Source organism: Lytechinus variegatus, chromosome 3 (assembly GCF_018143015.1).
Source record: "Lytechinus variegatus isolate NC3 chromosome 3, Lvar_3.0, whole genome shotgun sequence".
NCBI classification, from domain to species: Eukaryota; Metazoa; Echinodermata; class Echinoidea; order Temnopleuroida; family Toxopneustidae; genus Lytechinus; species Lytechinus variegatus.
In genome coordinates, this window is record NC_054742.1 from 7,748,751 (window position 1) to 7,855,077 (window position 106,327).

The following is a 106,327-nucleotide window of genomic DNA, read 5'->3' on the forward strand; positions in this document are numbered from 1 at the left end:
TAGCCTAGCTGAACATAACACATAACAGGGAATGTGCTAAATGGCAATTAGACTAAATGGTTGGTAGATGAACTAGGATCAGATCATCAGGGGTCCCGTTTCATAAAGGACTTGCAACTGTTGTAACTTTGCCATTATGGCAACTACCATGGTAACATGGCTCATCAGCCAATCACAATCAATGTTTCCATTATGGGAAAGTTACATCAGTTGCACGTCCTTCATGAAACAGGTCCCTGGGATGAGACCAAACAAAATGTAGATGTGTGGACCAGTCAGCAATTTTCTGTTTTGTAAGTATAAGTTAGGATTTAGTATAAACGTAATAACCACATTCTTGTTAGTTGTTGTGACAAATAAATAAAATGATCGGTTATCCCTGTACTCCACAATATTTTCAAGTCTTTTACCATCACCGTGGCTACCTAGCAGTAATTTTGTCCAAACCAACTTTCCTTCACATCTAGGAATCATGGCTATAAAGATGCAATTAGAAATTCAAAATAGAATAAAAAAGCTTAGCAGGATTTTGTTATATTGGTGATGCTCTGACATGTGAAGACAATTTAACAAATTGCAATTTCATTAAAATAACCTTATCCTTTTTATAAATAGTCATTTAAGGCCTGGTCACACCGCCTGAGCGTTGTTGGAGCGGTAGGGAGAGAGGGTCGAATTTCACTCACAAATTTGGGGAAAAAATCGAAAACAAAAAACAATCGAACTCGAAAATGGTGAACGGAAGCGAGCGGTGATGATTTTTCTCTCTGCTCCACGACCGCTCTAACAATGCTTGGGCGGTGTGACCAGGCCTTTACCCTGATCATTGTCACACAATACACTGACAAATTTGAGAATATAGTATAAACCTACAAAACAAAAGGCGAACATATTGTTTGGTATTATTTCAATGACAAAATTAATCCATTACATCAGGCAAATGTTTGTATATATGCAAAAACAAATAACTTTTAGGAGTGGAGCTGACTGAAACAATCTACCTTTATGCATCTAATATAATGTAAATACCGAGCATCTGAAAAAGAGTGCTCATAATAATGAATATAAATAGCACAAGGTGATATATACTACACAATGAACTAGTATCAGGAATACATTGGTCTTTTGCATATGGGTATATCAGCTGCATTCAATTGATTGTAAAAGAAATTTAGGCCGAGGTTCTTTTTAAAATCTTAATCCTACAGACATCCAAGGTAACTTAAAAGCAACAAGCAATATCACACAAGTTGACTTGGAAACACTAACCAAAATACAAAATTAGAAGGAAAATAGCAATACACATGTTCCATCATATTATTACAAAGGAGAGCCTTTGCATCATTGACCATCTCATACTACAAAAAAAAACTTAATTTTTGCAGTGTTAGAGGTCTTGATTTAAAATGGTTTGAAATACCAAAGATACAGCAGGCACTGAGGAGTAACAGTAACATAAAAATCATTGTCTTGTTGGTAAACAGGGAAATAGCCAAAGCCTACTTGAAATGAAAAATTCTCTCTGAATATAGCCAAAACAAATTACATTATCTTTAGATCAAGGAATACGAGAGTACCCCATGAGTCAACACACATTACAAATTCATAATCCTCTAATTCTTAAATTTAAGAACATAATTTTTGGAGTATACACATTTCAGATATTTGTAAAGCTTTATCTAAAGCCCTGTCACATCATTACATGTAAGTCTTACATGTGACTACCTACAAGCAGGTAACTCGTATATACAGTATCTTACATGCATGTTACTCGCAGGAGTGCACTCATGTCTGATTTGTCGTTAGAAAAGTTTTGAACATGCTCAAAACTTATTCAGGGTGAATTGCAGGTGATTGCCAGCAGGTTACAGGCAGAACATCAGTAGGAGACCTGCAAGTCAAAAGCAGTTAATACGTTTGAAGTACGCAGATTGCCTGCGGATCTCTGGCTATGCACTGGAAATGCCTATGCGCTGGAAATGTGCATTATCTGCGTGCCTTCTACATACATAATATGGGTGAATAACTGGCAAGAAACGGTCAAAATACTGCCAACATTCATGAAACTGGCGATATCTGCTGGCCAGGTGTGAGCAAATCGTGCTCATATTGTGTGTGAATTATTGTCATTCTACTGGTTAGTTGCTGGTTGAGTGTAGCCAAAATAATTTAGTTTGTTGAGCACCTCTGCTAAATCACCAAGGTGATACCACCAGGTAACCCACATGAACTCGCATGCAAGTAATTCACAGATTTGGTGCAGGTCCCTTGCAAAGCCCGTATGTTGCCCGTTACTAACACAGACCAGTTTCAACATTCTCTCGAAACACCCAATTAACACAAGTAGACAGTAAGTAGCATGGGTGCAGCAGGTAAGATGCTTGCAAAACAAGCATAACTATTTGTCTTCTGCCCACAGAAAACGTGTCGCATTCTGGATACCGAAATATCTGCACACAAGTCAGACGCAAGGCTTGCAATGAACAATGTAACAGGGCCTTGTTGGTATCTTTTATGAATTGTAGTTCATATTACCTTAAGTTTTAAATATCCTTTATAGTAACCTTGTCTTCCCACATCTGAATTACAGTAACTACATGTATATTTGGGGAAATACATATAAATCTCACCATTAAAAACTATATTTTCTCCTTAAGAAAAAAATTAATCTAATTAATTACAAAGTACCATATGTAAAGGGCGAGTAAATCACTTTTCAGAAAGACCTATATATTGCCTTTACATGAACTTATTACTTTTAATACTTTAATCTCATGTACCCAGTTAATAAGAATATGGTTTTTCCACTGAGCTACTGTAGTATTTACTCTCAATTCAAATATTCATTGATACTCAACAAAAAGACCATTTCCACGTTCCAAATGTAAATACCTTGTCCTCTCTAAATTTATTAGCTTTATCGGAACAAGATACAGGAATCAGCATCCAACTTCTTTCAAAGATTGTACAACTTCATCTGGTTTATAAATATAACTAAGTAGGACTTATTCAATTAATAATCTACCATATTGTCAGGGTATGTGAGTATTAGGGGGAATGTCTGTGTGTGATTACAGATTCTGTCTTTATCTTGAAATTGAATTCAATAAAGTCATAGCAGTATTTGTTGCTAATTTTGTCATTGCTTCTGGGTCGTGCCATACAAGCAATATGCCCTTTTATGATCCAATACATATTTCTTGTTCATCATGTACACAAGGATTTTTTTTATTTCCTGATTTGATTGAACAGATTGAAATTGAATTTAATAGAAAAAGAAATAAGTAACTATTAAAAACGTTCCAAAAAATCAGTGGATATATTAGAATAACTTTTTTAATTTTATCATTTGGAGATTCTTATATCATAAAGCTAATAGGCAAATGTAAAACTGGAAAGTAAAGAACATCTATACGACACTGAAATATTCATACACTATATACCACTATATTTGTTAATAATACTATTCAAGGTGAAAAATAATGAATGATGCTATACACCAAGGCCCAAATTACAAGAAAAATAAAAATGCAGCTGTCTACACAATACATTATACCCAAAGAATATTGCAGTTACTTGGAAAATTACCATAACTATATTAATATATTAATAATACCATACTTAATTAGATCTAACATACCCTGTCATTGCAAATTGTAAAGGTATGTAAGACTAAAAAGAACAAGAGTGTCGTTAAGGTGAGCATATAATACGCCCACCTGTAACATGGAAAATGGAGATATTGGTCAAGCAAGAAAAGTGAAAGGTGGTGACCAACGAACGTAGAGGGCAGCAACACACAAGCGTGTTGCTCTAAGGAAGGTCAACTCCGCTCGAATTTTGTGACCACTCTAAAAAATAAGGGGGACTTTTCGGAAATTTGTCGAGTTGATTTTTTTTCATTTGTTAATTTCAAATATTTTTTAATGAACAATTATTAGATCGGTTATTCTGGGTAGAAATATTAGAAATATTAATTTTAATTTTAAAGAAATTATTTAGCTTAAATAATCATGATTTTGACATTTTTTCTCATTTTGGAATATTAAGTCTATGACGAGGATCCCTCTTATCTCTTATTTTCCTCTGCTGAATTTCGCTGCACCACTAATAAATGCATAGACAACCACCGTAATAATCGAGGTCATTTTTCTGGCCTGGGTGCGCCGAGTCTGGGCCGGTCGCGTAGCTAACTAGTGACGTTGATGATGCGCTGGGGCTTCAGTCGACTCGTCATAGATCTTCTAGCAACATAGACAATGACATCTAATTTGCCTGGTCTGATTTGAAGTGCAATTGCTTCAGGGCTGATGTTTATCAACGATGATTGTTCAAGGTCAGATTTCAAATTTTAAATTGCATTTGACTTTTAAGTCTATAAATCTTAATAGAAGAAGCTGCATCCCCGAAATCCGGGTCTAATTTCAACTTCGAGTCCGAGACTATGGACGGCGAAAAAAAAACCCATGCATCGGATGCATTGCATTGGCTGCGCGCTGCGCTGCAGCTGAGCTGCACAGCCATGCAGGCGCTGCGTCGCGTCGAAGGTCGATAATCATTGAGCAACCAAACTTCCAAAGCCAAATTAAAGCTTGAATAAACGGCCACCTATTCACATTTTCCCTGGTTTTCTTCAATAATTTCTAAGAAAATCAGCCAATTGAGGGAAATTGATTGCAATGTTACATCGTTTGCAGAGTGCCATCATCGACATTCGTTTTGCGTTAGAAACCTTAGTTAGATCTAGGCCTAGACTAGAAATGGGGGCTAGATAGATTAGACCATCTTAATTTCTGATTTTGGGTAGAAAGTAGACTTGATAGACAGCATCCATATCTTAATTTGACCATTGATTCTGTGCAATCAATGTTTAAATACTTTTACATAATTTGTTTGCCATATTGCAATTGGTAAATTTTCATGGGCCTGCATGGCCTGGGCTTGGCTGGCAGAACGCGTTTTTTTTTTTTTTGATAAATTTCGAAAGTGAAAGAGCAAAGTGACTGAGCTCGTCGTGATTTTATTTTTATGCATTTTCTGACTGAATTTTAAAGATTTCATGCCTAACGCTAATGCCTAACGGTAACTTGTCAACCATATAATCTTCTAGTTCTAGATCTAGACTTTACCCTGTATGTAGGCATTTAACGGACTAAAAAATCATAACCTCCTAGCGGCTAGCCCATGCAGACTGGCCTTAATTGAACCAAACTTAGCTTGCATGGACCAACCCTCAAATGGTCTAGATTTAGGCGTCCTATACTATAAAGACAATGTGGAATTCGTCTGTTTTGAGTTGATTATTATTTTAGTATTTTTTTATTGTTGCATAGACTCATACCAACTCATACCAACAAGACGTGCTAGATCTATATATATTCTAGATCTACTTAGATATCCAGTGTGGAACAACATCTTCAACAAACAGATCGAGACTGGTCAAAGCATTTGTCTACAGTCTAGTTAGACAAATAAAGTTTTCTAGATCTTTAGACTTGGGTCTATCGATCAACTAGACAGGAATAACCATCGTTTCTGGGGATTTATTCAACAATTTCTGACATTTTACTTTAATCTCCATCGGTGAGTAAGCCAGCGCAGTTCAGCAGAGCAACCAAAATACAGAGACTGAAGCTTTTGGTCTATCGATCAACATGATCAAGATCTATGTTAGATGTAGACTTCACTTATTACTGATTGGAATGTATTTCTAAATTTATAAGTTTTGGGGAAAATGGTGAAAAGAAATGATAACATACTACTGATAGATACGTGAATTATTTTTTTAATACCCATTGGCATTGCTGCCTGCTCTAATAAATAAATAAATAAATGAGTCACGGCCTATATGGACTGCAGATAAATGCTGATCGACGCCTAGCAGAACCAGTGCTAGACTAGGGGGTTGAAATCTAAGCAGACGACGGAGCATAATGTAGCTTAAGCATAGAATGATGATGGGTTCAGCGAAGAGCCCAGAGAAAATAAGGGGGACATATTCAATCCCGAAATGCTTTGCGAGTGGTCACAAAATCGTCTCGGCGCAAATCACCTAATTCAGCCGTCTGGTGAAATCGCTGATAACAACAATCACCGATTTGGTAATTATTTTAGTTTCCTGAAACTTGCATTTGTAAAGTTTTAAATATCAAAGTATGTTTTCATATTTATGTATATCCCTCAACATATTTTTTAATGTTATCTTTGATATCGTTGTAGTCATATTCTTTCATATTCGTTTCTTGATCACTACTAATTTGTTGTTGTATTTGATCGGCATTTGATTTCGTTGTCATGAACAATAAAATATGCGCGCAGCTCAGTTGCATGCGCGTATCGAGTTGACCTTCCTTAGAGCAACACGCTTGTGTGTTGCTGCCCTCTACGTTCGTTGGTGGTGACTTGACTTTTGAACTACAAATCAATAGGCTGCCTGGGATCCATGCTAGTATCATACAAACCAAATTACATGAGCCTAAAGTTAAACTTACCTTGTCACGTTTACAAGGACTTCAGAAGGGTAAGATGAAATATGTCATGACCTTGAACTTTTGACCTCAAAATCAAGAGGCTTCCTAGGATCCATCCTAGTATCATAATCACCAAATAATATGAGCCTAGGTTAAGTCAAACTGAAGTTATCGCCTTTACAAGGAAAAGTTAATGGATGAAAAGAAAGACAGATGGACACGGTGCGTGATACCATAATATGTCCCGTCTAGGACGGGGGTATGAAAAGTTGAAGTCATGTCTATGGGTCAGATGCATAAAATGTAGCAATTGCTTTTGATTGATTACATATGCACAACAAGGCATAAACCATGTTGTGTCTCCCCCACTTCTGAAAGTAACCAGAAATATCGCAATTTGCGAGGGCACGCAACTGAATCGTATCGAAAGTTCATTGTAAAATAACTGGGATGAAATAACATTTGTCATAGGAGTCTTGCACGTAAACTTTAATGCTGACTTCAAAATGACCTTTAAATATAAGGTTTTTTCATAAAGAAAAAGATAGTTTGACACGTCTGAGAAAATGATGTTATATGAAAGAAGTGGTAATTTGCACTGCCACACCTTTGCGTTTGAGTCTTTCATTTTGTGCGAGTCGTGTTAGCGCCAGAGTGACATCACTATTGTTCAAACCGCTAGCAATTGCCTTCTGAAGGCAAGGGTTCAAGCACTAGCAAAGGGTTAGCATATGAAATAAAGCAATTGCTAGAGCATGATCTTTTGCTTGGCTTGCTATTGATTGTGCTTGAAGCAAATGCTTAACAGCAATTGCTACTTTTTATGTATCTGGCCCTGTGTTTCAGTTCTGTTCTGCAGGTGAGACAAAAATGAAAATAAGAATAGCCAATATCAGGCTTGATATAATCTTCCATGCAATACAAATAAAACTAAATAGAACCATGATCTTCAATAGTAGATGGATCTAATCTTGTGGATTGGTATATGTTCCATGTCTTCTCTATGATCTTTGCAGTAAGTCCAGAGATAGAAGTCAATGATGATACTATTCAATATAATGTCATCTTTACTTGGGTCTCCTTCACGTATCTTTCTCATCTCTTGTAAGATCAACTACAAATATGAGAAGAGAACACAAATACAAATACATTGTACTTTGGGCAAATATTGACACATGATGAACAAATAAATAAAATACGGACAATAACCATATACATGTAGTATGAAATGCTAATCATATTTGGGACGATGCTTTTCCAATAAATATATAATATTGATGACCCATTGCGCCTCCCCTTGACCATCCAATCTTACACATGTTTGGTAAGTTATTTTTCTACATTTTATTTCATCTGATTAGTTACTATCAAATTAATTGAATCAATGTATTCAAAATCCTGCCAATATCATGAACATGTCAGGTGTAAAACTATAAAAATCTTTTACCTCAAGTGAAGTATACTTCTCTAGAACAGTTACTTTTCTCTATTGGGTGATTCCATACGTGTCGTACGGGACATTTAGAGAACATTTGACAGTTTTTGACAAGAAAAAACAAAAAATATTCCAGTAACTATAGGTGGTCATCAACTACTACCAGAGTGTAAGAAAAACCAAGACTTAACATGACTTGAATTCACATCCTGTATAATACAGATTAAAAATAGTAATGTGTCGTACGGACGCAGAAAAAAGGGCTATTTTAGAAACCTCAAGTTTGTACTCAAAAGTCTGTGAGTTGGGCAGATAAATTTCATAGAAACTGAACTCAAATTGACACTCAATTACCCAAGAACAAACACATTTATAAAAGAACGCAAAATAATCATTCATGAATAAATAAAACAAATTATAATTTTCGAGAACATTGTGGCGTACGGGACATTCAAAATGTGTCGTACGGGACATCTCTAAATTGAAGCCAAACTTTCTTACTTTATGCCACTTTGACTTCTTCAATCACATTATTTGGCTGATGGTAATGATAATCCTATCAAACTAATACATTCATTAGGTTAGAAACCGCTATTAGGTGAATATTTCTGTCAATATATCATAAACAAAATAATGTGTCGTACGGGACAATTGTGTGTCGTACAGGACACTTGTGTGTCGTACGGGACACTTGTGTGTCGTACGGGACACTTGTGTGTTGTACAGGCACTTGCGTGTTGTACTGGGCAGCCTGAATAAATAAACATGAACTTTTTTTTATCAATCAGAAGGAGCATTGCCCCTAAATTCTTGCTTATTCATGAAAAATCTTTTAATAAGTAGTCATTCAAGACAATACAATTAAGTAACCTCAATATCAATATATACAATTGGGAACAATATGTTATAATTTTTTCATGATGGGAAAAACTTCAGGTTTTGTGTGAAGTTATATTTTAGGGAATTAATTGATGATTTCCAAACACTAAACAATGAATGAATGAAACTTTGTGTAAATTATGGGGCTAAAATGTTATGTTTTTTTAATAAAATGTATATCTACATGATATATGTCACAACTGTCACTTTTTTCGCTTTTTTGTCACAATTTTTTTTCTAAAGAAATGTGGTTCTGCTTTTTCAAACCCATCTGCATTTCATGAAACCATATGGTTTGTCTTATTTTCCAGATTTTTGTTTACAACTTGAAAAAAGTAAGGAGTTTCAATACTGTATTTAAAAAATAGTGATCATCAAGGGAAGTCCAACTAGATGATCATGATGATTGATATGTATTTTTTTACATCTTATAATAATTCCACATTAGCATGCAAGAGGAAGTCATCTTCCAGGCTAGGTTGAAATAATAAATGAGTTTTCTTTTCATGCTCAATGAAAAGAAATTAACCTGCTCTGATCAGTGAAAATCACCAGTTTAGCTGAAGGGATTCACAAAAGAATAAGCCTACATGAAATCAATTAAAATGTTTAGAATCACCTATTTCATGTTCTATGGAGATAAACAAAGTACTTTTTCAGTTCACTTTATGTTAAATCAATTAAATGAATTTAAATATGCCTACTATTTATGGTTTCTGAATCCAAATCCTGCAATTAAATGCATTATTATATTGTGTGTCGTACGGGACATGTCCCGTACGACACAGCGTGTGTCGTACGGGACAACTTTTAATAGGACAATAATTGAAAAGTGAAGGGCAGTAATTAGATCCTTATGGAATAAATCGATCACCCATGGGTCAAAGAAAGAGAAACTGATTTTATGAAATTGCATCATCAAAAATAAAATTGTAGGAAAAACTTTTGCATTGTCATGTGTCGTACGGGACATTGCCAAAAATAGGTTCGGAAAAATCAGGGCTGCCCCTATTATGGATCATGAAAATGTTGTAGAATTTATTTGGAACCATCAATGATATATTATTCTATTGACCTGCAATATTTTCAATCTTCTCTTGCTTTGCAAATAATTGTTTCTGGCGGAATTTGTACTTGACTATTCAATGAGCAAAATTATTGAAAATTTAAAATTCCATTGTTCTCCCCCCAAAATAACTATATCTGTCTTCACTTTTGGTTAAAACTCATAATTTTCATAAAATTTAGGTATCATAGTAAAATATTACACTACTTATGACTTATTGAAAGCATGGTGAAATTTATGATATTTTTGAAGTTCTACTGTGGAATCGCCCTATTATACTCTTCTATGAAATAAGCAATCAGACCCCCTGTATGTAGGACATTTCTGATACAGTTTGTCATTGTTTTCAAGTTCATATACAATTCTAATACTTGTTTTCAAATTATCATGGATTTAATAAGTACTTCATGATGTGAGGTAAGAATAGAGAGAAATATTAGATAGCTAGCACAGAAACCAAATTCTGATTGGTCAATAGCTGGTCACATGATATTCATTACAGGCATATTTATATTTTCAAACCCAGCCATCTCTGATAAAAATATTGACCAGCCAGTCAATATTTTTGGCAATGAAGAAAAATCAAAAGTCATTTATGTAAGCTTTTTATAGAGCAGGCCAAACAGGGAGATTTTAAAAACATACAAAGGGTTTAACATTGTAAGGTAAGAAACAATTACTGGTATTTTTCAATGCAATAAAATCAATTTATCAACATTTTCAAAACTGATTATAAGTCTTATTTTAGAGCTTCGATCTGTTTGAAAATGTAGATAAGCCCTACTATTAAACAAAAAGAAGAAAATTGTGTAGCATTGTAAGTAAAGAATTGCACTCAATTTTAAGTGTGATGAAATCAATTTATGATCAATTTCAAAATCAATTGTAAGTCTTATTGTTTTAATTACAATATGTTTAAACATGGGGATTTTTTTACAGCCTTTTAATTTTTCAAAACATACAAATGTAATAAAATTGTAAGGTAAGCTATTGCAATTGATTTTAAGTGTGATGTGATCCATTAATAAAAAAATAAAATAAATATACCCCCAATTTCTTTACTACATGATTTTCAATTACCAGTATCTTTTTATGTATTCCTATTATAACAACCTTTTGCTTAATAATTTTGACAACATTTTTCAAACCAATGGAGATATACATAGATATAATACTAGAAATTCAGCTGATACTTGTGCAATATATGGTCATTATTCTTTCTCAAAAAAATATATTTTTATGTTGGGATCCCATTATTTGGAATAAGATCCCTCAAAATATTGAGCAGTGCAAAACCTTTAAAAGCTTAATGCAGAAAGTCTTATAGTAATACTGATATAGATACAATTGTATACATGTTATGTTTGTTTGTTCTCTATTTCCTTACTGCATTTGTTTTTTAATTGTGTTGTTTTGTGTTAATTTCAGGATCACTAATTTATAAGTTCCTTGTAACTTTTCAGTGATCCCTCCACTATTATCAAATATACTCATTTGGGATGTATTTTGTTGAAATAGTCATATTTCTTGATTTGTATGGTTTATGAAGATTGTGGTAAATAAAGTTTCAATTTCAACTTCTAAGTTTAGATCTCCAATGTGTTCAAATGTGTTAAAAAATATATATTCCATCAGAAAAATATGAATCCGGCAGTCCAAAGAATTTTATATTACATGCATGTACCCTTTCAGATATCAATAAAACATTAATTATTTTATGAAACTAGTCTGATAATTGGTTTGATATATACTGTACCTCTACAGCCCAGATAGAACATCCTCTGATCTCAACCTCTAATCTCTCTCCTGGAGTAAACAGCTTAGTCTCATTAACCAGTCTTTTCTTCAAGGCATCAGAATAGCTCAAGACACCAAAGTAATTCAAACCTTGTGGTACCCTGAAACAAGTTATCAATCTTATTAGCAATCAAATTAAGGTTTTGTCTGTTACATGTGCAATTATATATTTCACTTCCATTCAATTAGCTTTGATGGACTCAGCACTTTGACCTAACACAAAATATAAACATGGGAGTTATGAGATCCCTTCATAATTTGTAGACAAGGAATACAGAGAAAGTATCAATCAGGAAATAATTTACGTCTGCCCCAAAATATGGAAACAAGTGGAATGCCTCTTGCAGTCTCGCCTGTGTTACGTGAGTCAATACAGCTGCAGTGCTAACTTTGAAAACGACTATTGAATAATCATTCACAAGTGGAATACCTCTGGCAGTCTCGTCTGCATTACGCAATTTGATATAGCAGCTATTGAATACTTATTCACAAAAGAAAACACTCATTGGATAATAAAATACTATGTCCATTGACCCAACATGACCCTTTGACCATGATCATGTGACAAGAAATGTGTGCAAAACATACTTGATTACCGGGTACCCTTACGTCTATATGTATCATGAACTAGATCTATAGAATTTCATTTATGATAACAATTCCACAAAGACCCCCAACATGATTGAAGTTTGTTGACCCTACATGACCTTTGACCTTGGCCATGTGACAAGAAACTCAGGCAGGATCTTCAGTGATACACTACTAACCTTATGTTTAAGTTCCATGAACTAAGTCCATATACTTTCTTAGTTATGATGACATTTCAAAAACTTTAACCTTAGATAAGATTTCAATATTGATTCCTCCAACATGGTCTAAGTTCATTTACCCTAAAATGACCTTTGACCTTGGTTATGTTACCCTTAACTCAGGCAGGATGTTTAGTGATACACCATGACACTACATGAAAGTTTTGTGAACTAGATCCATAAACTTTTAAGTTATGACAAAATTTCAACAAGTGGAATGCCTCTGGCCGTCTCACCTGCATCACGCGGTTCAATATAGCAGCAGTGCTGACTTTGAATACTACTCTAACTCGCACAAGATGTTCAGTGATACATGGTTACTCTTATGTCCACTTTTTATGAACTAGACCAATAAACTTACAGAGATATGATGGTTATTCACCAAAAAACCCCAACATGGCCAAAGTTCATTGACCTTACATGACCTTTGACCATGATCATGTGACGTGAAACTCAAACAGGATATTCAGTGATACTTGATTACTCTTATGTACAAGTTTCATGAATCAGATCCATAAACTTTCAAAGTTATGATGGTAATTCAACAGATACACCCAATTCGGCCAAAGTTCATTGACCTTTGACCTTGGTCATGTGACCTGAAATGTGCACAGGATGTTCAGTGATACTTGATTACTCTAATGTCCAAGTTTAATGAACTAGCCCAATAAACTTCCAAAGTTATGATGGTAATTCAACAGATACCCCCGATTCGGCCAAAGTTCATTGACCCTAATGACCTTTGACCTTAATCATGAGACCTGAAACTTGCACAAAATTTTCAGTGATGCTTGATTACTATTATGTCCAAGTTTCATGAATCAGATCCATAAATTTTCAAAGTTATGATGGGAATTCAACAGATATCTCCAATTCGGCCAAAGTTCATTGACCCTAAATGACCTTTGACCTTGGTCATGTGACGTGAAACTCATGCAGGATGTTCAGTGATACTTGATTAACCTTATGTCCAAGTTTCATGAACTAGGTCCATATATTTTCTAAGTTATGATGACATTTCAAAAACTTAACCTCAGGTTAAGATTTCGATGTTGATTCCTCCAACATGGTCTAAGTTCATTGACCCTAAATGACCTTTGACCTTGGTCATGTGACATGAAACTCTGATAGGATGTTCAGTAATACTTGATTAATCTTATGGCCAAGTTTTATTAACTAGGTCCATATACTTTCTAAGTTATGACGTCATTTCAAAAACTTAACCTCAGGTTAAGATTTGATGTTGACGCTGCCGCCGTCGGAAAAGCGGCGCCTATAGTCTCACTTTGCTTCGCAGGCGAGATAAACATGGGGTACATCATCATGCTTTCTTGTTTCCTTACATTTATGTCACAGTTGAGTGACAATTTTAAGATGATCTACTCTTTCATTTCTTTAAACTTTTTATAACTGTTTATATAATTTACATCTTTTCCGTATGTTTTTATTGAGGTACCACAAATAACTGCTCATCAAGGAAAGTCATCTACATAGTATATGCTTTTTGTTTGTTTCATGTTTGTTTTTTCTTCTTCGCCGCAGTCACATAATAAATGAAAAGTTATTAACTCTTCTCCCGAGTTGTATCATTACATGGAATAGCATCTTAAGATATGTATTCTAAGATCTTTCAAGAAGAAAGAGTGATCTATTTTCGGTGATTGGTGATTTTTTTACCTGATTGCTAAGAAAGCATGAATGCTTGTAAGCAAGCAACCAGAGGACCGACGGCTTAAGGTCCCCTCCGAAGGACCTGGTACCGAGGATTAATGCCTTACTAAAGGGCACTAGCGCACCAAGTGGGAATCGAACCCGGGTCACCGGAATACGAATCCCCCGCTCTACCGACTGAGCTATCGCGCCTCCACTTTCAAAAATGTAGATTCTACTTCATATTTTCCTTCCTCCAACCTCAAATAAAAATAGGAACCCTGCTCTTACAAATGGAGCAGTTATAGGATTTTTGGAAGAAAAGCCAGTTGCAGCAACAACAAATCATCTTACGTTCTCATGACCTGAGCTTAAAAGTCAAGGCAAAATTTGACATGAAAAGTTACAGATAGTTATAACCATTTTCTTCTTTTACAATTACTTGTTATAACCTAATTTTATCCCTTTTCCAGATGTTATGCATGGAAGAACGACATGAAAATATTAAGAAAAGTGATCTGTGTAATCCTGCAGCCTAATTTTCTCCCTTTTCTAGATGTTGTTATTGAGGTGCGACATGACAATGCTTAAGAAAAGTGATATATGTGCCCCCACCCCCCCCACAGTAAAATAATGAGAAAGTCATCTTTCCTCCTTTCGTGTATTATTACAGGGAATACCATTTCAAGATATGTTTTCTTTAAATGTTCATTTCAATATCTTATTTCCTATGTTTAATTCTCATCCCTCCTTCCTACTACCCCCTCAAATACAAAACACACAAAAAAAGGTAACCCTGCTTTTACAAATGGAGTAATTCTGGATATGCTGGAGGAGAAATCTGTTACAGCGACGGCATATCATCTGAAGTCATTACGACCTGAGCTTAACGTAACCACCGATACTCTTAGAAGGTCTGTGTCTCTGTTGAGGGACAGGAAAAGATTACAGAAGGATAAAGGAATTGAGTCAAGATTAGCAGCCTACTTAGAATTTATGAAAGGAGAATTTTCATTCCCAACGTCTTGACCAGATAGACAAACTCCCAAAACCTCTGGAATATGTATGCATCATGACTCTTGTTCTTTTGAAAAGACAGCGAGGGAATTGACTGTAGAATTCAAAGAACAAAAAGAGGAACTGGATGCTACCAAAAGACAACTTCAGCATCAGAAAGAGAAATCTGAAGATCGCAGGCAAAATCTGAAACGTGCCCTTCAGCGAGAAGATTACTAGAGAAAGAGGTCCAAAACTTTTGAAGATAGGATTGACCATGAAGAATGTGAAAGAAAGATAGTAGAGCTAGAGAAGGAGGTGGCACGTATGAAGAAGACAATCACCGAACTCCAAGATGAAAACAAAAGGCTAATTGAGCATGGTAAGAAGCAAGAGATTATAGAAAGTTATGACAACGAAATGCATTGTTACAATACCGATCTCACCAGATGTGTCTATGACTTGCGAGAAAATCATGTTGCAGTGACAAAAGTTGCACCATGTATTAATTCTGTTGTCTCGAATTTGAAAGGCAAATCCTGTGAAAGACTCCCAAGTAAATCAACGGTAGAGAATATGAATATACAGCGATTATACCTTGCGCAGCAGCAGATATCACAAGACGTAGCCTCTAAACAAAGCACTACCTTGTATTCCGATGAAACGTCTAAATTTGGGGAGAAGGTGATGGGATACCACATCAGTGATGAAGACAAGAGGTACTATGTCCTAGGTTTTAGGGACATAACCACTAAATCTGCAAATTACACCCTTTTACCCTTTTGACTTTCCAGGAGGTCTTGGCAGATACAGACGACATTGCTGAAGAAGCCAGTGATGCTGGAAAGGAGATTCTTGGTCACATTCAGAACACCATGAGTGATCACGCGGAATGAAGTTCTACCTCTAGTGCATGACAACTGGGACAAGCTAACAGAAGAAGAAAGAAGACCCATTGAGAGTTAATCTTCATTTTCTGTGGCCTCCACAGTTTGGTCCAGTATGCAGAAGTGTCGGATAAAACACTTACAAAGGTGGAGATGTTTGAAGGAAAGTGGTCAGGGGCTGCTGTCAAAGGACTTGCTCTAAAAAACGAGAATGGTGTGGTGAGGTTGATCCGATCTGCTTCAAAGGCCATTGCCCGTGGAGGAGATGAGAAATCTGTTAACTACAGCCAGTTTAAGGTGTATTGCAAGGACTTCCTCCAAAGAAATAAACTGAGATCACTGCCCTTGGTACAATTTCGAGGTAATCGTTTCAACATTCTCTTCTTTAACGCAGCAAACATCTACTCTCTCTCTGAGCAAATGAAGTCCTATCTTGAAACAGCAGCAACCAACAAGCTTCTCCGAGCATCTGGGCCCTCAGTTATACCTGTATGCTGATCAACTTAGGACCATAACATGGATGTTTTGTCTTTGACTCACATTCCACGAATGTAAATGGTATGGGGACAGCAGATGGCACGTCTGTAGTAATAACATTACGCTGTGTAGACCAGGTGGCAAACCATATTCATCAACTGTCAATTTCCCTCCAACTATCTTCAAGTATTGACCCTTGCTCAGTGCACTTTACACAGCATCAACTTGAGTTTTACAGACCAATCGACCCAAACAGCAAGCTGAAAAACAATCTCAGAAAAAGCAATACCATAACAAATGGCTCAAGAAACCAGGGGTAAAAGAGCACCAGCAATTACGAGAGAAGATTAATCGCAGTGACCCAGATGTGAAGAGACTAAGAAGAGAAGCAACCCAGAGGCACCAGCCTGAAGTGAAACAAGCAAGAAAACAGAAACAGGTCATTCATGACCACCATCAGAATGTAAAAGCTAGGAGACAGCAAGAAACAACCCAGAGGCAGCAGGCTGAAGTAAAACAGGCCAGACAAATGCGGGAAAAAGCCCATAGGCTGCAGCCTTAAGTCAAACAGAAACGGAAGATTCATGACCACCATCAGAATGTAAAGAAAGCTAGGAGACAGCGAGAAACAGCCCAGAGGCAGCAGGCTGAAGTCAAAGATGCACGACAAATGTGAGAAGCAGCCCACAGACAGCAAGCTAAAGTGAAGTTTGCCAGGCAGATACGTCAATAAAACCAAAGGCAGCAACCACAAGTCATGGAAAGACAGAAGCAAAAAGGAGCAGACAGACAACTGGCAGAATCTGAAAAGCTCAAAGACATCAATAAAGTACTGCACAGGTTTCAACAAAAAATATCGGAACTTCAAGATCACACATGTTGAGTGTGTGTGAGAGATTTTGGTTCAGACCCAGGTCCTGAAATACATACCTACAAATTATCAAGACAATGCCGAATTAGTGCAAGCGTGTCAGCTGAGTGATCAAAAGGAGAATCAGTGGATGTGTTTAGTATGTCATAAGTCTATGACAACAGGTAAATTACATCCATTAGCCACCAAAGGAAATAATCTCAAACCTATCAGCATGCCAGTAGATTTTAAGGACCTCAACACACTTGAACACTCTCTTTTGGCACCTGTTATACTCTTCATGAGGATCATATGTCTGCCAAAAGGAATACAAAGAGGAATCCATGGACCTGTAGTATGTGTGGCAGCCAATGTATGCGACACTGTCTCCAAGTATTCAAAGTTAAGTTAAAGAGAAAGCTACAGTACCTTGGTCATCATCTTTACCAAAAAGTATGTACAAACCTTGTAGCTGATACATTCCAGTTTTTGCTGCAAAAACATCCTTCTTTTGCAGACATTCCAAGGGATCATGAGATTCGTATCTCCTGTGAAGGTAAAGCAGCTCTTATAACAGACTCACAGCTCCAACTAAGCAAGACAGGAGAAATAGAATCTACTGATATCAACAGTTCATACCCTTCTCCAAGTACAAGCCAGGAATCAAAGTGATGCTCTTGATGAATGAGGTTAGTGAGACCTCTCCTCTTGTGACATGTTGGGAAAAAAGATGTTCATGTATATAGATCAACTACTCCAACAAATCAAACAGAGTAAGAATCCTTTTAGCAACGTCTCTGTACTTGCTGTTGGTGATTTTTATCAAATACCACCTGTAGCAGACCGTGCACTGTACAAGATCGATATTGGAAGACTCTGAATCACCATGGACTCAATTTGCACTGTGGGAGCTGGAAGAGATCATGAGACAAATATCTGATATGACATTTGCTAACCTTCTGTTATTATGTCCAAGACAAAACCATCCACCTTAAATGAATCTGAGAGAAGCGTAATAACTACTACTTCTAGTGTCTTTGAGGATCATCAAGTTCCAGACAACATTTTACACTTCTATCCACTAAACAGAGATGTAGATGATTACAACAACACCCAGCTAGACAAACGTTCTGGTGCTATCACAGTGCATGCATCAGATGTCACTCACCCCATGGAGGCTCAACTAAAAACTTGACAACCCAGCACCCAAGGTCAATACTATGCTTCAGGCCTCTATCAGGATAGCCAACAATGCTCGCATCATGCTCACCACCAATTTAGATATAGCAGATGGACTGTGCAATGGTGTAATGGGGACTGTTATGCATATTACCTCTACAAAAACCAACCTTGGACAACGCAAGTGTGTATGGGTCTTATTTGATAATCAGGACGTACGTGTCAACAGCAGACGACTCACTCCTCCAACACGACTCCCTCCTACCTGCGTGCAGATTACACCAATTACTGAACAATTCATATTCCAGAACGTCAAGATCACATGACACCAATATCCTCTCTGACTGGCCTGGGCATGCACAGTACACAAGGGATGACTCTCCAGGCCTGTGCAGTTAGCTGCAAATGAACATTCCAAGTTGGAATGCAGTATGTTGCTTTTAGCCATGTCAAAAGTTTAGAAGGCCTGTACATCACTGACTACACAGAAGATGATCTTTACTGTGAACCCAAAGTTACTGCTGCTCTTGAGGCAATGCCCCCATTGATTGTCACTGCCACATCACTTACACAAGGTACATTGTACAACTCCTACTTAGCTTGTTGTACGCTAGCAAATGGGATGCTCAATGTCACACATTCGTACCGTTGCACACAAGTCGTACCATCTAAAATGTATCGTCCAAAATGTACCCTTGCATGGCTTTAAGAGGTGACGTCACAATGCGATTCCATTGAATAAAGTGACAATGCGCGTACAGCCCTCTGGCTAAATGCGCAATGTTTTCCAAGATCAAGTGCGCTTGTGGGCGCGGCTTGTGGGATTTTGCTTTTCGCTTTCAATATTTTTGCTCCCTTTTCATAGATTAATGCAGGGAAAAACTCTTTTTTTATCTCCATATTTTTGCTTGATTCCGAGGCGTTGTACAACACAAATAGCGAATATTCTTATTCGTGCAATGGTGCGAGATTTCGCATTCGGTGAAAGAAACGCTCTATTCAACTTTCTTTCACCTCGTGCAAAATCACGCACCATCGCACTCATGCCTATTCGCTATTTGTATAATATTGCACTTGTTTGGTGACATGATATATGCTCTGGCAACAAATGCTCTTACATTGATACCTCTTTAAAGACAGAGTAAAACTCAGGTAAGATTAAATTTTACAATCACAACAGGCTAAAGATTTCAATTAGAATGAGCTTTAAGGTTTGAGTGCTTCAACATTACGATTCCTTGCCACAGCATTTGCCATAGCAGCATTTGTCATCAAACCCACTCTGTCAGTTCACAAAACATATTACAACTTCAGAAGTGAAAAAAAAAAACAATACCCCAAAAATTGTCTGCACTGAAATCTGTGAAAATCCCCTATTGCCATATTATACATATTTGTACCAACTTCATCCAAATCAGAGATTGAAAGGTTAGGTTTCCAAATATATCCAGATTACTCTATATTTGTATTCCCCAACAGGTGTTACTAAAGAATACTTAAGGTCCAGAGACAATATGTCAGCAGAGTCATTGTTGCCATAATTGTATTTATTTGTCAAATTCATGTACATTTATGAGCTCTATATATCGCAATGAGGGATAATGGGGTGGGTGAGGGAAACGTGCTCGGTCCTGCAAAACACCAAGCACTTCTAGTTTTTGATACTAAAATGAAATTTGAATGTGGACATTATGGACTAATTGCACAGTATGCTACCCCCCCACCTCCCTGCCTACGAGAAAATGTGTGATGGCTTCATTATTTCAGAGCCCTACTGTTTATTCAAATCTAAATTCACACTGAAGTGTAAAAGAGGACAACCTTGCATAATATGCCCCCTATATTAATATATTCATTACTTTACACATGTGCAAGTTTCTTAAATCGAAAGAAGTATTATGATTCTTGTTTATACCTGTAATCTGCAAACATTGTCAAGGTGTCTATATCAGTAAATCGGCCATGACCCTGTCCTTCAAAACATGCCCAAATATCTGCAACAAGGATCTGTGCTCTCTTATAAAGAGATACTGCAAAAAAATGAAAAATAAATCAAAATTCAGGATTCACTTCATTCGATTCAAATAAGACAACAAATAAAATATGGGTTATCATAACTAAAAATATATTAGTACTGAATGGAGAGAGATAAAATTCAAAGACATCATCTAAGAGGGAATTTTCTTACATGAAGCTCAGCTCATCATCCTGGCAAAGTTTCATGGGGGAAAATGGTAAATCCCATAGAATACTTTTAGATATCTAAAAAATATATCACAATACATTAAATTGTACATCCATTACCAGTATGAAATAAAAACGTTTAATCAGAACAGTAAAAATAACAATTTTTTTAATCATTTTTTATGAATGTGAAGTTTAGTTGTCTCCTTGATGAATAAAAAGCCTTACCCTCTGTGCCATTGAAAGTGGCAACATCCTGAAAAGAAGAGAAATTTGATGTAACAATTTCTATCAGCTTGACAGCACTATTCTCACTCGCCTTGATGCAATTCACAAAAGATCCATCAAATTTCTGTTAATATAAAAAAATATATTAAAACCAATCAGTAAATAACATGATGATGAATATGCTATTTGTTTACAGACAATAGTTTGTAAATCTTTTATATCTCAAGCAAAAACATCTGTGCAACCACATTCTGAGATGGGTTTTTTTAATGTGGAAAAGTATAGTAATACTTTAAGGCAGATTGCCTACCTCAAGAGTGCAATTGTACCTACATATAACCATCAATGTAAAAAAGAAGAAATGAACAGAACATAATGATTTTTTAAAAGTTTTAAGCAGTAACCACTTTACCTGGACTTCACATTATCCACAGATAGGTGATATTATGAACACGACAAGTAGACTCTAGCTTTTTTTTAAGAGTTTAATAGTTAGATAACTTACCTCCTGGAGTACTTTGCCTGCATCATGTAGATTCTCTAGCCTCTTATCAAGGAGATGGATACCAGTATCTGTCTCTGAACGAAAGACATGTCTCAATTCATCCAAAGTGATCTTAGAGTAGAAGGATGGAGTAGTAATAGGAATGCCTTCCTAGTTTCAGAAAATGTAATCACAAGTTGACACATTTACACAAATACATCAGAAATATCAAACCCCACAGTGTGAACAAATATAAACACACAATACCTTTTAATCATTCATTCATTCTTAATGATGACCATCAATTTTACAGTGATGTAATGCCCTACCCTCCAATAAAAGAGACATCATAATAATCTTCAAATTTGAAATAGGATTTTATTAAAGTTTTGATTTATAGAATAATTAATATCTCAGTTTCTGCACATGAATTTGGAATTGCATATCACTGCAAGGTATTTACAATCCTTAAAAATATAATTATAAGACTTATTCCACAGGTGTAAACAATTAAATTCTAATTTACATTTCCAGAAAATTATGAACTTCTTGAATTTCAATTTATGTTATATGAGCAGAATAAAGATGGCTTTGCATGGTTTAGAATGGAGTATTCCAGGGGTTAGGACCAATATTGCATGAATCTTACATGAGTAAAATCTTTGCTCTAATAAGTGAAATATTTATGGTATCTCATGAAGACCAAAATGCATATTTTCAATGCACAGCTAAAACACCCTTGATAGATAATAATATAACTTACATCACATGCCCTCATCAGAGCTGCACACATGGACCAGTATCCACTGTGATTCTCATCTTTGTATCGCACCAGAAAACGCTTCTCATTAGTCTCACTCCAAAATGAGAAATTCAGTGTGTCCATGACAAATATCCTGAAAAAAAACACCAAGAGGTGAAAAACAGACTTCAACACTGAATTAATATTTACCATACAGGGAAAGTCCACCCAAAGTTGATTTGAATAAAAAGAGACAAATAAAATAGGAATAATGTTGAAATTGCATAATAATTAATATAATAATAAATGGCTTTCATATAGCGTGGTATCAATCTACGAATGCTCAAAGCGCTTCACAATTATTATTACCCGGTCACTGGATTCATAGCTTTTTTTGCAGCCTGTTGGGCGCACACTTGCTAAATCAACCACAATGACAGTTGCTTCCTACCAGTACCCAAAGTAACATCTGGAGAAGAATGGCCGATTGAGGATTGCCAAAGGACGCTAGACGATGGTGGGATTTGAACACACATCCCTCTGATTACAGGGCGAGAGTCAAAACCACTACACCACAATGCTTCCATGTCAAATAAGAAAGCTTTTATATTTTCAAATTTCCCTTAATCAATAGTGTGAAAGTGAGTGAATGACATTATTGACTCTCTCATTTGTCTATCACTATACTGTGAATATTATTTGTTATCTTTCCTATTTTTCATCTAATTTTGTTGAAAGTTTCAGTGTTATGCTAACTTTATGTTGCGATTGACTTTGAAAATTGTGTATCATTGAATATTGTGGTATTGTGGATGTATCTCAAGTCTACAGACCCAAAGATCCAAGTTACAATCTACTTAATGCATCAATATTTTAGTAAAGACATCTCAATAGATACAGATACCAAGGATTGATTAATGCATCAACAGACAGATGAAAAGATAGATAAAAGGTACATACACAGATTGATAAGGGGCTATGCTCGAAATATAAAAAATAATTTACTCTTATATTTCAATTGCTTTTAACTTGTTTTATTAATTTTCACTTATTTTTATTTCGAAAAATAGATAGATCATAGGTAGATAAGTTTTTTTACAAAATTAATTTGAATATCTCAAAACCATTATTTCTATTTTTGTCTTGTTTATTAATAGGTTTATCAACAAAATTAATCTGAAAACCCATGTGAAGTAAATGGATATCTGGCAGGAATTGAATTCACTCAGATGCAGTGCATGTAACATCCGGGGCCCGTTGCAGAAAGAGTTGCGTTTAAACCCAAGTAAAAAAAATCAATCGTAAGTCCCAAATGCGCGGTTGATTGGTTGAAAATCAAGTTGAGCATGATTTTTATAGTTGCGATTGATTGCAACTCTTTCTGCAACGGGCCCCAGTTCTGCTAAAGTCATGTTATTATATGCATTACTGAAGAGTGCCTAGTGAAAGGTGCATAAAAGTACAATCATTATCAAAAAGACATTAAAAAAAAAAAGTTGTGAAAGAACCTACCAGTCAACTGTAGCATCTGTCATTGTCTTTGGATGAAGAGTATGCTCTTTCCATGATTTGATGCTGTACTTCTCTTTCTCTAAGCTCTCCCATATCTATTCAAACATATAATACAATTTAATGTTAGCATGGAATGCATAGATCATCAACTACTAGTAGGCCTAAAGTACAATGGAATTTACAAAGAACCCAAAGAAAATATCTTAAGAACGATGATGCTCCAGTAATGAGTCGAGGTGATGCTGTGTCAGATATAGTGCTCTTTCAGAATCTCTAGATGTCAATGTTCTATCTGCATTGATCTGTAATCTCCTTTATAGGACAGAGGTGTACCCATTCCAGGGGCGGATCCAGCCTTCGCCAATAGGGGGGGCCCGGATTTTTTTTCAGCCATATTTTCCCCGATCGGCCACTCAAATATGATATTTGCCGAGATTTTTGGTTTCTTTAAATGGGTAGTCCTAATAGTCACTTCTTAGCTTTATTCTTATGAATAAACATATATAATACCATAATCCTTATTTATATAATGCGAGCGCGAAGCGCGAGCTATTTGTTTTTTTGGGGGGAATCTTATGTACTTTTTTCCTAAAGTTTTGAACATTCTGGGCAATGTTTGTTATCCTGATAAAAGATGTGTATGCAAGTGAATAATTATTACGAACGTGAAGCGCGAGCAGAAATGAACTGATGGAAAAGGTACTGTTAAGGAATTGCTTGCAGTTAGCCATGATGAAGACGCTACATATTTAAAAAAATCAAACAATGCGAGTGCGAAGCGCGAGCTGAAATTTTTTGACATTTTTACCCGTAAGGAATGGAAATTCTAAGCACTTTTTTGTAACTTAACAGATTAGGTATATAATTAAACGATCGGGTGCGAGCGCGAAGCGTGAGCAAAAAATTTCGAGATTTAGACCTACTGAACGAGACACTCTATTCAAGTTTTATAAATCATGAAAAGGATGAGGAAGTGGGGATCTTCTTTACATTATTAATGCGAGCGCAGAGCGCGAGCGGAAAATTTTTATATACGTTTTGAGCTGATCGAAAACGTACCTGTTATGGACTGCTTGAACTTAGCCATGAAAGACGTTACATATTTCAACATTCAAATATTGCGAGCGCGAAGCGCGAGCTGAAGTTTTTGACATTTCTACCTGAATAATGGAAATTTTAAGCACTTTTTGTAATCGTGGAAAGGATAAGACAAAAACTTAACAGTACTGATGCAAGAGCGAAGCGCGAGCGGAAAAATTCTGGACACTTTTCATACATTAATAATGCGAGCAAAAAGCGCGAGCAGACAATTTTTTATATTGTGATCTAAAACTGGATAATTATTTAAATGGAGAACAAGCTGCGTATCTGAATAAACGTGTGTTGAGATTTTGAATTTGGGTATTCTAAATACCTTTTTTTTATCATGAAAATCAATAAAGCGAGCGCAAAGCGCGAGCTAAAAATATATGATATTCCGATCTGAAAAGGGGTCACTTTAATTGCAAGCACTTTGTGGAAAAATTGTGAGGTGAAAAAGGATCACAGTTAAAACAGAGCTGGTATTTTTCATTATTGTTACTTTGAGTTTATGACATAGGACCGGGATATTCTATAAGGACATTATGTCATCATAAGAAAATGATGAATATCTTCCTATTTCTCTTCCTAAGCATGAGAGCGCGAAATCTATTAATATTATGGCCTGAAAACTGGACATTTAAAGCACTTCTGTAATATGCATAAGATGCATGAGTTTAATATCTATCAATGCGAGCGCAAATCGCGAGCAGAAATTTATGATTAATTGTCATCAAATGGTGATTTTAAGTAGTTTGTTTTAGAATTAATATTGAGATATACATAATTCACTAATCAAAATGCGAGCGTGCAGCGCTAGCTGATACGTTTTGAAAATCTGACCTAAATAGGGATATTTTGAGAACTTTATGAAATACAGGAAAATAATAGGTACCTGACAAATCAAATTTTGCGAGCGTGCAGCGCAAGCAGAAATTGTTAATATTCAGACCATTAAACATAAATTTTTACACTTTAAAAAATCAATTTGTAAATAAAACAGAATAATGAAAGTTCAATTTCCCAGCTGAAATATGTTTTGTATATTGATTTCAAAATTTGATATTTTAACTTTAAGGTCCATATTGAGCAAGATATCACCTAAAAGGCAATGCGAGCGCGAAGCACGAACGAAAATTTTATATCCCAACATGAAAGATTTTGTTAGAAATCATTTTCAAAGTCTTCCCCTCATCGTATTTTATTCACTCATCTTCCTCCTCTTATGCTTATCTTTCTTCTTTTCTCCTCTCTTTTCCCTTCTTTTTCTTTTTTCCTTTCTTTTCCCCTTTTTTTCTTTTTTTTTTGCTCCGCCAATAGGGGGGGCCCGGGCCCCTCCCCTGGATCCGCCTATGCCATTCCGCTATTACACCAGGGAAGTTTTTCCCACAAAATTAGGATGGTCAATATACTATTCAGCCTCTGAAAAGGCTGCAAAATCGATGGTGCTCAAGTACTTATAGTTTACAGATGCCCAAAATATGTCTGTACCCCTTTTTTCCCATTTATTGGTAAAATGTAATCCAAACACACCCACTTGAATGTGATTATGTAGAGTATTCTTTTTTTTACATCCCTTTCCTGACACCAACTATGTGAGTGTCAGACTTTGTTAATGCGGTTATTTCTATGGTGAATTCAATGATTATTTACATAGAGGGATCTACCTTTACAACTACATGTACTGGGTTAAAGAAGCACACCACAATAGGTGATTTCAAGTACGGTGTTGAAATCTGGTGTTGTGACAACACCAACACAATAGTTCAAATCATGATGGTGTTGGGATTTATCTTGGAAAAAAAGACATATTTCCGACAGCTAGTGTTGAACATTGGTGTTAAATGTTTTCTGCTGAACTGAGCATTACAGCTGGCATTGACTATCTGTAATTTCTCCATTCACCAACACCAATCCCCAGGGATTGGGAAAATCGTGATTTTAAGTTCAGTGTTGGTGCTGATGAAACATCCCAGTAAAATAAGATTTACAGTTAAGATGACTGGCATGCAAATCATTAGGACTTTATACGTTTTGATGGAAGGTAATATTTTTTCTTTTGGATACTTGCAGTGATTTTAGCCTTTGCATTCTGTACAAGATTTTGCTGCAATTTCTCCATTTAACTTTCATTGTCGAGACTTTCTTGTGTAAAGTTGAGGTGATCAGCATCACTGGCGTGATGTCATAGGCTATCAATAATGCAATTGGTATTGTTCCTCTGTACCCAGCTCGATGTTGGAGCTCAGTTCAGCAACATTTGCATGCTCTCAACACCAACATTGAACTTGAAATTACCCAATGTGAAGTTTTAGTTTGAAGCTCTAAGTAGGCCCTGTTTTGCATGGGGTTTGTCAGGAGGTAGCAGTGTGATAAAGCACCATCTAAAGCACAAATTTGGGAGGTTTCTTGTAAAACAAGCCCACACACATGGCTTAAATTAATAAAAAGCTATGTAAGTCTCAGTCTGGCTGTGGCTACCCAGTTGACTCAATTTCTCTCTCATTCGCTTTGGAGATTTCTTTGCCCCATCTTATTTCCTTTATCATTACTCTTGCTGTTTTTTAAGTAAAAAAAAAATCGAGCATATCAATGATGTGAAGCTCATCCGGCATCTCGCAAAGAAATTTAACATAATTTTTCATTTCAGCCCAGTTGACATTGTAGTGAATTATACTGGTGACAAACATGTAAATTGAGGAAACAGAATTGAAATTGATGAAGAAATGACAGAAGCATTTTTTTATTATTTATGAAGAAATTCTGTATGAAATAGCATACATTTCCTAGTCGAAATTTCTAAATTCTGTGTAGAACCTTGGTGAACCTCATTTAGCTCTTAGATGGAACATAAAAAAATCAAAATCAGTCAACAAATAGACAAGTATTTTTTGTGAGTTTTGAAAAATAGGCATAAATTAGCATATTAAATGAGTTTCAAAATTCTGTGTTGAAATTTGGTGACCCTCATGTAGCTCTACCAGTGGATGAAAAAAATCTAAATTGGTCAACAAATAAAGAAGAAACATGTTTTTTTTATGAATGAATTTTGCATAAATTAGCATAAATAATTTTCTATTCAAAATTTCATAATTCTGTGTAGAAGTTTGGTGAACCACATGAAGTTCTACCAGAAAAAAGAGCAAAACCAAAATAAAAATCGGTCAATAAATAAAGAAGAAGTATTTCTGTGAATTTTGAAAAATGCACATGAATTAGCATATTTCATGAGTTTCAAAATTCTGTGTAGAATTATTGAATCCCGACCTAATGCTACCATGGAAAGCAAACAGAACTGATATCTGACTTGAAATGATGAAGAACCATTTTGAAATTCGTTAAAAATATAGAGAAGAGGCATTTTCTGTGATTTATGAGTTTTGCATAAATAATTTCCTATTCATAATTGAAATTCTGAGTGCAAGTTTGGTGCACCTCATTAAGCTCTACCAGATCATAGAAAAAACAAGGCAAAAGCAATTTTGTGTCTCGCCCACTTATGAAAATAACCAGAAATATTGTGATTTGTGAGGGCACATAAGAAAATTATATTGAAACTTCATTGTGAAATGACTGGGATGGAATAACACTTGTCATAAGAGCCTTGCACGTAAACTTTAACGTTGACCTCATTATGACCTTTGACCTAACCATGTGACCTCCAACTGCAGCATGACATGCAGGTCCGCCAAGTCCATCTACCATCCAAGTTTGGTTGAAAAGTGACTTATGGTTGAAGAGTTAGGTGTCATAAGAGAGTCTTGCATGTAAACTTTAACGCTGACCTGAAAACGACCTTTGACCTTACCATGTGACCTCCGACTGCAGCATAACATGCAGGTCCCCCAAGTCCATCTACCATCCAAGTTTGGTTGAAAAGTGACTTACGGTTGTGGAGTTAGGTGTCATAAGAGAGTCTTGCATGTAAACTTTAACGCTGACCTGAAAACGACCTTTGACCTTACCATGTGACCTCCGACTGCAGCATGACATGCAGGTCGCCCAAGTCCATCTACCATCCAAGTTTGGTTGAAAAGCGGCATACGGTTGCGGAGTTAGGCGTCATAAGAGAGTCTTGCATGTAAACTTTAACGTTGACCTGAAAATGACCTTTGACCTTACCTTATGACCTCAGACTGCAGCATAACATGCAGGTCCCCCAAGTCCATCTACCATCCAAGTTTGGTGGAAATGCATCTTACAGTTGCGGAGTTAGGTGTCATAAGAGAGTCTTGCCTGTAAACTTTAACGTTGACCTGAAAATGACCTTTGACCTTACCATGTGATGTCTGAGTGCAGCATAACATGCAGGTCCCCCAAGTCCATCTACCATCCAAGTTTGGTGGAAAAGCGGCATACGGTTGCGGAGTTAGGTGTCATAAGAGAGTCTTGCCTGTAAACTTTAACGTTGACCTGAAAATGAACTTTGACCTTTACCATGTGACCTCTGACTGCAGCATAACATACAGGTCGCCCAAGTCCATCTACCATCCAAGTTTGGTTGAAAAGCGGCATACGGTTGCGGAGTTAGGCGTCATAAGAGAGTCTTGCATGTAAACTTTAACGTTGACCTGAAAATGACCTTTGACCTTACCTTATGACCTCAGACTGCAGCATAACATGCAGGTCCCCCAAGTCCATCTACCATCCAAGTTTGGTTGAAAAGCAACTTACGGTTGTGGAGTTAGGTGTCATAAGAGAGTCTTACATGTAAACTTTAACGTTGACCTGAAAATGACCTTTGACCTTACCATGTGACCTCAGACTGCAGCATAACATGCAGGTTCCCCAAGTCCATCTACCATCCAAGTTTGGTTTGAAAAGCAACTTACGATTTGGGAGTTATGTGTCATTACAGATTTGGGACGGACGGACGCCGGACGACATTTGGATCCCTAAGTCTCCCGTTCACCTATGGTGGGCGATACAAAAATCACAAACGGTCAACACATAAAGAAGCATTTTATGTGACTTTAAAAATGCGTAATTTTGCATAAATTAGCATAAAACAATTTCTAGTCAAAATTTCAATATTTTATGTAGACTTTTTGAATCCCCACCTACCTGGCCCCCTCACTCCGGGGTCGGAAGGACCACATGCGTGTTCCCAAAATGTCCGGTAAAGGGGTACTTTTTCACGGGACAAGTCCGGCCCGCGAATTGTAAACAAGTGGAATGCCTCTGGCCGTCTCACCTGCATCACGCGGTTCAATATAGCAGCAGTGCTGACTTTGAATACTACTCTAACTCGCACAAGATGTTCAGTGATACATGGTTACTCTTATGTCCACTTTTTATGAACTAGACCAATAAACTTACAGAGATATGATGGTTATTCACCAAAAAACCCCAACATGGCCAAAGTTCAATGACCTTACATGACCTTTGACCATGATCATGTGACCTGAAACTCAAACAGGATATTCAGTGATACTTGATTACTCTTATGTACAAGTTTCATGAATCAGATCCATAAACTTTCAAAGTTATGATGGTAATTCAACAGATACACCCAATTCGGCCAAAGTTCATTGACCTTTGACCTTGGTCATGTGACCTGAAACGTGCACAGGATGTTCAGTGATACTTGATTACTCTAATGTCCAAGTTTAATGAACTAGCCCAATAAACTTCCAAAGTTATGATGGTAATTCAACAGATACCCCCGATTCGGCCAAAGTTCATTGACCCTAATGACCTTTGACCTTAATCATGAGACCTGAAACTTGCACAAAATTTTCAGTGATGCTTGATTACTATTATGTCCAAGTTTCATGAATCAGATCCATAAACTTTCAAAGTTATGATGGGAATTCAACATATATCCCCAATTCGGCCAAAGTTCATTGACCCTAAATGACCTTTGACCTTGGTCATGTGACGTGAAACTCATGCAGGATGTTCAGTGATACTTGATTAACCTTATGTCCAAGTTTCATGAACTAGGTCCATATATTTTCTAAGTTATGATGACATTTCAAAAACTTAACCACAGGTTAAGATTTCGATGTTGATTCCTCCAACATGGTCTAAGTTCATTGACCCTAAATGACCTTTGACCTTGGTCATGTGACATGAAACTCTAATAGGATGTTCAGTAATACTTGATTAACCTTATGGCCAAGTTTCATGAACTAGGTCCATATACTTTCTAAGTTATGATGTCATTTCAAAAACTTAACCTCAGGTTAAGATTTGATGTTGACGCCGCCGCCGCCGCCGTCGCCGTCGGAAAAGCGGCGCCTATAGTCTCACTTTGCTTCGCAGGTGAGACAAAAAGGGGGTGTATTTGTATTTTCACAAGATTTCTTTAAAAAAGGTTTTTTTTTTAATCTCTCTCTTTGGACTCCTTAGAAATTTTTAAAGGGGGTTATAAAATATTTTGAATAACTTAGAAAAATTGATCAAATCCTGGGATAAAATTCCTGAAATTCCTACTAGTTTTGAAAGCTTATTCGAATGAGCCTGAATAATCCTGACTTCAGGATTATTTCATTTTGAAAAGTACGGACCTTTTTTTGGAATGAGAGCTCACCTGAGATAGGGGGTACATTGAGCAGTGTTCCGGATTTAGGGAGGTCTCTAATACCTCTTTCATAGTGAGAGCCGAAGTGGAGTTAGTCCGGAGTCCAGGAGGAGTTACTCCACTTTGGAGGGCAATATGAAAATTCTGAGATTAGTTCGATCCGGATTCAAAGCGGAGTACTCAACCCACTTCGAGAAGAGGGTTACAAACAGAGTTACTCTGCACCGGAAATGCGGTATGCGCTTATAGCTGTGATCTCGTCACGTATGGCGCGAACTCGCTTGGAAACCATGGCAACGACTGCGGATACACCACTGCGGTGCTTGCCAATATGAAAGGGGGTTTAAAGTCCGTCCGCAGTACAAGCGTATACACTCAATCCGGAGTTATTCCCGAGTAACTCCACTTCGCCTTTAGTATGAAAAGGGTATAAGGCAGAAAAAGCCCACGAAAAGCCCTCAAAAGGGAGGTTTAGAAATTTTGGCAGACCTTCGATAGGGGCTTTCAAAGGGAGGGAGCAAGCATAGGCGTACCCTAAATAACACTGAGTGGGGGGGGGGGGCCGGGCCCCTCTATTAAATACAATCATATAAAGCAAATAGAATTGAAATAAGACTTGAAATGAAGAAGCATTTTGAAATTCAGTCGACAAATAAAGAAGAACCATTTTTTGTGATGAATAAATTAGCATAAATTCTCTAATTCAAAATTTCAAAATTCTGTGTAGAAGTTTGGTGAACCTCTTGAAGCTCTATCAGATGGAAGCAAACAAAAATAAAAATCAGTCAACAAATAAAGAAGTATCTTTTGTGAATTTTGAAAAATGCGCATAAATTAGCATATTTAATGAGTTTCAAAATTCTGTGTAGTTTTGAATCCCCACCGAGTGCTATCATATAAAGCAAACAGAATTGAAATGACGAAGAAGAACATTTCGAAATTGTGGACGGACGACAGACGCCCCGCTGTGGCATAAGCCCATCTGGCCCTTTAGGTGGATGAGCAAAAAATGGATAACTTCTTATTATGTAACTCAATTATAACTTGTATGCAAGTAGGAGTGTCAAACTGAAAATTATTTAAAAGCTGTACATCTAAAATAAAAAAAATTGTATTTTTACCTTTTTTCCAACTTTCTTAGCAGCATCCTGATTAATAGTTACATCTTGACTGTGTTCTGCAATGAATTTTCCAGATTCCCTCGGTGAAAGAGGTTTAACAGACATGTTACATTCCCCCAAAAAAGTGTGAAATAAGAGATCTGCAAGAAAAACAATTTATAAATATGAAAGAAAATCAATGGATTTTTAAACACAAACCTTTGCAATTGGACTGATAACACACTAATACCTGTATAAGAGACAAGGAATATGAGATGGCAGAACATGGCATATTGTATGCCTAAGGGGCAATGTTTAAAAAAGGTTCATGAGCAAGTGAAAAATTCCCCGAAGTAAATTTGATAAACTTTCTAAAGCAAAATGTGCTCATATTTTCTTCTTGGAATCATGAATTGTTTTCAACATGACGGAGTTTAGAATTTTAACATATAACTTCCATTGCCTTCAGCTACAGCTGAGCATAAGGACGTGCAAGTGGATTGGCTGGCACGTTTATATGCTCAGTTGTAGCTGCACTGACGGCGAATGAAGAAGAACCTGGCTAATCCTGATCTGTTTGTCATAAAAATTCACTACTTTCCAGCATATTTTTCGGAAAGGTGGTACGCTGAATGTATGTAATATTAATTTTTCTTCAATTATTTCTTCCCATTTACCCATAATGGATGACTATCTAATTGAATAATAATTGATGCGAGCACATAGGGTGAGCTGAAAATGTCTGATTTATGAAAATTATGAATACGCAGGATGTGTATCTCACTAAGTCAAATAATGAAAATTGTAATCACGAGAAGCATATTGACTTGAACATTGGATTTTTAAGCCCCAAGTGAACTTATCTCAGTCAACAGCTGTTTTGGAGCACTTTGCAGTTTCAATAGGATGCTTTATTTACCGTTCCTCCCCCTTGGTGCTGCCACTGGTTCACAAAACCCGCAACCTCGTGATATTTTCAAACGTGGACGATGGCAAATATTTATCAAATCGTGGGTACATACATGGACACAACACATATCAACTTGATGCAGTTGCAGATACTAATAAACAAAATATTTTGAGGCAGCACAACAGAGCAATGTGCTAAAATTGTAAAGTTGCCAGCGAGCGAAACTAGCAATAAAAATTTGGACTTTTAAAATGATTTTGAAATTAAATTCTAAACAGTAGCTTTAGAAATTTGGCCAAAACTTTTTACGGTAAATCTAGCAAGCATCAAGCTTTACTTCGGTAACTTAGGGCATAGGGGATATACCTAGTCCTTGGCTATCCCTTGGGTAAGGATATTTTTGTCTCGATTGCGACTATTATTGCATAAAATTATGCAAGCTTTTAATAGACACCATCCACCTTTCTTCCTGTTCTTTATATTTTTCAATCCTTGGCAGCCCGGTCATGTTCTTGAGTTCTTTTTTTTTTGTCCCTTCTTCATATTTTCCAATTTAGCTTTTTGCTCTACTTTCATTTCCCGTTTCTTTTTGCCCCTTTCTCCCATTTTGCTGCCATTCTTGCCAATTGTTTTATTTCTCTCTCTTGCTTATCATGCTAATATAGCCATTACGAAAATTTGTGTTTAAAGAGAAATTCCAGTAGTTGCAGTTGACACTGATTTCATGAAAAAGTCTGTAAAACAAGGCTTAATTGCCAGTATATATATCATCGAGGATCTAGATCTGGTACAGTTACATTAACTGGACTTTGTGAAATCTTGAAATCTACGCTGAAATATGTTCACACCGAAAATCCCCAACACAGATGGGCGTACGTGGGACAATGTATAATTATTGCTTAGGGCGTCGGGCCCGACGCCCTACCCGAATCCCGTGCTTATTTGCTGATTTCTCAGCAATTACACGATTTCTTCCAGAATCCTTTGGCACATGCGTTTTATTTATACAAACAGACACTTTAGTGGTCATTTCATTGGATTCTGTACGAACTCATTTTGATATCGTTACCAAAACTAGCATTTACCTTTAACAAGTGGAATGCCTCTGGCCGTCTCACCTGCATCACGCGGTTCAATATAGCAGCAGTGCTGACTTTGAATACTACTCTAACTCGCACAAGATGTTCAGTGATACATGGTTACTCTTATGTCCACTTTTTATGAACTAGACCAATAAACTTACAGAGATATGATGGTTATTCAACAAAAACCCAACATGGCCAAAGTTCATTGAACTTACATGACCTTTGACCTTGATCATGTGACCTGAAACTCGAACAGGATGTTCAGTGGTACTTGATTACTCTTATGTACAAGTTTCATGAATCAGATCCATAAACTTTCAAAGTTATGATGGTAATTCAACAGATACACCCAATTCGGCCAAAGTTCATTGACCTTTGACCTTGGTCATGTGACCTGAAACGCGCACAGGATGTTCAGTGATACTTGATTACTCTAATGTCCAAGTTTAATGAACTAGACCAATAAACTTTCAAAGTTATGATGGTAATTCAACAGATACCCCCGATTCGGCAAAAGTTCATTGACCCTAAATGACCTTTGACCTTAATCATGAGACCTGAAACTTGCACAAAATTTTCAGTGATGCTTGATTACTATTATGTCCAAGTTTCATGAATCAGATCCATAAACTTTCAAAGTTATGATGGGAATTCAACAGATATCCCCAATTCGGCCAAAGTTCATTGACCCTAAATGACCTTTGACCTTGGTCATGTGACGTGAAACTCATGCAGGATGTTCAGTGATACTTGATTACTCTTATGTACAAGTTTCATGAATCAGATCCATAAACTTTCAAAGTTATGATGGTAATTCAACAGATACACCCAATTCGGCCAAAGTTCATTGACCTTTGACCTTGGTCATGTGACCTGAAACGCGCACAGGATGTTCAGTGATGCTTGATTACTCTTATGTCCAAGTTTCATGAACTAGGTCCATATATTTTCTAAGTTATGATGACATTTCAAAAACTTAACCTCAGGTTAAGATTTCGATGTTGATTCCTCCAACATGGTCTAAGTTCATTGACCCTAAATGACCTTTGACCTTGGTCATGTGACACGAAACTCTAATAGGATGTTCAGTAATACTTGATTAACCTTATGTACAAGTTTCATGAATCAGATCCATAAACTTTCAAAGTTATGATGGTAATTCAACAGATACCCCCGATTCGGCAAAAGTTCATTGACCCTAAATGACCTTTGACCTTAATCATGAGACCTGAAACTTGCACAAAATTTTCAGTGATGCTTGATTACTATTATGTCCAAGTTTCATGAATTAGGTCCATATATTTTCTAAGTTATGATGACATTTCAAAAACTTAACCTCAGGTTAAGATTTCGATGTTGATTCCTCCAACATGGTCTAAGTTCATTGACCCTAAATGACCTTTGACCTTGGTCATGTGACACGAAACTCTAATAGGATGTTCAGTAATACTTGATTAACCTTATGGCCAAGTTTTATTAACTAGGTCCATATACTTTCTAAGTTATGACATCATTTCAAAAACTTAACCTCAGGTTAAGATTTGATGTTGACGCCGCCGCCGCCGTCGGAAAAGCGGCGCCTATAGTCTCACTTTGCTTCGCAGGTGAGACAAAAACAGATCTCCTCTGACACCCCAATTTCAAATTCCAAGCTCTGCCCCCCCCCATCCCGATATCAGCAGGAATGGTAATCCTTAAGTAAACAACCACACACTCTCCCAGATAATCCACCTCCCCCCAAGAAGTGACCTTCATACGGCCAGGCAGAGGGAGAGAGAGGGGGAGAGAGAGATGTTGCGGTTTCCAGCGCGGTGTTTGCTCAGCTCTTATCAGCAGCTGCAGTCGACCCCACCCCAGTTTAAACGAGAAAAACTTAACTTTCCCCCCAAAACTGAAAATGCCCAGGGTGTCGATACCCCACTTGAGTTCCCATTGACTTACACGCAAGGCCTTTTTAGCAGTCAAATGAACCCCACCCCAGTTCAAACGAGAGAATTGAAGCTCTCCCAAAATCTGAAATTGGGGTTTCAGATTCCCCACCTGACCTCCCATTGACATGACACGCAGGGCAATGGGGTTCCTGTGTTATAAGCTGGTGGGGTATTTTTTAAACACAGGATTCACGTAATGGCTATTTTAGATTTCCGCACATGTTCTTCTTTCCTTCTTTTTCTTGCTTTCCTTCCATTTTACCTATTTTTTTTTTTCTTTCTTTCTGTCTTTTCACTCTTTCCCCCTTTTCTTTCTTTCTTTCTCTTTCCTCTTTATTTCCTTCATTTTCTGGGTGATATCCACCATGGCAGGCAGCCCCCCCACCGTTACGCCACTAGACGTAGGGGATGCCACGGAGCCAGACAAAGTCTCGGGGGAGCATATCCCTGACAGAAAAAGATAAAAAAAAGACCTATTTATCAGTATAGAATTGAGAAAGCTTCACTTTGGTAAGTGAAGAGTTAAATGTAAAACAAATCAGAGATGGAACTTAAATCAATTGTAGAAGCTTGAAGAGGGCGCTGTCAAGCTGCGACCAAATGTTTTTTAGTGGAGACAAATTGATCTTATTTTACCTGATTTTTACTATTTTCAGTGTTTTTTTTAACGACTTAATTCGATAGTGGAGATTGCTTGGTGAGTCTACAGTTATTTGACCCTGATTGGAATTTCAATTGGCTTGAAGATGATCTATATTTTAACTTCCATTTTTGTGATTTTAAACTGTACCGAGATCATCGGCTTCCCGCCAATAAGTGACCCGAAGCTACCGGCTGTTCGACAGGACACTTATACCGTGAATGAGACCGGCGATATGTCGACCAATCCCCCAGCCAAAATTCTCCAATACAACAGAGATGAGTTGTTCCAGATACGCGGACAAAAAATTAAAAGAGTCTTGGATCCGCAATTGCTTGAAACGGTTAAGTCCTTAGGAATTTTGCGTCGACACCGGGGCCGCCGTGCAGGAATTAACACCCGGCGCCATATCGAGACTGTTATCGGTCAGCGACCTCATAAACCAACTACCAACCCCAGACCATCTTATCTTGTTAAAATACACACTTCCAGGACAAAAGTAAGTTTACCAGTATTTTTCCTGTGCAATGCAAGATCTTTAAATAATAAGTTTGATGAGTTCAGGGGAACTGTGATTGATGGTAACTTTGATCTTGTAGCGGTAACTGAGACATGGTATAAGGATGACATGCCACTAGACTATGTATCCATCCCTAATTATACTGTGCATTCAAAGTCAAGGACATCGCGTATTGGAGGGGGCGTAGCAATTTATTCTAAAGATTCGATGAACACGGTAGCTGCAACAGAAATCCAGGTCCCAGCTCAGCTTGAGGTCATTTGGGTTAAGAGCAGACCATCTCGCCTACCGCGCTCAATTCCTATTATCTATAGTGCAGTTGTGTATTATCCCCAAAGAGACAATGTCATCGCTGATCAGTTGATTGAGCACATTCAAACGTCAATTGATACCATTTTATCGAGGCATACCGATGCGGCAATAATTATTCTTGGGGACTTCAATCAATTGGATTTGGACCAATTGCTTAATGACACAAAATTCATCCAGGTTGTAGAAAAAGCAACTCGGGGGCAAAACATTCTTGACAAGATTTTGACCAACATACCGTCGTTGTACTTGAATCCGGAGATACGCGCCCCAATAGGTAATAGTGATCATTCAACCATTTTATGGAAATCACGTGATTGGCGACCGACTCCGAATGTGACAACAGTGCGCACAACACGCCCTCTTCCGGATAGCTGTATTCGTTCGTTCGGTAGATGGGCAATAGATCATGATTGGTCAGAAGTTTACCAGGCTGATGACGTCAACCAGAAGTGTGATGCATTCTATGCTACTCTCCATAGTGCTATTGATATGCATTTTCCGACTCGCCGTGTCAAACGCCATGTGTCTGATAAACCTTGGATGACCCAGAGATTAAATCCATGATGCGAAAAAGACAATCAGCTTTTTATCGTGACAATATTGAGTTGTTCAAACACTGGCAGCGCAAAATTTTGTTGGCCATTAAAGACGCAAAGCGGGAGTTCTATCCTTCACGAATTGAACACCTGAAGAAAGAGGACCCGTCCGGCTGGTACAGAGGGATTAAGTCAATGACCTCCGGTAGTCCACAACACTCTGTCATCTCAGTCCCGGAAGTCGATCCTAGTGACCACGTAAGCATAGCCAACAGAATCAACGGACACTTTGCTGGGGTGGCTCAGGATATCCCGCCACTCTGCAGAGAGAGTTTACCAGCTTACTTACCTGCGGGCCTTTGTCCTTCAGTGCAACCGTGGGAGGTATTTCGTGAGCTGAAGTCTATCAACACAACGCGTGCTGGTGGCCCTGATGGGATTCCTGCTCGGGTGATTAAAGAATTTGCTTTAGAGCTTTGTGGACCATTAACCCACATTCTGAATTCATCCTACGCTGAAGGTGTTGTACCATCGGTTTGGAAACGAGCGATAGTGGTCCCAGTACCAAAAGCAAAACCTGCCAATGTTAACAACCTTCGCCCGATTTCACTCACTGACCAATTTGCTAAACTGGCAGAATCCTTCGTCGCTAAGTGGACCATGCGCGATATGCAGTCTACGATGGACCCGCAGCAGTTCGGCAACATCAAGGGACTGTCCACTGTCCATTGTTTAGTTGACATTACTCATCATTTGTATTTACATGCAGACCGACCCAGGACATCATCCACACTCATTCTCACAGATTTCAGCAAAGCGTTTGATCGCGTAAACCATAATGTCGCCATCGAGGAATTGCTGAAGATGGGTGTAAATCCGCAATATGTTGATTGGATTGCTGATTTTCTGTATGAGAGGAAACAGTGCGTCAGATACAACTCCAGCACCTCTGACTGGATTGATCTTCATGCAGGAATTCCACAAGGGACCAAGCTTGGGCCCATAATTTTCCTCGCTCTGATCAATAGTGCCTGTTTGGATATCGACAACACTGTGAGGAGATACAAATATGTTGATGACTTAACACTGCTAGAGTCTCGCGAACACAATCAGCAATCGCAGCTTCAGGGAGTCGTAGATTCTCTCCAGGCCTTTTCAGCTTCTAAGTACATGAAGCTGAATCCCTCGAAATGCTTAGAGATGGAAGTATGCTTCATGAAACGACCACCTCAAGCTCCACTGGTACAAATAGCGGATGAATCGATCACTCAGCAAGAATGTGTTAAATTACTCGGCATTCACATCCAAGCTGATCTAAAGTGGGATAAACAGGTTGGTGAGATGCTGAGAAGAGCAAATGGTAAGCTCTACATGCTTAGGGTTTTGAAACACCACGGCGTACCAGCGAGAGATCTTCTGACAGTCTTCAATAGCTTTGTAAGACCGACACTGGAGTATGCGGTACCAGTGTGGAACGCTGGTCTTACAAAGTATCAGGTTAGAAGGATTGAGAGCATCCAGAAAAGAGCCTTGAAGATCATAATGGGCTCTCATTATTCAACCTATGAGAGCGCTCTTCTAAACTATGGTATGGCTACCCTGGCTGATCGACGTTATAAACTGTGCAAAGACTTTGTAACTAAACTGGACTATAAATCCCGATTCAGCCACCTCTTTCCAACTGCCCCCGAAAGAGGATCAGCTATGAGGCTCCGAAGGAGGGTGAAGGTACCAGAGATAAGATTTAGGACAAATAGACTTCGGGATAGCCCGGTACCCTACTTGATCAAGCTAATTAATGAATCGTGATCACCAATAAGACATTGCCTATTTTGATGTATATATTGTATATTTGATGTATATATTGTATATTGTATATTTAAGTACCTGTAAAATAATATACATATGACAGTCATTTGATTTGCATTCTGTGATTTGGTCAAGTTATGGAATTAAAAATGAATTTAAATTTTGATCAAATAACATCAATAAATAAATCAAATGTCTTAACAATTGAAATTTAAAAAAAAATGCAATCTCATTTATATTGTATTATATATCTACCAATGTATTAATTATCTGTATATATATTGTACATAAACATTCAATTAATTTGCATTTTGTAATTTTGTAAATTTTGTAAACTTTGGTCAAGTTTTGAAATTAAAAATGAATTTCCATTATGATAAAGTAGCTTCAATCAATCGAATGCCTTAACAATTAAGATTATATTAATTGCAATCTCATTCTTGTACTATATCTACTTAATAATTATCTCAATCTTAAACAGCTCAATTCACAAACTGATCGATGCATTATTTAGTAGCTAGTCGCAGTTATTGACAAATTTGCAATAGTTTCTCAACTTCTCATTCAAATCATTCCTAGTTAATATTATTTCATTATTGTCGCCATTTCACATTTTGTTCTATACATTCAATTAACTACTTTTCAAAATCAATGTTTATATTATATTTATCTATTAATCTCCTGTTTAAATCAGTTTCAATTCAGTTTCTTCTAGTTCACAATTATCCAATTCCAATTATTGATGCATCAAGGATTACAGTTACATTTGCGATTAATGAATTTTAATGAATTTGCATTTTAATCATACTATTAGGTATTTATATTCAACAATACTTGCGTTCATTATTATTCATTTCAATGATATGTATTCAATTTTGATGTATTGATTTATGTTTTAATTTATATGTAAATGCATCACAATTCGGCTTGGCCGCCATGACGTATGAGTTTTATCAAATAAACCATTTATCTATCTATCTATCTATCACTTGGGCATAATCCTACTGTTTATGTCGTACAATTCATAACAAAAATGGCCAATCGAAACGGGTAGGAGAGAACTTTTCGTTTTCTGAGCTTCCAGTCTGTGCCCAGATGTCAGGAAAACTGCCACTCATTAGACCTTCATCCATACAATCACGGTAAGTGTATAACTTCTCTTTTCACATTTGGAGAAATATTTAGACCATAAATCACGCTAGTCCCGCGAGTATGGTCAAATACACGGTAAGCCCCTGGGCTCCCGCAAGCTGCACGGGCGGGAGCTCCCCGGGTTACACCATTGACCATAGCCATAGCGTCGATAGCGAGCCGTCTGTGTACAAGGAGCAACAAAATTATGTTAAAAACCTCCTCGAAACAGACGGCTGCCAGCTGTGTAGGCCGAGTTGACCATGTCCCCCGGTGGGGTCACTCAATATGACTTGGGGACCGCATGACCGTTACCAAAATCGCGGGAAAAGGGGTCAATTTTACGGAACGTCCGCGGACAGAACACTCCTCGAAGTAGTGAAAATAGGGGTGCTCACCGTCCTCGATCTGATGGAAATAGGGGTCAGGAAAAAGGGGGAGAACGATTAGGGGAAGTAAAGTAATTAAGGGAAGATGTTAAATGCCCTGTCCTTGAAATACGGTAAATAGGGGTAAATTTGCGAAATGGGCAAAAGTGTCCTTACAATCTTATAATTAGGGGTGTTTCAAGGTACCATTTTACCGCAATTTTGTCCTTGTTTTGCGTGAAAATAGGGGGTAAATTTCACAAAATGTCCTTGAAATTGACTGCAATAGGGGGTCACTTGCATTTGTGGTAACGCCGGTCATACGTGTCCCCTCTGCGGCTGAGTGACCCCACCGGGCCATGTCCATGGACCCCAACCAAAATTGGCATTATCGTGATATTGGGAACCACCGTTCACTTCATACAGCAGCGCTAGCTTTATTCAATCACACGCATGGTTCCCCATTTCCACCTCCATTCACTTTGTACACAAGTGCGCGTACACAAATCTACGAGTGGTTCCCAAAACCACGATTTGGCCCCAAAATTTATGGTGGAAGACTTCAGACAAAAATACAAGGGCATAATCGTGATATTGTCCCCAAATCCAAAAGTGGGGATTATTAGAATCACACCTACCAGAACGCATGAAAATCACTTCCTTTCTCCAGAACACAGTCCCCAACTCTCGCACAGCTCTGTAGCAAAATGATAACACACACAAATGAAACACACTGTATATAAACACTAGGGTTCTCTCCCTATTATATACTCGTGATACAGTCCCCACTCAATGGGAAATCAAGTTTGATTTTCACGGCGGTGGGGACAGTTTCAACAGTATAGTATACTCGTGATACAGTCCCCACGCTATGGGATACACAGTTCACTTTGTACGCAGTGGGGACAGTTTCAACAGTATAGTATACTCGTGATACAGTCCCCACGCTATGGGATACACAGTTCGTTTGGCACGCAGTGGGGATAGCTCCAACAGTATTATACTCGTGATACCGTCCCCTCACAACATAAAATCGTGCTCGTTCAACAAGGGGATGGGGACAGTTTCCCGATGCAATGTGACAAGGATAAAGCATTTTAGGGTATGGCTGCGGAAGTTGGGGGGGGGGCTTCAGCCCCTCCCTTTTTCCAAACATAAACGTGAAAATATGATCATAGGATTGTGATTTTATGTGCAGCTTCCCCCTTTTGCACCCACAAATGTAATGCACTTTACCCACGAATGTAATAATTTTTGATCGCCCACAGATGTAATCCTTCTAAACTAAAATCCTATAGAACTTCCTTCATATAGCACAAAAGTGCAGTCTTTTTTCCAGACCCGGTTAATTAAAAATTATAATGTAAGTCCAAAGTCTTTTTTTCCAGACCCGGTTGTTTCCAAACTTATAATATAGGTTCAAAGTCTTTTTTTCCAGACCCGGTTGATTAATAAATTATAATGTAAGCCCAAAGTCTTTTTTCCAGACCCGGTTGTTTACTACTAATAAATTAATAATTATATTAATTCATTAGTATTCAATTCATAATAATATTAATTTATTAGTAGTAGTATATTCATTTTTATTTGAAAGATCTGGGTCTGGATGTAAGACTACGCTATATTTCCATGTTATTTAATATTAATAAGAAGAGTGGGGATCTTTGTTACTTTTTGACTCTTTAAGAAATGATTTGTAAAACTGGGTCTGGAAAAAAAAAGATTTTGAACCTATAATTTTTTAAACAACCGGGTCTGGAAAAAAGACTTTGGACTCACATTATAATTTTTAATTAACCGGGTCTGGAAAAAAGACTGCACTTTTGTGCTATATGAAGGAAGTTCTATAGGATTTTAGTTTAGAAGGATTACATCTGTGGGCGATCAAAAATTATTACATTCGTGGGTAAAGTGCATTACATTTGTGGGTGCAAACTGTCCCCATTCCCTTGTTGAACGAGCACGATTTTATGTTGTGAGAGGACGGTATCACGAGTATGATACTGTTGGAGCTATCCCCACTGCGTGCCAAACGAACTGTGTATCCCATAGCGTGGGGATTGTATCACGAGTATACTATACTGTTGAAACTGTCCCCACTGCGTACAAAGTGAACTGTGTATCCCATAGCGTGGGGACTGTATCACGAGTATACTATACTGTTGAAACTGTCCCCACCGCCGTGAAAATCAAACTTGATTTCCCATTGAGTGGGGACTGTATCACGAGTATATAATAGGGAGAGAACCCTAGTGTTTATATACAGTGTGTTTCATTTGTCTTAGCTGGCATCTCTTATATCTGGACTGCGCAACGTCAGAATCGCGTAAGTTTGGATTTTTTGATAATTCAAATATATTTCCAGTCAAATTGTATACCTAATCGGATTTTTGTTTTACTTACCATATAAAAATTTCGAACATTTACGCGTCCAAAAATTTGATGAACTATCAAGCTCCGATATCCACACTTTACAGGCGAGTATCCACATTGAAACTTATATGTACAGAAAGAGCACATCTTCAGCTGTCTGTTAAAAGGCACGAGATTGCACCTACTATGTGTGCATGCGCATTAAACCCCATTTTCAATGAGCCGCCCAGACAGAGGCGATGCCACTCGCAGCAAAACTCGCGCGAAAACCGTGCCACCAAAACCAGCGCTCGCGATGCCCCGTCTTCGCACATAGCTAATTTGTGTGTGTTATCATTTTGCTACAGAGCTGTGCGAGAGTTGGGGACTGTGTTCTGGAGAAAGGAAGTGATTTTCATGCGTTCTGGTAGGTGTGATTCTAAGAATCCCCACTTTTGGATTTGGGGACTATATCACGATTATGCCAATACAAGATTCAATGTAACAGTGTACGCAATTTCTTATGTACACAAATGAGTACGAGATATCACGCTTTCTTGAGACATGTATTCGAATAGCACACGAGTGAAATCACTTGATTAGCCATACGGGCCGATCGAAGAACAAAGTACGGTAACGTACTGTCACACTCATTCAATGAACAAGGTTATAATATAACCTTGTTCTCAGTTATATCTCCATGTGTGACAAAATAAGGGTGGCAATGTTTGGCTTATTTTCTCTTTTTCTTTGGGGCAAATGCTTGATTTTTTACACTGACAGCTTCCATTAGACCTGTTAATTCATACTGCTTGGCTCTTATTTAAATTTGATTCTTTATATCATTTATTCTTAATTAAAAATAGAGATAAAAAAATGAAAATTTTCTTGCCATATTACTTTCCACCAATAGAGGGCGTACACAAAAATATGCCCAAAATTCAAGTTTTTGAGCGCTCTGGTGAATACAAAAATTATTCCCACATTACTAATGATAAATAATAGCAACTGTTACTGTATGGAAATTAGTAATTTTGGTCACAAAAGTGATATTTTAATGATTTTTTAAAGTGAGTGCTCTATACAGCATTGGCATACCATAGTCCTACCTGTAGATTCTCCACGCCACAGGCCAGATGGTAGCAGTGAACAAGTGTACTGTCAGTGAGAGTCGGCTAGTCGGTAGACAGTGCAGTGACAACAACTCGAAATTACTCGATTCTCCGGCATGATTCAAATATTGAATATGAAATCTATTCTGTGCACAATTAGGCAAAAATGAAAAACGGTACTTAGAATAAAAGTAATCTCCGAAAAAAAAATCGAACTTACTTCTGCAAGGTTTTGCCGCTGGTTTTCCCGGTTAGTCTAGTCGTACGGTCAAATCATGAAACACGTGGCGCATATGGTATTACGCAATGATTGTTGATTTTGACCAGGGTTCGCGCTGAGTCTGCTTGCAAAGACCCTGATGAGAAATTTAATCGTCAAGCCTGGGGGGTTTCTGAGACAAATACTTACACGTTTTGCGCACTGCGTTTCTTGGTGCTGTTGACTAATAAATTCATCATTACCTTATGAAGCCCTATGGGCGAAAATCTGATCTAACTTTTCTCTCTACGGTTGTTTTATTCACCTTGTATTCTGCTTTATACCAGTACCACAACGGACGCAGGACTTTATATATATATATATATATATATATATATATATATATATATACATAAATAGTCTGCTTCGTCATATGGAATAAAATAATCATAAATGGTTGGGTAAATGCCGAATATATATATAAAGTATATATATGAACAAACGGTTATTTTTCCATGACTGTTTCAGAAATGGATTTTGAATTCTCTTTTTTTTTGTCACACCATGGGCACTGACGAAGAGTGACTTTACCTTTCATTTTTGAGAGCTATGCTCCTTTTAAAATCTATTTTATTTATTTACTACACCATTCACCATTCTGCATATTCTATATGCCGAAGCAGCTATTCTATATATATTTATATGTATATATTTATATATATATATATATATATACATATACATATATATATATATATATATATATATATATATATAGTGTGTGTGTGTGTGTGAAGTTATACACATACTACAGCTTTGGCAACTCTTTTTATTTAAATATTGTGTGACAGAAATGGATGAAGAGAACAAAGGTAGGCGTAGCTTAAATCAAAGTTCCCCAGAGCTATCTACCCTTTTTGAAAAATTGGTGATGCCGAAAAAATGTCTCTGCCGGGAATTGAACCCGGGCCCCCAGCTTTGAATGCCGATGCCTTAACCACTAGACCACAGAGACGGGTTAGTGGCTAGGGCGATCCCGAATCGATTGACCGTCAGATAGACAGATTTTTGACACCATACCAATTATAATTTCCTCTGTCGGGTGAAGTTGGGTTTTATGTATATATATATATATATATATATATATATATATATATATATATATATATATATATATATATATATATACATCAGGGTGACCAGACGTCCCGTATTTCCCGGGATTGTCCCGTATTTTGCTCCTGTGTCCCGGCGTCCCGACAAACCCTTCCCGGGACGCCTATTTGTCCCGTATTTCAGAATATTGAACAAAATGTAGTTTAAAAGTGACGAAATTTCATTAAATAACCAACAGCTGACGAAGCAGGGACAACAATTCAATCGATAACTGTAAACTTTTGCAAGTTCTGCGGTGATTTGTTGCTAACCCAATACATTGCAAACGAACTGGCCTCCAGCCTGTTGTGTGGCAGGCTACTAGCTAGGCATGTAGGATCGAAGCAAATTCTCAATGGTGCAAACAATCTCACATGATAAACAGGTTTCCACCAAAATAATCACAAAATCGGCGGGAAATTTTTATAATTATACTATGCATTCTCAGATTAATGATTTGGAGATGTAATCGGAGGAACAAGTTATTGACTTTCCATAGATCTAGTTGTTTCAGCTTTCATTTTGGGTTTTGGTGTGTACGATGCCGCGATGTTTCACCTAATTTCTAATTTTGACAATATGTTTCACTTTGAAATTTTATTAATTTCTAAAATATTTTATTTTTTAAGTTTTAAAAATACATTTAAAAAAACACCAAATAAAATTATGATTTTTATTAGATGATTGGATTTTTTGTTTACTTGAAGTTTGAACTTTTCCCTTTTTCTTTCTTTTATAAAAACCCTATCTTTTCTGCTTGCCCTTTAATTTTGTTCCATCTCTTTATTTCCTCTTTCTTTCCTAGACTTTTTCTTTTCTCTCTCTGTTCATTTTTCTTTCTTTCCTTCTTTATCAAATATCCTTTTTTATTTCCTTCTTTCTTTCCTTATAATTACCTTGGCTTCCTTCTCTCTTCGTCTCCTGTTTTTTTTTTGTTCTTTCTCTCCTCCCATTATTTTCTCTTTTTTGCGTTCTCTCCTCCCTTCATTCTTCCCTTCCGCTCTTTCTTCCTTTCTTTATTTTTTCCCTTATTCTTTCTTTCTTTTGTTTGTTTGTTTCTTTCCCTTCCTTCCTCCAGTTTTCTTCTTTCTTTCTTTCAAAGAATGAAGGAAACATGTTTATTTCCTTCATTATTTCTTTCCTCCTTCTCTACCTTTTCCCCCTTCAATTTTCTCCTTTATTTTGTCTTTCAGACATTTATTCACCTTCCCTTCCTTTCTTTTCTTTCTTTCTTTTGTTCTTTCTTTTTTTCTTTCTTTCTTTCTTTCTATACTAATTTCAAAGAATGACGGAAACCTTATATTTTATCTCTTTTATTATTTTTTTCATCCTTCTTTTATTCTAACTTTGTTATTTTTTATTTTTTCCTTTATTTTCTTTCCTTCTCAATCATCTCTTTTCTTTCTCCTTTATTCATTCGTTCACCTTCTCTTCCAATTCTTTATATTTTTTCACAAGTCTAATACTTTGTGTGGGCTTCTTTGTTGATCTTCGTTTGTTAAATGTCCCGTATTTCATTTTGTGAAATCTGGTCACCCTGATATACATACTAAATCAATCATCAATGAATGAATTAATCACCCTACACCTACCCACCCATACAATTATGGGTTTTAACCATGAACTAAATCAATAAAATAAAACAACTGATTGATTGATCAGACATAATCATCAATCAATTTTTAATTAACCAACTAAGCAGCTGATCAACAAAACAAATCAAACAATTAAATAGTCGACCAATCAGCAACTCCACCAACTAAGAAGAAATCATGTGATCAACTAAGAAAACCACACATAAAATAGCAAAATCTGTAATCATGATTATCATTCAATCTGTATGAAGAATAATACACATAACAAAAAGCACACAAATTGGAAATGAGAAATATGCAAGTACATTGTGATGTATCATCCCTATCAAGACAGCATTTGGTGATATATCAAATGAAAATAGTATTTGTCACTTATGTTCTCACTATTGCAAACTCTCTACCCCAAGACCATTGTGTGTGCCAAATCTCATGAGTATTGGGCAAAAAACTGAAGAAGTACTTGACTCAGCAAGAGGTTTCTTTCCTTCATTATCCCATTAAATAAAACATATTTCTTACTATTGTTACTAAAGATGCAAATTTATCCCCTTCACAATCAAACATATAATTCTGATTGCTTTGGATACATCTGCAGATCTAGGTGAGATGTGTGCCCCCTTTATATTTGGTAATAAACCATTGAACATATACAATATAGTTCTGTACATTTTCAAATTTTGTTCTTTTCAACCTATCTCAAAGTCCTGCTGGTTCTGTCACTGGGATGGATATACTGCAATACACCCACTATTATGCTAGAACTATTGATTGGACCTACACTTCACAAGTTTGTAAGTTGTTACTCACATTCCATTAAGATACAGACAGGATTTATTGCAGCTATGCGTATCAATTTTAAAATAAAAACTCCTTTAATTAAAAACATATTGTACCTTCCCAAGATTCTCAACTGTATTGACAATGAATGTCACCTATTTGTAAATAATATACAGTGCATCCACGGAAAATGAAACTAAAAACTTTTAAATTTTTTTTGTCATCACTTTATTAGAAATTATGTATATGATACACAAATGACCAATCACTGTAGTCTCCTCTTTATTCTGGTAGACAAAATAATTAGACAATGGCACCAGTTTATTGTTACTGGTCTGTGCCATGGACCTGGGTTAAATGCTAAAATTCTTTTAATCAATAAATGAATGGGAAGAAAGGATACCAAAAATCATTTGGTAGACAGCATTCAAACTTCAAAAGAAAATCACGTCTCAAAAATTTGCTGTTCTTTAATATGATACCTCAATCAAAGGAAATGATCAAGAAACAACAAGGTGTTTCTTTAATTTCAATAGTATCAATAAATCAAAATGTTTTACCAGCTAGCTGTTAAACTTATTCAACACTCCAATTTGTTCATGACCACCCATGCATAAAGTCTTTTGTTAAACATGTGATAGCTAAGGTAGGCAATCTGTCAAATGTACATTTTATGTGAATTTATGACAAAGAGCTGATATTTTAAGAAACAGAACTTTGTTATATTCCTGGTTACTTTTCTTTGATTGAGGTATAAAATCAAGACATATATTGAAGTTTTTAAACATGTTATTTTGAAATTAACACACCAAGTAAAGTTTTGTTATCCTTTCTTCAAGTTGTATTTGCTAACTCATACATGAATGAATAATCATGTGAGGTATACAAAATTCATATTGATATATAATAAGTAGCAGGTGAACACAGAAAACATCAATTAAAAAGATTATTTAACAAATAGTAAGTCATTGAAACAATTGGTGAAGACTTAGCTCTATAAAATACATTAAAATGTCCCAAGCTTCAAATCTTACCTTAACCTTAATCCTAACATAATTCTGAACTAAAATCCCCATCCTGACCTTACCCCTCGCCTAAAATCCTATGAGAAATAAGTGGAACAATTGTCCTACATAAAGAGCAAATGTTGCGTTACGTAAATTATAGCCGATGCATATCAGTTTGGAATGTATGACTCTATTTAACCCTCATTAAACTGGGGGGGGGGGTCAATTTGACCCCCCCTTGACAAATTTCATCACTATACCATCAAGCAAAATTTTTTGTCCACGCTGCTCGCTGACTTTTTACCTTCAAGTCTTGCGCATCTTTTGAGACCAAATTTGCAACGTCCAGGTATGGTCCCGAAATTACACAACATTTTTTTAATGCATATCACACCCGAAATCGCTCATAAACGTGATTCCGTGTAAAAAGTCAATGCAAATAGTGTTTTTCAACCAAAAATAAAAAATGTATGATTATTTTTACTTCTGTTGGTTTGAATGGATTCATTTTATGCTATTCATCATTGCAAAGGGTCCTCAACGAAGTTAATTGGAAAAAAAAAGTTTGAAAAAACAAAAAATACATAATCAAAAAACAATAAAATACATTAGAAATTAATTACATTTTTGCAATTTTAAGTAGATATTTGTTAGAAATGTAATCCCACCAAAAATTAGCATTCTACTAGCTTTATAAATTAAATTAGAGGCAAAAACACACACAAAAAAAAATTAGGGCAAATTTCATACGCTTATTTGCAATATCAATTAATAATACATAAACAATTGATTTTTTTTTAAATTTTACTATAAAGTCTTGTAGTTTACATCCGGCTCTACGCGCATGCAAATTTATATCTTGGTCTAAAATAGCCCAGTTAAGATAGGGTAAAGGACCTGAAAACTTCCATCTGCTTGCCATCACCTGTTTGGTAGTTGTAGGAACCTTTGTGCTAATCTTTCTAATGGATTCAGTACACTAGAATCAGGGTAGCGATCAAAGATACTCTCTCCATCCTCACAGCATCTAACCAGAGCCTGATAAACAAATTGGACAGAATGGATAAAACACACACTTAAATATCCTACTTGCTTATTTCACAACCAATTTTGATGAAACTTGTTTTAGATTGTTCCTCTCATTTTACTTTTTCCAATAAGATTGCTTCTTTTCTTGGGTTTTGGTTTCCTTTCATACTAGGGCTCAATAGACAGGGCGTAATAGGCAGATAGAATGGTCAATATCCACTAAACAATTATATAAAGAAACACAAAAGGACAATAATTTTCAAAAATCTCCCTTGTGTAGTGTGGAATGCCACAAAATTGTCTACATCTTCTACCTATATTACTTTCAATTCAAAATCTATTTCAATCAATCAATCATAATAATACAGGTAATAAATTGGTACTTATATAGCGCATAATCAATTAAAATTGCTCTATGCGCTTTGTATAAATTGCTCTCCAATATTACAGTTACACTACAACAAAAATAAATATGTTTTCAAATTTCCTTTAAAACATTCAACATGATTGAAGGTGAATTGGTAAACTATTCCATAATTTGGGTCTGCAAAAATAAACAAGTGGAATGCCTCTGGCCGTCTCACCTGCATCACGCGGTTCAATATAGCATCAGTGCTGACTTTGAAAACTACTCTAACTCGCACAAGATGTTCAGTGATACATGGTTACTTTTATGTCCACTTTTTATGAACTAGACCAATAAACTTACAGAGATATGATGGTTATTCAACAAAAAAACCCACCATGGCCAAAGTTCATTGACCTTACATGACCTTTGACCTTGATCATGTGACTTGAAACTCGCACAGGATGTTCAGTGATACTTGATTACTCTTATGTCCAAGATTAATGAATCAGATCCATAAACTTTCAAAGTTATGATGGTAATTCAACAGATACACCCAATTCGGCCAAAGCTCATTGACCTTTGACCTTGGTCATGTGACCTGAAATGCACACAGGATGTTCAGTGATACTTGATTACTCTAATGTCCAAGTTTAACGAACTAGACCAATAAACTTTCAAAGTTATGATGGTAATTCAACAGATACCCCCAATTCGGTCAAAGTTCATTGACCCTAAAATTTCCTAAATGACCTTTGACTTTAATCATGAGAGCTGAAACTTGCACAAAATATTCAGTGATGCTTGATTACTATTATGTCCATGTTTCATGAATCAGATCCATAAACTGTCAAAGTTATGATGGGAATTCAACAGATACCCCCAATTCGGCCAAAGTTCATTGACCCTAAATGACCTTTGACCTTGGTCATGTGACATAAAACTCACGCAGGATGTTCAGTGATAATTGATTAACCTTATGTCCAAGTTTCATATATTTTCTAAGTTATGATGACATTTCAAAAACTTAACCTCAGGTTAAGATTTGATGTTGACGCCGCCGCCGTCGGAAAAGCGGCGCCTATAGTCTCACTCTGCTATGCAGGTGAGACAAAAACGAGCTTTCCCCCTTTTGAAACAACTCTAGGAATGTGTAAAATTGTAGTTTCTTCACTAGAAAAAAGTCTATAATGTGGCCGGTGTGGTGGCCGGTGTGGGGATCTAAGTAAACTATAGAGGTATTCAGGTGCCATTTCATGCATAAACTTAAAGGGAAAGTTCACCCTGACAAAAAGTTTTTTGTAAAGATAGCAGAAAAAATAATGAAAAATATTGCCGAAGGTTTGAGAAAAATTCATCAAATAATTAAAAAGTTATTAGAATTTCATTGATTTGATTTGTGACGTCATATGCAAGCAGCATTCCTACATAGTGAATGGTAAAAAATCAATGAAATGTCATTTTCTCAGAAAATTGAAAATGGTTTTCACTGTACCTTTTGTATATCCATAGACAAATCATTTCACACCCGATCATGAATAGAAAACAAAATTAAGTCACCAGGAACCATACAAAATTTGAAATTCATGCATTTTATATTACATAACAAATGGGGCAGCTGCTCGTTTAAGACGTCACAAATCCAAAACTTTGAACTGTAATAACTTTCTTACTCTTTAACGGATTTTCCTCAAACCTTCACCAATATTTTTTATAATTTCTTCTGCTATTTTTCCAACAAAGTTTTCTTCAGGATGAACTTCCCCTTTAAAAACTATATACAAATTAGATAAAAACGTGGGATTGAGAGCCCCTGGAAGAATAAAAAACTTGTAGGTGGGGCACCACCATACTTTAATGGCATTAAAGCTGGATCTGACTTTCAACCAAAATGTTTGCAAAGGTTTCAAGGTTCTATGGCTTGAAATGAAAGGTAAAGCATAAACATTGAACAAATATTAAATAGGTACTCCAGGCTGAAAATAATTATACCTGAATAAATAAAATGAAATCATCAAGCAAAACACTGGGAATTTTATAAAAATTTTATTTCAAATAACAGTAATTGACTTTTAAAGTTTGGCAATATTTTGTGAAAATGAATTATATCATGTGTACCATTATGAAAATGAAATAGGTAGACTGATGATGTCCTGTCTCCTTTCCTTTTTTTCTTTCTTGTAATTACTTCATATTCTCACAAATGTGTGTATGATAAGTCTCCCTGACTTGTAACAAAATAATTTGCAGCAATGATTATATTAAACATTAAATCAAAAGTCAATCCAAATTCCATGTTTTTATTCTTGGAAGACTAAGTTTGAATATAATTTCACGAAATACACATAGTAAGGGGGAATGTGACATCATCAGCTTGCTCATTGCATATTCATGATGACATGCATAGAAAATTTTCACCAAAATATTAATACTAGTAAAACAAAACTTGAGAGTAACTTTGTTATTGTTCTTTTTCTTCAACTTACCTGATCAAGAGGAATTTTCTCAAGAACTGTTAATTTTGATTCCTTGGCCAAACTCTCTAATCCATTACCAGAAAACACATGGGTTATCTCCTTTAATGATAAGAAAACAAAGGTAAAATTGATAAAAATCAACACTGCATTTAATTGAAATTTTAATGTTAACCTTGAATTGAGGAGTACTTTGTGTCTGCTTTCTACTGCGTACTCTAATTTTGAATTATGATATAAGTAACCTACATAATGAGAAATACTGATGCACTAGAAAATTTCAAATTTAAAGGGAAGTGGTATGCTCCTATTCTGAAATATTTGAAGTTAACGTTAGATTCATTACCAAAGATTAATAATTTGCATCGTGTGTGAAATTCTCACAGCAGTGTAACGTAGATTGACATAGACAACACTTTCTCTAAGTATCATTTTGGGTAAAGTGTTCTAAAATAATTCTACAATGAAATGAGAATAAAAAGGTCATTTCAGTATAAAGTAGTTTTCAATGAATTCTTTGGCAAATGACCTTACGTCAACAATAAATAGGGGAGATGAATTCACAGGTCTTCAGTTAAGAATTCAAAATGGCAAGGTTAGTTTTTAACAATACTTAAAGGAAAGTGAAGAGAGTGCTAACTTTAGGGGGTATCTTTAAGGGTATCAATTTTAAAATACACTTTTTAATGGAATGCATGCACTGGATTACCACAGGACACCAAAGCTACAGGCAAAATGGGCATCTTATTTTGGCCTCAAGTTTAAAAATACATGTATTTGGAAGGTCATCAAGGCTATTTCTGAGGAACCATTGCCATGGCCTTGGATTGATTCTAGCTCTGAATTATAAACATTAGTGTTCAATAGAAAAGTTGGGCAAAATTAATTTTCAATCTGGAGTTAACCTCGCATTAATCATGAGAATACCAGATTATGGCCTGTATTCTTAACAGGTTTCAATTGTATCATGGTAAAAAAAAACAGTTTGTGTACATAATTACAGTGATTTTATTGTGTAAACTAATTCTAAATACATAATTTTGGCAAAGGAGGCTAAATTCATTCTTGAACGAAGTGAGATCATAAAATAAATTTTGTACCATTGAGAAAGGAAACATCTTATGAGATATACAGGCTTATTTATTTTTATCTATAGGGCACACAAAACCCCTTACATTTTCCATCTGGTAACAAAAGGAACATAAAACCATTTATATTTCTTACCTGACAGCATGGACACACAAAACCACTCATATTTTCCACCAATCCTAAGATTGGTAGCTTCATCTTATTGCAAAAATCAATCTCTTTGCGTATCGTGTCCATGGCAACTGTCTGTGGAGTGGTGACGATAACTGCTCCATCAGGTCTGGTATTCTTCAGAACCTTTAAGACTGTCAGGTGCTCATCACTTGTACCAGGTGGAGTATCTATCAAAATCAAAAGCAATATCAACAAAAAGTTACATCATATTCATAAAATACAACTCTAATTAAATTTAAAGTAAAAAAGAATTGCCTTTCTGTTTTATCATTCCAGTATTTGTTGCTAAATCCACATTATAAAGAATCATTCACCCTCAAACAGGTGCATCATTAAACCAATGGATAATCACTTCATTCACTATACACTCTTCACAAAAAATGAAGTGTGCATGATACATCATACATGTAATAGTTTTTAGTGAAAAATCAGTGACAAATCTCTTCATGAAATGCTGTTCAGGAAGTCAAATTCAAGCATAGAAGTTAAAATGATGTTTAATTTCTATCAAGACAAATGACTGGTCTTTCATTCTAATTTTTGACACCTACATTTATGTTTTGTTAGACTATAATCACTTTTTGTATTTTTGTAATTCTTACTATTGTTATTATTATTGCCATCCTGAATATGATTGATTCTTAGCTTCATCCTATATGAGTGTGTAAAGTAAACTTAATTTACCAATGATAAGGTAGTCAAGTTTTCCCCAGAAGGTGTTCTTAAGGAATTGTTTGATAAGTTGAGTCTTTCTTGGCCCTCTCCATACTACAGCACTTTCAGCTTGGTCCAATAGAGATGCTACAGACATCACTTTAATTTTGCCATGCTTAGACCTTACAAATCATATAAAAGAGACAGAGTAGAGTACTTAAATTATTGCTGATATCAAGATAGATATGTAAGACAAAAAAAATCCAATAATTTAAGTTCTAATGAAATTTATTATTGTACAATTTTAACAACAGTAGGCTATTATTAACAACATTCTTTACACACATTTCTCCATTTCCAACAATGCTCAAAGTGGTAAAAATCTTTACTATTTTAACTAATAATACCCCCCCCCAAAAAAAAAAACAACTTAAGCTGTTAAGAGCTTCAACAGTACATAATATAGGTTTTCAAGTTTTTGGCTGTAAATACTAGATGAGATAAGAATTGAGTTGAAGAGTATAAAACATTGTAGAAAATATAAATATTGTTAAGAATCAATAAGGATCAACCCATTAACTACCAATTCTGAAATTCCAATAAGCTATGTACAAAGACCATCTGGTTACAGTGAGCATTGGCCTAACAGTAGTATTAATGAAATGTTTTCCATTCTTAAAAACGAGTCTAACTTACTGTAAAGGTTTCCATCCCCACTGCGTATTGATGACCTTTTGACCTTGAACTGACATGAGCTGTGAAATGCTCGGACCACAGATGTCCACATCTAGAATACCAACCTATGGTAAAGGGGGGGGGGGGGTTATAAGCAGACAATGAATAAATGAGAGTCAACTCACTATAAGGATTTTGAATCTTGCGGTTACTGGTTTGAATCACAGTAAAACAATCGGTGACTTAAGATATATTCATAAGAAAATTTGCTCTGTACAGTAAATAGACAATATCTTTGTATGGAAGGCAATATAATACAATTACAAATCTCCAATATCACAACATCTGAATTTTCTACTTCTCATGAAAATGCATTAAGGAAATACTTTGTGAAGAAATCACTGAATATGGGCAATATTTTGGGGAGAATGTTAGATCCTGCATTTGTTGTATCTGATTACATAAGCACCAAGACCTGTTTGATTGCTTTTTTATATCATTCCTCAATAAGTGTGATATTCAGCATGGCTCACCTGACAACCTTACTTTTACAAATTCACAACAGGTAACATAATTTCTTAACCCTTTCTTTAAAAAAGCTAAATTTTGATTGCAAGGGACATCTTAATAAAAAATTATATAATATTAGTAATATATTACCACAGGAAATTATGAGGCAAGTCCCTTTCCTTTCCCTGAAATAAAATATTCTTACTCTTTTCTTCTGCTGAGCTAGAGCAAGGGCCAACGATGCTGCCAATGTAGACTTCCCGACACCTAACATATGATCCAAATAAAAGTAGTAAATACAAGTTCTATAAATAATGAGAAGGAAATGAATAGGTGGCAAACAATTAATAAAAGGCTGGGAGATTTATTCAATAAGATCTTTTCTGAGATTTCAAATAGTTTATAGCAAACTCTGGTTTGACAAGAGGTTATATCATCTAAGAAATGAATGGAGACTGTGCTATGTAACCACTCCAAACATCTATTAGGTTTTCACTCGGAAATATACATGCATCTAGAGTATTTAACGCAATGTCCAAACTGCTTGTTTGCAGCTTAACGCAACCGCAAGTATGACATTGTAAATGCTTGGAGCCATTGTTTTCATCGATCAGGCCTACATAGTCATCTTAGTTCTTCATGGATGTAGATAAACCCCTGACAGTTTCACAATGAAAATTATCTAGCTTGCTTTAACTAAGGCGACATCTCTTTGTGCACAGGCCACTGAATACTAGTATATGGTAAATGATCACTTTGTCTAAAATATCTAGATTTTTTTTCTGTTTCATCTCATCCCACATGGTCTAATCCAATGTGTCTATGACCGGTTCATCTACTAAAACTTTGGTCTTACTGTAATATAGCCCATTTACCATTTCTTTTTAATAGGTATTACTCATTTTGACTTAATATCCACTTGATCAAACACCATCTTTTATCTGGTTTTTATGGTTTGATGAACTGTTCATGGACCACATTTTCATTCAAGGGAGTGAGTTAGCTCAGTCGGTATGAAGTGTCCGCCTGTCGAACCAAAGGTCATGGGTTCTGGTCTAACCCAGGCAGATGAATGAAGCCTGTGTTGTGTGTTTATATGTTCTTCAACTATTGCATAGATTCAGGCTATGTTACCATGGAAAAAACTCTGTCCCTTAGATAGGATGTTAAATCTTTAAATGGAGCACCCCATGTACAGTAGAGTCACCAACTGCACTGTTGGTATAAATGTAGGGGAATACCGTGGTGTAGTCATATTAGGAGAGACCTGTGGGTCAGCATGATTTAGTTCAAACTTTCAACTCTCTGGCAATACCCCGTCATTTGATCTCTATGAATGACGCTTGAAGTTGATTTGATTCAAAACAGATGAAACAGAGTGCTATGTGGACTAAACAATAGCAATTTACTTTCTCTGGAACAATACAGAAGTTCACAATCTTAGTATCTCACCTCCTTTCCCTGAAACAACAATTATCTTATGTAGAATTGCGTTCATCCTAATATCAATGAATTCTTGGTCAGGGTCCACACCACCTACAAGGAATGAATCAGATCAAGAACAGAAGCAATTATGTTCTGTGGATTCACATATTGTTTCACTACAGTCTAGAATTCTTATGTAAACTGAGTTAAAATAGAACAACATTTTATACAGGCTAGCATTAATTATCTTAACTAAGCACATGTCAATAACTTAGAGATCAATTGTTTAAATCTTAGAGCAGGGATTCTCAAATAGCGGCGCGCGCGGCACTTGTGCCACACCGAGCCTTGCGGAGTGGCGCGTGGGAGCCAGTATGAACAAAATGGGAAAAATATGTCGGTAGAATTGATGTTTGATGATAATTTTACACAAAAAAAAAACAAGTCAGTTATATTTTGAACTTAAATCTTTATTGATTTTATTTTTATTCATTCTAACGTTACGGTTTTTATATGCTTGGTGTATGAATTCATGTGCGACTGTCAATGGTATGTGCATTACGATAGAGATATCTGTATACAAATTATCTAACATCTGATGCCAGGGAAAAGCACTGAAAATGCAACCAACTTCCAACTGTTCAATTCAATTCAATTTATTCATCAAATTACAACTTCAACTTGTTTTTAACCCCCATTGCTTCCCCAACGTTTCCCCATTTTAGTGTCCTCAAAATACCCCTTGCTTGCCAGCTATCCCACTGCTTGTTACACTTCATTCAAACCCACCAAGTAAGGCAAAATCTTGTGAGAGCGTCAATGTTTAAAAATGCCAATAATCGCAATAATTTTTCTTCATCACCTTTTTGCCAGAGGAGCTGGCTTGGGTAACATATGCTGACTAGTATGTATTAATAGAAGAACAAGAAAAACGGTTAAACAAAACAAATCCAATGAGTAAATCCTATATTATGAAAACCACTACAATTAAACAATGTCACAATTTGTTACACCTTTACCCCATATTCAAGAAGTTGATATTGAACAATTTACAAGAATAGAGATCACATTCAACATTCTACGGCAGGAATTTACTTACTTTGCTGTTGACATAATGCCTGTCCAGGACAGCCTTCACACATGGAAGATCTACCAGCTAGTTCCTGTAAACCAAGAAGAAAATCAACCAAAAGAATCAATGTGCATAACACACATGTTCAGCTCATTAATGTTTATAAAGTTAGGAAATTTTCCCTTGTGAAATACACCATGCATATGATCTGGGCAATTCCAGAGTAGACTCTAATGGACATGACATTCAGAAAAAAATTTATATCCAAGAATAAAAATCTAAAATCTTTTAGAGTTCATCAGATTTTCATGCATCCAGTCAAACAATTAATTTTACAAAACCCCCCTGAAGGGTTGAAAAGAAAAATGCACAAATTAATTTTGTCTAGACAGCTGAAATCTGTTTTTTTTTTAGTTTTTATTTTGACATTCAGAAGATGTGGGACACAAACGAACAAAAATTGAAGCTTTTAGTCTATTTTTACTGAGTAATAAAATGACTTGAGCCTTAGATTAAAGGTACCTAGGCCAAGCTTAGGTCTCATATTTACAAATGAGTGATCTACTGATTGGGCATCAACATTGAATTGACCAGCAATTTCTTTTCTTGCTGTTCCTAAATAACGCTGTAGACTAGTAGTCTAATATTATCGTTTGGGTAACCCAGGGAGCGCCGGACCGCAAAGCAGTCCGGCGCCCAGGAGCTTACCGTGTATTAACCCATACTCACGGGACAAGGGTAGATTATAGTCAAAATATCTAGAAAGATAAATTGTGAAAAGAGAAATTATGCACTTACCACGATTATATGGATGAAGGTCTAACGAGTGGTAGAATCCTGGCATCGATGCACAGACTGGAACCTCAAAAAAACGAAAAGTTCTCTCCTTCTACCCTAGTCTCGATCGGCCATTTTGTTATGATTCATAACAAAAACGGCCGATCATACTGGGGAGGAGAGAACTTTTCGATTTTTTGAGGTTCCAGTCTGTGCTTCGACGTCAGGATTCTACTACTCGTTAGACCTTCATCCATATAATCGTGGTAAGTGCATAATTTCTCTTCTCACAATTTATCTTTCTAAATATTTTGACCATAATCTACCCTTGTCCCGTGAGTATGGGTAAATACACGGTAAGCTCCTGGGCGACAGCCCACTACGCGGGCCGGCGCTCCCTGGGTTAACGTTTGGGGAGACCGGGGTTAGTTGGAACGCGGGGTAAGTTGAAACATTGTAATTTTCTTTAACGCCTGTAAAGTAAATTTATGCAATACTGCCTTCAATTTATTGCAATAATAATTCAACGCTGTTGTATTATTAAATAGCAATAAATTGAGGACAGTATATTGCATAACTTTATTTTACAGGCTTTAAAGAAAATTACAATGTTTCAACTTACCCCGCGTTCCAACTAACCTTGGTCTCCCCTACTCTACTCTCAATCAAGTTAAAAGAAAACAAAAAATGAAGTTTGGAAAAACACCCACAATATTTCAATTCAATATATCATGATTTAGATCTACTTTCAACATTAGACATGTTAGACTTAGAGTTAGACGTTAGTGCCAACTTACAGTTTCTGCTGGACATCCAGACAGTGCATCATCTTGTTTGTCATCTAATAAATTCATGTCCGGATTCATGTATGATTAGTCCAATAGGCCAAATCGTGAAACACATGAAACTGAAATGGCATTAATATCGTGATATAGGAAACCACCGTTCACTTCATACAGCAGCGCTTTATTCAGTCACACGCATGGTTCCTTATTTCCACCTCCATTCACTTTGTACACAAGTGCGCGTACACAAATCTACGAGTGGTTCCCAAAACCACGATTTGGCCACTGAAATAGTACTACTTTCATTCAGGGGCCACTGCAAATACAGGCCACACACGCCTCCAGAAATCCAGCATGTAGAATTGTTATAGAGGTAATGGTATCCCACTTGTTGAGTTTGACTGCAGTACCGGTACCATACTGTATCATTACCAAGATCAAGAAGAAGTGTCTGCAACATGCAATCGATCCACCAAGATCTCAGTCGATGCATGGGTTTTAGCTTCGGCCCGGGATCAACGGACAACCTACCCAGAGACGTTGAGAGAACTCCGCCTTGCAGGCCTGGTCGATGCTCTCTGGCATACAGGGCCTGGGGCGGCTCGGCCGCGCCTTCATTCCCGTAAAGCTATGGCAAACGCCGACTAGGTATCTCTGTGGTCCGTCCCGATCCCCAGTGCTCAGGAATCGCATCATGTGATCATGTCCATTTGGTCAGGGGATTCCCCGCTATTCCCGTAATGCATAAACAAACTGGTTGCTGCCCGAGGCCGGGGTGCTGTTCTATCGAGGTTTTTTACCTGACTGCTAAGAAAGCACGAATTAATGCATGTGAGCAAGCAACTAAGGGACCGACGGCTTAAGGTCCTCTCCGAGGGACTTGGTAATGAGGATACTAGCGCATCACTTGGGAATCGAAACCGGTCACCGTAATCCGAAACCCCCGCTCTATACCGACTGACGATCCTGCGAGAGATGTACACAACCCGACTCCTAAGCGCTCGACGTAGGTTGAAAATAAAGTTACGTTGAATTAAAACTTTATTGTTCCTAACAGGAAATTTGACTTTCACCGTTGCATTACAAAAAATACAAATATTTACGTGAACACAAAGTTAATATTTATTATGAGATAACAAGCATAAATCAGTAAAGACAGTATGTCAATAGCACAGGCTTTTGTTTAAAAAGGTAATGTCAATGACTGGTGTTGAAGTCTATAGAACCGGAAATCATTACAACATTAGATTGTTACATCTAAGAGTTTTAAGAAAGACATGTATATCTATGACCTTGGTACATAATGAAATATGGGGCCCTATGGGCAGGTTTGATTCTCGGTACTGGGTCTTTGACATATTGATAGTAACGCAGGCGTACTATTTGCAGTTTGCACTCCACAACTACTGACCCCTGGACAATTATCCAGGCATACCGTGAAAAAAAATAGAATAAAGAAATATTGCAAGAGGGGGGGGGGGGAATCTTTCAAATAATGACCCCTTGACATAAATATGTAGGCATACACGAAGTAAATAATGAAATAACAAGTGACCACTGGCCTCTGTTTCTTTGTGGTAACTCCCGTAGGAACTCGGCAGGACAGCATTTTGCTGGTAAATCCTCGCATACATGAAGTATTGCATTCTTTCAACTATGACTCCATGGGGGAGCGTGCTCAGTCAGTAAAAGCAGCTGCTAGTCGAACCAAAGGACTTATGGGTTCGAGTCACCCACCCCGGTGTATACGTGTACACATATACCCTTTTTACACAGGCTAAAATTTCCTTAGCCCCGTACTATAGGTGGAGCTAAATGGCAATTTAGCCTCACCTATAGTACGGGGTTAAGCTTAGCCCACTTTCTTTTTACACAGCATTTTTGCAAAGTGGGCTAACCCCACCTATAGTACGGGATTATTTGGCCCTGCAAAAAAGCAGGGTTATCCCACCAATTGCGGTGCTAAGAGCATGCAATAGTACGGGGTTAAGATCGCATGTGTAAAACGAAAGTGGGCTAAGCTTAACCCCGTACTATATAGGTGGGGCTAAATGGCAATTTGGCCCCACCTATAGTACGGGGTTAAGGAAATTTTAGCGTGTGTAAAAAGTGTACGAGTGAAGTACTTGTACTACGAATGATCGACAAAAACCACTAGTCCGGGGTTAGCGAGTTTCGTGTGTGAAAAGCAAGCATTCCTTATCCGGGGTTAGCAATAACAATTTGGCATGTGTGAAAAGGGGAAAAAAATAGTACGGGTTATATAGCGATAGTCCGGGGTTAAGAAAATCCTGTGTAAAAAGGGCAATAGACGCAAGCTATACAGTGTGTATAAAAAAATACACTTTGAAAAAGCCCTGGAAATGAAAAAATATACAACATTTGGGTATTTTTTTCACATATAATCTTGGGTTTGGGTCTCATCTATCCAATAAGAGAAAAAGTTTTGACAGAATATTACATTTGAGTGAGCACTGTCCATTTTGGTAAAGCTCGCAGAAATCTGTTTTCACGCTGTGTCAAGGGGACAGTGCGAAATCAAACTTTTCCTGCAAAACATTTCTCATACATCTCCCTTGCACTTTTAGTCAATTGAAATAAAACGGATACATACAAGCATTTTGTAACACTTTTGCCACCCAAATTGAATTTTTAACACTTAGTAAGCACAACCTTTACCCGTTTTGTGCCAACTGGATCTGAAGACATAACTAAATCTGAACAAAAGTTTATATCAGACATCTCAAGCATATTTTCACTAAGTTTTTATCATTTAAAATAGGTTTACATTTCATATTTCATTAATTACTTGTTTTTCCACACCTTTTCCAAGCTTGACATTGATTAACAAAATAAAAATCAAGCTTAAGCCAATTCATGAAAAATCACAGCTCAGTGTAAAGCAAATATCGTCACGATGGCTCGGTGTGTGGGGAGTGGGTTGGGCACAATGCACTCTTTGAAGTATTTTGGGCAAGGAAACAAGTTTTAAAAGGTAAAAGATATCTTCAAATCAAAATTACTTGCTAAATTCCAAGTGATATTCATTATTAAGGTCTACTTTTATTCGCATAACTATTTCAAAGTTCTGCGCAAATCATTTTCAAAAGTAAGTGGTGCTCACTCAAGCGGAAATATTTTTCGACAGTTCTATCGTCATTTGCTTAAATGGATCTGTACCAATGTTAAAATGTGGAAAAATATTCAGGATATTACAAATGTATAATTTTACAGGATATTTTCTAAGTGTAAACTTTTTAAAAAAAAACTCTGTATAACAGTGGAAAACACTTCGTCCCTTGGATAGATGTTAAATGGAGGAGAGTTAATAACCTGCGCACCCCGGTGTAGTGGTCCACCTGCATCCCCCTTAATCAGTTATATCGAGAGGAGAAACCTGTACGTGGGTCACGTAGTTTCAGTCTCTTTCCGCCTCCCAGACACAAAAGACGCCAAACAAACACAACTACTCCCAGGCTACTATACTACTCCGGGATACTACTACTACTACTACTACTACTACTACTACTACTACTACTACTACTACTACTACTACTATTACTACTGCTACTGCTACTACTACTACTACTACTACTACTACTACTACTACTACTACTACTACTACTACTACAACTACTACTACTACTACTACTACTATATACTACTACTACTACTACTACTACTACTACTACTACTACTAGGCCTACTACTACTATTACTACTATTACTACTACTACTACTACTACTACTACTACTACTACTACTACTACTACTACTATTACAACTACTACTACTATACTACTACTATTACTACTACTACTACTACTACAACTACTACTACTACTACTACTATTACTACTACTACTACTACTACTACTACTACTAGTACTACTACTATATACTACTACTACTACTATATACTACTACTACTATTACTACTACTACTACTACTACTACTACTACTACAACTACTACTACTACTACTACTACTACTACAACTACTACTACTAATAATAACAATAATGATATGATAATTATAATAATAATAATAATAATGATGATGATAATAATAATAATCAGAATAATCATAACAATAAATAGAATAATTAAATGGGGGATGTAAATCTTGAACAACTGACCACTGTAATCCAAGCAATGAAGTAATATACAGACTGTATTCTTCCGATTAGTATTAAATGCATTATTCTTTAAAAGTGGGTTTCAAGATGCAAGACCTCAATAGACCAGTTCGTAGTTACTTCATGGGCAATTTTGGTCAAATGTCCTTTCATTTCTTTCATCATGATAGGCAGATTTCAAAGCAAGATATTACGTAAGCTTGCCTTACATAGCAGGATGAAGAAATTGAATAGACCAGGTGACTAGAATAGCACACCAATGAACACTTAATGAAGGTATTTGTTGCATTCCTACTTTGAATGCATATCTTAGCATGTTGCACAATGTACTTGACAAACTGTGAAATACCAGTCGTTCGTGGAAGCATTGTTGTTTTTTGTCGATGTAAATGAAAACGACAATTCAAAAGAATATATGAATAATCAAGACATCAAAGTTGGTGCTTATCTCATTAGATTCACTTTAGTACAAATGACCTTCTTCTGATCATGCGTAGAATCTTTTGATCATGCGCAGAAAGGAACTACGAACTGGCTTATTCTATTTCTATAATCAAATGCACATACCAAATATACAAAAATAGGCATATATCATTTTTGCAGATAATGGTACAATACTAAATAAAATACCAACAAAGTAAGGTATGTTTATAGACTCGGATCCACTGTGTTCCCCTGAAAGGACAAGTCCACCCCAGCAAAAAAGTTTATTTGAATAAAAAGAGAAAAGTCCAACAAGCAAAGCACTAAAATGTCATCTAAATCAGATGTAAAATAGGAAAGTTATGACATTTTAAAGTTTCGCTTAAATTTATAAAACAGTTGTATGCACATTCTGGTTTTTATGCAAATGAGGGACTGATGACATCACTCACTTACTATTTGTTTTGTATTATACGTAATATAAAATATTTTAATTTTCTCCTTATTGTCATGTGAAATAAAGTTTTATTCCTCCTTGAACATGTGGAATTAATATTGTGTAACATTTTGTTTCTTATTTTACATCCGATTTTGATGAAATTTTCAATGTTGTGCTTGTTTGATTTTTCTTGACTTTAAATGAAGGCAACAACAAACAAAACAACAACAACAAAACAGGCAAAATATTGCTTCCATATAATGAGAGATAAGTTCTTCAAAGTTCAAGATTTTATGAAATCCGGGTATAATATTTGAACGAGGTGCTCATTCATTAAGAGTTATAACTGTTGTAACGTTGTCATTATGGCAACTACCATGGCAACAGCAGCCAATCAAACTCAATGTTACCGTATGGTAGTTTCCATAATGAAAAAAGTTACAACAGTTGTAACTCGTTATGAAACAGGCCACTGAACAGTTTTTTCCTATATGTATACACATACATATAAAAATAACACAATTGCATTAAATACATTTTTGTAAAATCTGGTTATCATGGTTACATTAAATAAGTAAATTGAAAGCAATGATTCGCTGTATAGTTGGCCTACTTTGAACACTAAAATTGACATTTTGATGAACCATCCGAATTGGCGTGCGAGAGGGCAACGCGAGTAAGCTAATTTACCCAAGGTGACAGTTGACCTTGGTCATACGACCTGAAACCTAACTCAGACAGGATGTTCAGTAATACTTGATTACTTTAGTTTAATATGTCTTAAGTTTCATGAATTGGGTCCATATACACCCTTGAAGACGGACAGTCAACCTGCCCGAAACTTCGAGTCTCATCTGTACTGCTTCTGCTACCATTCTATATACTCGCCGACTCAAGTTAGCCTTTCCTCACCTAGTACTCAAGCCTGCCTACTACTCAGTTTTCCATTACTTCTTGTTTACAGTATCATTTCGAAAAGAATATACTGTACTTTTACACCTCCACTTTCTTGACTTTCCAATTCCAGGACTTTACCCCTACACACGGTGTACCTTAACCTCTTTCGCAATGGGTCCTTATACTTCTTTAGTTATGATGACATTTCAAAAACTTAACCTTTGTTAAGATTTCAATGTTGACGACAACACCGCCGCCGCCGCTATCGGAATAGCAGCGCTATAAAATTCTCGTTCTGTGCAGACGAGACAAAAATGAATTATATATTGTCATTCTAAACAAATATGATCTACAGCAAAATAATTTTAATATTTACAGTTTGCATTAGGATTGTAATTATATACGCAAACTGCTTGAAAAAAAGGCAACCTTGCAGATTAAAACTCATTACATTATTAAGTACATTTTTTATGCATAAAGGTAATTTTTGTTCATAATTTCAATTATGAAGATGAAGATGATTGGAATGGGGACAATGGTTTAAATGAAGGCCATGGAGATGATGATCACGGGACAGTGATGATTAAATCAAAGGTAGACTGATTTAATCATTATCTGAAATACTGACATAGAAAACTTACTTTAAATATTCTGATATCAACATGGATTTAAATTAATGTTTGCTTTAAATGAGGAAAGAGGCATCTTTATATAGACTCTCAGTCTGGTAGAGAGTTCCATAAATCGGGACCGTGGTGTCTAATGAATCTCTGTGCCTATTTTGAGATTGATTAAATGAAAATTTGAAGAGTTACGTGTAGGGTATCATTGCCAAATAAATTTGGAAGCATGTGAAAGCTCGTAATTTCTTTTTTTTCTTTGCGTCATGTTTACTTGCTATACAGTGCGTATCAAATAAAGTTTACACTTAAGAAAAAAATCCTGTAAAATTATATATTTGTAATATCCTGAAGATTTTTCCACATTTTAACATTGGTACAGATCCATTTAAGCAAATGACGATATAACTGTCGAAAAATATTTCCGCTTGAGTGAGCACTACTTACTTTTGAAAAGTTAGTGAAAAATAATTTGCGCAGAACTTTGAAATTGTTATGCGAATAAAAGTATAACTTGGAATTTAGCTGGTAAAATTGATTTGATGATATTTCTTTATCTTTTTTAAGTTGTTTCCTTGCCCAAAACACTTCGAAGAGTGCATTGCGCGATTTGCGCCCCACCCCACTCCCCACACACTGAGTCCATCGTGACGATATTTGCTTTACACTGAGCTGTGATTTACATGAAATGGCTTAGAGACTGCTTAGGCTTCATTTTCATTTTGATAATCATTGTCAAGCTTGGGAAAAGTGTTGCGAAACAAGTATTAAATGAAAAATGAAATGTAAACCCACTTTAAATGATACAAACTTAGTAAAAAAAATGCTGAAGATGTCTGATATAAACTTTTGTTCAGATTCAGTTATGTCCTCAGATCCAGCTGGCATAAAAAAAAGGGTAAAGGTAGGGCCTACTAAGTGTTGAAATTTCAATTTGGGTGGTAAATTGTTAAGAAATGCTTGAATGTATCCGTTTATTTCAAATTACTAAAAGTGCAAGGAAAATGGATGAGAAATGTTCACAGGATAAGTTTGATTTCGCCTTTTCCCCTTCACACAGCGTGAAAACGAGCATTTCTGCGCAAACAGATTTCTGCGAGCTTTACAAAAATGGACAGTGCTCACTCAAGTGTAACATTCTGTCAAAACTTTTACTTTCATTAGATAGATGAGACCCAAACCCAAGATTATATGTGAAGAAATTACCCGCATGTTGTATATTTTTTAATTCCCAGGGCTTTTTAAAGTGTAAACTTTTTTTTGATACGCACTGTATAGAGGAAGTTTGTCTTTTGTACACAATCTGCATCTATCACGTTTCCATAATAAATTTGCGTTTAAGAAAAAAGTCAAAATATCCACAGCCTTGGTCTGTGATATTCTATAGAACTAGATATTATTATCAATATTATAATCAAACCAAAATGCAAAATAATTTCCTTTGCATATACTTCACAACTTAAGCCACAATGTGATAATATATAGTTCATACAATACGATTTACATGCAGCTGCCAGCTTTCCGGGGCTTCGGATTCTTTAATTCATTTCTGAGATATTTTCTGAGTTCCTCCCATTGATCATCATTAATCTCTACCGGTGATTGAGATAGCTGTCCACCGATAAGTTGCAGAATTGATTTTCTAAATGTTCTTTCTTGATTGGTTCTGAAGGAATCCATTCTACTGTTAAGTTTGTCCGGAGAGAGCTCAGCAGAATCAAAGTCATGAGCAATCACACCAATTCTACGGCGACCTAAAAATAAAGAAAGAAATAATGCCAAATATCGATAGTCTACACGGTCTAGAAATACTTCATTTTTATTGCATTAAACAGAACAAATATTTATAAAGAAGTCAGGTAGCTGAAAAGGAAAGGGGGATAGGCATAACCTGCGAAATCACTTCAAATTTACCAAGGAGCTCCAATCCTTAAAATCAGACATATGGGTTTACAACATTCTGTAGTATTACAAATATTAAAACATCGTTCCATCTTACCTAATCGTTTCTTGGCTTTCTTGAGGAAGTCATCATAAAGAGCATCAGTGACATTGGTGATTGAGAATCTTCTATTGTTGATTGAATGACAGAGCAACATGTAGTAATTCTTATCTAGTTTCATCTTCTGCATATCACTAATGTTGTAAGGTAGCTGAACATATTTAACCTCTTCAACATAATCTGCCATTCTCTCTCTTATTTCAGCGATGAGTCCGGCCACGTTGTTTTCAACGCTTCCACTATACACAGCAACTTTCACTTTCCGTATCGTTGTCATAATCCTTATCCTGTATTTGATAAAGACATAAGATCACTTAATTGTGCTTATTTTTGAAAAAAATCATATCATTTCATTTCTAACAAAATATAAACCAAGTAAATACAAACATAACAAGTCAATGTCATGAACAATATATCAAGGTGATTAAATCAACTTAAAATAAATATGAAAAATTACTGACAAAAGATTATATATTTTATGATTAATTTTACTTACCGTCATTTAATGTTTATAATCATTTTCGTTATATAAAAAAGAAAAGACAAAAATATTCCCTTTAATTTGATCAAGCGACAGTCAGAAATACTTTTATTTTCCATTCTTAATCCCTTTTATCATAAAACATCCCATTCATAACGACAATATTTTAGTTCTATAATTGATTATTATCCTAAAAAACAACAAAATAATTAATAGATTAATAAATCTTTCTGATACAAATAAGGAAACAATGAGGAATTATGATGATGAAATGTTGCTGTTCATTGTCATCATCACCATCATCATCGTCGTCATCATCATTATCATCCGTATACATTCGTAATTCCGAAGCTTCGTTATTCCGAAGGTTCGGATATTCCGAAGGTTCGTTAATCCGAAAGCGAAATAAGGTTCGTTGTTCAGAAGGTTCAACAATCCGAAAAGGAAATGAGGTTCGTTGTTCCGAAATTTAGTTGATCCGAAAGCGAAATAAGGTTCGTTGTTCCGAAGGTTCGTTTATCCGAAAACGAAATGACGTTCGTTATTACGACACTCATTCGGAATTACGACACTCATTTCCTTTTCGGATTAACGAACCTTCGGAATTACGCCATAGGCGGCGGAAGCGGGGGGGACGTGTCCCCCCCTAAATTTGAGGAGGGGGGACGGTCCCCCCCTAAATATTTTGTTGATGACCTTTTTTTTTTTTTTTTTTTTTTTTGCTTGTCAATTTATTTTTCTACGTCCCCCCTAAAATTTTTGGGTTGAGAACCTTTTTTTTTTTTGCTTGTCAAAATTTTTTTGGTTGTCCCCTCCTAAAGTTTTTTGTTTCCACCGCCAATGAATTACGCCACAAATGTTCGGATTAACGAACTCTTTTTCGTTTTCGGATTAACGAACATCGAGGTATAGGCAATTTACGTGTTTCGGAATTACGAACCTTCGGAATTAAGAACCTTCGGAATTACGAACCTTCGGAATTACGAAGTGTAACCATTATCATCATCCTCATCCTCATTACCATCATGAATATCAGTACAAACACTGACAATAGAAAATATAATTTAGTATGTCCTATTGAACTTTAAAATTTAATGAAAAATTGATTTATAATAAGTCTGTAGACATGTACTGTGTGACTATAACGGTGATGACTGTTAACATGATTTTAAAACTATTGATAATAATTTTGATGATGGTGATGATGATTGCCATCACCATCATGAGGAAGTTTACGTGATTCGACAATACTCTACAAGAGGGATGTACTATACGGATACGGAAAAAAAATATAAAGGCATATGTGGCCTATATACAGCAACAATGTTGCTGATGCATGATAATGCATGATAACAGTAGGGGATAACAGTAATGAAATAACAAAAAGAAAAATGACAATAACAAATATTGACAACAATTAGAATACTAAATAAGCAATAAAAATATGAAGAAGTCATTCTAAACAAAATGGGCGCTTGCATGAGTAGACCCCGGAAATAGGCCTAAAGATGTGTCCATGCTGTAAACCTAGCGAATACGAGCGCGCAAACATAATTTTATATACGACACACCACTACCATGACTATTAAAGCAAATGATGTAAGCCTACTGCTTAGTCTTTCATTATTACTTACTCGACTTTATGTTCAAGTTCCAATGGCGATGAACTGGGAGTAAGACCTTGGTCGATTCCAATGTGCAAAGATGGTTTATTCTAATTTTGGGGAAAGAATGTAAATTACTATTATGTCATTGTGTTTGTGTACGACATTTCACTTGCGCGACTCGTACCCCCTCGTACCAACAGTCAAACATGAAAACGGGAAATCCCCACCCGGGAATGATGACGTACATGACTGTATCATAGAGTTAAATACGTACTATGTTTATGTGCTCGTCATAGATTTTGCGTGCGTTCCATATAGGGGTGTAAAATGCATTGAGAAATTCAATAAGCGTTTATATTGGAGTTATTATATTCTTATGCAGGGGCGGATCCAGCCTTCGCCAATGGGGGGGGGGCGGAATTTTTTCAGCCACATTTTCCCCGGCCGATCGCCCGCTCGAATTTTTTTTCTTTGAACGGCAGAGGCGTCGATCCTGCATGGGGGCAGGGGGGGGGGGCAATCGCCTCACCGTTTGAAAATATGGGGGGGGGGCAAACATATCGTTTTGGCCCCCACCCAATAATTCCGGATGTGCAAAAATGAAACAAGATTGTAATGTTACACAGAAATCGGGGAGCGAGATTGAGATAAACAATTCGATCATTATCAATCGTGCTCAACTGAAATTGTCCGCAATTCAGATTGAAATATAAAAGTTTTCAGCTCGCGCTTTGCGCTCGCGTCATTTCTTAAGCAAAAATCCATACTCTTGATTAGATAGCTGAATGCCCCGTTCAAAAGAATTACCGCTTCGATTTGCAATAATCGTTTATTGGATATGAATATTTTTAATTAAAAACGTACGTATAAATCTTTCCGATTTCTTTCAGATCGTAGTCAAAATTTTCAGCTCGGTAATTGTGATCTGAAACTGGATAATGATTTAAATAGAGAACAAGCTCCGTATCTCAATAAAGTGAACTTGCGAGTGCGTGTTTCAGATTTCAACCTAGAATCTGCATATGGGCATTTCAAATATTTTTATCATGAAAATCAATAAAGCGAGAGCGAAGCGCGAGCTTAAAACATTAATTTTGCTTATATTTCGATCCCAAAAAGGGATAATTTAAGCTCTGTATTTCATGCACTTTGTAGAAAAATTGTAAAGTGGATACTGTGGATCTGTAATATATACAAAGATATATATATATATATATAGATAGATAGATAGATAATAGATAGGTATATAGATATGTATGAGTATGTGTGTTTAAGTACAATCTCTTACGACACCCTCTTAAAAACCAGGAAAAAAAATAAAATTAGCATCTCATTTTATCTTCTCCACCGTCGTAATACTGATAGTGGTAAAATATTGGGGCACACACTTGGTTGCGGGGAGGGGAAAATTTTGAAAATGTGATGAAATGTCATAAACATTAACATCTTATTTCATCCTGGATTTGTTTTCTTTCTCCATCCATCTATTTTTAACAGTTTAGGAAAAATGGGTTCATTCAAATGCTATAATAATACAATTACGAGAGAATAAAACGATAGTCATCATGCATATAATCATCACTGAAATTCACTTCTGTCATCATCAAAATCATCATTATGCTTTATCGTAAATTATTAGAGGATCATGTTGCGTATCCCCCCATCCCCAAAATGGGGTTGTTTATCTCGTTTTTGTCATTTCATTCAAACACATTTAGCCCATCGTGGATTGTATTTGAATAGTTTACCTATATAAATTAACGTACGCATAATTTACTTAATCAGACCGCATGCAGGTCCATGTGCTAATGAACAAACATGCCATCATCAAAATCCTCTCTATAGCGAAGTCCTGCCTGCAAGATCTCGAATCGTGAGAGTCATTCTCAAAGAATTTACCTATTATAGGCCTTTCCTCAAAACAAATTAAATATCTCTGCACAATTGAACAGTGTAAATTTTTCTCTTTCATATTAGTCATTCATTTTGTATTCACATTTTGATAAATGAATTTCAGGCCTCAGTTTTGCATCAAAACTGAATTTTCTTCCCTATTTCTTTTGCAAATTATGCAAGAATTTTAATTTTGAGCCTCAAAGACATCACCACAAAGCTGAATTTCGGCTGTACTTTCTCATGTCAATCTCAATAATTATGCGACACCTTTTAATCGGGTCAAGATCACACTTTTCCTACCAAGGTACAAGACGAACTTTCGAAGATTCAATATAGAGTTCTGATTGGCCGGATAAGGCTTCAAAACAATTAGAAATTAAGCGCGTAATTTGAGGGAGTTTGACCTTGCCGTGAACCCAGCACTGGAACCGTTGAAATTTGAGCGAGTGTGTGCTAGTCTCTTTGACCATTCAGATCGAGTGCAGTGTTCTTGTTTTCAACCTGCTTAATGCACCGTCAGGGTCAATGAAAAGTGTGATGTTTGAGACCTATACAATTTTGTAAGCATACATATTGAGCCTTATCATGATCTAAACGTCATTTGCTCTCAAACAAAAATAAAGTGTAAAATAGGTCAGGTAAAAATGATTGTTCTGTAGCATATTTCAGATCAAAAGTTTACAAAATCTTTGAATAGATTCAAACACATGACCTAAAAGAATGATTTTTCTTCTTTACAATGATACCAAAATCATGAAATTCGATGTATATTTAGAGCAGCAATGACCGAACTAAAAGAGGTGTTTTGGTCCTCATCAAATATGCAAAACCTAGTCATGACTATCACTCGGATGAAAGAAAGAAGTATATTTGGGGGGACCTGCCCATTGACTGCACTTAGATCGTACGCACTGGAGAACGCCTGTATGTGGGGGATGTAAAGTAGGCCGACTATTATCAAACGGGGAATTTGTTGTGACCTTAAACTCCTTTAATAGGAAGTACTTCCTGTACGTTGGAAATGAAACAGTAAGTTGTGTAGAGGGAAACATGCAATCGTGTTATTATGTGTAATGGAAATTTGCATTTCATTTTGAAAGAAATATATCTAGCTCAAGATGGTAGACAGTTCAACCGAAAGTGGAATGGTAAGCAATTTAAGCTGCAATTTTAACACTTCTTCCGTTCATTTAAGTTTCCCCAGATAGCAAAGTATCTGGGCCCCATATATCATGTGGACCTACTACGTGTACCATGTAAAACCCATATGTGGCCCATATGGTTTGTCCCACCTAGAACCCAGATAATAAAAACCATATGGGCCCCATGTGGTATCTACATGGGCGATGTGGTCTTATTTCAGGGTCGACCGAGCCAGATAGAAACATATAAAACCCATATGGGGCCTATATGGCTTATGGGTTTTCCCACGTAGAACCCACATAATAAAATCATATGGGCCCCATGTGGTATCTATATGGGCAAAGTGGCATAATTATGGATCGCCTGAGCCCATATAGGAACGTATAAAACCCATATGGGGCCCATATGGGATTTCCCATCTAGAACCCACATAATAAAACCATATGGGCCCCATGAGGTATCTATATGGGCGAAGTGGCATAATTATGGATCGACTGAGCCCAGATAGAAACATATAAAACCCATATGGGGCCCATATGGGTTTTCCCACCCAGAACTCAGATAATAAAACCATATGGGCCCCATGTGGTATCTATATGGGCGTGGCATAATTATGGATCGACTGAGCCCGGATAGAAACATATAAAACCCATATGGGTTTTCCCACCTAGAACTCAGATAGTAAAACCATATGGGCCCCATGTGGTATCTATATGGGCGAAGTGGCATAATTATGGATCGATTGAGCCCGGATAGAATATGGGGGCCCATATGGGTTTTCCCACCTAGAACCCACATAATAAAACCATATGGGCCCCATGTGGTATCTATATGGGCGAAGTGGCATAATTACCCAGATAGCAAAATATCTGGGCCCCATATGGGTCCAATGTGGGTTATCTGGGACCCATATGGCCCATATGGAAACCATATGGGCTAGAAGTGGGTAGGTCCACATGGGGCCCATATATATGGGGCCCATCTGGGTTATATCTGGGCCCATATGTTCCAGATGAATATCATCTGGGCTAGAGATGGGCATTTCCAAATGGGACCCAGATGGGCTAAAATATGTGGGACCCATCTGGGTTATATCTGGGCCCATATGGACCAGATGAATATCATCTGGGCTGGAGATGGGCATTTTCAAGTGGGACCCAGATGGGCAAACATATATGGGACCCATCTGGGTTATATCTGGGCCCATATGTACCAGATGAATATCATCTGGGCTGGAGATGTGCATTTTCAAGTGGGACCCAGATGGGCAAACATATATGGGACCCATCTGGGCCCATATGTAGCAAATATAATCTGGGCTAAAGTTGGGCATTTCCAAGTGGGACCCAGGTGGGCTAAAATATGTGGGGCCCATCTGGGTTATATCTGGGTCCATATGTACCAGATGAATATTATCTGGGCTGGAGATGGGCATTTCCAAGTGGGACCCAGATGGGCTAAATTATTTGGGACCCATCTGGGATATATCTGGGTCCATATGTACCAGATGAATATCAGCTGGGCTGGAGATGGGCATATCACTGGATCGATCTATCTAGACTGTGCACAGTCATGAATATTCATTACAACAGTAAATGACCAAAATTTTAGCTAAAACAGCTACAACAATTGAAATGTTTATGTTTACACAAGGATTCCACCGTAAAAAGTTTCAGAAAAGTATTTAATTTATTACTATAAAATTAAAAATCGAAACATTTAATTTCAGGACAAAATTTTCAAGGTTAAATATTGAAAATAGTTATTAACCATGCTTTGCTAGTATACTCACCAAATCATACGAGTCTAGCATAAGTTGGACGTTGTGGCGTGCGCCTGTAATCCAAGCTGTGGGGAAGTTACAAATTGATGCAGAGGTTCGAGGTTCGAGCCCTGGTCATGTCTTTCGGATGGTGACGTTAAAGGTCGGTCCCAGACGTAAATAATCATATCTGATTGATACACGTCTGACAAAACTCAAATACACACACACACATGGACTAAAGATATGGTAGTAGTAGTAGTAGTAGTAAAATGGTATTTATTGGCAAAAACAACATATCGCAGCCCAAAGGCTGAATTGCATGAAGTTTACAATTGTAATGTTAAAAAATTTGATTACACATCATTTTCACAATTCAATTACATAATAATATGAAATAACTACATCTTAAGACTAAATACAACTTTTAACAGACTAAAGGTTGAAAGGATGGCATAGAGAAAGAGAACAAGAGAGAAAGAAACATAGAAAGGAAGGAGAGGATGACATATGGGATAAGAGAAAGGAAAATTGGGAGAGGTGTTTAGAAAAGGATAAATCATGGGGTGGAGAAGTGGGAATGAAAAGGCTTGAATGAGTTGGCAGAAGGTAAGGGAAATGAAAGAAAGAAACGAAGAAGAAACTGAATCATACATGTGTATATGTAGGAAAACGAAATTACCGAAAAATGTTATAATTGCAATTCATATATGTAAAACGTTTGATATCGCGTTTACAAGGACGTCAGAAGGGAAAGATTAAAACACATCACTGTGACCTTGACATTTTGACCTCAAAATCAATAGCCTTTCTGGAATCTATGCTAGTATCATACTCACCATAAATTATATACAAACTGTGTCCACGAAATAATATAGAAAATATTTTCTTTTTTAAAATTCATGAAATGAAGACGAAGACTACTGGAAAAGAGGTTGTGGCAATAACGATGATAATAAGTTTGTATATGTTAACCTTGTTTAAAGGAAAACTCCACCCCAACAAAACTTTGATTTAAAAAAAGAGAATAATCCAACAAGCATAACACTGAAAATTTCATCAAAATGGCGATTCCACACTAGAACTTAAAACATATCATAAATTTCAACATGCTTTTAATAAGTCATAAGTAGTGTAATATTTTACTATTATACATAAATTTTATGAAAATTACGAGTTTTAACCAAAAGTGAAGTCAGATATATATATATATTTTTTTTTGGGAGGGGAACAATGGAATTTTCAATTTTCAATAATTTTGCTAATTAAATAGTCACTGCCTGAAACGATTATTGGCAAAGCACGAGAAGATTGAAAATATTGCAGGTCAATGGAATGTATCATTGATGGTTCCAAATAATATTTACAACATTTTCATAATCCATAATAGGGGCAGCCCTATAATTTTTCCAAACTTATTTTTGGAAATGTCCCATACGACACATGAAAATGCAAAAGTTTTTCCTACAATTTTATTTTTGATGATGCAATTTCACAATATCAGTTTCTTTATCTTTGACCCATGGGTGATCGATTAATCCCATAAGGATCTAACAACTGCATTTCATTTGTTAATAATTGTCCTATTAAAAGTTGTTTCGTACGACACACAATATATACTGCATTTAATTGCAGGATTTGGATTCAGAATCTATAAATAGTAGGCCTATTTTGATTTAAGTGATTGATTTGGCATAAAGTGAACTGAAAAGTACCCTTTTTTATCTCCATTAAACATGAAAAAGACGATTCTAACCATTTTAATTGACTTCATGTCGGAGTATTCTTTGGTGAATCCCTTCAAATAAACTGGTGATTTTCACTGGTAAGAGCAGGTTAATTTCTTTGTCTTTGGGCATGAAAATAAAACCTTTATAACTGATTCACCCTAGCCTGGAAGGTGACTTCTTCTTGCATGCTAATGTGAAATTATTATAAGATGTACAAAAAATGTATATTTTTACATATCAATCATCTATTTGGACTTCCCTTGATGATCACTAATTTTTAGTTTTATGTATATACAGTATTTAAAATCCTTAATTTTTTTCAAGTTGTAAAAAAAAAACCTGGAAAATACTAAGACAAACCAAGTTGTTGAAAAAAAATCTGGAAAATAAGAGAAACCATATGGTTTCAGTATATATATATATGTATGTATATATATATATATTCTATGAATAATCATATCATTTTAGCCCCATAATTTACACAAACAGTTTCATTCATTCATTGTTTAAATAGTGTATTATAAATCATCAATTCACTAAAATGTAACTTCACACAAAACCTCAAGTTTTTCAGCTCGTAAAAATGCTCTGAACCATTGCCACATGCTGTATATTTCCCGTCATGAAAAAAATGATAATATATTGCTCCCGATTGTATATATTGAGCTTATTTAGATATATTGTCCTGAATGACTACTTATGAAAAGGCTCATTGTAAAAGGAAGAATTTAGGGGCAATGCTCCCCTTCCGATTGATAAAAAGTTCATTGTTTTATTCAGGCTGCCCAGTATAACACACAAGTGCCTGTACACACAAGAGTCCCGTACGACACACTAGTGTCCCGTACGACACATAAGTGTCCTGTACGAAACACAAGTGTCCCGTACTACACATTATTTTTGTTATGGTATTGACAGAAATATTCAGCCAATAGCGGTTTCTAACATAATGAATATCTTTACTTTGATAGGATTATCAATATCATCAGCCAAATAAAGTGATTGAAGAAGTCAAAGAGACATAAAGTCCCGTACGCCACAATGTTCTCGAAAATTATAACTTGCTTTATTTATTTACGAATGTTTATTTTGCTTTCTTTCATAGATGTGGTTGTTCTTGGGTAATTGAATATCAATTTGAGTTCAGTTTCTATGAAAATTATCTGTCCAACTCACAGACTTTAGAGTACAAACTTGAGGTTTCTAAAAAAGCCACTTTTTTCTGCGTCCGTACGACACATTACTATTTTAAATAGATGTGAATTCAAGTCACATTAAATCTTGGTTTTCCTAACACTCTGGTAGTACTTGATGATCACCTTTAGTCACTGGAACATTTTTTGTTTTTCTTGTCAAAAAACTGCTAAATTTTCTCCAGATGTCCCGTACGACACGTATGGAGTCACCAAAAATCGGATGGTCATGGTCGTGAGAGTTTGAAGTTTCGCTTAATTTCACAAAACAATTACATGCACATCTTGGTCGGTATGCAGATGAGACTGATGATGTCATCCACTCACTATTTCTTTTAAGATGTATTATTTTTCTAATTTTCTTTTCTTTGCCAAGTGAAACAACTATTAATTCCTCCCTGAACATTGTGGAGTACGCATTGTTTAATATTGTATGGTTCAGACATCTTTGTCTATCTCATTTGCATGTAACTAATGTGCATATCACTGTTTTTTTTTTAATGGGCAAAACTTTAAAATGTCATAACTTTCTTATTTTACATCCGATTTTGATGAAATTTTAAGCGTTATGCTCGTTTGAAAATTTTCTGTATTTTCTAATTAACATTTCTCTGGGGTGTTCTCAATCTTTAAATGGGTACTTCAGGCTGACTCTTAATTTCCCTGCCACAATAAATTTCTTTTCATAGATCGAGTACCTGGTTGCTAAAAAGGTAGATGTGTGCGTCTGCAGTTGCAGTCCTTCAGAAACTGTAGCGGGCCTCATACAGCAAATGACGGATGATATGTCGGACGTCGTCGCAAGCGTGAGGTTCAAAACTCTCCCTTACAACATCATAGACATGGATACATTTGATTTCAATGGGATAGATGTTCTACTTCTCTGTCATTCTATTGAGAACAGGCGATTCTCACTGACCAACGTTACCGATGCTCTATATGATGGTTTCTTACCAAAGGCTAGAAAGTATGTGGGTAAGTTACACCAAAGTCATAAACTTTCTTTGGAAGGGGAAATTTATAGATATTTGCATGCAGGCCTACACTCTTAAAATAAATCAGTCAAATTGACTAGACCAGTAGTCAGCTGGGTTTAACTGAAATGGCAATCACTATGTCACATTTGTGACATATATTCTAATCAGAAATAACTCTGTTCTAGTAAATACGACTAGAAAATAGTCATATATGTCTCGAGTAACAGTTGCACCCAGCTGACCATATTAAAAGGTCATTTTGACTGATTTGTATTTAGAGTGTATACTAACATTATTTCTGTTAGGAAGTGATATTTTTTGTGTAAATTGATGAGAGTTGATTAAAACAAAACTTAAAAAATTACTGTTTTTACACCACTACTAATGATAATCGATCGACTACGAATATTGACAGCATAGAAACCAGAATATTTAGCGATTACTTTCACATAACTTCATACCCCGATATCTGAAGGACAAGATGGCTTCTCTTCTTTACTTCAGCTTTCAAATGAAATCTTTATTCGTTCGTTCTTGTCAATATATGCAGGGATGAGCAAAGTTGGGGTAATAGCCTATGATTTTCCCAAGGAGATGTTGACAGAAGTAAATCTAAATTATCAGATGGAATCATTCAGGAACAACCAGGAGACAACATTTAGAAATTCTTCCGTTGTCCTTATCGGGGGTCAGCTTAATCAGGTTCCCATAGAGCTGAATCAGGATCAACTTAATGAGCTAAAAAAATTCTTCCGCTTTGCTACATCAACCCCTGCTGAAGAGAATGTAGAAGTTTGTCTGAGAAGACGAGGATGTATCGGATGTCTGCCATGTTTCTTGTGCTGTATGAAGATATGTCCATGCTGTAAACCTCGCCGAAATGTAGGCTGCATTGCTTACAGAGAACGCGATGATACTCCCCCTTACACACTTTCACCAGAACCCGTATAAGCTGATAAGAATTAAAGACACAGAATTGTCTGAAATGGTGTCACCATTTTTATTCTTAATTCTTTTCCCCAAAAATGTGAATAAATGGGCATCATTTGGGGTAAATTTCAAGACTATTACGGTGGTGTTTTTTCTCTAGGAATTTATTCATCATCCATAATATTTTTTTTCTCCTAAAAGAATATATGGAGTATAATATATATGTACTTAATGTATGTATGTACACGTGCCTTATTGTATTGTATCGTATTTAGAAAAAAAATCTCAATTCACTGCTCCTCATAATATGAAATGCACTTCAAGGAAATATGCATATTCGTCTAAGCTGTGATTTTAATACTGTAGGTAAGACGAAGATATTTCAGAAACACAACAAGAAGTAATTTCTCTTTTTTTCCAATTATACTTATCGGTATCATATCACATATATGACACATATACATATACACTTAACGAATATAGGCCTATATATGCGGGGAATAAGCTGCAGTCCATCCCCAACAAAAGGATAATTTGAATTAAAAGAGAAAAATCAAAACAAGCTTAATACCAAAAAGTCATCATTTCAATTGAGGAATATAAAAAGTGAATTATTGAGGCACATCATAATTGTAACCAAATTTACGTCACCACATTTCTCTCGTCATCAATCTTGACTTTTGTTGTGTATTTTCTACTATAAGTACTACATGTATAAAGGTTTTATTTCTACTCAGTCTGTTTATCATTGTAATAATCGATGTGATATAATATTTTGTATGTGCATAATATATCGTAATTTCAATGCATTTAAAATATTTTTTCGGTAGAAAAGGCCCAAAAGGCCTTTACTTATATTTTAAGAATAAATTTGAGAAATATAAGACCGATATATATATATTTATTTATGTATATATATATATATATATATATATATACATTTGATATCAAAAGTATGGAGAGGGCCGTAGCATGGTAAGTACCAGTCTTCATCAAGCTTTCGGGCACATGCCCTTTATCAGGATCTAAACAAATATATAAAAAAAAACAAAATATAGGCTTACTAATAACAATGAAATACAATGCAATATATAACGGAGATAATTATTCATCTGACAATCTTGCTTCTTCATGATATTCTTTGAAAATTTTTGTTTTTTGCGAAAGTTGCATGGTAATTTAGTTATATTATTCCTATTCATATATTTGTATTTCTTTTCAACATCTAAATGCCTCCAATCAATACTCCTAATCAAAGGAAAAGGGGGAAAATTGTTTCAATCATGATTATGAATTAGCACATTAGTTAAACAAAATCGTACATGAAGGATAGTGCAATTCATTTCTTTGGAATATGTGATTAAACTATTCAGATAAGATTATTGCTCCTTTCATCACGTTCATCATGTTCATCATGTTCATTGCATCTATTTACTTCATTTTGGCGCAAAGTCGTTGAACTTACTTTGGATAAAAATTGTTAAGAATGAATGACTTTGTGCTGTCATTTTGAAAGAGGACATAAATTATCACTGAAATTTGAAAAATATTTTTGACAGATTTTTCCAAAAGTATTTTTGTTAATCAATACGAAAAATGTATAAAAGAGAGAAATAGTCAGGGAGCAAACAATGAAATAAGACGTAAAATTTACTTACGTTTAGGTCAAAATGTTTATAAAAGACTGATAAATACCGTACTAGTGTTATACGTCTCGTGTTGTTTTTTTACCCTCGTTGTTTACTTTATGATTTTTATTTCAACACACCGACTCAGTACTTTCTTGAATCTTATGCCTATAAATAGAGAGATATATGTATTTTTTGTGTGTTTGTATCCATAATATTTATCCTGCCATTTTTAGTACATGCAATAATTCTTATCTAAATTATTTTCAAAACTCGTGTTTTTCGCTTTTGCAGCGGTAAAACTTTCAATTTCCTTGTTGATAAATAACCTTGTGTTTTAAATTATGCTTATATCGATTGTTGATATATACGTATTGTTTTTCAAACTTAATTAGATAAATAAATCTTGAAATCTCTCATGAATATTCTTTAGTTTCTGTATCTTTTTATGTGTATGTTTGAATTCATCAGATGAAGGGAAACCATATTGTGTATCAAATTAAATTGTAATAAAATGGAAATATGACCACAGTGGAAAGTTATCTAAAAAGAGAAAAATAAACAACCCTATTATCGTAACCCTTATCACAGAAGCAGATATGCGAAATTTTGAAGAAAAAAAATGATAAAATCATTAGGAAGATATAAAAAATGATAATAAAACTGGAATGGGGCCTACTGGGATTTCATAATGACAACGTACTAATTTCATATTCACCCTATAAGAAAAAAAATCATTATGCACCTCTTTGGGTGCACATTATTTCATTTCATTTCGTTTATTTCCATTCAAACAATTAAAACGAAAAGATACAGCAAATTTCTATGGACAATTATAATAAAAATGGTCAATTTATTGTTTACAGGTTTGGGATTGGAGAAGGTCGCTAAAAAGCCTATAAAATGAAAAAATATTTCTTGTAGATAGTATAGGGGGAAAAATGACAATTTGAGCATAAAACCATTATAGTCTTGTCCCGATAAATGAACACCCTAATTACACTATATTGAAAGGGGAGTACATCTGCACCCACAAGGGAATGTGAACATTGATGTTCTAATCTATTACATTCTAAGGCCCTTATTCTGAAGTCAGGTTTAACTTAGACCATGGTCTAACTCTGTGCTGGAATTATGGGAAGCCAAACATGTCAAAATTTTGTTTACAGTGAATGCTTCTCATGTTTACTGTGCTATTTACTAATTATTTCAATGGTGAAGACAACTATCATACTTATCCTTACCAGGCAGTAGTTGATGTTTGGGAGTCAAATCGGCTGATACATTGAACATGTACAGTTAGAGATTTATATAACAAACTGGCTTTCTATAGTTAAACCGCAACTTAAAACCATAGTTTAAATTAAACCCGACTTTAGAATACAGGCCTAGAATTTTAATATTTCAACCATCGTGATAAAAAAATGTGTCTTAAAACACACTAGAGAATTTGTAGCCACAAAGAAGCTTATAGTCGGTGAATACATTTCGGGTGTAAATCTGAACCCAAACCTAAACTGCATTTAAATTCAACTTTGGGTATAAATGTGAACAAACCCATTCCACAGAAAGGAGACCTTTAATGACCCAAAAATTGGCAAGGTCTTACAGTACAACAGTCTCCAACCGCCCTTCCACACGGTAAAAAAAATCGTAAATTGGATGATGATTCCAGTGGCAAATGGCGAAGTTTTAGCACGTGTGAAACCAAATTAGAACATGACTAGAATCAAGAACGCTAATCACAATCACGGACTCAAACCCTACTCCGGAGGTGAATTTCGGTTAAAGGAGAATGAAACCATTTAGATTGTGTGAAAACAGAAAAATCAAAGAAACAGATCAACGAAAGTTTGAGAAAAATTGGACAAATGATGAGAAAGTTATGAGCACTTGAATATTGTGATCACTAATGCTATGGAGATAGCAAATTGGCAATGCGACAAAGATGTGTGATATCACTGGTGAACAACTCTCCCCATTACTTTAGTATATATTTCACTAGAATTGCCTCTTTTATCACATCTATCCATAAATCATGTGTTCTGTCTACATGAGGGCGTGTGATACATATTTTTTAAGAATACATCATGGATAAAGAGTTTGTATCATCATAAGAAAAAGCAAAAAGAGACATTTTGAGGGTATTTTATAGTCCACCAAAGGGAAATTTGTTCATCAGTGACATCACACCACTGATCTCTACCCTACCCTACCCTAGGGGAGAGATCAGTGCATCACACATCCTTGTCGCATTGCCAATATGAGGATCTCCATAGCATTAGTGATTGCAATATTCAAATGTTCATAACTTTCTCACTATTTGTCAGATTTTTCTCAAACTTTCTTTATTCTTATTCTTTGATTTTTCTGTTTCTACACAAGCCTATTTGTTCCAAAGGTTTCATTCCCCTTTAAGTTTCACTCAAATTACGGTACGAATTTTGCGTGTGAAATGCTTGACCTCAAAAAAGTCTTTGGGGGCGGAGCTTACGTGACCTTTCAAGCACTTCCGTATAGATAACACATTATTGTCATGCACTCGTAGTTTGTTTGCGACGCAGTGCTTTGATTGACAAGTCATAAGGCCACTTACTATACCGCCTTCGCTCGGAAATTCGAATTCAGTTTTCGAGTGAGCATGTGAAAGTTCGCGCAGTCAGCCAAACAGTCGTATCGGGCATCTGCACTGCATGCCTAGAGGCATAGGCCCGTATTCTGAAGTCAGGTTTAAAGTTGTGGTTTAAATATGGATAGCCAATTATCACATAAATCACTAACAGTATAGAGATATCATATTTCAGCTCATCTGGCTCTTAAATCATTCATAATTGTCTGGGAAGTATAAATAGATGATTGTCTTCACCATCGATGAATCAGGAAAGAGCATAGTTAACATAAGAAACATTACAACTTAATAAAAATTTTGACACTTTTGGCTTCCCATACTTAACCACAACTTTAGACCTGAGTTTAAAGGAGAATGAAACCATTGGAACAAGATAGCTTGTGTGAAAACAGAAAAATCAAAGAAACAGATCAACAAACGTGAAAAATCGGACAATAATGAGAAAGTTATGAGTATTTGAATATTGCGATCACTAATGCTATGGAGATAGCAAATTGACAATACGACAAAGATGTGTGATGTCACTTGTGAACAACTCTCCCCATTACATTACTTTAGTATATATTTCACTTGAATTGCCTCTTTCATCACATCTATCCATAGATCATGTGTTCTTTCTACATGAGGGCATGTAATACATATTTTTTAAGAATACATCATGAATAAATAGTTTGTATCATCATAAGAAAAAGCAAAAAGAGACATTTTGAGAGTATTTTATAGTCCAGCAAAGGGAAAGTTGTTCATCAGTGACATCACACATCCTTGTCGCATTGCCAATGGGAGGATCTCCATGCATGGCATTAGTGATTGCAATATTCAAATGCTCATAACTTTCTCATTATTTGTCCGATTTTTCTCAAACTTTCTTTATTCTTATTCTTTGATTTTTCTGTTTTAATTTGTTCCAAAGGTTTCATTCCCCTTTAATTTAAACCGACTTCAGAATACGGGCCATTGACATTGAAAAGCGATACGACGCTTTGACTGACCGCGCGCATTGAAATCCGGTCTGTTTTTTTTTAATCCCCTTTGGTGTTTTTGTACAGGGGAAATCTTTTAAGCGCTGATCAAACCAAAATTACATGCATGGAGCTCTTTTGCGATATTTTCTCTGATCCTTGCTAGAGAACTAAGTATGAAAATAAACTTTGAAGATAATTTTCTGTGAAATGGATTTGCACCGAGTACGACGGTTCGGATTAGAGTGCGTGTGAGGGTGTGTGTGTGTATTTGAGTTTTGACAGACGTGTATCAATCAGATATGATTATTTACATCTGGGACCGACCTTTAGCGTTACCATCCGAAAGACGTGACCAGGGCTCGAACCTCGAACCTCTGCATCAATTTGTAACTTCCCCACAGCTTGGATTACAGGCGCACGCCACAACGCCCACTGAGTCAACGATATGTTTTTTATAGGTATGGTGTGCAGGCCTAGCTAATAGGCCTACTAATGTTTTTAAACAAAGTTAATTTAATATTTTTTTTTGTATTTTATTGTATTTCTTAATTGTGATTAAGGGCCTCAATATAAGCACGGGGGCAGTCCTGGCTCATTCATAATTACGAATTTTGTTTACTTCGTCAGTCTTAACCTCGTAATTGAATTGATTGTTGTGACCCCCGGTCAAAATATGTGTTTCAGTGTGCAATTGCGTAATTGAATATTGATGTGGTGTGTAAAGATACTGTATGTGTGTAAAGATATATATGTGTGTGTGTGTGATTTGATTGAAAATAGCTGTGATCTTTAATGGATTTGATATCAAAAGGTTCCGGGTTCTCCGCCCCGGAACCCACCGGGTTATAAAAAAAAATCATCTTTTCTGAAAAAATGTTAAATTCTTTTTTTTTCTTAAATGGTACAGTATTTAATTTAATGACATGCAATTAAAGATTGTAATAATGGTTATTTGCATATATTCATTTTTTTACTGAAGCACTCACATTTTATGAAGTTACATATTTTGATGCCAAAAAAGTTCAAAATTCTATTAACTTTTTTTCCTTCAAATTCCATTCTCTCTGGTCATGATCACATTTAAATGTTGTAAATATTTAATTATGTCATGGTTATGTGACCTTTGTTCAATTACTTTTTATGTCAATAATGTTAAATGTTCAAATTGTCAAAATCTGGTTTTTCAGAAACTGATATTTATATTAATTTGTTCTTTGATTTTTAAAAATTGAGGACAATATTATGGAAGGAGAAAGTTTATATAGATCTGGATTGTTATTTTGTCATTTTTCTAGTTTGTTTATTTCCTTTGACTTGGGTTTTCCTTCGCTGTTTTACATTTCATTCATTCATTCTACTCTGAATGCCTTTCCTCTGATTGTCTTTTGTCATCTTCATTTCTTCTCTATTCTCATGTGTTCCACTCATTCCGTCCCTCACCTGACTCCTTAGTTTCTACTTCCATTATTACATAATCACCAGACATCCTTTATCATCTTCACCTCATTCCTTGTTGGTTTATATTATGAATTGGGTTCTTACATTTTAGTTCGATCCTTCCATTCATTTCATTTTAATTGGTTGACTCTAATACTTGATTTAAATATTTATATAAATTATTGTGATACCAAGTTTAGCTGAGGCAAAGTAACCCAGCAAATAAAGCAGTGCACTACTAGACTCTTTCGGTTACAGTTCTGTTTATTTGCGTCTCAGTTTCACGTATTTCCCATTTTGATGATTGATTTGAGTTGCTACTTAGAACTTATACTATTTTCTACCACTCTGAACTTATAACCAACCTTACAACGCACAATCATAACGAGAAGAATCCTGTTCACAGTGATGTATACAGACAAAAACAAACCAAAGAAAGAAAGAAAAGGAATACTATGTCAAAATCTGTCACAAAATTTGATTTCTATAATAAAATGTAATTTTTTTTTGCTCGCTCGAAATTTCTTAAAAATAAATTCTGCCCGATACGCCATAGGCCTATCTGGCCCCTCAAAAATTTTGCCTTATTACACCACTGCCTGTTCATACCATGATTATGACCTGGAAATGCTTGGCTCTTGACCCCCCCCCCCCCCTGATATCTAGGTTATTCACATTATGGCCAAAACACAGTCCCCAACATTCTTAATCCATTGGCTCGATCAGGCAGCAATTGCGCAAAGAAAATCAAAATTTTGATGATTGATCCGAGCTCCAATTCTTGATGCAATACATGCACTGACCACACTATCATGGTTGAAACTAAACTAACTAAGCATAATATTTTATTTTTAATTACAACACCGTTTTGTTCCTAAAATAAACTAATTTCATTTTCGGACTAACGAACCTTCGGAATAACGAACCTTATTCAGTGTTCGTATTAACGATCCTTCGGAATAACGAACCTTCAGAATTGCGAATGTTACCATTTGACTAAAATCATATATTGTTTTATTTTATTTTCAAAGGGACTTTTTCATGCAAAGATATCATTGATGATTGAAAAAATATTGGAGCAATTGCATTTCATTGATTTCATTTAATTTCCTTTATTTCCATTATCAACATTTACAATATGTTTTATTTCATATACATCTTGATATAATAAGCGATAAAACAAAGACAATTTCTGCATACAATATAATAAAATCAAGATTATATAATCATACAATGTGATACAAACATGTTGGGAATGGAGGAGGCTGATATAAAACGGTGCTTGTACTGTGCACCCCCCCTACATTGTAAAAAAAAACCAACATTTGAAATTAACACAAAAAAATTGAGGCCAAAATTTGCCATAATTTTTTCAAGTATTTATAAGTTTGGCAGTTTTAAGTAAAATTTACTTATTACCTTTGCATCTATTTTACTCAAGTAAATTAAGTTCGAACTTGATTCAATTAAGTAAAACAATCACTGAAATATAACAAGGAAATATAAAATGAACTTGATTCAATTCAGTAAATCAGTCACTGAAAAAAAAATGGGGGTGGACTTCCGTGATTCGAAAGTCCGCTCCCCATCGTCCCACTTTCAGTGGCATCATTTTCACAGACATCTTTTATCCAAATATCAAACTTTATGCACTGTCACTATACCTGTATGATAGGTACTGAACATTTATAAATTTACTTATACGAGACCGTTTCATCCTATGGAAAATAGAACATTGAGAATATCATGAACATTTTCCGAAAACCTAACAAGAAATCTGAAATTTTCTGATGAGTGACTATTCAATGTTGCTCTTTCTTTGATTCAACAAAAGAATAGGATATTTGCACACCCTAATCCAAAACTATTTCAAACACAATTAAATATGACAGTTATTTAAAACTTTTAACATTTTCTTGCTCTTAATGAATATTCAGGTATTATTTAGATAAGGCGTTAAGTGAATAAAGTACATTCAACATGATTTTATAAGTGATATTTATCTTTACTTAATTGGAGTTAGATTAACTTAATCGAAGCAAGCTATATATAGCAATACGTGAATTTTCGTAAATTTATATTGAACTCAAATAAATCAAGTAAATCATGTTAATTAAAAGACAAGTCAAATCTACTGGAAAAAAGAATCGAGGAATGATTACAAATAATAAATTCTACTTATATACATTAAGTGTTAACTACTTATTAAGAGATTTTTTTACAGCGTACTGAAATGTTCTGGTAAATAGAATACAAGTAAAACAGGTTGACATCTCGAGCATAAAAACGGTTAAAAGTATATTTAAAAGAATAACGAAAAATAAAATGAGAGAGAGAGATATGAAGATATAAATGATACTCCTGTAAACCAGTAAGAGTATCTTGATTGGAGGAAACAACTAGACTAAACCAATTGACAAGTTTCAATTATCTTGGATTAAATGTGGACCCTGAACTTAAATGAAATATTCATATAGAACAACTGAACAAAGAGATCTCGGAAAATCATTGGCTTTTAAGGAGACTGAGATATTTTAATCAATCAGCCAATTCTCAATTTGATTTAATCTCCAGTGATTTTACCCCATTTCAATTATGCAGACATGGTTTTGCAAGGTACCGATAAAACTTATTTTAACCAACTCCTGCTAGAAGCTTCAGAATAGGGCTGCAACATAAATCTCATTCACCATAACGTTGATGTGGAGAAACTCTCGTCGTAGGACACACAACACACGCTTTATTGTTAAAAGTCTAAAACATTCAATATAGGTTAACACCCGATTATATGACTGACAATTTTGTTTTTGAGGAAGGGTATTATGGGCTAAGATCTAATTCCAACCTAATGCTTCCTACACCAAGAACAAATCAATGTAAACGTACATTCTTATACCATCTTGGATCTGTTATGTACAGTGAACTACACTCAAGTTACGCCAGCTGGACATGGCTTAATATTATTCATTAAACATGTTCATTTTTTTTACCCTGTTGATATTTGAAATCCGCAATCCCTTATTCACTGCCATACGACAGTATACATGGTATAATCAGTGTAATAACAGCCTAAATTAGGTGTTTAGGTAATCAATATATGGGCGGTTTAAAAAAAGGGGGGGGGGGCATTTTCACAATTGGATAGTTTTTAACCGTAATTTAGTTTTGGTTTGAAATTTTATTTTATGTAATAAATATGTTGTGTTCTTTTTAGGGCTGGTTAGGGTAGGATTATTTTATTTGCATTTTCTTTCTTGTAATGAATTCGATTAAGTATTGTGTATATCTTTTTTTGTAATTCTTTATACTTTTTACATTCATGTTTTACGTTGTAAACGACCCCAGCGCATGGAAGAACAATGCTATTCGCTGAAATGGGCCATCCTCCATATTTTATTTGACGATTTGTTAAATATATTTTTACATGAAAATAAATACAAACAAACGAACAATACATTTCATGATCCAGGTTACAGTGTCCCTTTTCCTTCTTCACTGTAATGTAAATAGCATAACATCGCAATGTACCCTGCCAAGTTTACCCTTTTATTTAGAGGAGTTTGGCAGTAGGCCTATCCTAGAAACTGGGTGTTACATAACTTTTTAGAAGCGCTTACCTGGTCGGGCAAGTATATTTTTAAATGATATACTTGCCCAGAAATCTATTTCACTTGCCCGAAAAAATCCCTGAAAAAAGGAGTTTTACCTCTTTAAAAGAAGGTTTTGCGGTTTTATAAACCATTGACCTTTATTCTCTCTTTTGATATTCTCTCTCTTTGTTATTGCATTTCTTTTTCCAAAGTGATTTATATTGAGAATTTTGCTTTCTACTCTGTGAATTTTGCTTGCCCAATGGTCACGTCGGGCAAGTGTAGTTTTGGTCTTTACTTCAGAACACTTGTCCGACTCTAACTTACTTCCCCCGGGCAAGTGCTTGTATGTAGCACCCTGCTAGAAGTTCACAAGTGAAAGGGATGTATCAGAAATTCTCATTCACTTTTATGTAGTTTTTTTTTTGGTTAGAGCAAAAACGAGAGAAACTTGCAACCAAAAATGAACGTTATAAAATAATGTATATTGCATAATACCTTGCTTGAAACATTGCACAATTTTAGGAGCTCGAACATCGTTTTAACCGAGGGGAGTTAAAAAAAATACGAAAGAATCAACAAAATATGTTTTATGTTCAATGATATGGATTTCTGGTCCTTATTGATCTTTTATCTTGTCCTTTAGCTTATGATTCTAATTTACCTTGGATATAGATGCATATCTTCAGATAAACATAATTATGGTAACTGCCATTAACTTCAAGGGCCTAGTCAAAGTTCTAATATTCCAATAGAATTTGTTTATTGCGACGGAGAGATAATTCACGGTTCTGTTTGTGTGCTCCGGGCACAAGAACATAGTGTAGCCCTCCTTTTTGTCACTTTCTTGGGCTTCGGATTGTTCAATATGTTTTTGAGATATTTTTCAAGCTCCTGCCATTGATCGTTGTTTAGTTCTACAGGAGAATCTGAGAGTTGTCCGCCGATTAGCTGCAGAATTGACTTTCTGAAAGTTCTTTCTTGTGTGTTTTTAAAAGATATCATCTTACTTTCGAGGATTTCAGACGAGAGTTCAGCAAATTGAAAATCATGAGCGATCACTCCGACCTTCTGGCGACCTGTAATTATTGAACCATAGAGAAACACGCGTTAAACCTTCAATACCATCAGGAATATTAACAAGAATTTGTTGATAACCATTTCTTTGCTTGCTCATCACATTTTCGATGAGGCAAAAATCGACCCATTATCCCTGTTCGACATTTTTTTTTAATCGACGAGAACGAAACTTTCTACATAGCAGTGTTGTAGTGCCTTGATGCGCGACCTTGGCCTTAAGGCCTATTTTTTCAAAGCCTTGGCCTTGAACATTCAAGCCTTGGCCTTGAGAGGGCCTTGGCCTTGAGGATTTTGAGCCTTGAAATTTCAAGGCATTTTCAAGGCATTTTGTATTTTTTACTTTCATTTGTTTTATATAAGTAATTATAAATGTTTCAATTGTTCTGTAATGACACTAATGGTCAAAACTACCAGTCACCAGTAACAGTATATAGCAACAGCAGTAAGTGTAATAGCTGTGTCATCGATTGTAATTGTTAAATCATCATTATTAAGAATTATCATCACATTGTAACAAAGAAAACAGCAGTAATGAAAAATAACTATTAATTGGTAATGTGTTGTAATCATGACTAATGATGATAATGACAATATTAATAATGATAATAATGACAGTAATAATGATTATGATCAAGATTATAGTGCTTTGATGAAAGGAATAATTCTGACAGATCTGACTGCAATTTTGACAACAACTTTCATACTTTAAACATAGCTAATTCTAAGGAATGATTTATAACAAGGTTGATTTCTATTCCATTAGGATTTTCCTTGTATTATTTTCTCTAGCCAACAAGAATGATTTAAGTCTTAATTATATTCTGAAAAGATTTGGAAAACTTGTACACAGACTTTAATTTTGTAATATCCAAATTGGCTATGTCAATGGCATGATGAGCCAAAAATTTAGAGGGGCCAAGCATGGCATATAGAACAAAATTTCTGCCAAAAAAATTGAAAGCGATTGAAGCAAGCGAGCGAAAAAAAATTGTCACCCTTTTGCTATAAGAAAAGCTTTTTTTTGAAAGACTGTGACAGTATGTTTAGAAAATAATATCAAATTTACTCCACATTTTCCTTTCCTTTATCCCCCTATTTTAAGTTTATTCTTGGTGGTGGAACTTCTTCCTCTCTCTCTCTCTCTCATTTTTTTTTTTGGGGGGGGTCTGATATATTTTTAAACAGACGAGAAAGAGGAATGGGAAGAGAGAGAGAGAGGATAAGGGAGAGAAATATGTAAGGGGGTAAGAAAGATGGGCGTGGCTGGTTGGGCAGAAAATACTGCAAAATTAGTTAATGATAGGCAGTACATCTTTTCTAAATTGTAAGGAGAAACATATAAGGGCGCAAGAAAGATGGGGTGGCTGGTTAGGCAGATCATACTGCAGAATTAGTTAATGATGATAGGCAGTACATCTTTTCTAAATTGTATACATTTTATTTTGGGTCTACGGTCTCAGATTGACAAAACAAAGGGAAAAAAATCAATGAAATAACGTATTTGTGTTTGTGTCAATATGGGTTCAAGAAATAATGATTAATTAAAATAATGATATATAATGAATAATTATTAATATTATTAATAATTAAATGTTTCAGGATATAATCAAGATTTACCCCCCCCCCAACTAAGGGTATGGGGTGCGCCCCATTTATTTTGTATCCTTTTTAATAAAACTTTATTTTGTAAGTATTCTTCATTCTGTTTTTTTAGGTAAAATAGTTGTAGAAGATACAAGAAATGAGAATTGAAATTTGAAAGTGGTTGTAAGCAGAAAAAAACACGAAAACTGGCAAGAATCCTAAAAATGACACATTTTCAAGTCAGCATTTGAAAATTTCAGCTTGTGCTCTGTGCTCTCTTGTCCCCCCCCCCACACAAAAAAAATCCTGTAGGAAAAAATGCCTCTTTTTCCAAAGTAAAAAATGCCTTTTTTTTCAGAATGATTTTGCCCTTTTTCAAAAAGAAATACCTTCTTTAATAGTAAAAATGATACATTTTAGGTTTGAAAATCACAAATTTTGAATCATGCTTACATCAGTTATTGTTTAGTACAGACTACATGTAATCCTGTTCATGGTTACAAAAATGTAGAATGGTGTTTTCTGGTTGGAATATCACAAATTTTTGGCTCGCTTTCTGCACTCGAATCAATTATTGTACTCATTCTATTCCTGTTTACACACAAAAAATGCTTAGAATATCCAGTTTTCAGGTTGGAATATCACAATGTTTTTTAGCTCGCACTTTGCGCTCGCATTACTTTGATTGGTGAGTTATGTATCCTATTAAAAATGCAGTCCTTAAATGCTTCCTTTTCTGATTTGTACATTATATAGCATTATTTCTTTAATTAGATGTACACATCTTTTTCATGATTACAAAAACAGCTCAGAATATTTAATTTTCATGTCTTATTACACATGTCCAGAAGTTTGAGATCGTGGTTCGTACCGGCATCATCACGCAACAGTGATTTAGTGATTTAACTGTCATTAACCCCATAATTGACCAAAAATCGAGTTTTACAACTTCAGAATTGATTTTCTTTTCAAAACTGCTTGCTCGCTACACTTTCTTGCTGAGAAGTAAAACCTAAATCAAAATATCTATCTTATCAATAAGAAATAAATTTAAAAAGGCTTTGCTCAACTTAATTTCTACAAAACAAACAACTACTTCACGCAGTTGATAATCTCATTTTGAAAATACATGTATCTGTTAGCACCAAAAATTCCCATTTTGGTATATAAGTGCCTTTTTGGCTCTGAACCACCCCCCAAAAAAAATTATATATAATATATTATGTCTAAATTTATCATGAAATTATTTTTGTTTTAAATGTACAAGGGTGAAATTCTTTATTCGCTCAGTCCGCTCGCTCACATACATTTTTGCCATGTGTGATGTCTAGCGGCCTATAAGCATTGTTAGCTCATTGTTCTGTATATCGTAAGTTTGAAATGCCTTGGCCTTGGCCTTGGGTTTCCATGCCTTGGCCTCAGCCTTGGGTATTGAAGCCTTGGCCTTGGGTATTAAAGCCTTGGCCTTAGCCTTGGAGGTTTGAGCCTTGACTACAACACTGCTACATAGCGTGCCTGGTATTGGAAGAGAAACGATAAAGTCATAGATCTTCGAAATGAATGAAGGCATGCTGAGATTTAAAATTTGCAAAGGCCTGGACTATTTCACTTGCAGTTGAAACCATACACTGTAAAAACTCCGATGTTTATTTAACACCAGCCCAGAATCTATAATGTCCACACCAGAGAAGTATTGCAACAACAAGAGTTTGGAATCAAACCGATGCTGTTTTGGTGTTGTATAAACGCCTATCTGGTGTTAGACCAAAACAAACCTGGTGTTGTTTAAAACTTTTCTGGTGTGGAAATATAGATTCCGGGCTGGTGTTAAATCAACACCAGAGTTTTTGCAGGGTATATATATGCCCATAAAATTTTCATAAATTTATTTTCATATTTTTAAAAACCCATCGATATGTGATTTGAAAATTTAATAATGGGAATGGAAATAGTTCGGTACAAATGCTCGTTTAAACGAGGTGCGACCACCGCCCCCTGGAAAAGTAAATAACAAACCCAAAACATAATTATTATATAGGCTATTTGTCAATCTCCCCCCTGTTTGCGGCGCAAAAAGTGGGAAAGAAAAAAAAAGAAACACGGAAGGAGAGAGAGGGAGAGCAAGAGAGAGAAAGAAAAATAAGAGGAAGAAAATGGATGAAACAAATGGGGAATAATTATTTATGATTAAAAAAAAACCTTTAGAGTCTCCAGGTTATTTCAAAATTTAGCTTGCGCTTCGCGCTCGCATTGATTCAAATAAAATAATAATTTGTTCGAGAGGATATCATTAGGCATAATAATATCCATTTTCAAGTCAATACGCTCAAATTATTCTGATCAAGATACGATTTTTCATTATTTTGTTTCAGCAAGATACGCATCGTGTTCATGATCACAAAGAGTGCTGATAATTCATTTAAAAAATCAAGGTAGCGCTAAGCGCTAGCAGCATTTGATTCCACAACAGTCCTTGAAATGTCACTCTTTTCAGGTCAGTAAATCTATATTTACTATAGGCCTATATAAAGCGCTCTTCATTCCCATTAACTTTTTATTTAGGCACGCATACTGTTCATGTTTAGTGGTAATTACAGATTTCCTGATTTTTGGTCTAAATCGCAAAAAAACAATAATAATAATCTCGCGCCGGACGCGCCCCGAGCCCACTAGTAACATTATCTTCTTCATAATGTACAGGAGTGAGGATATAGTATGACAAATGCGTACATATTGATCGTGTTTGCAAAATCATGGTTAAGCAATCTTACCTAATCGTTTCTTGGCTTTCTTGAGGAAGTCATCATAAAGAGCATCAGTGACATTGGTGATTGAGAATCTTCTATTGTTGATTGAATGACAGAGCAACATGTAGTAATTCTTATCTAGTTTCATCTTCTGCATATCACTAATGTTGTAAGGTAGCTGAACATATTTAACCTCTTCAACACAATCTGCCATTCTCTCTCTTATTTCAGTGATAAGACCTTTTACATTTTCTCTATCACTGCTAGTGTAAACAGCTACCTTTATATTCTTACTCAATGTCATCTGCAAAGAAAATAAAAAGAAAGTAATTAAAAACATAGCGGTTGAATTGTCAGCTAAACTTTCAAAAGCAAAAAAAGTAAATAAAATGGTCTTCACTTGAGTATGCACGACATTTTTCACTAATAAAAATTTCTTATGGGCTGTAAAAGGAGTGGGAGGGGCACGGTCCGGATATGGAGGGGGGGTTACGGGCCGAATGTGCCCCTGCACCTGGACCAGCCACTGATTGGATTTCAAATAAGTCACGTAGGTAATGTTATCGCGGTGTAGGATGATAGAGGGCCTATTCCTCTGTTTGATCCAATAAAAAAATACATTGTCGGAATTTTACTATGAGAGCAAATATTTTTTTTGCTCTTAACATTTACCATTTACACGCCAAATTGAAAATTTTTGAGTTTAAAGAATTTAGTGATCTTAACTTTCAAACAGCCATCAATGATTATTCCTTATAGTAATAGCCATTCTTATATAATTCTAATTAAAAAAAAATCCCCACATTAAACAAGTAGATTCAGAGGGGTTAATACCACATGAGAGAATACACTAGTAGTCCGGGCACTCCACTAATCCTCGTGTGGAATATTAACCTCTCTGAACCTATACCTTTCGTAATGTTATGAGTGACGCCCTAAAAGGCATTCTTATTTTAAGTGATATTCTTTTAAAACAACGACGCTCTTCAGTTTTCATTCTATGTCTGACTTAAGTTTTTGTTGATTTGACAAATATCGAATGGATGTTTTCGCTCATTTTGACTATAAAACATTTGTATTCCCTTTTCCATGTCTGGCGTGCCATTCCATTGCCTCCCCTTCACATGTTTCGAATCAAACCAGACCAAATACAGTAAGACATTTTGACCATCTTGATAAAAGGCGTACAGACAACATTCTCACAAGATTTGAACTGCTAAAATTAAACCTCCTATAGCATACATTTTTTAGAGGGAATTCCATAAAAGGGGCACGGGCACATTGCCAATTCTTTACGGGGGGAGTCAATAATTATGTTCTAAATAAAAAAAAAATTGGGAAGATCTAAAGATCGAACCTTTTCTCTTACCCTCATTATTATCCTTCATGGGAGACCGAGCACAATTAATGTGATGCTCAACATTGTATTTCTTTCTCCCTCATTTTTTTAAACAATACTTACTTTTGTATTCATTTATACTTTTTCATGAATCATGTGTTTTGTATTTTTATTGACTTGTGGAAAATAAATAAAATGAAATTTGTAACACGGGGCAAATGTAACAGAGGCTCCCATTGCTAGCAGGAACAAGCTACAAAGATAAGCTTTTTATGCGTATTTTATCGCTCCTCATGCTGTTCGAATGTTAGCAAATATAACGGTTGGTGGAATTTTCTACAGCAAAATAAGTGTTTTTTATTAGGTATTAATATCTCACATTTCTGTTTATAGTAACTCCAGTAGAAACTCGACAGATCAGCATATTTTGCTGGTATACATGTAAACACCATATTACAATTGCCCCTGGTATTTTATAAATTGTTAAAACTAAAATTTAGGAAAGAGAATTGTATAACGTTAAACGAGTCTGTCAATTATTTATTTTGTTTACAAAGAAAAGATAGCCTTCAAGGCATACCATAATAAGTTTAGAAATAAGGTCTACATAATTTTGAACATAATCTGACAAATTTGTTTTGTTACAATGCAAACTATACATTTTGTCTGATAAAGTTTGCGTATCATTGATTAATAGTAAACAAAAACTTAATTCATTTTTGGTTCGATTTTTCATAATCTATATCACTTTCCTAGAAAAGAATAAGTAAAAACACGAGGAGAGTGCATTATTAAAGGTTTTTCTATTGTCAAAATTGTAAATCTGAGAATACTATTCTCAGATTTAAGCTGAGAATACTATTCTCAGATTTACAATTTTGACAATAGAGAATAAGTAAAAACACGAGGAGAGTGCATTATTAAAGGTTTTTGTATAGTCAAAAATGTAAATCTGAGAATACTATTCTCATTGTAAGAGTAAATACAATTTAAGTGATTCCGAATTGCACAAAGTTAGAAAGAGAATGATGAATACAACCATTGATACAAAAACTAGAGAATTTCAGTTCAAAGTACTAAACAACATTCTGTTTTTTAATTATAGGCTGTTTAAAATGAAAATAAAAGATTCACCAGAATGCTCTTTAGGCTGTAAAGACTATGAAACCTTAGAACATGCACTATGGTATTGTAACTATGTAAAAATATTTTGGGATGAATTTAAAGCCTATTTATCGATGTTGGATTTTTCAAACCTAGACGAGCAGACCATAATTGTCGGATTTTTACATAAACAACAAGATGCTAGAATAAAGAATCATGTCTTACTTATAGCAAAGAGATGTATTTACATAAGCATAAACGGTGACAATAAGCCAAGCATTGACTATTTTAAAAGAATGTTGTTTTCTTCGTACACAGAAGAAATGCACATCGCTAAAAAGAAAGGGAAGTTGAATATCCATGAAAGAAAATGGAAATGTATTATGCCACTATTTACTTCGAATCACTGCTAAAGAAAAACTGGCGATTGTTTCTCTTTTGTTTGTTATAGGACTATACTTCTTTTTTTTTTTTATACTTCTTTTTTTCTATACTTACATGTATCATTTAAACAATAACTGTACGTAACAAACCTGTACTTACTTTGTTATTTGCAGTACTATATGTAAACACAAAATGTATGAATGTATCCTTACCGATCTGTATCATATGTTTTTATTGGAAAGTATCAATAAAATACTATTGAAATATAAAAAAAAACAATGAATTGTAATTATAAACATCCGATCTATAATACGTACTAAACAAACTCTATGCCGATGATATGGATGGATGGATTATAATTATTATAATGAAATCAAACTCGCAAGCGAAATGCTGAATTAGATGAATTTGTACAGGGGAATATTTCGGTATACATACAAACAGGTAATAGAATGCCACTCCGATGTGACGCATTGATATATATTTTCATTACATAGGATATACAAAAAGGGTTAAAGGGAGTAAAGTAAAAGAGGCAACATGTCTTTCGTACAAATGAATCTTAATAAATCAGTAATTCTGGAATTTATAAAACTGTTAACAAGATAAAGAAAAAAAAAGATTTTGTCCAAAAAGTGGCCTTTTTAGACAAATTGGTCATTTCTCAATCTTTAATAAATAATATCACTTATATAGGAAGAGAATACATTAAATGCATAATGCTTTACCACAGTCGTCCATTAAAGAAATGTTGGGTAGTTATATTTTAATCATTCAAGTAGATACAGAACAAAAATAGAAATTAATGTATAGCTCTACCAGGGGCGGCGAAACGTGCTTTCGTTGGGGGTGGGGCAGCGCCAAAAAAGGGCTCTTATTATGTCAAAATTGGCATTTTGGTGCAAACAGATATTTTCATAAAGCGTGAAGTAGTTAGTAATTTCTAGTGAGCAAAGCCATTTTGAAAAGATTTCTTATTGACAGAATATATATTTAGGCTTTATTTTTCCGCGAGCCCACAGTTTGGAGAAATTTTATTTTGAAGTCATGAAACTCGCTATTTGGCAATTATAGCTAATTACTGTTAAAAGGGCATATTCGCGACTAGTCGCGAGATGTTGCGTTCGCGAATCTCAAGCTCAAACTTTTGGACATTTCATTAAATAAGACATAAAAATTAAACATTCCAAGCATTTTTTTGTTATATTGAAAAAAGTTGTGCATCTGACTAAAGAATTGACGCGAGCTGACCAGAAAAAGAACCTGATAAAGACTGCATATACTGACTGATTAATAAGAAACATATTTCACCAATCGAATAAAGCGAGCGCGAAGCGCGAGCTGAAAATTTGTGATATTCCAACCTGAAAACAGGATTCTAAACACTTTGTGTAACCAAGAACGAAATGAGTACTGATGCAAGCGCAAATCGAGAGCAAAAAAATTGTGAAAATCCAACCTGAACACTGGACATTTTAAGCATTTTTGTAATAGAGGACAGAAGTACCTTATATACTAAACAATTGATGCGAGTGCGAAGCCCAAAATATGTGTGATTTTCTTACCTAAAATGTATTGTTTTACTTCAAAAAGGTATTTCATTTTGAAAAAGGCACATTTAATCAACTGAATAAAGGCTCTTTGCATTTTGAAAAGGGGCATTTTTACTACGAGGAATGGGGGGGGGCAAGCCCCCCCTGCCCCCATCCCGGTTCCGTCGTCCCAGAGTTCTACAGTTAGGGTGAAGCCACAACATCCTTAAAACAGTCAAAACAATCCCCATGCGAGTGGAAAATATAATATGAATGAGTCAAGCATTGTCATGTTTTATCATATGGGGCTTATATTTTTTTTTTGTAATCGAATGTTAAAAATCTTGCATCTGTAAAGTGCATAAACTTTGATAAACAACACACACACAAAGTGTTACAATTCCATGCACAATGACCACGTGTTATGGGACAATAGTAACACTTGACCCTTTTTTTAGTGATAATAGCTTCTAAATTAATTGTTTGATTCAATCCAAACTTATTCATGCAGGTGTCAAGCCAAAATATGCATCTTTCGTTTTATTTAGGTTTGAGCTTCGTTAATGATGATGATAATTCAAATTCAACAAATCCTTTAAAAAATGTCCCCGTTCTCCCCTTCTATTTCATTTTTAATGAATTTTATAATCATGTGCATGTGTGTGTGTGGAGGGGGGGGGGTCTCATCCATGTCATCCTTTCGCCCCTGTCTCGTGATAAAATGCCTTTATTTGGAAATTCCAAACACAATAACCGTGTGACTGCGTGGCAATGAGAATGCGATATGACTTTCTGAATCACTTCCGCAAAAAAAATACAGACACACACACACAAAAAAAACCCCGTTTTGACTGAAAGCATGTTAACACACTATAACAGGCTATTACTGATCAACGTACTCGCATATAAGCAATTTTCCAAACAACTTTTTAAAAAATGTTCCTTTCTGGGTGAGTATGAAAAATTGCAGCTCGCGTGGAACTAGTTTCTGATTACAAAAAAAGCTATGCGAGCTGGAGGTTGCGCACCCCTGTAGTTTGAATTGTGATGTTGCGCACCCCGTATGGAGTGATGCCCTTCTCTGCTAGGGGGCTTATTCTGTAAATTTAAAATATAAATTCAGCTTTCTCATATGCTATTATGTTAACTCTGTATTGGAATTATGGAATTTTTTTGTTCTAATTGACTGCGCTGCAAAAGCCATATAAATATAAACTAAATCAACACAATCTGAACATCACAACATAACACGCATGCACTAATCAAGTATCAAGTCCAACCAGAGTAAATCACTCCTACCTTCTGACAACCTTTGAAACAGCAAGTATTAATGACAACCTTTTCAGAAGTTTTGAAGCAAGATATGAAGCTGAACAATTTAAATCTTCTATTCACAGCTAGCTATGAAACGCTGGATGAAACCGTACACAACGTATTTGGTATAACAGCAAAGGGAATTCTCGGCATAAAAGGGGAACTGGCGCATTGCCAAGCGTTTTGTCCTTTTTGTTTTGTTTACCGGGGAGTCAAGTATACAAAGCCGTATGCAGCAGGGGGGGGGGTTCCCCCAGAAATTTTGGAAAATAACATTTTTTACCTGAAAATTTTCACAAAATTCACCCAAAAAAGTGTGCAATAATCCTATGATTTCATTTTACAAAATGCAATTTTTTTTTTCGAAAAAGCATCCTGATCACCAAGCTAAAAAAAATCTGCGTAAGGCGATGAAGTAATATGTATATAATGATCGACACTTTTCCTACTTAAAACGTTGATATTTTACTAATTACTTCTTTTAATTCTTAAAAAATACGAATTTGACAATTATGGAGAGAGAGAGAGAGAGAAAGAAAGAAAAATGAGAGGGGAGTTTATCCTGTCGCCCTGTCTCATGATAAATGCCTTTACATGTACTTGGAAATTCCCAAATGGCATGTTTTAGAAAAAAAGCCGTAATCATGTACGATTGTATGCATGGATATGCACCAATACGATCATGTAATTCAAACGATATGTTTTCTTATAGACATGCAATGAATACATTTTTTGCCAATTCACCTAAATGTTGTAATACCAAAACCAAACATTGAGATTTTAACAAAATGTATGGAATAGTTTAAATTTGAATTCACAAAACGCAAATTCTCAGTGACAGTTTTTGCAAAAGAATCAGAAGAAATGATCTTAGTACTCTCTCCACTTTCCATCCTTAACATTCAAGATTATTACGTATCAGGTTGGAAATGGAGGAAGCTGCTAAAAAGCGGAGCTTGTAGAGTGCAGCCTCCTGATAAATATTATTGTAGTTACATAGCATATAAAATCAAAATAACAACTTGAGCATAAACCAGTTAAATTAAAAAGAAACAGGAGAAATTAAAATAGAAAAGGAAATAAGAAAAAGAGAGATAAAAGGTCTCCAAAATCTAGCCCCAGCACTCACAAACGGACTTCGTTGATCAACAGGAAAACGGAAGAGATGGAAAAGTGTACGTCACATGATAATCATGTTTGATTTAAAAAATACAAGAGTTTGAGTGATGAAGAGTTAATTCAATGGTTATCTTGGATATTTTTTTTTAAACTTATATTTGAAAGAATTTAGACTTAGTGATTCTTTGATGTTGTTATTAACAGTTCCCCAGAGATATAAAGTCTAGGGCCTTCAAAAGATTTTGCAAGGATGGTCCGGGGAGTGGTAAATGGAATTCTTCTGATTGACGTGTCGGATATTTGTGAAGAGTTTTGTTTTTGTAAAATAAAAAATTAAATATGGGTGGTAACATATTATTGTTTAACTGATACATGAATTGACCTAAGTTATATTGGAACAGTGTTTTTTTTAGAATGTTATTGTTGAAAAACAAATGATCTGTGTGGGATCTCCAGGACAAGTTGAAAATAACACACAACGCCCTCTTTTAGAGAAAATTTTGCAAGTATTAAAAAAAATATTTGTGTTGGAGTTAGGAGGTCTATAAAATACTGCGATCATTATGCTTTTAGAGTTTGGTACCCGAATTTCAATGATAAGAGATTCAGCAATTTCATTCATACAATTAAGATCATTGTGAGTAAAATATCCTAGTTGTTCATTGATAGATACCTATACCATAGCTCCTCCCCGTCTATTACCCCTATGGTTTTCTACGAACGTACAAGCAGAAGTGAGTATAGACAGGTTCTTTCCTCCATTGGTCTAAAATAAATGTACCGTGATTAAATATTCTTGTCAAAAGACATTAATGCATACGTCAATAAAAACTAATACAAAAGGTTAAACATTCCTATGCACATGATGATATAATGAATCAAGATTCAAAATCAAAGGCAAGTCTACAATGCACACGACCATCCGTTCATCGGATTGTGACCCCACCATGCCAATAGAGTATCATTTTGAAAAAAAAAATCAAGTATTCCCACCTAGATTATTTGCTCCCAAAAAATAAAACTACGAAGGTAAAAAAAAAAACAATTCCAAGTTTCAACCGGCACTAAGTACGTCCAAAACTCATAAATACTCAGTTTAGGTTTTGAATCATAATTCAGAGGAAAGATCTAGATGAAAATGTTCCTCTAGCACCGCCAGGATTTAAACAAGTTAAGGATGTTCATTACTTAGAATTCTTGTATATTTTAGCCACAAGAAAGTCACAATTTTTTTAATGCATATTTGTTTTGCGATAATTGATTTGTTTTTTGTAAATTGATATAGGCCCCAGAGAAAAAAAATTCTTATGCTCTAAATGAGGATGTAGGTTTTGATTGAAATTTAAAATAAAATGAGAATGCTATCTGAATACAAATACCATCAGCATAAGTGCCTGGTATACATTTGGGAAATTTCACATAAACCTGGTATCAATAATTGCGAAATATTGAGTAAACTCGGGGGGAGCGAGCCTATGTTCCAACATAAGATTGAATGTTCTAAACGATCAATGCGAGCGCGAAGCGCAAGCCGAAATTATTAATATTTAGACCTGAAATTGGGACATTAATAGGGAGAAGTAATCCCATGGTGTGGATCTATAACTCGGAAAATAATGAAGTCACGAGCGATGAGTTGACATTTTCGATATACTTACTCTGAAAGGGACAATTTTAAGGACTATTTTTATGAATTCATGAACTTCATATACGAATCTCATCGACGTAATGTGAGTGCGAAGCACGAGTTTTTTTTAATGTATATCTTATGTCCTAAAAAGGGACATTTTAATGATTGTTTGTAAATATTAATGACGAGGGTTTGTATTTCCCTTATCAAATCCGCGCGAAATGAAAGTCTTTTACAATTAAAACAGAAAAAATGTATTGTATAACTTTTTGTAAGAATCAATGAAGATTAACGTATCAAAATGCTAACCCGCAGTTAGAGATGAAAAGTTTTGATATGCACTTGAAAAAAGAAATATATATTTTAAGGACTGTTCCTTGAAATTATTGAAAAGAATAAGTATATAGCTAATCAAAAGATGGCCCCAATATTCATTCTTGGGTAAAAACATGCAAGATGTATTTTCTAAATGAGTTGGAAACTGCATAACCATGGGAATAGCATAGGACGGGGGTATTAATCACTTTTGGTGGTATTCCTTTTGCTTTATTCCTATAAGTTTGCCTTTTACTTATACCAAAAATTTGGTTTCCTTTTCTCTATTTGTGCCTCCTTTCGGTGGCGTACCGTGGGTCACGGCATAGGGGGGGGTACCAGCAAAAATTTTAAGTCACTTACTATAGGCGCGCTCGATTGCCAGGTTTACTGACCTATTTTAAGGTCTGTGCCATTAAACAGATATGTATCTCAATGACTAAATAATGTGAGCGCGACGCGCAAGCTGAAAATTGTTGACATTCAGACAAAAAAAGGGACATTATAAGCATTTTATGTAATCATGATACGTACCTGTTTGACTAAACAATTCGAGTGCGAAACATGGACAAAATGATTAGTTTTTAGGAAGAGCATACATATCTCACCAGTCATAATGCGTGCGTCAAGCGCTTGCTGATTTTGTAAGAATTACACCTAAACACATGAAGCACTTTTTGTAATCATGAATATGATATCATGTATCTCACTAATCAAATACTGCGAGCGCGAAGCGCGAGCTGAAAATTTTTGAAATTCAGAACTAAAGAGGATACTCAGGCTTGTTTGTATTTTGATAGAGCAGATCAGTAAAGGGAAAATTTTAAGGGCTGTCTTTAGGAATTCATGAAGAGCAGACATATCTCACTTAATGAAGCACTATTGGGAATG

General features: G+C 35.6%; 5 protein-coding genes across 6 annotated transcripts; 1 reads left to right on the forward strand and 4 right to left on the reverse strand.

Annotated features, from left to right (window-relative positions):
* Nucleotides 1-6,398: 6,398 nt before the first annotated feature.
* On the reverse strand, nucleotides 6,399-45,476 carry LOC121410123 (queuosine salvage protein-like). Of its 2 annotated transcripts, none has more exons than XM_041602007.1 (9): nucleotides 45,278-45,476; nucleotides 32,373-32,512; nucleotides 23,646-23,740; nucleotides 22,155-22,287; nucleotides 21,413-21,562; nucleotides 20,908-21,031; nucleotides 20,411-20,525; nucleotides 11,607-11,748; nucleotides 6,399-7,584 (listed from the first exon to the last, which is right to left on the reverse strand). In XM_041602007.1, exons 2-9 carry the CDS (start codon nucleotides 32,475-32,477, stop codon nucleotides 7,420-7,422), a joined length of 1,029 nt encoding a protein of 342 aa, XP_041457941.1. In that variant the 5' UTR covers nucleotides 32,478-32,512; nucleotides 45,278-45,476; the 3' UTR covers nucleotides 6,399-7,419. The 2 variants fall into 2 exon arrangements, with proteins under 2 accessions (XP_041457941.1, XP_041457942.1); XM_041602008.1 differs by lacking the exon at nucleotides 45,278-45,476 and adding an exon at nucleotides 29,558-29,637 and having other exon boundaries at nucleotides 32,373-32,457.
* Nucleotides 45,477-50,199: 4,723 nt separating this feature from the next.
* LOC121410125 (cytosolic Fe-S cluster assembly factor NUBP2 homolog) lies at nucleotides 50,200-61,727 on the reverse strand. Its single transcript, XM_041602009.1, has 10 exons — nucleotides 61,091-61,727; nucleotides 60,813-60,927; nucleotides 59,266-59,329; nucleotides 58,194-58,277; nucleotides 56,947-57,008; nucleotides 56,253-56,356; nucleotides 55,587-55,738; nucleotides 54,864-55,069; nucleotides 53,652-53,741; nucleotides 50,200-50,828 (listed from the first exon to the last, which is right to left on the reverse strand). The coding sequence occupies exons 2-10, from the start codon at nucleotides 60,879-60,881 to the stop codon at nucleotides 50,712-50,714; spliced, it is 948 nt and encodes a 315-aa protein (XP_041457943.1). The 5' UTR covers nucleotides 60,882-60,927; nucleotides 61,091-61,727; the 3' UTR covers nucleotides 50,200-50,711.
* A 6,795-nt stretch (nucleotides 61,728-68,522) lies between these two features.
* On the reverse strand, nucleotides 68,523-71,646 carry LOC121412175. The gene is made up of 3 exons (XM_041605082.1): nucleotides 71,436-71,646; nucleotides 69,318-69,607; nucleotides 68,523-69,072 (listed from the first exon to the last, which is right to left on the reverse strand). Exons 2-3 carry the CDS (start codon nucleotides 69,595-69,597, stop codon nucleotides 68,819-68,821), a joined length of 534 nt encoding a protein of 177 aa, XP_041461016.1. The 5' UTR covers nucleotides 69,598-69,607; nucleotides 71,436-71,646; the 3' UTR covers nucleotides 68,523-68,818.
* Nucleotides 71,647-74,320: 2,674 nt separating this feature from the next.
* LOC121410126 lies at nucleotides 74,321-83,087 on the forward strand. Its single transcript, XM_041602010.1, has 3 exons — nucleotides 74,321-74,452; nucleotides 79,822-80,107; nucleotides 80,660-83,087. Exons 1-3 carry the CDS (start codon nucleotides 74,423-74,425, stop codon nucleotides 81,058-81,060), a joined length of 717 nt encoding a protein of 238 aa, XP_041457944.1. The 5' UTR covers nucleotides 74,321-74,422; the 3' UTR covers nucleotides 81,061-83,087.
* Nucleotides 83,088-91,729: 8,642 nt separating this feature from the next.
* LOC121410127 lies at nucleotides 91,730-102,523 on the reverse strand. The gene is made up of 3 exons (XM_041602012.1): nucleotides 102,358-102,523; nucleotides 96,724-97,003; nucleotides 91,730-92,367 (listed from the first exon to the last, which is right to left on the reverse strand). The coding sequence occupies exons 2-3, from the start codon at nucleotides 97,001-97,003 to the stop codon at nucleotides 92,072-92,074; spliced, it is 576 nt and encodes a 191-aa protein (XP_041457946.1). The 5' UTR covers nucleotides 102,358-102,523; the 3' UTR covers nucleotides 91,730-92,071.
* Between the last annotated feature and the right edge of the window lie 3,804 nt (nucleotides 102,524-106,327).

Bases quoted from the DNA above. Each gene is read 5' to 3' on its own strand.
- LOC121410123 (XM_041602007.1), bottom strand. From the start codon at position 32,477: ATGTCTGTTAAACCTCTTTCACCGAGGGAATCTGGAAAATTCATTGCA. The intron at 21,563-22,154 runs GTAAGTTATATT...TTCTGAAACTAG, and splicing joins CTCTGATGAGGGCATGTGAT to GAAGGCATTCCTATTACTAC. The intron at 21,032-21,412 runs GTAAGTTATCTA...TTATATTAACAG, and splicing joins CAGGCAAAGTACTCCAGGAG to AAATTTGATGGATCTTTTGT.
- LOC121410127 (XM_041602012.1), bottom strand. From the start codon at position 97,003: ATGACATTGAGTAAGAATATAAAGGTAGCTGTTTACACTAGCAGTGAT. The intron at 92,368-96,723 runs GTAAGATTGCTT...CAATAATTACAG, and splicing joins GAAAGCCAAGAAACGATTAG to GTCGCCAGAAGGTCGGAGTG.
- LOC121410126 (XM_041602010.1), top strand. From the start codon at position 74,423: ATGGTAGACAGTTCAACCGAAAGTGGAATG. The intron at 74,453-79,821 runs GTAAGCAATTTA...TTCTTTTCATAG, and splicing joins GTTCAACCGAAAGTGGAATG to ATCGAGTACCTGGTTGCTAA. The intron at 80,108-80,659 runs GTAAGTTACACC...CAATATATGCAG, and splicing joins AAAGGCTAGAAAGTATGTGG to GGATGAGCAAAGTTGGGGTA.
- LOC121410125 (XM_041602009.1), bottom strand. From the start codon at position 60,881: ATGAATCCGGACATGAATTTATTAGATGACAAACAAGATGATGCACTG. The intron at 56,357-56,946 runs GTAAGAATATTT...CCTTTACCATAG, and splicing joins TAGCTCAGCAGAAGAAAAGA to GTTGGTATTCTAGATGTGGA. The intron at 55,070-55,586 runs GTAAATTAAGTT...TGATTTTGATAG, and splicing joins ACTTGACTACCTTATCATTG to ATACTCCACCTGGTACAAGT.
- LOC121412175 (XM_041605082.1), bottom strand. From the start codon at position 69,597: ATGACAACGATACGGAAAGTGAAAGTTGCTGTGTATAGTGGAAGCGTT. The intron at 69,073-69,317 runs GTAAGATGGAAC...CTTTATTTTTAG, and splicing joins GAAAGCCAAGAAACGATTAG to GTCGCCGTAGAATTGGTGTG.